We start from the raw sequence: 144,179 nt of genomic DNA, 5'->3' as shown, positions 1-144,179 counted from the left end.
TGCCTCTGTTGAGGAATGGATTCCTTAAGCCAATATCTACTGAATGCATCTATCTTGATTTGCTATTGCTGCAGTAACAAATTTTCACAAGTTTAGTGGCTTAAAATAACCCAAATTTATTATCTTACAATTCTGGAAGTCAGAAGTTATGAGTCTTAGGCAGCTAAAATCAGAGTGTCAGTAAATTGCATTCCTTCTGGAGGCTTCAGGGAAGAAATTGGCTCTTCCAGCTTCTAGAGACTGCCAGCATTCTGTGGCTTGTGTTCTATCATTCCAATCTTTACTTTCAGCATTACATCACATCCTGGGCTCCTGCCTCACCCTCCTGAGTAGCCGTGACTACAGGCACATGCCACCATGCCTGGCTAATTTAAATTTTTTTTTGTTTAGAGACAGGGAGGTCTCATTTTCTTGCCCCAGCTGGTGTCGAAATTTAAGGCTTTAAGGGATTCTCCTGCCTTGACTTCTTGTACTGCCAAGATTACAGGCATGAGCTGCAATGCCTGGCTGACTTAAGTTTTTAAGTTTCATCATCTGGTCATTAGTTCAAATGAGAGAGGATGAGGCTTGGATGAGGATGGTTGAAATTCACACACTATTTAATGGTGGGAATTGGAATATAATTTCACGTTAAAACAAATAGGACTTGTTACTGAATCAGATGTAGATGACGAAAGGGAAAAGAATTAGTAATGTTTCCTAGGTTTTGGTCTGTGCATCATGGGTGAATGATCATGAAAGATGAAATTATTGGATTAAGCTACTGTTAGAACTGAATATCTTATTTTGTATTTCCATCATACATCTACAACTGATAGAGTTGTAAAATAGCTCAAAGATAATGACAGATAAGTATCAGATAATCTGGAGTGTTGTGATCTAAACAATCGTAATTTTCCATTGAATCACGTATATTTTTTTCCTATATATGGATACTCTCTGTGAAGGAATATTTATCAGAAATCCAAGGAACCTAGTTTGGAAAACTACTTTGGAAGTTGTTGCTTTTCTGTAAGTGTGCCAAACAGAGGAGGTGAAAAAAAGGCAGATAGACAGATAGATTATGTGCCTCACTAGTCGAATTTGAATTCCAAGTACTGCTCATTTTATATGTATCTAAACATTTTGAAACCTTACATATCCTCTATGTGCAGGAACCATTTATTAATAATATTATTAGATTTTTTCAGCAGTAGATAACTCCAGACTAGAAGAATCATAAAAATGCATTTTCTTTCTACTTAGAAATGTTGACTAAAATAAAAATCTGACTAAATGACCGTAATTTTTAAGTCCATCATTTTATATTTCTGTGCTTTTTCAACTGTCCATTGAGAAATTGTTTCCTGTAAATTGGAAATGATGCTATCTCTTTTCTGGAAAATACTGATCCTATCAATACTGAAACCTTATTAACAGAAACTTTCCTGTTACTGAAAGCTGAAGGCGCAGAATAATTTGTATCATATCTATCCACATGATTTCTGGAAAATCCTACTAAGATAAAAGGGGTAAGAACTGTGAGCTTGCCTGCTTCCTAATGTTGTCTAACGACTGTCTAACTAAAGAGATAAATGCAGATACTAAAGTGGAGAAAAAGGTAGAAGCATGTGTGCTGAGGACTTGTGTGAAAACGAGGCTAATGTTATTGTTTCCAGACGTGACATAAGAGGTCAGAGGGAACAATTGACTTAGATAATATTTTGACAGTCGCTTGATATTGAAAATGTTCGGATAGATTTTTTTTTTTTTTCTAATTCTCTTTCTGCTGCAAATTCACCATATTATTTTCAATGTTTCTATTTTGTGTGTGATTTTTCTGTCTTAAGGAAGGGGTAAGGTAGAATTCTTAAATCTCTGTTCATTTAAATTTCAGGAGTTATTCCACAGTGGGTAAAGCAAGGCTGAGAAAATAAAAGAGCTGCAAGATTTCTTTTTCTTTCTTTTCTTTCTTTCTCTCTCTCTTTTTTTTTGAGACAGAGTCTTGCTCTGTCGCCCAGGCTGGAGTGCAGTGACACAATCTTGGCTCACTGCAAGCTCTGCCTCCCGGGTTCATGCCATTCTCCTGCCTCAGCCTCCTGAGTAGCTGAGACTACAGGCACCTGCCACCACGCCCAGCAAATTTTTTTTTTTTGTATTTTTAGTCAGAGACGGGGTTTCACTGTGTTAGCTGGGATGGTCTTGATCTCCTGACCTCGTGATCCGCTCGCCTCGGCCTCCCAAAGTGCTGGGATTACAGGCGTGAGCCACAGAGCCAGGCCTCTCTTTTTCTTCTAATTGAATAGATAGGGTCTTGCTATGTTTCCAAGGCTGGTCTCGAACTCCTAGCCTCAAGGGATCCTCCAGCCTCAGTCTCACAAAGTATTGGGATTACAGGTGTGAGCTACCACAGCTGGCCCACTAACAAGGTTTTATTATAACATTGTCTCATTGTAACTTGGAAAGAAAGCCAACCATGGAAAAACCTATGATGTGCCTCTGAGTTACACATTGCTGGGGCTTTACAGAGACATAAAAAATGGAACACCTGAAAAATGGTCTGTTTTTATTTTCCGTAATGAAAATAGGTATACTTCCCTAGGTGCTGCATAGAAGTTGACAAGCAGTCTTTGCTTTCCTTATTATAATGAGGCTATTCACATAAGGTAAATTCATAAGAGTTTACAGAACCTTGGACATTCTTTTGTTTTTTAATATCCAGGAGAGATCTGGGATAGTGATGGTCTCGTTTAACGCATTGAGTCTTTCTTTGAACTTGACAACTGTTAAATGGGTTCATTAAGAAAAAAGGCCCATTACTCAGGACAGAATCCCATTGGCAGTACCCTGACACAACTGTTTGGGTTAATATCCACTTAGATGTTGGGGTTCAAGGTTAGAATATTTGTCTTGTATCTATCTTTTTGTATAGAGCAGATAACTTCTTCAGTTAGGATTTCAAAATGCAAAGTGACCTGTCTTTGAGTTCGTTAGATATTTTATCTCTTTCTAATGTAACAAACTATGAGGTCCTCCATTTTTTTGGCACATGGTTTTATAATAGGATTTTACAAGGAAACTGGAGGGCAATCCATCATTCTACTCTTGTGGCATCAGAAGCTACATTCTTGGGCACTTCGAATACTCTCAGAGTTTCTGTTCCGCCCTCGCTGACAGTGTTTGATTACTTTAGAAAATTTCACTTGAGGCTGGGCACAGTGGCTCATGCCTGTAATCCTAGCACTTTTGGGAGGCTGAGGCGAGAAGATTGCTTGAGGCCAGGAGTTTGAGAAAATATTTCAGTTGATAAGAACCAGAATAGACTTGTCAAATCAAGATTTTTCTTATAATATTGAATATAAAAATCACAGAATATGCACACATATACACACACCCATGCTAGAGAAAACAAAACAAGGATCACTTTTTATGAGTATTTCTGGGATTTTACCCCATGAGACTAATTTCAATGACTTCTAGTATCTCTGGTCTTACAGATACTATATTAGACTATTGCTACAATTAACTTTCAGCTAACCATAAATTACAGCTTAGTTTATATGTAAGGTAAACTGCGATTTCATTTATTTGTATATATAAAACATTGTGTGTATAGTATATGTCTGTGTATCTATGTATGTAAATATAATATATATCTTGTTGTTAACCTTATTACATCCTGTCTTGGGCATCACAGTGAACTGAGATCTGGGTCACTGAGGAGCTGCGTTTGGATGCTAGTAAAAGACACCCCAGGCCGGTTGCGGTGGCTCACGCCTGTAATCCCAGCACTTTGGGAGGCCGAGGAGGGCGGATCATGAGGTCAGGAGATCCTGGCTAACACGGTGAAACGCTGTCTCTACTAAAAATACAAAAAATTAGCCGGGCGTGGTGGCGGGCGCCTGTAGTCCCAGCTATTAGGGAGGCTGAGGCAGGAGAATGGCGTGAACCCAGGAGGCGGAGCTTGCAGTGAGCCGAGATTGCACCACTGCACTCCAGCCTGGGCGACAGAGCGAGACTCCATGTCAAAAAAAAAAAGACACTCTAAACATATGGGAGGTCATGTTCTGCTGTGTGAAAGAAGTCAGGAGGCAAGCGGTTGGGGGTTTGTATGGCATCTTTGTGGGCCTCAGGACCCAGGATCCTGTCTCTTTCTGCCCTGTCACCCTTATCTCTGGCCCCCACTCTCCTGGCATCTCATCATCCCAAGACGCCTCTGGATCTTTCTGCATTCTGAACAGAAAGAGGAAAGAAGATGGGAAGGGCAAAGAGTGGGCCTCCCAGCCAAGCCAGCCCTCTTAAGTTATTTAGGGGAGTGGCAAGGGGATCGGTGGAAGGTAGAGAGCATTTTTAAAATTTTATTTATTAACAAATAAAACACATGCCAGTTGGATAGTCTAGTGTACTAATATGAGATTTAACCATCGTTTGTTTCCTAGGACCTGACAATATAGAATTTGGAAGATACTTGATGTACCTAGATTTAATATTAATTCACACACACAAAAAAACACTTGGTAATATATGAATACCGGAGTTAACTGGCAGAGAATGATGCTGAAACATTCTCTGCGTAGATCAGGGTGGTAGTTCCAGTGTTTGCCACTGAGGAATGAAGACTTCATTTATGATTTCCATCACCCTTCATGCCACTGGACCCAACGTTTCTAAAGAAGGGACAACCACAGAAATTGCCTTTCATAAGAAGAATTAATGTTTTCCAATTTTGCCTTAGCCGAAGATCTGTATATCTTTTGTTGAGTGAGTTTACATATTAATTGTATATATTAGAATGATATATTATGCATAATCATATTATATAATACATACCAATATAATATTATATTCAATGAATATATTTACAGTGAAAAGCAAAGAGACTATATTATTATAGCTTATGAAACCTAATGCTGGGTAAACTCATGATTTCCATTGAGAGTTTTAAAAAATTATTAGTATCAGTCCTCACATCATTAACTTATGTTGGTCACACTGAACATTTGCTACTAATGGTACCAAATCAGATAAAAGAAACAGTCCTGCCAAACAGTCCCTCCATAATAATAAAGTAGAAGATAAACATTGTTTTCTTTCTTTTTTTTTTTTGAGACGGAGTCTCGCTCTGTTGCCCAGGCTGGAGTGGAATGGTATGATCTGGGCTCACTGCAACCTCTGCCTCCCAGGTTCAAGCGATTCTCCAGCCTCAGCCTCCTGAGTACCTGGGATTACAGGCACCCATCACAATGCCCAGCTAATTTTTTGTATTTTTAGTAGAGACGGGGTTTCACCATGTTGGCTAGGCTGGTTTCGAACTCCTGACCTCAGGTGATCCACCCGCCTCGGCCTCCCAAAGTGCTGGGATTACAGGCATGAGCCACCACACCTGGCCAAATATTGTTTTCTTATTATGCTATCTTTTGTGAATAGGCAACTATCTTTGCTTACCACAAAGGATATTTCCAGCAATTGAGATGAAGTATCAGAATGTTTTTAAAACCATTTTACATATCTTAAAAAGAATGAGTTTTTAATTTTTTACACTTATGGACAAAATGAGGAGAGGAGGGGTAAAAATTCATTCAGTGTGCTCCTTTTCCCAAGTCCATATTCTTGTAATACATTTGCATGGCTCCCACACATATTTCACATAACAATATACTCTTTTTTAGTAATTTCCAAAAGAAATTGGTCCTAATGATTTTCTAGTTTTCTAATATGCTTCAATATGACTCAGCATTTAGTGATCAGAAATAATTTACATATATTTTTAAATGTTATATTTATAAATATGCTATTAATAGTCATCCGTAGAGGCTGAGGTGAGAGGACTGCTTGAGGCCAGGAGTTCCAGACCAGCTCAGGCAACACAGTGAGACCCAGAGTCAGTCTCTACAAAAATTGTTTAAATTAGCTGGGCAGTGGGCATGTGGCGGGGCAGGGGTGTAATGTGGTCCTAGCTACTCGGGAGGCTGAGGCTGGAGGATCACTTGAGCCCAGGAGTTCAAGGTTGCTAGCCATGATCATACCACTACACTCCAGCCTAGATGACAGAGTGAGACCCTGTCTCAAAAAAAAAAAAAAAAGAGTCATCAATAAAATTCATAAAAGGGTTAAATAATTCAATAGCTCTAGGAAGACCACACACATCTGTGTCTCATCTTCTAAGACAAGCAGCCTGCAGGAGGAGAATCTATTCCAGGATGTGACTCCAAGTGCAGTGATTTCCTTTCAGCATCACCTTTCAGGTAAAGCTACCCTTCCTCTCTAAATTCAAATTATCTACCTGAAGAAATTGTCCCATTTTAAATATTGGGAACTTTTCCTCCTAGCAGAAGACTATAGTTTAACCAAAACTGTACTGTTTAAGGTATTTCAATTTGGATTCCTGATCTCTAAAATCAAAGCATGATATCCCATTAGCAGCCTACTCTCGCTCACTGGTTCCAGTTACAACTGTGTTTTAGAGATAGCCTCCTTTGGAGATTTCTGCATGCTGCTTACAAAAAACATAATTTCTAGCATCCATTATCCATCTTATTTCATCATTAACCTTGAAAACATGTTTATGTCTACATGGGAAATTTTTTTTGATTTAACAGAAACATTAGTTTTTGGTTATATCCATGGTATGAAATATTCTGTCTTAACAAGTATCATTAAATGAATGGAGAAACAGGGGCTATTCACTCAGTGAGGGTGAGATGAGTGAGGGTGAGAGTGAGGTTACTTATTTGGAAAAATAAATTAACTCTTATCTTGGACCTTATGTATATCAGTAAGACTAGGATACATTATGTGACTTTGGATATCAAAGATATAATTTTTGGCATTGAAAGTCACATACTATTTGCCAGTCATGTATTGCCTGGGGCTCTTCTCATCTTCACCCAGGCTGACAAAGCAGCTACCGTTAGAATAGAGCTTGCTGATCTGCCAAGGGAAAGAGAGCTAAGACAGGTCTTGCACTGGCAATTAAATGCTTCAACCCCAATTTGGTGATCATCAGACATTAACAATTCATTGTCCTGAACTGGTCATATGGCCCAGAACCAGCATGGCCCTATCCACAAGGAAACCAGAACATGGAATTTCACCATGTGCCTTGAAGGAAAGAACTGGATATATTTGTTAAACCAAATATTTGGCCCACTTTGCTAACAGAAATAAAATAGTGATTACATGTGCCATGCTGGTGCACTGCACCCACTAAGTCGAAAAAAAGAAAAAAAAAAATGTTTTTAAGACTGCAGAAGGATTTTCCAAATGAGACTAAAAAGCCCAGATCCTCAGTAGCACTATTGATATCTTTGACTATAATAAACATTTAAATTTCTGTACAACAACAGGTCCATAATTAAAACCATAATTAAAATGTTTAGAAATATGTGGACTAGCTTTACTGAAGTAAAGTCTTTTACAAAACATCTACAGATGTGAGATAAAATGTTATAAGCATATTTTACAATGTGTGGCTGAAATGGCAAGAAAGTAATGAATATTCTCAAGAACCCAAATATAAAATAAAATGAAAAGAACTACCAAAAACAAGTATAACCTCAACAGGCAGGTAAATGGCACTGAAGCATATGATTTCCTCAAGATCATCTACTAAGCCCTTACAGAGCACCTGTGTGTAGCTACATGTGGATGCTGAGACTAAGGCATAGAGACTACCATATAATGATGGAAACCTGAAAGACGACATCCTCAGCAGAAGGATAGTAGGGGAAAATCCTTCAATGCAGATGGTGATTCAAGGGAAAATTTCCATACTGGGTATGGGATAATGAAATAACACCAAACAAAACTAATAATTTATGACCAGTAGTTAGTAGTGAAATGATTTGTTTCCCATATTCATACTGAGGGATCTAAAATATACCAGTTCAATCATCCTGCTAAAAACAGTAGTTATTTTAGATATAACAAATTATATTTCTGAAGATATCAAAATGCTCATAAAATAATAATGAATAAACAGACCAAAATCTGTGAGAGTAAGAATCTGGAGAAGTAAGCAGAGTCCTAAAGCTGCTTTACCCCCAAGAGCATTGTGCTGAACCCAATCCTGCATTGGAGCTCTATTTTTAATGGCCTCATTGTTGCTGGGGGAAGTGTAGGCAAACCACATTACTTTAAAGGTGAGTACTGAAAAGGTTGTTAACTCGAGCTAATTGAGCAATACATGCAAACACTTCTCACTCTCATTTCTATCTTCACTCCACCCCCAGGCAACAGCTTGCCAAGCTGTATTGTTGTTATAGAGCATGAAAGAGGGAGATCTTTCCCAGAAGCTTGTAACCACTGGCATACCTATTCAGCCTAGCTTAAATCCAGGACCTCAAAGGGCAACACATTTAGAGCGTGAACCAGAAAAACAAAACAAAAACAAAAACAAAACCCTAAAAAATCTAGCTAAAGGCCACTTGCCTATCTAGGACTAGGTTATGATTGCAACATGGAAAGACAGAGTGAGAGAGAAAGAGGAACAAGAAGAAGAAAATAAAGGTAAGAAGGGAGACAAAAGGGAAGAAGAAATAAAAGAAGACAAAGAACATTAAGTTAAAGATGAAGAGTGGGGGGCACAGTGGTACATGCTTGTAATCCCAGTACTTTGGGAGACAGAGGTGGGAAGATCTCTTAAGGCCAGGAGTTTGAGACCAGGTAGGCCAGGCAACATAGCAAGACCCTGTGTCTACCAGAAAAAAAAAAAAAAAAAAAAATCAAGCCAAGTGTGGTGGCATGTGCCTTTAGTCCTAGCTATGCAGGAGGCTGAGGTGGGAGAGCTTGAACAAAGGAGTTTGAGGCTGTAGTGAGCTTTGATTGTGCCACTGCATTCCCAGCTGGGTGACAGTGTGAGACTCTGTCTTTAAAAATAAATGAGTGAATAAGTAAATATGAAAACAAGGAGAGAAAAAGTAAGGAAAGAAAGAAATAGAAGGGAAGGGAGGGAGGGAGAGAGAGGAAGAAAGAGAAAAAAACCAGAATAACCAACCACATGCTCTCAATTATGCAGGTTTCAGGCTGACATTGGCATTATTCATGTGTGAAAACAAGTAAACCTAGCAAAAATGTAACTCATACACATGTAATCTCAAAGATCTGTGTCCAAAAAAGCATAAAGAAAGCCTACAAATCAATAACAACTGTAATATAAAAAAAGGCTAAAGACATTTCAAAAAAGTGAAAAAATTAAAGGCCGATAAACATATAAAAAGATATAAAGTGAGGATTGTTCCAAGATGGCCGAATAAGAACAGCTCCAGTGTACAGCTCCCAGCGTGAGCAACACAGAAGACAGGTGATTTCTGCATTTCCAACTGAGGTACTAGGTTCATCTCACTGGGACTGGTTGGACAGTGGGTGCTGCCTATGGAGTGTGAGCCGAAGCAGGGCGGGGCATCACCTCAACAAGCAAGTGCAAGGGGTTGGGGAATTCCCTTTCCTAGCTAAGGGAAGCCATGACACACGGTACCTGGAATATCGGGACACTCCCACCCTAATACTGTGCTTTTCCAACAGTCTTAGCAAACGGCGCACCAGGAGATTATATCTCGCACCTGGCTTGGCGGGTCCCATGCCCATGGAGCCTTGCTCACTGCTAGCACAGCAGTCCGAGATCAAACTGCGAGGCAGCAGTGAGGTGGCAGTGAGGCTGGGGTAGGGGGTCTGCGATTGCTGAGGCTTGACTAGGTAAACAAAGTGGCCGGGAAGCTCAAACTGGATGGAGCCCACCGCAGCTCAAGGAGGCCTGCCTCTGTAGACTCCACCTCTGGTGGCAGGGTATAGCTGAACAAAAGGCAGAAGAAACTTCTGCAGACTTAAACATCTCTATCTCACAGCTTGGAAGAGAGCAGTGGTTCTCCCAGCATGGAGTTTGAGATCTGAGAACGGATAGACTGCCTCCTCAAGTGGGTCACTGACCCCTGAGTAGCCTAACTGGGAGACACCTCCCAGTAGGAGCCGACTGACACCTCATACAGCCAGGTGCCCCTCTGAGACGAAGCTTCCAGAGGAAGGATCAGGCAGCAACATTAGCTGTTCTGCAATAATTGCTGTTCCGCAGCCTCCGCTGATGACACCCAGGAAAACAGGGTTTGGAGTGGACCTCCAGCAAACTCCAACAGACCTGCAGCTGAGGGTCCTGACTGTTACAAGGAAAACTAACCAACAGAAAGGAATAGCATCAACATCAACAAAAAGGACATCCACACCAAAACCCCATCTGTAGGTAGATAAAACCACAAAGATGGGGAGAAATCGGAGCAGGAAAGTTGAAAATTCTAAAAAGCAGAGTGCCTCCTTTCCTCCAAAGGATCGCAGCTCCTTGCCAGCAATGGAACAAAGCTGGGTGGAGAATGAATTTGACGAGTTGACAGAAGTACGTTTCAGAAGATCGGTAATAACAAACTTCTCTGAGCTAAAGGAGGATTGTTGAACCCATCACAAGGAAGCTAAAAACCTTGAAAAAAGATTAGACGAATGGCTAACTAGAATAAACAGCATGGAGAAGACCTTAAATGACCTGATGGAGCTGAAAACCATGGCACGAGAACAACGTGATGCATGCACAAGCTTCAGTAGCCGATTCAATCAAGTGGAAGAAAGGGTATCTGTGATTGAAGATCAAATGAATAAAATGAAGCGAGAAGAGAAGTTTAGAGAAAAAAGAGTAAAAAGAAATGAACAAAGCCTACAAGAAATATTGGACTATGAAGGGGTGGGTTGCCCCTCCACACCTGTGGGTGTTTCTTGTTAGGTGGAATGAGAGACTTGGAAAAGAAAGAGACACAGAGACAAAGTATAGAGAAAGAAAAAGGGGGCTCAGGGGACCGGCATTCAGCATACAGAGGATCCACACCAGCCTCTGAGTTCCCTTAGTATTTCTTGATCATTATTGGGTGTTTCTTGGAGAGGGGGATGTGGCAGGATCATAGGATAATAGTGGAGAGAAAGTCAGCAGGTAAAAACGTGAACAAAGTTCTCTGCATCATAAACAAGGTAAAGAATTAAGTGCTGTACTTTAGATATGTATACACATAAACATCTCAATGCCTTAAAGAGCAGTATTGCTGCCCGCATGTCCCAACTCCAGCCCTAAGGCAGTTTTCCCCTATCTCAGTAGATGGAATATACAATCGGGTTTTTCAAGGAGACATTCCATTGCCCAGGGATGGGCAGGAGACAGATGCCTTCCTCTTGTCTCAACTGCAAAGAGGCGTTCCTTCCTCTTTTACTAATCCTCCTCAGCACAGACCCTTTACAGGTATCAGGCTGGGGGACAGTCAGGTCTTTCCCTTCCCACGAGGCCATATTTCAGACTATCACATGGGGAGAAACCTTGGACAATACTTGGCTTTCCTAGGCAGAGGTCCCTGCAGACTTCCGCAGTGTTTTGTGTCCCTGGGTACTTGAGATTAGGGAGTGGCGATGACTCTTAAGGAGCAAGCTGCCTTCAAGCATTTGTTTACAAAGCACATCTTGCACAGCCCTTAATCCATTTAACCCTGAGTTGACACAGCACATGTTTCAGGGAGCACAGCATTGGAGGTAAGGTTACAGATTAATGGCATCTCAAGGCAGAAGAATTTTTCTTAGTACAGAACAAAATGGAGTCTCCTATGTCTACTTCTTTCTACACAGAAACAGTAACAATCTGATCTCTCTTTCTTTTCCCCACAGGACTATGTGAAAAGACCAAATCTACATTTGATTGGTGTACCTGAAAGTGACAGGGAGAATGGAACCAAGTTGGAAAACACTCTGCAGGATATTATCCAGGAGAACTTCCCCAACCTAGTAAGGCAGGCCAACATGCAAATTCAGGAAATACAGAGAACGCCACAAAGATAGTCCTCGAGAAGAGCAAACCCAAGACATATAATTGTCAGATTCACCAAGGTCGAAATGAAGGAAAAAATGTTAAGTGCAGCCAGAGAGAAAGGTCGGTTTACCCACAAAGGGAAGCCCATCAGACTAACAGTGGATCTCTCAGCAGAAACTCTACAAGCTAGAAGAGAGTGGGGGCCAATATTCAACATTCTTAAAGAAAAGAATTTTCAACCCAGAATTTCATATCCAGCCAAACTAAGCTTCATAAGTAAAGGAGAAATAAAATCCTTTACAGACAAGCAAATGCTGAGAGATTTTGCCACCACCAGGTCTGCCTTACAAGAGCACCTGAAGGAAGCACTAAACATAGAAAGGAACAACCAGTACCAGCCACTGCAAAAACATGCCAAATTGTAAAGACCATCTATGCTAGGAGGAAACTGCATCAACTAATGAGCAAAATAACCAGCTAATATCATAATGACAGGATCAAATTCTCACATAACAATATTAACCTTAAATGTAAATAGGCTAAATGCCCCCATTAAAAGACACAGACTGGCAAATTGGATAAAGAGTCAAGATCCATCAGTGTGCTGTATTCAGCAGACCCATATCACGTGCAGAGACACATGTAGGCTCAAAATAAAGGGATGGAAGAAGATCTACCAAGGAAATGGAAAATGAAAAAAGGCAGGGGTTGCAATCCTAGTCTCTGATAAAACAGACTTTAAACCAACAAAGATCAAAAGAGACAAAGAAAGCCAATACATAATGGTAAAGGGATCAATTAAACAAGAAGAGCTAACTATCCTAAATATATATGCACCAAATACAGGAGCACCCAGATTCATAAAGCAAGTCCTTAGAGACCTACAAAGAGACTTAAACTCCCACACGATAATACTGGGAGACTTTAACACCCTACTGTCAACATTAGACAGATCAATGAGACAGAAAGTTAACAAGGATATCCAGGACTTGAACTCAGCTCTGCACAAAGCAGACCTAACAGACATCTACAGAACTCTCCACCCCAAATCAACAGACTATACATTCTTCTCAGCACCACATTGCACTTTTTCCAAAATTGACCACATAGTTGGAAGCACTCCTCAGCAAATGTAAAAGAACAGAAATCATAACAAACTGTCTCTCACACCACAGTGCAATCAAGTTAGAACTCAGGATTAAGAAACTCACTCAAAACCGCACAACTACATGGAAACTGAACAACCTGCTCCTGAATGACTACTGGGTATATAACGAAATGAAGGCAGAAATAAAGATGTTCTTTGAAACCAATGAGAACAAAGGCACAACATACCAGAATCTCTGGGACACATTTAAAGCAGTGTGTAGAGGGAAATTTATAGCACTAAATGCCCACAAGATAAAGCGGGAGAGATCTAAAATCGACACCCTAACATCACAATTAAAAGAACTAGAGAAGCAAGAGCAAATACCTTCAAAAGCTAGCAGAAGAAATAACTAAGATCAGAGCAGAACTGAAGGAGATAGAGACACAAAAAAAACCCTTCAAAAAATCAATGAATCCAGGAGCTTGTTTTTTGAAAAAATCAACAAAATTGATAGACCTCTAGCCAGACTAATAAAGAAGAAAAGAGAGAAGAATCAAATAGATGCAATAAAAAATGATAAAGGGGATATCACCACTGATCCCACAGAAATACAAACTACCATCAGAGAATACTATAAACACCTCTATGCAAATAAACTAGAAAATATAGAAGAAATGGATAAATTCCTGAACATGTACACCCTCCCAAGACTAAACCAGGAAGAAGTTGAATCCCTGAATAGACCAATAACAGGCTCTGAAACTGAGGCAATAATTAATAGCCTACCAACCAAAAAAAGTCCAGGACCAGACGGATTTACAGCCGAATTCTACCAGAGGTACAAAGAGGAGCTGGTACCATTCCTTCTGAACCTATTCCAATCAATAGAAAAAGAGGGAATCCTCCCTAACTCATTTTATGAGGCCAGCATCATTGTGATACCAAAGCCTGGCAAAGACACAATAAAAAAAGAGAATTTTAGACCAATATCGCTGATGAACATCGACGCAAAAATCCTTAATAAAATACTGGCAAACCGAATCCACCAGCACATCAAAAAGCTTATCCACCACAATCAAGTTGGCTTAATCCCTGGGATGCAAGCCTTGTTCAACATATGCAAATCAATAAATGTAATCCAGCATATAAACAGAACCAAAGACAAAATCCACATGATTATCTCAGTAGATGCAGAAAAGGCCTTTGACAAAATTTAACAGCCCTTCCTGCTAAAAACTCTCAATAAACTAGGTATTGATGGGACGTATCTCAAAATAATAAGAGCTATTTATGACAAACCCACAGCCAATATCATACTGAATGGGCAAAAACTGGAAGCATTCCCTTTGAAAACTGGCACAAGACAGGGATGCCCTCTCTCCCACTCCTATTCAACATAGGGTTGGAAGTTCTGGCCAGGGCAATTAGGCAGGAGAAGGAAATAAAGGGTATTCAATTAGGAAAAGAGGAAGTCAAATTGTCCCTGTTTGCAGATGACATGATAGTATATTTGGAAAACCCCATCATCTCAGCCCAAAATCTCCTTAAGTTGATTAGCAACTTCAGCAAAGTCTCAGGATACAAAATCAATGTGCAAAAATCACAAGCATTCCTGTACACCAATAACAGACAAACAGAGAGCCAAATCATGAGTGAACTCTCATTCACAATTGCTTCAAAGAGAATAAAATACATAGGAATCCAACTTACAAGGGATGTGAAGGATCTCTTCAAGGAGAACTACAAACCACTGCTCAGTGAAATAAAAGAGGACCCAAATAAATGGAAGAACATTCTATGCTCATGGGTAGGAAGAATCAATATCGTGAAAATGGCCATACTGCCCAAGGTAATTTATAGATTCAATGCCATCCCCATCAAGCTACCAATGACTTTCTTCACAGAATTGGAAAAAACTACTTTAAAGTTCATATGGAACCAAGAAAGAGCCCTCATTGCCAAGATAATCCTAAGCCAAAAGAACAAAATTGGAGACATCACACTACCTGGCTTCAAACTATATTATAAGGCTACAGTAATCAAAACAGCATGGTACTGGTACCAAAACAGAGATATAGACCAATGGAACAGAACAGAGCCCTCAGAAATAATACCACACATCTACAGCCATCTGATCTTTGACAAACCTGACAAAAACAAGAAATGGGGAAAGGATTCCCTATTTAATAAATGGTGCTGGGAAAACTGGCTAGCCATATGTAGAAAGCTGGAACTGGATCCCTTCCTTACACCTTATACAAAAACTAATTCAAGATGGACTAAAGACTTAAATGTTAGACCTATAACCATAAAAACCTTGGAAGAAAACCTAGGCCATACCATTCAGGTCCTAGGCATGGGCAAGGGCTTGATGAGTAAGCACCAAAAGCAATGGCAACAAAAGCCAAAATAGACAAATGGGATCTAATTCAACTAAAGAGCTTCTGCACAGCAAAAGAAACTACCATCAGAGTGAACAGGCAACCTACAGAATGGGAGAAAAGTTTCGCAATCTACCCATCTGACGAAGGGCTAATATTCAGTATCTACAAAGAACTTAAACAAATTTACAAGAAAAAATCAAACAACCTCATCAAAAAGTGGGCAAAGGATATGAACAGACACTTCTCAAAAGAAGACATCTATGCAGCCAACAGACACATGAAAAAATGCTCATCATCACTGGCCATCAGAAAAATACAAATCAAAACCACAATGAGATACCATCTCACACTAGTTAGAATGGCAATCATTAAAGAGTCAGTAAACAACAGGTGCTGGAGAGGATGTGGAGAAATAGGAAAACTTTTACACTGTTGGTGGGACTGTAAACTAGTTCAACCATTGTGGAAGACAGTGTGGCAATTCCTCAAGGATCTAGAACTAGAAATACCATTTGACCCAGTGATCCTATTACTGGGTATATACCCAGAGGATTATAAATCATGCTACTATAAAGAAACATGCATACGTCTGTTTATTGCAGCACTATTCACAACAGCAAAGACTTGGAACCAACCCAAATGTCCATCAATGATAGACTGGATTAAGAAAATGTGGCACATATACACCATGGAATACTATGCAGCCATAGAAAAGGATGAGTTCATGTCCTTTGTAGGGACATGGATGAAACTGGACATCATCATTCTGAGCAAACTATTGCAAGGACAGAAAACCAAACACTGCATGTTCTCACTCATAGGTGGGAATTGAACAATGAGAACACTTGGACACAGAGTGGGGAACATCACACACTGGGGCCTGTCATGGGGTGGGGGGAGGGGGGAGGGATAGCATTAGGAGATATACCTAATGTAAATGATGAGTTAATGGGTACAGCCTACCAACATGGCGCATGTATACATATGTAACAAACCTGCAGGTTGTGCACATGTATTAAAAAAAAAAAGATGTAAAGTAAAACCACAATGACATGTTTTTTATACTTGTAAGGGGCACTCTTTCCAGCTGTCCAGGATACCCGTTTCTCCCCAGCCATTAGCGCTTGAGACAACTTAACCTCTTCTGATGTCTAGAAGGATAGAAATAACTAAGACTCAACCAAACTCTATCCCTCATTTAAAATAAAATGCCTCTTAAAAGGATAAAAACAGGAAATATGACATTTCTCTAAACAATGTAATAGTAATAGATGTAATAGTATAAATTATATCCGTGACAAATAATGAAAAAAATCCAGCTGAGGATGTGAAGTTCTTATTGCTTCCTTCTACGTTGTGCTTAGTTACCCTTGAGAGAAAGGAACAGGAGAGAATTCCTCAAGATGGCCTTGTGGTTTGGAAAATATCCGAAGGTTGTGGAGATGTTGGGACATTATCCTGCAGATTTTTTCTTTCTTTCTTTCTTTCTTTTTTTTTTTTTTGAGATGGAGTTTCACTCTTGTTGCACAGGCTGGAGTGCAATGGTACCGTCTCGGCTCACCACAACTTCTGCCTCCAGGGTTCAAGCAATTCTCCTGTGCCAGCCTCCCGAGTGGCTGGGATTACAGGCATATGCCAGCATGCCCAGATAATTTTTTTTGTATTTTTAGTAGAGATGGGGTTTCTCCATGTCGGTCAGGCTGGTCTCGAACTCCCGACCTCACGTGATCCGCCCGCCTCAGCCTCCAAAGTGCTAGGATTACAGGCGTGAGCCACCACGCCCGGCCTATTCTGCAGATTTTATTGGGATATTAGGGAGGATTAGAAGTTAAGATTTTATTAAGTCCAGTGGCAAGAAAACACAAAAAACACCAAAGCCTATTCTTCTGGCCACGGTGAAGGAGGGGGCCTGAACCCAGCAGATGCCATTTGCATTGATGTTTACCATTCTGATTCCCAAACTTGTGGTGAGAGTGGGGGTGATGAGTGTGCAAATGTAACATTTAGCAGCTTGAACAGGACCTGAACTTGTTTTGCTGTGGTGTGCCTCTTTAGCATCTGACTTCACGGAGACCTGGAGAGAAGTTTTAAAGAATGTATTGTGTCTGAAAGAATGTGAGATATTTTAACAATGCAATCATTGCAAATTAACACAAGCTGTTCTAATCTCCAACCACTGCTTTTCATTCTATCCACCACGAGATTAAGCAATGTGGGGACTGCATTTCAGAATTTACCTACTAAGATGGTACTCTAAATCAACTGTTGGGCTGCAGTAGTACAAAAAGAAAAAAAGTGGATTTTTTTAAATTTAATTTAAACTTCTTATGTGTGCTCATGTCTTATCTAATTCAACTCAAGACAAAAAACCTAGTGTTCCTCCATTCATCGAAGCCATAATATTTACAATAATTCAACAACAAAGACCCTGTACAGAGCATTAGCTCTCTGAATACTTCCAGAAATGAAGCCAATGGACTATATTCAATGTATAACACAGTCCAAGGAACATCAACTCTCCCAGGTACAAAAGAATCAATGTAAGAACTCTGGCAATTCAAAAAGCCAGTGTCCTCCTACCTTCAAATGAGCCCACTAGCTTTCCAGCAATGTTCTTAACCAGTGTGAAAGTCTGAAAAGACAGACAGAATTCAGAATCTGGATGGCAAAGAAGCTCATTGAGATCCAGGAATAAGTTAAAACTCAATCCAAGGAAGCCAAGCAATCCAGTAAAATGATTCAAGAGTAGAAAGACTAAGTAGCCATTTCAAGAAAGACATAAACTAAATTCCCTGGACTGCAAAATTCACTATAAGAATTCATAAAACAGTTGTAAGTGTTAACAGCAGAAAAGAACAAGATGAGGAAAGAATCTCAGAGCTCAAAGACCAGTTCTTCAAATCAACTCAGTCAGACAAAAATAAAGAAGAAAGAAATAAGAAAGATGAACAAAACTTCCAAGAAATATGGGATTATGTAAAGAGACCAAATCTACAGCTCATTGGCATTCCTGAGAGAGAAAGAGAGGAAATGAACAACCTGGAAAATATATTTAATGAAGAGATAATTCGTGAAAATGTTCCTAATCTCTCTAAAGCAGTTGACATGCAAATCGAAGAAATACAGAGAACCTCAGCTAGATACTATACAAGATGACCATCCCCAAGGCACACAGTCATCAGATTCACCAATGACAATGCAAAAGAAAAAAATCTTAAAGGCAACTGAGAGAAAGGGCAGGTGACTTATGGAAGGAACCCCATCAGGCTAGAAGCAGACCTCTCAGAAGAAACCTTACAAGCCAGAAGAGTTTAGGGGTCTATTTTCAGTGCTCTAAAAGAAAAGAAATTTCAAACAAGAATTTCATATCCAACCAAACTAAGCTTCGTAAGTGAAGGAAAAATAAAATACTTCTTAGATAAGCAAATGCTGAAAGAGTACATTTCATTAGAGCAGTCTTACAAGAGGCCCTTAGGGAGTGCAAAACACGGAATCAAAAGAGTGATACCTGCTTCCGCAAAAACATGTGTAAGCACATAGCCCACAGGCACTATAAAACAACTGCACAATTAAGTCTACATAACAACCAGCTAACAACATGATGACAGGATTAAAATCACACATATCAATACTAACCTTAAATGCAAATGTGCTAAATGCCCCAATTAAAATACATAGAGTTGTAGGCTGGATAAAATGATAAGAGCTAATCATCTGTTGTCCTTCAAGAGACCCATTGCACAAGTAATGACACCAATGACTCCAAGTAAAAGGAGGAAGAAAGGTTTACCATGCAAATGGAAAACAAAAAAGAGTAGGAGTCACTATTCTTACATCAGATAAAACAGACATTATGCCAAAAAATATTAAGGACAGTGAAGGGCATTACATAAAGATAAAGGGTACAATGCAACAAGAAGCCTTAACTATCATACATATATAAGCACCCAGTCTGGAGCCCCCTATTTAATTAAGCAAGTTCTTGGCCTAAGAAAAGAGTTTGCAAACCCACACTAATAGAGGAGACTTCAATACCCCACTGACGGTGTTAGACAGATTATCAAGGGAGAAAATCAACAAAGGAACTCTGGAAAAAGTCAACTCTTCACCAGTTGGACCTGATAGACATCTACAGAACACTCCACCCAGCAACCACAGAATATATATTTTTCTCATCTGCACATGGAACATGTTCTAAGGTTGACCACATGCTCAGTCATAAAGCCAGTCTCAATAAATTCAAAAAATTGAACTCACACCATGAACACTCTCAGACTACGTGGAATAAAACCAGAAATCATTATCAAGATAATCTCTCAAAACCACCCAAATACATGGAGGTTAAACAACTTGCTCCTAAATAACTCCTGAGTAAACATTGAAATTAAGGCAGAAATAAAAAAAATTCTTTGAAATTAATGAAAATAGGGACAGAACTTAGCAAAATTTCTGGGATGCAGCCAACTCATTGTTAAGAGGAAAGTTTATAGACTTAAGTGCCTTCATCAAGAAGTTAGAAAGATTTCAAATCAACAGACTAGCTCTACACCTAAAGGAACTGAAAAAAAGAGTATAAACTAGCCTCAAATCTAGCAGAAGAAAAGAAGAGCTAAATTAGAGAAGAGCTTAACGAAATTGAGATGCAAAAATACAAACAAAACATCAATGAAACCAAGAGTTGGTTGTTCAAAAAAAAAAAAAGATTGATTGACTACCAGCTAGACTAACAAAGAAGAAGAGAAGATCCAAACAAGCATAACCAGAAATAACAGAGGCAACATTACAACTACAGAAATACAAAATACAAAAATACAGAAATACAAAAGATCCTCAGAGACTACTATGAACAACTCTGTGTACACAAATTATAATATCTAAAGGAAATGGATAAATTTGTGGAAGTGCACAATTTCCTGAGATTGAATTAGGAAGATATTGAAACCCTGAACAGAACAATATCAGCTTCTGAAATTGAACACGTAATAAAGAACATACCAAGTAAAAAAAAGACCTGAACCAGATGGTTTCACAGCCAAATTCTGCCAGATGTGCAAAGAAGAACTGATTCCAATCCTACTGAAACTATTCAAAAAAATTGAGAAGAGGCTCCTCACTCATTCTGTGAAGCCACAATCAGCCTGATACCAAAATCTGGCACACACACCACAGAAAAAAAAGGTTCAGGCCAATATTACTGATGAACATAGATGTGAAAATTCTCAACGAAACATTAGCAAACTGTACCCAGCAGCACATCGAAAAGTTCATACACCACAATCAAGTAGGAAATACATGCAAAAATCAATAAATGTGATTCACCACATAAATACAATTAAAAGCAAAATCTATATGATTATCTCAATAGATGCAGAAAAAGCATGAGATAAAATGTAACATCACTTTATGACAAAAACCCTTAACAGATTAGGTATTGAAGGAAAATACCTCAAAATAGTAACAGCCATCTATGACAAACACACAGCCAACACTATACTTAATGGGCAAAAGTTCAAACCATTCCCCTTGAAAACTGGAACAAGACAGATTCCCCACTTTCACCATGTCTATTTAACATAGCCTTGGAAGTCCTAGCCAGAGGAATCAAACAAGAGAAAAAAATAAAAGTCACCTAAATAGGAAAAGAAGTAATCAAAATATCTCTGTTCACTGATGATGTAATTCTATGCCTAGAAAATCCTATAAGCTCTGCCAAAAGGCTCCTAGAACTCATAAGTGACTTTAGTAAGGTTTCACGATACAAAATCAATGTATAAAAATAAGTCACATTTCTATACATCCACAATGTCCAGGATGAGAGTGAAAGCAAGAACACAATTCCACTCACAATAGCCACAAAAGAAATGAAATACCTAGTAATACAGCTAATCAGGGAGGTGAAAGTGCTCTACGAGGGAACTATAAACCCTGCTGAAAGAAATCAAAGATGACACAAATAAATGGAAAAACATTCCATGCTCATGGATTGGAAGAATTAATATAGTAAAAACAGCCATACTGCCAAAAGCAATCTACAAATTCAACACTATTCTTATCAAACTACCAATGTCATGCTTCACAGAATTAGAAAAAACAACAACAACAACAACTTCTAAAATTCACATGGAACCAAAAAAGAGCCCAAATAGCCAAAGCAATCCTAAGCAAAAAGAACAAAGCTGGAGGCATCACACCACCCAACTTCAAACTATACTATAAAGCTACAGTAACCAAAATAATATGGTACTAGTACAAAAACAGACACATAGACTAATGGAACAGAAAAGAAAACTCAGAAATATGCCACATACCTACAACCATTTGACTCTTGCCAAGGCTGACAAAAACAAGCAATGGGGAAAGGACTCTCTATTCAATAAATTGTCCTGGGATAGCTGGCCAACCATATGCCAAAGACTGAAGCTGGACCCCTTTCACCATATACAAAAATTAACTAAACATGGATCACAGATTTAAATGTAAGACTTCAAACTATAAAATTACTAGAAGACAACCTAGGAAACACTCTTCTTGACATTGGCCCTGGCAAGAAATTTTTGGCTAAGTTCCCAAAAGCAATTTCAATAAAAACAAAAATGGAAAAGTGGGACCTAATTAAACTAAAAAGCTTCTGCACAGCAAAAGAAACTATTAACAGGGTAAACAGACAACCTACAGAATGGGAGAAGATATTTGCAAATTATGCATCCAATAAAGGCTTAATATCCAGAATCTACAGGGAACATAAAGAAATCAACAAGCAAGAAACAAATAACTTCATTAAAAAATAGGCAAAGTATATGAGCAGATACTCCTCAAAAGAAGACAAACAGCCAAGAAACATAAAAAAATTCTCAGCACCTCTAATCATCAGAAAAATGCAAATCAAAATCACAGTATCATTTTACACCAGTCAGAGCTATTAGTAAAAGGTCAAAAAAACAACAGATGTTGGACAGTCTGTGAAGAAAAGAGAATGTTTATACATTGTTGGTGGGAATGTAAATTAGTACAGCCACTGTGGAAAGCAGTCTGGAGATTTCTCAAAGGACTTAAAATAGAGCTACCATTCGACCCAGCAATACCATTACTGGTATATACCCAAGGGAAAATAAATCATTCTACCAAAAGGACACATACACCCATATGTTCACTGATGCAGTATTCACAATAGCAAATACATGGAATCAATTCAGGTGCTCTTCAGTGGTAGATTGGATAAAGAAAATGTGGTACATATATACCATGGAATGCTGTACAGCCATAAAAAAGAATGGAATAATGTCCTTTGCAGCAACATGGAGATGGTTGGAGGCCATAATCCTAAGTGAATTAATGCAAGAGTAGAAAACCAAATACTGCATGTTCTTACTTAGAAGTGGAAGCTAAACATTGAGCACACATGGACATAAATATGAGAACAACAGACACTGTAGGCTACTACAGTGGGGAGGAAGGGAAGGGAGCGTGGATTGAAAAACTACCTATTGGGGGAGGAGCCAAGATGGCCGAATAGGAACAGCTCCGGTCTACAGCTCCCAGCGCGAGGACGCAGAAGACGGGTGATTTCTGCATTTCCATCTGAGGTACCGTGTTCATCTCACTAGGGAGTGCCAGACAGTGGGTGCAGGTCAATGGGTGAGCGCACCGTGCGCCAGCCGAAGCAGGGGCGAGGCATTGCCTCACTCGGGAAGCGCAAGGGGTCAGGGAGTTCCCTTTCCAGGGGTGACAGATGGCACCTGGAAAGTCGGGCCACTCCCACCCGAATACTATGTTTTTCCGACGGGCTTAGGAAACGGTGCCCCAGGAGAGTATAGCCCGCACCTGGCTCAGAGGGTCCTACGCCCACGGAGTCTCGCTGATTGCTAGCACAGCAGTCTCAGATCAAACAGCAAGTCGGCAGCGAGGCTGGGGGAGGGGCGCCCGCCATTGCCCAGGCTCGCTTAGGTAAACAAAGCAGCCTGGAAGCTTGAACTGGGTGGAGCCCACCACAGCTCAAGGAGGCCTGCCTGCCTCTGTAGGCTCCACCTCTGGGGGCAGGGCACAGACAAACAAAAAGACAGCAGTAACCTCTGCAGACTTAAATGTCCCTGTCTGACAGCTGTGAGGAGAGCAGTGGTTCTCCCAGCACGCAGCTGGAGATCTGAGAACGGGCTGACTGCCTCCTCAAGTGGGTCCCTGACCCCTGACACCCGAGCAGCCTAACTGGGAGGCACCCCCCAGCAGGGGCAGACTGACACCTCACACGGCCGGCCAGGTACTCCAACAGACCTGCAGCTGAGGGTCCTGTCTGTTAGAAGGAAAACTAGCAGAAAGGACATCCACACCAAAAACCCATCTGTACATCACCATCATCAAAGACCAAAAGTAGATAAAACCACAAAGATGGGGAAAAAACAGAGCAGAAAAACTGGAAACTCTAAAATGCAGAGCACCTCTCCTCCTCCAAAGGAACGCAGTTCCTCACCAGCAACGGAACAAAGCTGGACGGAGAATGACTTTGACGAGCTGAGAGAAGAAGGCTTCAGACGATCAAATTACTCCGAGCTACGGGAGGATATTCAAACCAAAGGCAAAGAAGTTGAAAACTTTGAAAAAAATTTAGAAGAATGTATAACTAGAATAACCAATACAGAGAAGTGCTTAAAGGAGCTGATGGAGCTGAAAACCAAGGCTCGAGAACTACGTGAAGAATGCAGAAGCCTCAGGAGCCGATGCGATCAAATGGAAGAAAGGGTATCAGCCCTGGAAGATGAAATGAATGAAATGAAGCGAGAAGGGAAGTTTAAAGAAAAAAGAATAAAAAGAAATGAGCAAAGCCTCCAAGAAATGTGGGACTATGTGAAAAGACCAAATCTACGTCTGATTGGTGTACCTGAAAGTGACGGGGAGAATGGAAACAAGTTGGAAAACACTCTGCAGGATATTATCCAGGAGAACTTCCCCAATCTAGCAAGACAGGCCAACATTCAGATTCAGGAAATACAGAGAACGCCACAGAGATACTCCTCGAGAAGAGCAACTCCAAGACACATAATTGTCAGATTCACCAAAGTTGAAATGAAGGAAAAAATGTTAAGGGCAGCCAGAGAGAAAGGTCGGGTTACCATCAAAGGGAAGCCCATCAGACTAACAGCGGATCTCTCGGCAGAAACCCTACAAGCCAGAAGAGAGTGGGGGCCAATATTCAACATTCTTAAAGAAAAGAATTTTCAACCCAGAATTTCATATCCTGTCAAACTAAGCTTCATAAGTGAAGGAGAAATAAAATACTTTACAGACAAGCAAATGCTAAGAGATTTTGTCACCACCAGACCTGCCCTAAAAGAGCTCCTGAAGGAAGCGCTAAACATGGAAAGGCACAACCGGTACCAGCCACTGCAAAATCATACCGAATTGTAAAGACCATCGAGACTAGGAAGGGACTGCATCAACTAATGAGCAAAATAACCAGCTAACGTCATAATGACAGGATCAGATTCACACATAACAATATTAAGTTTAAATGTAAATGGACTAAATGCTCCAATTAAAAGACACAGACTGGCAAATTGGATAAAGACTCAAGACCCATCAGTGTGCTGTATTCAGGAAACCCATCTCACGTGCAGAGACACACATAGGCTCAAAATAAAAGGATGGAGGAAGATCTACCAAGCAAATGGAAAACAAAAAAAGGCAGGGGTTGCAATCCTAGTCTCTGATAAAACATACTTTAAACCAACAAAGATCAAAAGAGACAAAGAAGGCCATTACATAATGGTAAAGGGATTAATTCAACAAGAAGAGCTAACTATCCTAAATATATATGCACCCAATACAGGAGCACCCAGATTCATAAAGCAAGTCCTGAGTGACCTACAAAGAGACTTAGACTCCCAAACATCAATAATGGGAGACTTTAACACCCCACTGTCAACATTAGACAGATCAACGAGACAGAAAATCAACAAGGATACCCAGGAATTGAACTCAGCTCTGCACCAAGCAGACCTAATAGACATCTACAGAACTCTCCACCCCAAATCAACAGAATATACATTTTTTTCAGCACCACACCACACCTATTCCAAAATTGACCATATACTTGGAAGTAAAGCTCTCCTCAATAAATGTAAAAGAACAGAAATTATAACAAACTATCTCTCAGATCACAGTGCAATCAAGCTAGAACTCAGGATTAAGAATCTCACTCAAAACCGCTCAACTACGTGGAAACTGAACAACCTGCTCCTGAATGACTACTGGGTACATAACGAAATGAAGGCAGAAATAAAGATGTTCTTTGAAACCAACGGGAACCAAGACACAACATACCAGAATCTCTGGGATGCATTCAAAGCAGTGTGTAGAGGGAAATTTATAGCACTAAATGCCCACAAGAGAAAGCAGGAAAGATCCAAAATTGACACCCTAACATCACAATTAAAAGAACTAGAAAAGCAAGAGCAAACACATTCAAAAGCTAGCAGAAGGCAAGAAATAACTAAAATCAGAGCAGAACTGAAGGAAATAGAGACACAAAAAACCCTTCAAAAAATAAATGAATCCAGGAGCTGGTTTTTTGAGAGGATCAACAAAATTGATAGACCACTAGCAAGATTAATAAAGAAAAAAAGAGAGAAGAATCAAATAGATGCAATAAAAAATGATAAAGGGGATATCACCACTGATCCCACAGAAATACAAACTACCATCAGAGAATATTACAAACACCTCTACGCAAATAAACTAGAAAATCTAGAAGAAATGGATAAATTCCTCAACACATACACCCTCCCAAGACTAAACCAGGACGAAGTTGAATCTCTGAATAGACCAATAACAGGAGCTGAAATTGTGGCAATAATCAATAGCTTACCAACCAAAAAAAGTCCAGGACCAGATGGGTTCACAGCCGAATTCTACCAGAGGTACAAGGAGGAGCTGGTACCATTCCTTCTGAAACTATTCCAATCAATAGAAAAAGAGGGAATCCTCCCTAACTCATTTTATGAGGCCAGCATCATCCTGATACCAAAGCCTGGCAGAGACACAACAAAAAAAGAGAATTTTAGACCAATATCCTTGATGAACATTGATGCAAAAATCCTCAATAAAATACTGGCAAACAGAATCCAGCAGCACATCAAAAAGCTTATCCACCATGATCAAGTGGGCTTCATCCCTGGGATGCAAGGCTGGTTCAATATACGCAAATCAATAAATGTAATCCAGCATATAAACAGAACCAAAGTCAAAAACCACATGATTATCTCAATAGATGCAGAAAAGGCCTTTGACAAAATTCAACAACACTTCATGCTAAAAACTCTCAATAAATTAGGTATTGATGGGACGTATCTCAAAATAATAAGAGCTATTTATGACAAACCCACAGCCAATATCATACTGAATGGGCAAAAACTGGAAGCATTCCCTTTGAAAACTGGCACAAGACAGGGATGCCCTCTCTCACCACTTCTATTCAACATAGTGTTGGAAGTTCTGGCCAGGGCAATTAGGCAAGAGAAGGAAATCAAGGGTATTCAATTAGGAAAAGAGGAAGTCAAATTGTCCCTGTTTGCAGATGACATGATAGTATATCTAGAAAACCCCATTGTCTCAGCCCAAAATCTCCTTGAGCTGATAAGCAACTTCAGCAAAGTCTCAGGATACAAAATCAATGTACAAAAATCACAAGCATTCTTATACATCAATAACAGACAAACAGAGAGCCAAATCATGAGTGAGCTCCCATTCACAATAGCTTCAAAGATAATAAAATACCTAGGAATCCAACTTACAAGGGATGTGAAGGACCTCTTCAAGGAGAACTACAAACCACTGCTCAAGGAAATAAAAGAGGATACAAACAAATGGAAGAACATTCCATGCTCATGGGTAGGAAGAATCAATATCATGAAAATGGCCATCCTTCCCAAGGTAATTTACAGATTCAATGCCATCCCCATCAAGTTACCAATGACTTTCTTCACAGAATTGGAAAAAACTGCTTTAAAGTTCATATGGAACCAAAAAAGAGCCCGCATCGCCAAGTCAATCCTAAGCCAAAAGAACAAAGCTGGAGGCATCACGCTACCTGACTTCAAACTATACTACAAGGCTACAGTAACCAAAACAGCATGGTACTGGTACCAAAACAGAGATATAGATCAATGGAACAGAACAGAGCCCTCAGAAATAACGCCACATATCTACAACTATCTGATCTTTGACAAACCTGACAAAAACAAGAAATGGGGAAAGGATTCCCTATTTAATAAATGGTGCTGGGAAAACTGGCTAGCCATATGTAGAAAGCTGAAACTGGATCCCTTCCTTACACCTTATACAAAAATTAATTCAAGATGGATTAAAGACTTAAATGTTAGACCTAAAACCATAAAAACCCTAGAAGAAAACCTAGGCAATACCATTCAGGACATAGGCATGGGCAAGGACTTCATGTCTAAAACTCCAAAAGCAATGGCAACAAAAGCCAAAATTGACAAATGGGATCTAATTAAACTAAAGAGCTTCTGCACAGCAAAGGAAACTACCATCAGAGTGAACAGGCAACCTACAAAATGGGAGAAAATTTTCGCAACCTACTCATCTGACAAAGGGCTAATATCCAGAATCTACAATGAACTCCAACAAATTTACAAGAAAAAAACAAACAACCCCATCAAAAAGTGGGCAAAGGACATGAACAGACACTTCTCAAAAGAAGACATTTATGCAGCCAAAAAACACATGAAAAAATGCTCACCATCACTGGCCATCAGAGAAATGCAAATCAAAACCACAATGAGATACCATCTCACACCAGTTAGAATGGCAATAATTAAAAAGTCAGGAAACAACAGGTGCTGGAGAGGATGTGGAGAAATAGGAACACTTTTACACTGTTGGTGGGACTGTAAACTAGTTCAACCCTTGTGGAAGTCAGTGTGGCGATTCCTCAGGGATCTAGAACTAGAAATTCCATTTGACCCAGCCATCCCATTACTGGGTATATACCCAAAGGACTATAAATCATGCTGCTATAAAGACACATGCACACGTATGTTTATTGTGGCATTATTCACAATAGCAAAGACTTGGAACCAACCGAAATGTCCAACAATGATAGACTGGATTAAGAAAATGTGGCACATATACACCATGGAATACTATGCAGCCATAAAAAATGATGAGTTCACGTCCTTTGTAGGGACATGGATGAAATTGGAAATCATCATTCTCAGTAAACTATCGCAAGAACAAAAAACCAAACACCGCATATTCTCACTCATAGGTGAGAATTGAACAATGAGAACACATGGACACAGGAAGGGGAACATCACACTTCGGGGACTGTTGTGGGGTGGGGGGAGGGGGGAGGGATAGCATTGGGAGATATACCTAATGCTAGATGACGAGTTGGTGGGTGCAGCGCACCAGCATGGCACATGTATACATATGTAACTTACCTGCACGTTGCGCACATGTACCATAGAGCCTAAAGTATAATAATAATAATAATAATAATCATAATAATAAAAAATAAAGAAAAAAAATAAAAAAGAAAAACTACGTATTGAGTACTGTGATCACTACCTAGGTGACAGGATTTGTACCCCAAACCTCAGCATCATTCAATATCCCCAGGTAACAAAGCTGCATATGTGCCTCGGTATCTAAGATAAAAGTTGAAATTATAAAAAAGAATAAGCCTCTTAAGAAAAAAGTCCCCCTTTACATTCCATCTTGCCTAAACCATGGTTCTCAAACAATACTGTGCATCAAATCACCTGGAAGGCTTGTTACAGCACAAATAGCTGTAGAGTTTCTGATTCAGTAGGACTAGGATGACGCCTGGAATTTGCATTTCTAATAACTTTCTAGGTGATGCTGATGCTGCTGATTCAAAGCCACACTTTGAGAATCACTGGCCCTTATGTGTCTTCTTTAGTTTCACCAGGACTTGACCTGATTAACAATATTAGATTGCCTCTTCATTCTAATCACGTTAGTTGCAGGATGCTAATTATTTTAATAAATGCTACATTTGCACATAAATATGCAAATAAAAGGTCATGCTTTAATCTTTACATTTTGAATGAGTTATAAGCCATAATTAAGATTCCTTTGACAACATTTTCATAATAATTTTGTTAACTATGAAACTGAATTATTTAGAACTTGCTTATCTTATTGGGAGATTTTTCACATCCTAATAGCGATTTTAATATGTCATTTTATCTGTCACTACATTGATGCAAAAAGTAAGCATTTGTGAACTTTGAGAATAAACCTATGTACTATAAAATTCAATGTCAATTTTAACAGCATATGACCCTTTGATTAAATTAAAACCCTTTATTTTTTATATACTATATATATCATTACAGCTGGGAAAGACCTAATGGCTTAAATTTTTGGTTCTGGTTTCATTCCCAGTTTGCCTAATAGGCTGCTATGGAGCCTGCATCTTTGGTTTATAATTGCTTTGTCAGTAGTAAAAATTGATTTGATCCATATCCTCTCTCCTGCTCCTTTTGGTGACCCACAGCATGGGAATTTCATATAACAGGTGACTGTGCTTTGTGTTCACTCTGTGGCCACAGGTTAAAACTAAGTCACAGATTACATACTGAACCCCTTAGTATTCTTCTTCATCTTAGATGATTTTCCTTCCCCAAAATAAACTCAAAGGGTACTTACCCACTGTAAGATATGATTTTACACCCTATTCTTTCTACCATATAAAGCCTCATGAAGCATGGGATAAGGCAATTTTCAAAAAGATCTGATAATATAAATATACATTATTTATGAAAGACACTTCTCTTGAGGGTGTAGAAAATAAATTGGACTAATTGCAAATCTAGCAAAGAAATACTCAAAGGGATTAACTTACTTGAAGGAAAATGGCAATGGCCTTCCAGAAGCTCAAGAATCCCTTTGTCCAATCTCTCATACATTAGGGAATTGTCCTAATATAATTGACATTAAACAAAAGTCTTTTGGAAAAATGTGTTGGTAAGGTATATTGAGAAGATGAGGGTGGGCAATATTAATGAAATATAGTTTACCACTGAACAATATGGGGGTTAGAGGTACCGACCCACTGTGTATAACTTTCGACTCCCCCAAAACTTAACAACTAGTAGCCTACTGTTGACTGGAAGCCTTACCAATAACAAAATCAACTTACACATATTTTATATGTTACATGTGTTATATACTGTATTCTTACAATAAAGCAAGCTAGAAAAAAGAAAATGTTATTAAGAAAATCGTAAGGAAGGGAAAATATATTTACTATTCATAAAGTGTAAGTGGAACATCAAAACTCTTCATCCTTGTCATCTTCACATTGTGTAGAATGAGGAGCAGGAGAAAGAGGAGAAGTTGGTTTTGCTGTCTCATGGGTGGAAGAATCTAAAGAAAATCTACATATAAGTGGACCCTTTTTTTTGTTCAAAGGTCAACTGTGCCTGCTATATGCCAGGTGTTTAAGCGATGATATATCCTTTGTCCTCACAGTCACTCCTCAGGGTAGGGATGAATATTTCTCTTTATCTTGGTTTGAGTTTCACCAAAAGGAGACTGAAAGGCAAGTATTCAAATGCAAGGAGTTTATTTGGGAGGTGAAGGGAGCACCAATGAGGAGTAGGGAAGTCTGATTAGAAGGGAAAGCAGCCAGGCCGGGAACGGTGGCTTATGCCTGTAATCCCAGCACTTTGGGAGGCTGAGGTGGGCGGATCACGAGGTCAAGAGATCAAGACCATCCTGGCCAACATGGTGAAACCCCATCTCTACTAAAAACACAAAAATCAGCTGGGTGTGGTGGCATGAGCCAGTAATCCCAGCTACTCGGGAGGCTGAGGCAGGAGAATTGCTTGAACCTGGGAGGCGGAGGTTGCAGTGAGCCGAGATTGCACCACTGCACTCCAGTCTGGTGACAGTGCGAGACTCCATCTCAAAACAAAAAACAAACAAAAAAGGAACATAGCCAACACAGCATAGATTATCAACCAGCTCACATTGTGGATAACTGAAACCTGCAATGTAGAACATAAGCCTAGGAGTAATCCCGCCAGAAGAGTGAACTTTCTTGGGCTTGTGGTTGAGGGCTGTTCCACAGGGTATGGAACTATCCTATTTGGCATGCTATGTTTATGAAAAAAGCAGGCTCCAAGTTCAAGAGCAAGTTCTTCTACAGGTATAGGTGGTTGGAATGTAGATAGTGAACAGCTGGCAAGCAGCTTTAAGTGGCAGCTCCTAGATTGAAACTCAGGTCTAACTGTAGTTAAAATCATTGCCTTCTCAAGCATATCTTACTAATGTGAATCTTCCCCAGGTGTTCCATGATTGAGTGAAATTATAGACTGAGACCACAGGTCTTTTGGAATACCACTTCCCTATACCCTCTCCAGGGCAAGATAAGACTCTAAGAATTAGTGGTAGGCCATGTGCGGTGGCTCACACCTGCAATCCCAGCACTCTGGGAGGCCGAGGTGGTTGGATCACTTGAGGTCAGGAGTTTGAGACCAGCCTGCCCAATATAGTGAAACCCCGTCTTTACTAAATACAAATACAAAAATTAGCCAGGCGTGGTGGACATGCCTGTAGTCCCAGTTACTTGGGAGGCTGAGGCAGAATAATCTCTTGAACCTGGGAGATAGAGGCTGCAGTGAGCTGAGATCACACCGCTGCACTCCAGCCTGGGAGACAGAGAAAGACTCCATCTCAAAAAAAAAATGAATTAAGGTAAACCTAAATGCCCATTAAGAGACAAATGGATAAGGAAAATGTATAGATATATACACAATGAAATATTATTCAGCCTTATAAGAGAAGGGAATCCTGTCATTTGCAGGAGAACCCAGAGAACATTATGCTAAGTGAAATAAGCGAGGCACAAAAGGGAAACTATTGCATTATTTCACTTACAGGTGGGATTTTGTTTTAAAAAAGACTTCAAATGCACAGATCTAGAGAATGAAACAGTGAATACCACTAGTGGGAAGCAGGGAAGAGGAAAAGGGGTAATATAGGTCAAAGGATACAAAATAGTAGACATGTAGGATACATAAGTCTACAACAGGGTCCCTAACCTTTTCGGCACCAGGGACAAGTTTTGTGGAATACAATTTTTCCATGGGCAGTGGGGGTAGGTGGATGGTTTTGGAATGAAACTGTTCCACCTCAGATCGTCAGGCATTAGATTCTCATAAGGAGTGGCACAACCTAGATCCCCACATGTGTAGTTCACAATAGGAGGCGGAGCTCAGGCTGTAATGCTTGCTCACCGGCTGCTCACCTCCTGCTGTGCAGCTTGGTTCCTAACAGGCCACGGACTGGTACCAGTCCATGCTGGGGGGTTTGGGACCCCTGGTCTAGAGAGCTAATGTGCAACATGAGGACTAAAGTTAATAAAATTGTATCATATTAGGAATTTTTGTTAAATAAGTTGATTTTAGCTGTTCTTGTCATACACACAAAAAAGTAACTATGGGTGAGATGATATATATATTATATTTGCCTCTCTTATTGTAACCATTTTTCTATATATATGTATCTCATAACATCATGTTGTAAACCTCAAATATATAGAATGAATAAAACAATTAGCTGTAAATTTGGTCTTAATGTTCCATGTTAAAGCCAAATGTTTATGTTTGTAATCAGCTAAATTTTATATTGTGCAGAAGCCCTGAATTTCATGGATGCCCCGTATTTCATGGATGCCCCATACAGTTCATAAGCTCTTGTTTATATGATTTGTGCATGATCCAAATGTGGAAAGAAAATGAATGGGCAGCCCATTCTGGGTATCAAGCAAAGAGCACAGGCACAGACCATGTGCAAGAAGCAGCCTTAGGCAAAACTGAACCAAGAGTGGTTTCATACAGGTATTCCTCTAAGTCTTTAATTTTTTACTTATTACTTTCCCCTTTTTAATGTGATAGACACCTAATCACCTTCTGCTGCCTCCCCAACCTCAACTTTGGTGTTCTTTGACAGATAGTGACTTCGGTGTTCTTTGGCAGATAGCCTACAAATGAAATTTCAAAGGCTAAGCATATAATGTTTGCTCACTTGATGTAAGCAACAGAGAACTAAATCTGAACTTTGGCAAAAGTCTATTAATAATTGACAAATAACAGAACAGTGAGGATGTAGAAAGCAATACATTAAAAAAAAACAAAAAACTCCATCTGGGATAGCAATAACCTGTGAAAATGCTCCCCCGGCTAATTTGTATCAATGATTATGAACAACATGCTAAATCGGTACTTCCAAAGTCTATATATGACTATTACAGGTCTGGGGCAAATGATGAAGAAACTTTGGCTGATAATATTGCAGCATTTTCCAGGTAAGAAAATTTATTTTTTTAAATCGTGTTTTAAAATTACACAAAGACTGTACTAAAATAAGATCTCCGAGTTTTACATTGGTGGTGTGTAATTATTTGTTCAGATTTGTGCTTAGTAGAGAGGGGAAAGTTCTTGGGGCTGTAAGAAATCTTGGGCCTTTAAATTGTTAAAAAATATTCCAAGCCTGTGAATCTTGAGGAACTGACTTCAAAAGCCAAACCTATGTTACTTCACTTGGAAGTATGATAACAATTAATTTAACTACATATAAAGATAGTGATAAATTCGGATGATTTTTCTTTTTCTTAGTATGACAGTAAATGCTTATGTTCATGGTGTAGGAAACAGCATTAAATGCCGGATAACCATCTTATCCGGATGAAACAGATTGGATTGTTGGCTCAAATGTTCTCTTCCTGCTGGCTTTTCATGTTATCATTCATTTTGATTACTGTTGTCTAAACTTTCACTTTAGATTTCAATTTGTCTATGTAGCATTAATCTTTCAACTTTGCTGTTTCATCTCTCCTTCAAAGCACTTCATCTCTCCTCCCAAATTAGTTTTCCTTTGACTTTCATATTTCAAAGCACAAGATGGTGGGTGACATGGTTTATGTTTTCTGTTTGTAATAAAAACAAGAAATAAAATCATTTCAAAGGGGTGTTTTTTTATAGCAGTTACAAAAATGGTTTATTTGCTGGAGCAAGAGAGGAGCGCCTTCACTACACTACACTCAGTCTCATCCATCTAACATTATGGCTGTTAGTAAAGGCAATCAGTATTGTGGGTACTCATTGATGGTGACAAATTAAAGACAAAAAGGCAGAAAATATGCAGGGGGAGAGAATCAGCCTTCCTCCCTGATTTCTTCTTTAGTCTACAACAAAATCACTCAAAATCAGTTTTCCATATTTAAATTAGGAGAAATAAAATTATCCCTGCCAAGGTGGCCTCTGGTAGGCAGCACTGATTCACCCACAAATCCATGTAAAAGACTGAAAAACCCCAACCCTTTCAAGCCTCGACTTTGTCTCAGGTTTTGCCTGGAACCCAAATGAGCTCAACAACCTCCAGGGAAGTCAAGGGAAGGGAAGCTGACTGAGAGCAGAGGGGCTTAAAATTCTGCACCATTATTTACTACTTTGGACTCATTTAAAAGTTTCTGCTCTTGGAAGATGCCCCTTCTTGGGCCGATATTAACTTTGTCCCCCAAAATTTGCCTATGAGTGGTCTCTTGAAAACACCTTAACCCAAATAGGTTATTACAACCAAGAAAATTTCAGACCCTTGATAGATTTATAGAGTTAGTGTCTCAGCATTGCTAGACCTCCAATGCTCAAGTGATTATTTATTTCATTTATATACAGCCTTCCTCACCTCTTAATGCCCTTGGTCGCATGCTAGCTAATTAACTAGAGCTAATTAGGAGTCTCCATGAGCTACACTGTGTACTACATGCTGAGGAAAAAGCAGTGAGCCAGACAAAGTTCCTGTCCATAGGAGCTTACATTCCACTGGATGCATATCAGCCTCCATAATGCTGTTGGGTTGAATTGATGCAAAATGGGCCCAAAATAGTTGGCCAAGTGGAGGTCTCAGAGAGGATGCAAAGGGGTGCCCCAAAGCAGATGGATCACCTATGCAACCCTTTAAATTGTAGAAACTTTGGGAGACATAGAAAGCTTGGTGACTTCTAAGTTGTGAACTGGAAAAGTGCCTCATGCCTTATGTGAATTACATGAGGCCCAAGTGAGTATTCCCATCCTATGTGTGTAGCGAGTAACTTAGGGATAGGACACAGATAATGAAAACGAATTTGCAGCGCCACCTTTTCCATGAATCTTGATCATTCTGTTTTGTTCAGCTTTAAATAAAAAAAAAAAAGTATTGAACAACTTTCTTTGGAGGACAGCTGATGCTATTTTATTATCAACTAGTTGCGTTTTTATTGCAACACATTTTAGCGGTCATTACCTAGCTAATATCTCAATTTCTCTTTTGCTGTGTGACTCGCTAGGTGACCCTTGATTCCTCACACTGCATCATGTAGCTGGTCACGTGAAACTAAGAATAGAAATTCTGCCAGGGTTGTGGAGACTTTGGGTTGATGGCATGAAGGAAATCAACCTGAAATTTCACATTCTGATTCTAATGAAAAGTGCAAAACAATCAAACCTCAGACAATCTGCTGTGATACAAAGCCAGAGTATTTCAAACACATTTACGAAATTTATACACCTCCCCATCTCACAAGTACAACAAAAGGTCGTTCACAGTGACAGCTTTTATTTCTCTGTACTCAGCTCTGATAATCACATTTTGGAGTTCTGGGGACATGGACCACTCATGTGACCCAGCAGTTGCTTGGAGATATTTTTGGGTAAGACTTGATACTAATATTACTGTGGCAATAGAAAAAAATGTTTAAAAGGACAAGTAAATGGAACCACCCAGAAGAACAAAATTTCTTATTGTGGTTATAACAAAACAGGGCAAATGTCAACTTGCTACATTTTGCACGGCTGGAATTGATTGGGATTAATTCAAGGAAGAACAGTAATTTGTTTCTCTTACACATTTATTCAGAGTAGCCTTCTCAACTATGGTCTTCACATTGTTGTAGCTTTTTTTCTGAAATTATCAATGATGGAAGATAATTAAACAATTTGGACACTTAGAAGCCCTCATGATTTCAGAAAAGGAAACTCTTTTCTGCTGCGTTACCTATTGATACTGAAGATTGCGTCATTTTCTTTTACATAACAGATGGGTAAAAGTGATGTCATTCTCTCACTTTAATATTTGAGAAGTGATATAAATTTACCAGTGACATTGTGTTCTCATAGGCATAAATGTCACAAAATCATTTATCTAGTATCCACAACAGGTGAATAAGGTGTTTTTGCTTTATATATTTTAACTGTTTAGAGTAAAAAATTAATGTGGAGAAAATTGGAATGCAGTATTATAGTATTACACAACTTACAAAACATGAATCCGCTATATCCAGTTGGTGTGATTCAGAAACAGCATACAGTTATAAAGCTGGGTGAGACATGGGTGTCTTCCTTCAACAAGGCAGCTACTTTGTGAGGAGTGTGTATATCATTTGATTTTTTTATAAGTTAAATTTGAGGCCCTTGTTAGATGTGAGGGGTGGGCCAGAATTCCTGTGAACAGATTCTCACCTTTACCCCACTTCCTTTACTCTGGCATCTCATTTTCTATCCTTTGAAAACGGTTTATTATTCAATTGGTTCAACTGTTTGCCAGTTGAACCAATTCTTTTTCCAAAGTGGAGGCCCAGGAGAGCACAGTCCGAGAATACAGTGAGGTGCTATTTTATGTATGATTGTGGGAAATTTACTTAAATTTGGGTTGGGGTTGGGCAAGGCTTGGAAAGCTAGTGAGCTATCTGACATAGTTGTTGTTACTACTATTTGAAAAATATCAAAACATGGAGGACTCTTTAGATAACATACATGTTCCCATTCCATTGATTTTATCCAATTTTACGTAGGAATTACGTTTTGTGCATTGGTTGACAAGCCTCTGTAACATCCTCAGAACAGAAAATACTGTTTAAGGGAAAGTAAGCCCACAGCTATTAAAGTGACTGCGCCACCAAGTGGACAAGCGTAAAGTCACTGTCTGGAGATGGAAGGATTTAGCCTTGCTTTATAAATGGGAATTTGACCTTTAAAAATGTCCCTTTTGGCACGCATGAACACAGACACACAGACACACACACACACACACACACACACACACACAGCTGCTGTCCTGCAGATTGCGTGTTCTTGTCATAAAGCTTTCATTGTTTCTCTAGCTCTAAGTAAATATTAATGCCTTCCAAGGCTGGCATGCCAATGGCTGCTATTAAGATCGTTTTCTCTCATTCTAATAACACACTTAGAGATGATTGGTAATAAAAACTCTCTTCAAGGCTCCTGCTTCTCCCCCTTCAAAATGGAGATCAAAGAATCATGCTGTGAGGGTCCGTCAAGAAGAAAAGACTTTCAGCAACAGAGCATGTGGTGTGACATAAAATAATGACAATTATAATGTTCAAAGGAATAGCATAGAAATCACACAGTTAAACTTCTTTATTATGCTTTTCAGGGACTGGATGTTTTTACTTTATTATGTGAGGAAGGGTTAGATTACAGACCCTTAGCTATTCCACAAAGCAATAGAAGGCAGAATTTCTTCTTCCGCTACAGGAAGTATGCTTCAATTAAGGGCTTTTTCTTTTTCTTCTTTTTTTTCTTTAACTTACTGCATTACTATATCATACTTCACTATATTTACTAAAAAGTCATGCTGTTTCTGGAAGTAGAGTTAAATCTAGGTAATACTAGGTGAATGCTGGTTAGATATGCATGTGTGCCTAAACAACATGTTTATAATACTCATGCATATTAGAAATAGGGCTGTATTTTCTTCAATTTTAATCAGTACTAATGAGAATAATAAATGAAAACAAACAGGAGATATATATTTTGTCAGGAGGAAAGAGAACTAGTTCTTCTGTAAATTTTATTGGTGAATTTTTGGTTGCTGGTTTATTGGTAATTTTCCTTCCAACACAGAAGAATCACAGAAACAGTCATTTAAAATAATTTTCAGGAGTCAAAAACTTTTTAGCACCCAAATTTCAGTTTTTGTCAAATAACATTTTTGAGAAAAATGTTAAATTAAACTAATAAAAAACATTCCTTCATCATTAGACTTTAATGAATATAGCATATAGCTCAATAATTTTGAAGAAACCAAATTATAATTTTAAAAGTAATTGCCTGAAGCTGCTGTTGCTCACATAAAAAGAAGACAAACTAGACATAGCATATCTTCTTAAACTCTAATCTAAACTCTATGCATTTGTATACCATCTTGATTTTCAAGATTGGGGAAGTGAAACGAAAACTATGTTCACACAAGAACCTATACGTGAATGTTTGTAGTGGCTTTATTTAGAATTTCCCCCTAAACTGGAAGTATTCAAAATGTCTTTTAGCTTGGGAATGATTGGACAAATGATGGTACCCCTGTACAATGGGATATTATTCATCAACCAAAAGGAACAAACTATTGACACATACAACAACATGAGAAAATCTCTAATGCATTATGTTAAGTGAAAGAAGCCAAACTCAAAAGGCTACATACTGAACGATTTTGTTTACATGATATTCTTGCAAAGCAAAATTATCGGGACAAAGAAAAAATGCATCAGTTGTTGTCAGGGGATTGAACTGGGGAGAGTTTCACTACAAAAGAAAACGGGGATGTTTTTGGGAATGATTGAACTTTTCTAGATCTTGATTGTCATGGCAGTTACACCACTATATGCATTTGTCAAAATTCACAAAACTGAAGACTAAAATGAGTGAATACTATTATATATTAGTTATACTTTAATAAATAATTGCTTGGGAAATTCATTATCCTCTACTTGTTAACTTTCTATCCTAACAAACAGTAAAATTGCCTCTTTTCCATTAGCTTTATGAAGTCATTTGCTTGTTTGGAAAAAATCCAATCATATTTTTTCTTTTAACTAAAATGTAATGTCAAAGTTTTGGTTATGATTTTGAAACTCTAAAGCCTTTTATTTTATTTTATTTTTTAATTCTAGATGGAAGCTGTATCCAAGGATGCTCCGGAATGTTGCTGAAACAGATCTGTCGACTTCTGTTTTAGGACAGAGGGTCAGCATGCCAATATGTGTGGGGGCTACAGCCATGCAGCGCATGGCTCATGTGGATGGCGAGCTTGCCACTGTGCGAGGTAGGAGGAAGATTGTCACCATAGGGACAGAAGGAGGCTAACGTTTATCGACTTCCTTCTCTGAATGCACCAAGCAAACATGTTCCTTGATGTTTTTACACTCAGAAACATTAAGCTCGTGGACTCTATCATCAAAATACTTGTCCTTGCATGTCCTGCTCCTCTTCTTTCCAGCTGTGTGACTGGGCAAGATATCCTCTCTCTGCATTGGTTTCCTTGGCTGTAAAATGGGGACAAAAACTGTACCTGCCTATTTGGGTTATGGTGAGGATTGAATGAGTTCAGGTATACAAAGTTCATGGCAGAGAGTAGTGGCTCAGTAACTGTTGATTACATTATGGGTATTAATAGTACTGTCTCAGGAAATGGATCTCTGACAAGTAGACTCGCCCAAGGTCACAGCTAGGTAGTTACAGAATTGGAATTCAGCCCTGTGGCTACCTTATCTCAAAATCCTCCTGCTTCCCCCAAACCAAAGTGGTTCTCACAGCCAAATTGCAAATGGAGCAACGTGGTTGGTTGTGTTTTCTCCCATGGTTTTGGATCATGATTCTTTTTTATGGATGAGTTATATTCCCAATAAAGCAGTTCCAGCTGTCTTAGGAGGGAGTGATGAGAAAATCAAAAATGATGTAAAGAAATCTCTTATTAGGGCTAATTTATTAACTTTCCAGTTCTCTAGCAACTGTGAACATTTGAAAGGCTGTGCAGAGTAAAAAATCTCCCCAAATTGTGCTCCAGAAACTAATATAAAACTTGGAAATGAATTCTTTTGATGCTAAGCAGAGCAGAAAAAGAACACGACTATATAATACTTTAAAACATTTTAGTTTTAAGAATTAAGGATCTTGTGAATTCACCTCCCTTCTTGAAATGTCTGACATAAAATTCTGTCAGGGATATGAGAATGGCACAATGAGGTTTTGCTGGACAGACTTAGCAGCTTCCTTAATTCTAGGACCACACACAAATAAGTGGCTTTGGGGCCTCAGCCTTTTGTCTATGGTAATCCTGAAACATAAGTAGAGAGAAGGAAAAAAAAGGAAAATACTAAATGGGTATATATCTATACAAAATCAAGATAATAAAGGCCCTTTCAGGCTTGAAGCTATAGGCAACAACCTTAGAACAAAAGAAAACAAATGAACACCAAAAAACTAAAACTTTAGTGCTTTTAAATCTCAATGAAAATAAAAAGTAAATGGTAAACTGAAAGAAATGGAAAAAAAATATGAGACTGTGAAGGGTTAATGTCCTTTCCACGTAAAAAGCCCTTATATTTGAAGAAGAAAATAATATATTGCTCAAAGGATCAAAGACAAATAAGTGAACAAAAGATATAAATAGGAAATTTACAAATGGAGACATAAAAGTGACCAATTAAACATATGAAAAATATTCTATTTCATTAATAAGCAAAGATGTAAATTATGACCATCTATTTTATTTTCCATACATCGAATTTTTATTTTAAGATCAGGCAGTATGATTAGGTTAGGGAGAAAATGTGCATTTCAAAGAGTGTTGAGAAAAGTGTAAAGTGGAATAATCTTCCTAGAAAATAATCTGGCACTGTATATCAAAGCTCTAAAAATGTAAATTCCATGTGATGCTAAAAATTCTCTTCTAGGAATTCCAAGGAAAAATTATGATTTTTGAGGAAAAAAATCATTTCTGCGAGTATTTTCATGCTTCTTATTTTTAGCAGGAGAATAATTAGAAAAAAATACCCAAACATCTCATAATTGGAGATAGTTTGCAAAATATATGATGCATAAAAATGGCATCAAATTAAAAAATTATACTATAGGAACAGTGCAATAACATAGAATGATATTTTAATTTCAAATTGTAAGAAATCAGTTGCAAACAATAGTCAGGTCCTAAAATACATTTAGTTTCAAAGATCACAATTTACAAATGTTTATTTATAAGTGATGAGATTACTCCTGACTTTATACTCTTCTGATTTTTGGCTCAATCTTATAAACTCTTCTTTGAATTATTTTGTAAGGAGGAAACGATAAAAATTAGATTTAAAAGAGTAGAGATAAAGGGACAAGTTACCATGAAGAGAATGGAAATAAAGAAAGGAAGCAGAGAAAGCAAAAAGCAGAGCTCACTTGGTAAGGCACCCTGGAGCCAGCAAATTATTTTTACCACATGTATTAGTTCCTTCTCACACTGATTTGAAGATACTCTTCGAGACTGTGTAATTTATTAAGGAAAGAGGTTTAACTGACTCACAGTTCTACATGGCTGAGGAGGCCTCAGGAAACTTACAATCATGGTGGAAGGCAAAGGGGAAGGAACGACCTTCTTCCCATGGAGGCAGGAGAGAGAAGTGCAAGCAGGGAAATGTCAATACTTATAAAACCAACTGATCTCATGAGAACTCACCCATTATCATAAGAACAGCATGGGGGAAACCACCCCCACGATCCAATCACCTCCCACTAGGTCTCTGGGATTACAATTCAAGATGAGATTTGGATGGAGAAACAAAGCCTAACCATACGAACACATATTACTTTATTTGATACTTGACAGGTGTTTCTGTCCCTGTTTTGTGGGCAAGAAGCCACAGTTCCAGAGAAAACAGTTTTTCATGGTTCGTCAATGGCAGATTTATTCTCCAAGTCACTTCTGATGGTTCCAAGACCAGTCTTTATTCTTGGTGGAGTTGGGCTGAGAAGAAAGAGAAGAAAGCAGAAAAGAAAGCTTCCTTAGAAACTATGATTTGACAGCCTAAGTATGACTATTTCCTCCAGAAGTAACCATAAGAGGATATTAAATGCCTATTACAGTCTTATCCCCTTAGATCTATTTAACACTTATAAAGCAATTATCATGTTCCAGACACTATTTTAAGTATATTATGAGTATTATAGCATTGAAGCCTCAGAGCAGCCCAAATAAATAGGTCATATTATTAAACCTATTTTACACAGGAGAAACTGAGGCACACGCCAGATGAATAACCTTGCCTAGGGATGCGCAATTCATAAGTGATAGAGATGGGATTCAGATAGAGGTATTCTGTCTCCAGAATCTGGGCTCCTCACCACTTTGCAAGGGCTTTAATTTCAGAAACTCTTATGAAGTGTCATGAGGAGAAGCCCATTATGATCCCCTAGAAGTAATTATAGTTTTAGGAGCATGCAAAGCAGGCCCCTCAGGAGAATAATTTACACAATAGACATTTGGATAAGGTGGATCCAGCAGAACAAAGAGAGGGTGGTGACATCGAGATTGCAGAGGAATTGAAGAAGGCAATGGAAGTGTACACATGTTGCTTTCAAAAATCTAGGATCCTCCATTGGGTTCCTATCAGGGCAGCAACATCAGAGTTTCTATTCTGTATTTGTAGTAGAAACCTCTCTCCAGGGTTTCTAAGTTTTCACCTATGTTTCAAAGACCGTCTATAGGTTCTTAGTCTATTTAATATTTAGGTGTATCCAGAAAGCTGATGGTCATCACCTCATAGCAGAGTGCTCTTTGGCTGGTGTGTTTTGGTTGTGGGACAGTGGGTTACTTGCAAAGAAAGAATGAATGCCTGGAGTAGATGCTGCTTGTGCTCTGGACGTATTCCCTTCTTACTTCCCATTTCCATCAGACCTACCACTTTTTGCCTGACATTATCTGTTGCAACATAAGCCCATGGATAGATGTGTTTGAAGTAGGGGAATGGGAGAGAGGGTTCCTTAGCTAATGATGTACAGCAGTAGGTGGATAAATACCTGAGCTCTCTTTGCTCAGGGTAACTGAAGCATTTTCTAATATGGTCACCCAGTGTCCCTTGAAAGGATTGAGTCCCAGATGCCCACTGAAGTTGCCTGCCCATGAACACACCATCTTCTATTGGCTTCCTTCCCATTCTTCTCTCACTTCCCCATTTCTTCAATTCATTGAGATCGTTTCCAAATAAGATGACTTGCTCTCACATCTCTGTGTCATTTTTGGCTTCTTGAAGTATGCAAACCAGGATAATAGCTAACTGAAGGCTATAGATAGCCACAGGCAAATTTAAGTAACAGTGTAAGAATATTCATACTTGGCAGAGATTTATTTATGAAAACTCAGAAAATTCACATGGAATTATGAAGTTATTATTGGATTTATTCCATCATTCCCAGAAAAAATATGGAAATCCTCTCAAGCAAGCAGTCCTTGGGAATATTGGGAAATCTATGCAATTTGTTGTGAGTATTTTTTCTGTTACCCTCCTAAATATCTGGCTGCTAAGCATTCCTGTCTCCAGGGACTTAGACCCTAGCAAGGAAGAGAAGCTGGGGCCAGGTCCAGAAAATAGGGGTTAGTTATCAATCTTTCTGGAGAAGTGTCCCCCTCAGCATGGTCAGTGAGAGTAAGTGAAACCCATTGGTGTCCACAGGCAATGGTCTGGCCTGAGTAATTAGAATTGGGCCTCCAGAAAGTTCTGGGAATTGCTATGGTACCACAGTCTCATTTTCCCTGTTGACTCTCCAGATTTATTCAGAGTCCAACTTCAAGGGCCTTTCTGCCGTTCCTCTCACAACTGTGGGATAATAATAATCCACCTTATTAACAGGGACCGAGGACTGAACTCGACTCTTTTATTTGAGACAGAGTCTTGCTCTGTCACCAGACTGTAGTGCAGTGGCGCTATCTTAGCTCACTGCAACCTCTGCCTCCCAGGTTCAAGCGATTCCCCTGCCTCAGCCTCCTGGGTAGCTAGGACTACAGGCGTGCACCGCGATGGCTGGCTAATTTTTTGTATTTTAGTAGAGACAGGGTTTCACCATGTTGGCCAGGATGGTCTTGATCTCCTGACTTCGTGATCTGCCTGCCTTGGCCTCCCAAAGTGCTGGGATTACATGCGCGAGCCACCGTGCCCAGTCTGAACTCTACTCTTTTACACTGCTGCATGTTTGTAGAGTGACCAATGAAGCTATGCTTTTTTCATTTTCAAAATGATGATGAATACAACTTTATCAAATAAAACACAGAGGGCCCATTATGTTTGAATTTCGTATAAACAACAAATCATAGGTGTCCTGTATGTTTGCTCAATCTGGCAACCCTAGATGAATAAGAGCTCTCACCTGCAGGAGTTCTTGTGAGGATTCATGAAATAAATGCTAGAAATGCTTACACACTATCTTTATTTGCCCCTCAAAGCCCAAAGTCCCCGAAATCTTTATCTTTCACACACAAAAACTCACTTTCAGAAAAGTATATTCCATTTACATCTAGTGGAAATAAAAATTGTTCTTTTTCTTTGCTAAAAATATTTTTATTTTAAGCTTTATGCAGAAACCTCAGGGAAAAAAAAGGTACCTTTAGGAGCCAGGCTTGCAATGTAAATGTCCACAAAAAGATGAAATTGAAACAAACAAACAAAAAAAACAGTGCAAGCTCCTGGGTGGAGACGCGGCGAGTCTGAGATTGCATGTTCCATCAGAAGGGGGCAGCCACATCTTAGCTCTTGATGACCCAAGGGAGCAGGGATGTGGCGTTGCCAAATCTTCCAAAATTTTAAGAAGCCAGAAATCTTGATTTCTATGTACAATCTCCTGGTTTTTAAATGTGGGCAAACAAATCAAAATTCCCTAAAACACTGTTTGGGGCAACAATGTTTGGGCCAAAGTAAATACTTTTGTGGGCTACATGTGTCCCCTGGGCTGTCCATCTGGGACATCTGATTTATGTAGAAATTTACCACGAACTAGTTTTATTTCTGTGGCAGGTCATTTTTACTCTCTAGGATTACATTTCTTCATTGATAAAGTGAGCTACTTGAGCAAGACCAGTGGATTGAATGCCACGTTCCAAGGAGGCTGGGGTTGTTCCCAGGGATCTTACAGAACTTAGGTGTGACACTGAGCATGCAGCTACTTGTGTTGCATTTTGGCATTCAAAAGAAAAGTTCTTTAAATAGTTCTGCTGTTAAGACAAAAAAAAAAAAAAAAAAAAAGAAAGAAAGAAATAAAAAGCTTTCACAACAAAAATCTCCAAAAACAAAAACCCAGAAAATTGGCATGAAAAATTTGCAATTTTTTCAGTATATAAATAAATGATTTTGATCTCATTTAAAATTTTATCAAATGCAAAAAAAATTCAAAGTATAGAGCTACCTTTTCTTACTCTTCTGAAATCTACACTTTATGTCATCCCTGGAGGGTTTAGATGCACTTTATGTCGGCCCACTTCTTTCCACTGCACTATGTCAGCCCTGGAGGGTTTAGATGAGGCAGTGAGCATTTGAGTGCATTTGATTTCCATTTTTCAAAGTACATTCTTGGTCTATAGGAGAGGAACAAGATATGTAACTATCTCTGACTATTGCTAAAAGCACAAACGTGTTTAATAAATGTTGCATAAACTCAGAAAGTGATAATTCAAAGTCTTGTGAAAAATGATGATCACCAGCATTTATAGAGCAATTAGTACGTGCCACACAATTTGACTTCATTATTTATTCATCTATCCTTACCATCATCTTAAAATATGTGAGTGCAAAACCCTGAGAAACTTTCTCCAACTCCTGTGGGTATGGAAATCGAGGCTTAGAGAGGTTAAATGCTTTGCTCAGCTTATTAATCACTTAGGCAGTGCTGCCTATAATATCCTGCTCTGTTACTGATATTTCCAAACGTCATTAACTGGAGCAAGAATCCTAAGGCAAGCACTATGCCATCATCTTAAATATTTATTGCAAACATCCTATGTTTTATTGTTTTATCTTTTTAACTGTGAGAAGATAAAATAAGCCACAGAAGTGAAATTAATTGGGAAATATTCGCTTTTTGCAAAATTTGGGAGCATAAACAGTGGGTCATGAATTAAAATCGAACAAAAAATAAAATTCTAAGAAATCTTTTAAAGTGGAAGAAAAATAACTGAAAAGTACTGAATGGAGGTCAGTTTTTCATGCGCTGTGTTATGAATAAAAAATTTGATTCAATAGATTACTTAATCAACACTTTAATAGTTGTAAATCTTATAATAGTTAAGCTGCTTTGTAAGTGCCTCTACTTATAATGGCACATCCATTTGAAACTCTATCACATCATTTTTATTTATTTTTTGAATTTTTTTCTTTATATTCTTTAAAGAAGAATACAAAATTATTTCTATGAATATTTAACATATTGAAGGAAATAGCAATAATAAACATAAATGCTAACACATATAAAATAGGTGGTATCATTAGGCTAAATTTCAGTCTTCCAGGATAAGTAGAACACCTCTGATTTCTCAAATATCCAATTAATAAAATGCTTGCTATACCATTTGGTACTTTAAGAACATTACCATGGAAACCTCTCAGGTTTTATGCACAGTAGCTATAATAAAAATTTCCTTCATCTTTCATGGAGCTACTTGAGATGTTTTTTTCTCCCTTTAAACATGAGAAATCAAAAAGAAAGAGAAAAAAGGATTAAATATTCATTTTCCTTTTGCTTCTGACTTGTTATGTGGGCAAGTGCCACATGAGGGAGTGCTGGGACCTCATATCAAGAAAAATTAAAACCTACCTAATGCGTTCCAGGAATGTTCAGCATATTAGCAAACTCTTATTAAACTGTCAAAAAAAAAAGTTTTAAAAGAAATTCCAGCCCCTGGATGCAATTAGAGGCTACCACACAGGATTTGATGGGCCATAAAACCATTAAATCTAAACACTTTCTTTTTGAGCCTAAAAGGCCAGAACATTCCAAAGTGAAGTTTTGGGACTCAACTATGACTTGACCACCTATTAAGATGCAGGTGGAACAGATTGCAGAGTAACACAAAGAGCCACACAGACCCCAGATGACTGCATTAGGGTGTAGGTGAGAGTTTTAGCTGTTGAATTTTCTGGATTTTCCGAGATTAAGTGATCAACCTTAACATTGAGTGAAAGACCATTCAACAGGAAAAACTGTCATTTCCTTTGCTCCAAACCCCAACGATGTATTTTTTGAAAGCTTTATTGATTTATATATTTATGTGTTGTGCTAGGTGACCGACTAGATATATGTTTCAGCATACCTACTAGGAAAACATCCCCATTATTCTCAATTTTACCTAATCTAGGCAAAGCACTGGACTTGCTTTAAGGAAAATTTTTACTCTTTCTGAAGTGGAGTGCCTGTCATGTATCAGGTGCAATGCTTGGACTTTATGTTCTTGTGATTAATCCTTACAATAGGCCTGTGAAGTAATTCTCATTCTGTTTGACAGTAGAGAAGAAGGAAGTCCTTGACCAAGGTCTAGTGCCAGTAATGGTGGTGATGGGGTTTGAAACTAAATCTGTTTCACTCTAAAGTGTAACCAAATTTTATGTTTTAGACTTGCTTTTCTAACAATAAAAAGTCAGTGACATGCTCTTTCTGTGTGTAAGCACTCACACACACACAAACATACATCCATATTACATATGCTTATATATGTATTAAAATATTATGGACGTTTGATATATATACATATACTAAAATGTATAATTCATTGCTAAAGTATTTTCATATAAACAATGGCTTCAGTGTTAAAATCACTTTGCAATGAAACAAGATTGTTAATTAAAACATCTATTAAAAAATAAGAATCTAGCCATATTAAAGACAGTCATCAAATGGTATGATTTCTAGGATTTTGCTCCAAAATTTAAGCTATTGGGTGGCTTTGTTGAGAGCATGAGATTGCTTCTTCTCAGAATTATTAATGTCCCTGATGACATTAAAATGTGACAGTGAAAAAAGTCAGAGGCTCACATGTGTATCCCAACACTGAAGTTGTTAAACACTGGGAGGTTGGTTGAAGTTGTTGTGTGCAAACTCAATACTCCTTAAAACCATTATTTAAAGGCCTATCACTGTGTTGTGATCTCCATATGATCTGCCATTTATGCCAGCACTTGACAATTCAGTAAAATGACAGAGTAATAACACAGGAATCACTACAGTAGAGCTAATGTTTTAGTCTATTGCAGAGTTCTGCCCTAGAAATACAGTGAAAACAAGGGAGGGAGAGCTAAGATGTCCCTGAGACTAATTGTTCCTTGAAAATATTTTCATAAGTAAAAAAGAGGTCTAGAGGTGTAGTGGCAGTGTGGTCACTAAGATTATATAGCTCCAGATTCGTTCAATGGACCATGATGAAAGCACTGGAATGATTAAGTCTGGTTTCCTGGTCTTTCTTGGCAGTGTTTAAATTGGTTCAGCTCCATAAATTGTAAATTAAGATTTGTTTGACAACTTTTAAGTATTTCAAGTATAATTGTAGTTGAAGGTTTGTTCTTCTTTTAGATCACTGACTTCAGAACTTTATTTTTCTGGTTAATCTCACCTGTAATTTTAGACATTCATAAAACAATGTTGACTGTGTCTATACGATGATAGATCCTCTGTGAAGACCTATATGATGGTAGTTCTCCTGTGAAGATAGGATGACACACTCAATGGACATTATGGTGCACAACTATACAAACACTTCACTATGACAGGCCCTGAGTTTAGAACCACACAACTGCTTGGTACTTGGTCATTGCATATTTTCCCCATTATGTAATGACTTCCTGTGCAGATGACAAAATGCGTTTTCTCAACAAAATTATTTTCAGTGCAGCTGTTTTGATGACTAAGTTTTGTAGGAGCTTTTTAATCAAATGCACCTAAGAAAACCCCAACACTTTAGGCCCTTTGAACATATTACACTTTTTTGCTTCCTCTTTCCTCTTTTTCCTTAAAACCATAATTTGGAAACTTGACTCTGCCTTCCCATAAAAGAGAGTTATTTTCAAAGAAATTATTTGGGTCTGAATTAACATGTTGCTTAATTGTTCGTTTGAATCTAGGTATATGATTAGTCCCACATGAATTGATGTTGCAAATAATTTACTCTCATTGATAACCAATATTTTCTATTTCCCTCTATTGTTTTGCGGTGGTGGTGGTGGTGGTGGTGGCTGTGGATGAATATCATTCTCAAATATATTATAATTCCCTTCCTCATCAAGCCCAGCATGATAAACTTCAGTTTTGCTTGATGGTTCATCATCTTATTTCTGTGTGTAAGATTGTTGGACCCGACATTAAACATTTGGAAACTATTTTATAATTGATAAATTGTGCTTTCTCAGCTTTGAGTAAATGCTCTCTTCTTCATCTTATACCATTTTATTTTTATTTGTCATTCATTTCCACTTCTGATCTGAGATCTAGGAAGCTGGACAAATCCCAGATAAGCAAGCTAAACAAACAAACAAACAACAACAACAACAACAGCAACAACAACACAACCCAAAATAAACCAAACCAAAATCATGAGATAATGGTTAAGTGTACTGAGGGGCCATCATGTGAACACAGTTTAATTCCTTGGCTTTAAAACTAATAAGAGAAGAATGCATAAACGAATGAGGCAAATGTACCTGTGACCCTCTCCAGAGGGTGCCAGCAGAGAAGAAAGGCAGATTTATCAGCAAGGTATGGCTGGCCATTGGCAAACCATGGGACAACCACTACCAACTTCACTGCCATTGCTTCATATTTCCCTCCCATTTTCAATGAGCCCCAATTTTGCTCAGGAAATCACACATATTCTGCTAATTTGGATGAGTCCTTTTGAAAGAAAATATCTACCTCATGGTTCTCAAAGTATGGCTCTTGGAACATCAGCGTCAGCAGGACTCTGAAGCTTGTTAGAAATGCAGATCTTAGGTCCCACTACAGACCTACTGAGTCAGAATCTGAATTTTGTTAACATACCCGTGTGATTCCTCAAAGATTGAGAAGCCATGGTCAGAGCCTGGGATGAAAGTTCCTGTTGGTTCCAAGCCAAAGCTATAGTTCAGGTCTTCACACCTGACAGTATTAGATGTAGATGGATATTGTTCCCTTCTGAAGACCCTCAAGGTCTTCTGAGAGCCTATTAAGTTTGGAGTGACTGCCTGAAATGAGTGAGAAGTCACAGGGAGACTCTAGATAATTGAGAGATGTGTTCACAGTAGTCTTTGATAAAAACCTGGGATGGGCAGGCTTAGTATCCAGGCCCCTAAAATTTATGTATACAATGGATTTCCTATTTTTGCTTCTTTACATCCAGATTACCTGGATCAGAAATAAATATTTTCATTAAGGCTTGATGTGACAAACAAACAAAACAAAACTCTGCCAAGCTCTAGAAGAACAATTGCATTTCCCAGCCACAGGGAGAACACTGCCAGTTTATGCTGTTTTCCAAAGCTATTTACCTGTCCTAGCTCATTTAAATCACTGTACATTGGAGTTTAGGATTTGTGTCAACCCCAGAGGTAGCTGCATTCATACCTGATGAGTTCTTTTAAATCTCAGAAGTTGATTGTAAGTTCCATAGTATAGGAAATTTAACCAAGCCTCTATTGAATGGCAGTTTAGAAAGGTCGAGCTACACTTAACCTTATGTCAGGTTATTGCAGACCCTTGTGGCATTTTTCCACCCTAGGACATGTGATTTAACTCTAATAGAAATCTTTATTATGGGTGGGTCTGAGATTAACTTTTATTCTATAAAACAGAAATCATTCCACTGGCTGTAGCTCATTTTTTGAGATGGAGTGGGGGGAATGGATGATAGTAAACAAGGATATTAATCTCACTTATTTCTATATCACTATATTTATAGTTACATTGCAAATGGAAGAGTAGAGAAACCAAAAACATATACTGGGAACTTTACAATTTTTCTTCCAAGTATTATTGATTGATGTTTGGACTATGCAAGTGCTCTCAGCCCCTTAGACTCACTCTGCAGCTCCCCCCATGGAAATTTGTAAACAGGTTAGGGTGGGGATAGGGAAAACATGTTCTTGTTTCACTTCTTGGATTATTTGTTCCAGACTCTCCAAAGTAATGTGTACCTTCGGAATGCGGAAATTATCTCCTTAGATATTCTCTCCCTATATATGTCCTCACAGGGAGTTCTTGGAATTGGAGAAGATTCCACTCTCCTTTAGGAGCTTTCTCCATAAAGATATTGAGCATTGGACACTATATTTGCAACGGAAAAGAGGAATGGGTCTCTTGAGCATCAAAATCATTGTAGAAGAATCTCCAAACTGTTTTTCAAAATGTCTGTACTAACTTACATTCCTGCCATCAATGGATTCCCTTTTCTTTGCATCCTCACCAACACGTGTTATCATTGGTGTTTTTGATAATAACCATTCTAACAGTTGGAGGTGATACTTCATTATGATTTTATTTAAATTTCCCTGATAATTAGTGATACGAGATTCTTTCATGTATCTATTGGCCATTTATATCTCTTCTTTTGAGAAATGTCTGTTCAGATCCTTTGCCCATTTTTTTTCTTTTTTCAACTTTTATTTTAGAATCAGGGAGCACATGTGCAGGTTTGTTACAAAGGTATATTGCATGATGCTGAGGTTTGGAGTGCAAATGAATCCATCACCTAGGTAGGGACCATAGTTCCCAACAGGTAGTTTTTTCAGCTCTTTTTCCCCTCCCAACCCCACTGTTGTATTCCCCAGCATCTATTGTTACCATTTTTTTGACCATGTGTATCCAATGTTCAGCTTCCATTTGTAAGTGACAACTTGTGGTATTTGGTTTTTGGTTACTACATTAATTCACTGAGGATATTGATTTCCAGCTGCATCCATGTTGGTTCAAAGGACATGATTTTGTTCTTTTTTATGGCTACATAGTATTCCATGGTGTATATGTACCACATTTTAAAAATTCAATCCACCATTGATGGGCACCTGGATTGATTCCATGTCTTTGCTATTGTGAATAGTGCTTTGATGAACATGCAGGTGCATGTGTCTCTTTGGTAGAATGATTTATTGTCCTTTGGGAATATACCCAGTTAGTGGGATTGCTGGGTCGAATGGTAGAAAAACTCTCAGTTCTTTGAGAAATCTCCAAACTGCTCTCCATAGTGGTTTATTTAATTTACATTCCCTACAGCAGTGTATCAGCCTTCTCTTTTCTCCACAGCCTTACCAACATAGTGTTTTTTGACTTTTTAACAAAAGTAATTCTGACTGGTATAAGACGGTATATCACTGTGGTTTTGATTTGCATTTCTTTGATGATTAGAGATGATGAGCATCATTTTCATTATATTTATCAGCCTCTTTTATGTCTTTGTTTGAGAAGTGTCTGCACATGTCCTTTGCCCACTTTTTAATGGGGTTATCTGTTTTGTCTTGTTGATTTGTTTAAGTTTCTCATAGATTCTGGATATTAGACCTTTGTTGGATGCATAGTATGCAAATATTTTCTTCAATTTTGTAGGTTGCCTGTTTACTCCTTTGATTGTTTCTCTTGCTGTCCTTTGCCTATTTTTTAATTGGGTTATTTGTTTTCTTGATATTGAGTTGTTTGAGTTCCTTATTTATTTATTTTTTTGGATATTTGCACTCGTTAGATATATGCTTTACAAATATTTTCTCCCAATCCCTGGGTTGTCTCTTGATTCTGTTAATTGTTTTCTTTGCTGTGCAGAAACTTTTTAGTTTCATACAATTCCTCAAAAAACTAAAAATAGAATTGCCATATGATCCAGCAATTCTACTTCTGGATATTTATTGAAAGGAATTGAAATCAGTATGTTGAGGAGATATCTGCACTTCTATGTTCGTTATAGCATTATTCACAATAGTCAAGATATGCCATCAACCTAAGTATCCATTGACAGATGAATGGATAAAGAATGAGGTGTATGTACACAAAGGAAAACTATTCAGCCTTTAAAAAGTGGGAAATTCTGTAACAACATGGATAGACAAATACTATATAATCTCACTTATATGTGGAATCTAAAAAGGTAGTTCTCACAGAAACAGATCGTAAAAAGGTGGCTACCAGAGGCTGGAAGAGGAAGGAAAAGAATGAGGAAAGTGACATATTGATCAAAGTTGTACAAAGTTTCAGTGCAACTGGAGTAATAGGTTTTAGTGATCTATTGTACTGCATGGTGACCACAGTTAATAGTAATGTATTGTATATCTTTAAATTACTAAAAGAATAGGTATTTAATGTTCTCCCTACAAAAAAATGATAAGTTGGTGTATTAGTCCACTTTCACACTGCTGTAAGGAGCTGCCCGAGACTAAGTAATTTATAAAGAAAAGAGGTTTACTGGTTCACAGTTCTGCATGGCTGGGCATGCAGGCATTCCATGGCCTCAGGAAGCTTACAATCATGGTGAAAGGGAAAGCAGGTATGTCTTACATAGTGGCAGGTAAGAGAGCCTGTGTGTGAAGTGAAGTGGGAAGAGCCCCTCATAAAACCATCAGATCTCGTGTGAGCTCACTAACTAGCATGAAAACAGCATGGAGGAAATCACCCCTATGATCCAATCACCTCTTTCCCTCAGCACATGGGGATTACAGTTCCCTCCCTTGATGCGTGGGATTACAATTTGAGATAAGATTTGGGTGGGGACACAAAGCCAAACCTTATCAGTTGGTGAGGTGATGAATATGGCCATTAGCTTGTCTAAATTTGTCCGCAATGTATACATAGATCAAAACATCACATTGTACCCCATAAACATGTGCAATTACTATTTTCCAATTAAAAATAAACATAAATAAATAAAAATAACTGCAAAGGAAAGCTGGCTGTGGAGAAGATTAACAAATAATGACATTAAGAAATTCAGGTCCTTGGCAAAATTAGAAATACATACAAAGCTATCCAGGACTTATTTTTCCAAATGCATTAGGCGTCCTCTCACCTTACCCTTTACAATTGCATGGCTTCAGAGATTACACAGAAAATGTTCAGAAACATTGCCACAGTAGATGATCTTGCAATGCTATGAAGTGGGCAGAACAGCTGTGGCTACAGCAATTGTGCAGATAGAATGTACTTCATGGATGGCAAGAATGGGACTGTGGGACGGGCTCTCAATCCATTCTACCCTGTTGTTGTTCTGAAATGAAAGTTTTATCTCCCAGTTTATATATGTAGCCTTATCTTTGATGCTTCAGTACCTGAGACCTGGCCAGTGTCCCTTTTAGTGATTGTATGTGTGTGTGTGTCATATGCAATTTCCTTATAGCAAAGGCACAGTGTATCACTGTTTAATTAAAGAAGAGAAAGAAATGCCAAACATACGAATAAAGTCTGAATATATCTGTAACATTAAAAGTGTAGGTGTCTCTCTTTGAAGATATATCTTAAGGATGATGAAAGAGTCAGTGAGTAAAAGTAAGAGAAGAGAGTCCTGGGATTTCATACAAGATCAGTGTTACTTGATGGTGTAGGCTCCTAGATATTTCATCTTTAGGGTATACCAACTATTACAAAAGCCAAGATTTTTAGATTTGGATCAACATTAGGGAACTTCATTCTGGGCAAGAACCAGGCTTTGCCTTTATGTTAATATGACCTCAGCTGTGAGCTCCATTTTGCCAGGCATCGTAAAACTGCAACACGTATCATTGGAATCTTCCGTTACAGTCTAATACATAGCCACACATTGTGAGCAAGAATGAAAGCCAACCCCTGTCCTTTGCAAAATGCAATCAGACACTGCCTGCTTTGGAAGCAGGGGGTCAGAATTTCATTGTGGACAATGGATAAGGAGAGTAAAACGGCTTAAAACTTTCGTGCTTTCAAGCCTTAGACTAGGATAACTATAATCATAACTTTTTGATGAAGTCTGACCATGCTACGTCATTTATAAAATTTTGAAGCTTGTAAGTATTATCCCAAAATAAGCAGTGTGAACTCAAAGTGTTTATCATTGTCTCTCAGGCAAAGGTAATAATTGAATTATTTAGCAAAGGACTTTGAGCAATTGGAAGAGATACTCAGCTGCTGGTCTCTAGTGCTCTAACAGAGTGGATGCCCCCCGCTCTGCCAGGCACTGATGTTTAAGTTGGTGGATTGTGAGGAAGTCTGGGGATTCCTTGGGGAGAAAAGGAAGTGATGACATATTGAAGCACAATGACATATTGAAGAGACTCGGGGGCTGGGGTGATTAATTTCAGAGCTGTGGCTATTTACCAATTGGAGTGTAAGTATTTTAATATTTTAACAAACATAATTGCCATTCTGGTATGTACCAACTTCATCTCAGATATGTCCTTAAGATATAGGCAAATTCTTTATTGCCTGTCTGAATGGTTCATATAAATTCCCAGGCTCCCTTAGCTCATTCTAACATAAAACTGTGTTAAAAATAATGAATGCAATTCATCAATAATTTTCCTTTGTCATAGCAAATAGTCACAAGTGGATTGAGATCAGAGTAATCACTCATATTTGTTCCGGGGAGAAGGGAGCCTGCTGTTTTGCTCCTCTGTTTTCTCCTAGGACTAGTATCTTAGCTTCAAATGATAATACCTTAGCACAGACTCTGATATTCCTCTTACATGCAGGAGCATTCTCTTGGAATAATTTTGGGGACCTCAATTCAAAATTTCAGCAATGTATGATTTAATTATTGGAAAATAATCACTGAGCAGCAATAACTCCAGCAGTTACTTCTATCAAGGCAGAATCAGGAAATAGATGGTATAGACCAGACTTGCTTCTCTCTAAATATGCATACTCAAGTGATTTGGTTAAAATGTTTGTGAGGGCTGACATTTCCTGCAAGTCAGACGGTTTAAGAGAAGTAGAAATTATGTGTATTTTGCAGCATTTTGGTAATCTGTGTGGAGTGTCTGTAGATATTTCTTATGAGTTCAAGGAAATCCTTTTGTGGATTTTGATGTTCCTATTGGCAGAGCTGCTGCTCGACTACATGATGTCTTTGTATTAACTACAAAAACAAGCCCTATTATCTGAGTGATTCTCTCTTCCAGACCCCTTTGTGCATCCACACTCTGCACCTCCAGTATACGGAGGACCTTCCCACTGGATTCTAAGATTCCATACCTTCCCAATGCATAGAAGTGTCTCTCATGCACATGGCAAACCTACTGTCTTGGATGTCACTGCCCTGAAATATTGAGGGAGTACATTTATCTATGCGTGGTACCAGGGAGTCATTTAGGCACGTAGGAAGTCTAGAAAGATCATTGCCCTGGGACAGTGGTCAGCCATGCTGAGTTCTCCTATTTTGTTGCTCATTTCTGTGTGACCTTAGGTAACATCCTCTTCAGGACATTTTTTTTTTTTTTTTTTTTTTTGTTAGGGACTCTCGCTCTGTCATCCAGGCTGGAATGCAGTGGTGTGATCTCGGCTCACTGCAACCTCTGCCTTCTGGGTTCATGCAATCCTAGTGCTTCAGTCTCCTGAGTAGCTGGGACTACAGGCATGTGCCACCACGCCCAGCTAATATTTGTATTTTTAGTAGAGACAGGGTTTTACCATGTTGATCAGGCTGGTCTCGAACTCCTGACCTCAAGGGATCTGCCTACCTTGGCCTCCCAAAGTGCTGGGATTACAGATGTGAGCCACCAACCCTGGCCAGGACATAATTTCTTTCAGGTGAATTGATTGTTAGAGGATTTTGATCCAAGCAATCAATGTCCCTTGGTGTTCCTTTCAAACAGCAGTAAGTGACCTGAATTTATTTTCCACATTTCCAAATCTTAATGAAAATCAGACAATGGTCTATATGTTCATTTGTGTTGTTATTTAAAAAAATGTGGGTTTTAGACAACATTTTGCCAGTCACGAATTCCTATAGAAGAAATTCCCAAAGGAACTCTTTGGGAGAACAGACTAGTGATCTACAGACATGATGACCTCCAACTCAGATCCTCTGTAGGTAACCACTGACCGGGAGAATATGTATGAAAAACATCTTCAAAGGCATTGAAAAATTAACATTTATCAAAAACAAAATCCATTTTATTACATTTGAACTTAGACCTTTACTATCTAATGGCTGTGGTACTATTTAAATGTCAAAGTGTGATCTAGCATCAGTCTCATCTGGTTAGAAATGCAAACTCTTGGGCCACATCTCAGACTTACTGGACCAGAAGCTCTGTGGGTGGGACCCAGAAATCTGTGTTTCACATGCCCTCCAGGGGACTGTCCTGCTAAAGTTTGAGAATCATGGAAGCTTTTTAACCTCTCATTATAGCTTTATAAGCAGCAACTCACTGGATTCCTATCAACATCCTATGAGTGTGATTTGGACAACTGTATTTATACCCATTTGATGCATGGTAGGCACGCAGATGAGTCAAATGACTTGGAGGAATAGAGTTTTACATAATATACTTTTATATATTTATACTTTATAACAGATTTGACTGTTTTATATATTGCATATAAACATTATATCAGTTTCTCCTCCACTAAGGCGGACTCCAATTTTACTACCAATTTTTGGAAGAAAGCCTACCTATCACTCATGTTCTTTCAAGTATCCTCTAAAACTATTAGTTAGATGATTCTGTTTAATTTTCCATTTATTTGCCCATTTCTTGCTACCTTTCCCCCCAAAATGTAACTGCTACCTTGCTCAAAAGGATGTGTCTACTTGGGATATCTAGCACACACATTTTATGTGATTTTAAAAGACAACATAAATGGTAAACTACATATTTAATAAAATTTTGAAAAATAAAATTTTAAAATTAAAAAGGAAGAAAAAAATTAAACTAACCCCATAATTCTCCCACTTGTCATTAGCATGTAGTTTGTTTAGATTCATCTACCAATAAGTAGAATTGTACAAATTTGATATCATGTAATATATGTCATTTTGTAAACTTTTTTCTTTCCTTAATATATCTATATATCATAAATATTTTTCTATGTCTATATTATTTTAAAATTGTAATACCCAGAGTTCTCCAGAGAAACAGAATTAATAGGATCTCCCTCTTGGAGATTTCTCATCTTTTTCTCTCTCTTAATAGATACAGATAGATACATACATATGTCTATCTCTCTATCTCTATCTTTATCTCTAAAACACCTATCCATAGATAGACATTTTTAGGAATTGGCTCATATGTTTGTGGAAGCTTGCAAGTTCAAATGCACAGAGTAGGTGGGCAAGCTACCAGGGAAATGTTGATGTTGCAGTTCCAGTCTGAAGGCAGGCTCCTTGCAGAATTCTTCTTTTTCTTAGCAGTCTTACTTCCCCTTCCTCTTCCCCTTCCCCATCCTCTTCCCCTTCTCCTTCCCCTTTCCCTTCTTCTCCTTCTCCTTCCCCTTCTTCTTCTCCTTCACAGACTTATTTTTAATGCCTTGAGCTGATTAGATAAGACCCACTCACATTATGAGGGATAATCTGCTTTACCTATAGTCTACTAATTAAAATGTTAATCTCATCTAAAAAACACCTTCATAGCAGCATTCAGACATGTTTCACCAAATATCTGTGCACCATGGTTTAGCATATTGATGCAGAAAATTGATTATCATAATAATATTAATTATTATTTTTTTGAGATGTAGTTTCACTCCTGTCACCCAGGCTGGAGCGCAATGCTGCAATCTCAGCTCACTGCAACCTCTACCTCCTAGATTCAAGCGATTCTCCTGCCTCAGCCTCCTGAGTAGCTGGGACTACAGGCGCCCACCACCATGGCCGGTTAATTTTGTATTTTTTTAGTAGAGATGTGGTTTCACCACGTTGGTCAGGCTGGTCTCGAACTCCTGACCTCAGGTGATCCACCCGTGTCAGCCTCCCAAAGTGCTGGGATTACAGGCGTGAGCCACTGCACCCAGCAATAATATTAATTTTAATGGGTGTGTTCATTTCATTTTATATATGAACTACAATTTAACCAATCCCCTAAGGCTGGATGTTTGAGTTCTTAATATTTTTTGCCTGTATTTACAGACACCTTTGACTATTGGACTCATTTTGTTCTTCAGGAACAATATACAAAGTGTGGAAAGAAATGTATATTTCTAATCATTGGAAAAAAAACACTGAGTAGCAATAACTCCAGTAGCCATTTGTATCAGAGGAGGTAGAATCAGGAAATAGATAGTATGGGCCAGACTTGCTTCTCTCTTTAAGAGATTGGACTTCATATCGCCAAATTGCCCTTCTAGATGTCTTTACTCATCCAACTACAATTCAAAGGCTTGGGAGGGTGAGCAATGCCAGGCCCATCTTGATCATCCCCTTTCTTTCTCAGCCTGTCAGTCCCTGGGAACGGGCATGATGTTGAGTTCCTGGGCCACCTCCTCAATTGAAGAAGTGGCGGAAGCTGGTCCTGAGGCACTTCGTTGGCTGCAACTGTATATCTACAAGGACCGAGAAGTCACCAAGAAGCTAGTGCGGCAGGCAGAGAAGACGGGCTACAAGGCCATATTTGTGACAGTGGACACACCTTACCTGGGCAACCGTCTGGATGATGTGCGTAACAGATTCAAACTGCCACCACAACTCAGGTAACCATGATCACGTGGGCCCTGAGCTGAGGTGAAAGGGATCTTGACAGGGAATGTTAGGGTCTGGGTTCTACTGATAGCATCGTTGCTAAATATCTGGTTAATCTTCAGCTAATCATGTCCCTTTTGTAGATGTCACTTTTTTGAGATACACAATAGAAGCAGAAATGGCCTCTATAAAAGTCCAATAAATTTTCAGACCAGAGTGCATTAAGGGCCTTGGCTTTGGGAAGTATGAATTCCTACACAGATGGAAGATACTTAATTTTGCCCAAGCAACAGTTTATTATTATCATCCTGGTGCCCTATTTCTTTGTTAAAGTCAAAGAGCCACCTTTACCTTTTATTTTTAGTGGTACATGGAACAGCTAAGGCTAAGAAGATTGAAGAAAGAAAATAATGGAGATTTAAAAAAGCCACATCTTTGATCCCTCACTGTCTACTTCTTCTTTCAGCAATATTCCTTTCACTGTGGTTCGTCCATGGGTCAAGATTCATTCATTCATTCACTCAAATCATTCATCTTAGCAAAAACAATATATCACATAATCTGATGTTGAGCTATAAAGGTTTCATCAGGTCATTCATTCACCCTGTCCACAAGCTGTGAATTATTATCTCTTTCTTGGTTGTATTTTGGGATTACAATCATCTTGAGTCAAAGCTGGAAACTGAGTGGAAGTCTCTGGGAAAGACTCAAACCTCCTTAAGCTATACACTTATTTTCCCCATCAGAATTTCCTTCCTTTATTTTCCACCAAAATGTGCTCTTGGATTTTTCATATGAATGTATAGTGTCCCTCAGGCCTATAAGTATTTGAAAAGGGATCAAAATCTTAGTTTTAATGGAGGACATTTTTATGATGGACTCCTACAGCATCCATCAGAATATGTAAGATGATGAGAACTGTCTTCCTGTGTTCCCAGATCTCATGCCACAGAGGCCCTTGCTTACTCTGTCTATGTTTGAATTGTATTTGGGGGGGGGCAGGAAAAAACAACAAAAACAAAACTAGAGCTAGCAAAATTGAAAAAATATAAAAGATGAAAGAAGCCACATGTAAACATACTGTGTTTACTCTTCAAAAATATTCAAAAATGAAAAGATCCAAAATCAAATTAATATTCCCCTGGAATTTCATGTCTATTACAGTGACTGTGGAGTGAATCTCACCATGAAAGTTGCTGCAGAGTCTTGTATAAGTTTCACATACTTTTACTGTGTTTGTGCCTATGTGAGAATAAACTACTGTGCATAAAATCTTGCTGTTGAGCCATGTGTGAATTAGCTGTGTGATGTTACCTCCCTGTTACTACCAGGCTGGTTTAGGATATTATTTCTGTATGTGGCACCAGGATTAGACCAATGACAGAAATAGAAAGCGCTCTCCCTGCCAAACTGGCCATTAAAACTGTTCCACATATCCCAGACTCAGGGTTACCTAAACACCCTGTGTTTAAAGAGAACAAAAACAAAAGCCTCTGACATAGTCTTATTCCTTGCCAAATTCGTCAGAAAGCTGATGGATTCAAATTCCCCCAATATGAATCCTGTATTTACATTATTTCTCTATTTTGACTACTTTTTTTTTTTAAGACTTTCTAAATAGTTTCCCACTATCGAGGCTTCTTACAGGAAACATTTCTCATTATTTCCCCTTGGCCATTTGAAAAGGAATTTGTTCTTCCTTTTCCTCCATCTCTTAATACTACTACTACTACCAACAGTAACAACAATAATAAGTACAGTAGGGTTTTTTTGTTTTGTTTTTAACTTAAGACATACTTTCTTGTTCTGGATGCCAAAATACGTTTCACAGAGGCATCTACTTAGATGGGGTGCAGATGACACAGTTGTTAATTCTGGCAGGTACCTCTTGCTTCTTCACTGCTGGGGCTACTCAGTGAGTGGCAGGAAGGTTGATTTGCTTTCCCCCCTTTTCTTTTGCTCCTGGGCTCCTTCCCAGATGATGTGAAGGGCCATGAAACAAAGACCCTTTTCAGCTGTCGGTGTGCATAGAACTGGCTGCGGCTTCCTAGCTTGTCACATCTCCGGTCTGAAGATGATCAAATAATGAGCAACACATCCAGGTTATAGGGAACACGGGAAACACCCCGCAGCTGGGTGTACCCCAGCCCCTCAGAGTGCACATTGGTGTTGTTTGTCCTAGTGGACTTCGGAGTAGGCCAGTGCCTTCTGGTCAGTTCCTCAGTGGCCCACATTCAGCTCTTAAAGGCAGAGCACGCTAATGGGAGGTCCAGGCTTCCGCCTGAGGCCAAATACACCCAAAAAGCTCATCTGTTATAGCCTGATATGAAATCGGTTTCTTTCTGCAACTGACCTGACTCATAGAAGGTGAAGCCTGGCTTTTCATAAGTGAGGTTTGGCAGGCAAGGGAGGCAGGAAATCCAGAGGAGAATGAGCCTGTAAAGCATGGCTCCTTCCAGCCCTTGTTACTTCCTCTGCCCAAGTGTGGGGGAGGGTCCCGTCTCTTGGCATCTGGGCCCAGCAAGAGTTCAGAGGTTTGGTAGTCTCTGCTTGGTCCACATGCAAAACACATGTATGTGTATACGTTATTAATAGCACGGGGGTTCCTGAAACTGAGACGGAGTAAGGAGTCTTCTCATCTGCTCTTGGAAGAAGCAAGGAATGAAGCCAGTTCAGTAGACTGGTTCCTGAGGCTTTGGTGCAGGAACTTTTTCTTTCTCCATATCCCCATGGAGATGGTTCATTTACCCTGAATTAAGATTTGGCCCTTCAGTGCAGTGCCAAGGCAGTTTAAAGAGAAGAAAAGTAATTTCTGATCATTGACTAAGATCAAGGTAAATCATGACACTTACCCTTTCTATGATTTGCCAGTGACATGTTTTCTTAAGCCCAGAAGTGATTTATCGATCGCAGCAGCCAGAATATATCACACTAAAACAGATCAGCCTGCCACTGTCTTCTCAGGTCTCTCATGATTAAAGCGACCAGCTTTAAAGTAGACTCAATGTGAATAGGTCTCCATGACCTCTGCCTCACTGCGTAGCACTCGCATCCTCACCCACTCTTCCACTCTGGCTTCCCTGCCATACTTTCAATATGCCAGGCATGGTGGAACCCTGGAGCCTTTGTACTGGCTGTTTCCTCTGCCTGTAACAGTCATTCGCAGAATCAACACATGACTAATAGCCTCACTTCCATTGAGTCTTGACATTAGGAATGGATATACATATCTCTATATTGGGAAACCACAACAAAAATTGATGGTAGAGATGCAAATATGAGCAAGGTAACAGGGTGGGGGCAGGGGCAGGGGAGAGAGGTCAGTGGAGGACTTGGCACGATAGCCTCTTAAATGACACAATAGCCTCTTAAATTTTTGGTTAGGAAATCATTCACATCTGTAAGTATGGCAGGACAAAGATGTCCATGAATGAATCCCAGGAACCTGTTACTTTACCTGGCAAAAGGGACTTTGCAGATGTGATTAACTTAAGGGGTTTGAGATGGGAAGATTTTTCCTGTTTTATATCAGTAGGCTTGATATAATTAAAAGGATCCTTATAAGAGGGAAGCAAGTGTGTCAGAGTCAGAGAAAGAGATGAAATGACAGATGTAGAGGTTGGAATGATGTGGTCAGGAACCAGGGAAAGGAGGGGGTATCTAGAAACTGGAAAAGACAAGGGAATAGGGCTTCCCCTAGATTCTCCAGAAGAAATACAGCCCTATTGATATCTTGAGTTTAGTCCAATGAGACTTATTTTAGACTTCTGACATTTGGAACTGTAATATAATACCTTCATGTTATTCTTATTGCTGTTGTAACAAATAACCACAAACACAGTTCTACTAATTTCCTTCTCAATGTAGCTTCTCAATTTTGCCAACACTGGTTACCATACATAATTAAAGTTTCATTTTGAGTCTCTGAAAACTCACATCTCTCTTAATCTGCTCTACTTTTTTCTTGGCTTTGTATAGTGCTTATGTTCTGATACACTTTGTAATTTACTTATTGATTATGCTTACCATGGGCAGGGATTCTTAACTGTTTTATTTATTTATATATCTTAAACATTGAAAACACTGGCATGTAGTAGATGCTCAATAAGTAATTGTTGACTCAATCAATAAAATGTACCAGAACATACAAGATTTTCCCAATGGAACATAACTAGTAAGAGGCTGAACCAGGATTTGAACTCAAAATTCATTCCCTGAACCTTCTTCTAGCAGCAACACTGAGGAAGAAATTACCAGGGCTGTGTTCTCAACACAAGTGTTTTCCTAACCACAGAATTAAAGGCTGGTGGCCCATGTATCAGTGTCTGTATTTATGAGCCCCTCTTTCGATCTCTTTCTTTTCATATTGTGTTGATGCTGTAGCCTCTATTGGTCATTTCATTTTTTCATTTCCCAAGACAGAATTATGTGGCTTTATCTTTAATGTTGCATTATCAATACTTATAATAAATAATATTATGTATTACTCAATATTCATGATTATTAGTGTTACTATTGGTTATTTAATAATGTTTAACTTACATTAGCAGTTGTTACTATTTTTATGATGCTAAATTACTAACAGCTAAAACAACTTCTATATTAAAAAGTATATTTGAGTGTCACTCAAGAGGTAATGAGTACCTTACAAAGAAGGAATCTTGTTTCTTACCTTTGCGTCACTAAACAGATCAGGATTTGGAGAATTAAGCCCTAAGTAATAGTGTTATTATTTTGATCTCGACCCTTTTTTTCCTTACGAAATGGAATACTTTGGTTATCAGAAGCCACTTTAAGCTCATATATATATATATATATATATATATATATATGTCATAATCCGAATAAAAATAGCATTCATGGAGGTTTCTTTTGGAGCCCTTGGTAAAACACTCCATCGTGGGTCTCTGTCAAGATATCTGAAAACTTTTTCTTGGCTTCTGGCTTTGAACAAAGTTTCAGAGTAACAACAAGGCTTCATTGTGCACTGAAATTTCTGTAAGGCAACATTCATTCAAGTGTTGATCCGCATTTCACCATCCAAGAATAACAACAGTTATTTATATAATTTTATCCATGTTTCTGTTTTTTCCTATCCATTTCACCCTTTCACCCCACCCCTGCTGAAACACTGGAGCTTGTTTGGGATGGGGGTGGGGTGCCATGCAGACTATATACACATACAGATGTTTTTCTTTTTCTTTTCCTGGTCTTGCTATGGGATAGACAGACTGGACGTCTTCTTATTAACAATACTATTTAAAAGTTTGGAATTTATTATCATTTAATCATCTGTAAGTAATGAAATAGGTCTTCATGGTAAGGATGTGTTTATTGAACAGCGGTTAGCTTTATTCAAATTAGGGTGACCACAGAACACCAAGGACTATGATATAATGTACAACCCTAAGTGGTTTGATTTAAATAAAAAGAAAGTCCAGGCATTTCAGCTAAAATCCCCACCAAAGCCCAACGACTAGATGGGCATCCATATGACTCAATGAAATTTTCTATGATCTTAAATGGCTATCTGAGTCCGTGAAACTATAGGACTAACTATTCAGTCCTTATTGAGAAAGCCTTGTTAATAGCTTGAATTGAGTTATATGGGATATGAATGTTCATATCTTTATGACAATATATGCAACCTAAGCTACATAACCAGCTATGTCAGCTAAAATACTCTAAAGTGTAAAAAATCATAGTTTTCTATTAAAGGAAGTCATGATTGTTAAAAATAATTTTTAAATAGTGTGCCTAGATTCTTCTAGTATAATATATAATTTTCTTTTTTTTTTGAGATGGAGTCTTGCTCTGTTACCCAGGCTGGGGTGCAGTGGCTGGAGTTGCTCACTGCAACCTCCGCCTCCCAGGTTCAAGCGATTCTCATGCCTCAGCCTCCCAAGTAGCTGAGATTACACGTGCCCGCCACTATGCCCGGCTAATTTTTTTGAATTTTTAGTGGAGACTGGGTTTCATCATGTTGGCCAGGCTGGTCTTGAACTCCCGACCTCAGGTGATCCGCCCACCTCGGCCTCCCAAACTGCTGGGATTACAGGCATGAGCCATTGCGCCCAGCTGATACGTAAATTTTTATATGGCTCCATGATCTTCTCTACATTTAATGACAGAACTGGTGGAGGGGAAGAAAGAGATAGGACTAAGCCAGAGATCAATATACATACAACTATACTTTGACCAAAAAAAGGAGATTGACTGGCAGGGGAATTAATAGTATGCAGAAGAGCAAGGTGAGTCCAGTCACTGTCATTATTCAAAAACAGCCTTTCAGGAGAAGAAGTTTGCAACTGAATTTGGGACTGTGGTCAGATAAGTCACAGGAATGATTCTATTGTGTATCCTGAAGTCATCCATCCAGCTAGGAGTCAGAGGTGCAGGCTGAAAATACATTGCCCCTAGAGTGGGGAACTGCCAAAATCTAGCCAGGATATAAGGCCAAGAGAAAAGACCTCAGGCACAGGGGAAGCCAGCTTCAGAATCTTAGAGGTGAGTTAGAGAAATACTGGGCTAAGCTGGGTCAACAAAAATAGTCATACGGGAAGGAAGCAACTCAGTGGTACTTTGTCTCAGTTTGGGTTCTCCTAGAAGCAGGCTGTGAGCCTATGATTTCAGTGCAAGTAGTTCATAGGGAAGATGAAGGGAATACTGCTAGAGGAGTAGGAAAGTGAGGCAAGGGAGAGAAGGCATTGAACAAAGGGCATAATACCAAGACAGCTACAGTTGGGGCAACTGAAGCTTAAATCTGCTGGAAAATTCTGGAAGCTTAGGCAGAATTTATCTCAGAGTTAGTCTACATAGGGGTGAGGGAGCTGGGGTATTTACACTTCAACATCCCTAATGCCTCCAGTCTGCTGTGTGGGTTGTGACTCAGGCCCAGGAGCAAGAAAAAACCACTGGCAGAGAAATGAAGGTATTGATAATTGAAAAGCTCATGTCCTTGTCAAACTTGTCTGGAAGATTAGAAAAGTTTGAGTCAGCAGACCGAGAAGTTCAGAGAGAACAACTAAAAGTGGGAGGGAAAGGCAAGAGGTGACAACTCATCTGCTGGGAAACACTTCCCACTTCTCCCGTGCCCACCCCCACCATCACTACTGCAATAGCAGGCAAGAAGGAGTCTACAGGGGCAACAGACAGTCGTGTTAACACCTGTTACTGCAGTTCCAACCTCTTCTAGAATTTTCTACAAGGACATTGGAAGGTTTCCTGAGGTCAGGTGCAATAGCCAGGAGGAAACTGAGATCTGAGCAAAGAGAATAGTGTTAGGAGCGAAGTCAAGGGACCCAGTTTGGAGCTCAAATACCGCTATTAGCTAGTTCTATATTTGAGGCAATTCATTTTGTACCTCTGTTTTTATTTTCTATGGGAATCATAGAGTATCAATGTTACTTTCTAAGAGTCTTTTAAAGAAATATTGTGATAATTTTGACATACAAAACCCTTTATAAATTATAATGCACCATAAAAATGCTTTTTAAATTGTGATTAATTTGCATTGCTGGCTGAAAATAGTGTCAACTCTATTGTCTATATCCATAAACTGGCTTAAAAATGAGATGTTTAAATATGAACACATTTTTTTTTCTTCAAACAGATTTGTTTGTGTAAACACAGCCTAAGATGTAAAATAAAATTTAGGTCACTGATTAAGACCACTAGAGTATCACATTTAGTCTAGAGTCCTACATCAAAATATGGAAAATATGTGTGCAATTGACTTGTAGATAAATGAGGAGTGAATAGCCAACTGGTTTGAAAAGGGCAACATTTTTCATTGAATGAATCATTGGAAAGATATTTCTGATTTGGCAAAATTCTCATTTTATGCATTTCTTATTTTAGGATGAAAAATTTTGAAACCAGTACTTTATCATTTTCTCCTGAGGAAAATTTCGGAGATGACAGTGGACTTGCTGCATATGTGGCTAAAGCAATAGACCCATCTATCAGCTGGGAAGATATCAAATGGCTGAGAAGACTGACATCATTGCCAATTGTTGCAAAGGGCATTTTGAGAGGTTCGTTTATTTCTGTACTTGAATTCATACTGACTTTATGATCCTTTGTGGATACAGTCATAATATTCTTAAAGGAAAATAACAAGGAAAAATTAACATGGAAATTGAGAGAGACATTCCAACTCTCAATTCTCTGTTTTCATGTTAGTGAGTAAATATTTCTTCATTCTTAGGTAATATTCTGAAGCAGAGCTAAACTCTCATGAAGCAGAAAGTTACCTTTTTCAAAGAATTGGGATGCTATTGCCTTATTTCAGAGCTGTTACTGAATCATGAAGCCTGGCAAGATCTTGGTAGAATGTCATGCGTTCATTGCTTTACCTGAAAGCTACAACAGTTGCTCTCAGACCAAAGAGAAGCCCCAAGGAGATATTATGACAGACAGACTTGTTTTAAGAGCTTTTACTCTTTTTCTTGTGCTCCCTCCAGTACAAATGGCTAGGACTAGTTTTTGAGTGTGGTAAAACCCACATCACCTCTCTGAAGAGAATGGCTGACTAGTATGGTCAGATGCTCAATTATCAAGCCATGGGTAATAAGAAACTTAACTATTTCCTCCAGCATCCCCATATATTCAGATCCCACGGGGAGGTACCAATGACTATAATAATTTTAGAGTGTAAATGTGTTTACCCACAAAAATGTTTTCTTGCCTTTGAAAACATTTTTTTTAGTATGGTTATATAGATAACTGCCAAAACCTTTTTTTTTAACTGAAATGTTTGAGTAAGTGACTTTAGGATGAGAGTCTGTCCATTAATGTATGTCTATTAAATGACTTTGAATCAAAACTTTTTCATAGATTTTACTTGAACGTGTCTGAGTCATGTGGTCCCTATTTACAAAGGTCTACCTACTTTGACTATTTAATTTTATGTGTGAAGAAATGAGCTTATAAAAGTAAAAGAAATAAGCCCAGTGCAGCATTTAAGTAGTGGAGATATGTTTAAATCCAGATGTTCTTATTCTGTGCTTAAACAAATTAAATTAGTTTTTTAAATAGATATATAATAGTTGTACATATGCATAGAGCATATAGTGATGTTTCAATACCTACAATGTGTAGTAATCATATCAGGGTAATTAGCATATCCATCATCTCAAACATTATTCTGTACTTATAAAAAAATTGTTCACTATTTCCTACTGATCACTGTCCTAGTTCAAAATTTCTGTGGATTATACTTCAACGAATATGTATTGGTTTGGTTTACAGACACCTTTAAACAATGGTTTCACTTCCTTTACTTGCATCCATGTTGTTATCCATGATTACTAGTGCTACTTACTGTGGCTGCATTCAACTGTGGGGACTAAATAATATTAACCTGAAGGTTCTGTGCCATTCATTTATTTATTCATTCATCCATTCTCTTATTCACTCACTCACTCATTCATTCCATAAATATCATAATTACTGTGTGCTAAAATATTTTTATAAAATAAGATAATTTTATATCCTTGGATAAGAAGACAGTCTATTCTTGTAGGAGACAGATATATAAACAAGCATTTTGGGTGCAATAAAATGTTACATAGAAATCTATGCAATGTAAGGGCGTGCCTTAAAAAAGAATATGGACAATAATGTAAGAGTGGGTTAGAAAACACTTTTCAGAATGAAAGATGATGCTTGAGTTTTGCCATGATATCAAGCCAATAGACTCTACTTCAGACTGAAGTACTGGCAGAATAAAGCAATTATGCATAACAATTTGTAAAACACATAAGCCATTTAGAGAATTTAGACTTTAAAGTGGCTGAGAACCACTGAAGTGTCTTGATCAGAGAAGCAATCTCATCATATAAGCATTTTACAGAAATCATGCTTTGCACAATGGACCTAATGGATGGAGGTGGCAAAATTGTGGTCAGGGAAGATATTTAGGAACTGCTGTTGCCCAGAAAAGAGATAATTGTAGAGATGACCCAGAGTAATGGCAGGGAGGGGACTGAGAAGGTATAATTAAATTAGAAAATTAAGACAGTTAATCACAGAGATGGCCCAGGGGATCTGGCTTTAAAACATTAAGAAAGAATAGAATTTTAGTCTTGTTCCATAATTGTTTCAAATAAGGAACAAAGAAGGAGGTCGTTTTATTTTTTAATCACCTTTTCAGTCTAGGATTTCCAGTGTATATCATTTTCTACAACTTTATTCCTTAAGATATGTGCAAATCAATTGAATTAGATTTACTATCACACGTTATGTTGAAAAATATTTTGGTTTCTAGATCTTCATTCTGTTATCACTTTAGCTAGGACCACTGCCACCACCACCACCACCACCACCACCACCACTACCACAACCTCCATTACCGGGACAACCACCAGCACTGCTGCCACCACTACTGCTATCACCATCACCACTCCCATCACCATTATCACCACCACCACCACCACCACTACCACCATAACCACAACCTCCATCAACACCACCATTACCAGGAACAACCACCACCACTGCCACCACCACCACTGCTATCATCACCACCACCATCACCACTCCCATCACCACTATGATCACCACCACCACCAGCACCATAACCACAACCACCATCAACACTACCATTACCAAGACAACCACCACCACCTCCAACACCACCACCACTATCACCACTACCACCACCACCACTCCTATCACCACCAGGACCACCATGACCACCACTGCCACCATCATCACCACCTCTCTTTTCTTCTCATCCATATGGATTTCTGGCTTGCTTCTAAATATTTTTGTGACATTTTACACACAGTAGATAGCCCAAATATTTATTTACTGAACTTCTTGATGAAAACTATGAGTCTATCTAATTAGAGAAAGCTCAAAAAAAAAAAAAAACAAGATAAGGAGAGATGGGACATTTGACATTTAAAGGGAAATAACTTATTTATACATGTACAGTTTACATCATCTACTTTTCTGTAACTATTTGGTTCTTTTATTTAACAAACAAGAATCATCTCTATGACAACAATTGCACCAAGTAACACATACGCTCAATCTGGATCGGAAGGGAGCGGTGGCAGGGCCAGTTCTGGGAAATCCAATTTTCTCCATTTCACAGGTCCTCATGCGGAAATCACATGGATTGACTGAGAGTCACCCATCCTCTTTCATTTTCCTTTTTCAGAAAAGTGCAGATTATATTTTCAGGAACATGAAATCATGAGCGACTGTAAAGATCTAGACCAAACATCTGACTGTCTCACCATTTTAATAATTGTATTTTAATGAATGCAAATTAGAATGGAAGATGTAATCTCTTACTGTGTGTGATTAAACTGCCCTTAGAGAACTTCAACGCAAGCTCCTAACATGTACTTGAGACAGAATTTGGTCTTTGTCAGAACTCACACTAGCAGACAAATGGCTTTTTTGAGCAAAGGCATAGTGCCTTTTAGAGTTCTTTTCTTTTTCCTTTAATTTATTTAAATTAGGCTGTCTCACTTCTACTGTGGCTTTGTGTTTCTGAGAAACTTTTCTCTAGTCAGCTCTTCATATACAGGCATACCTCAGAGACATTGTGGATTCAGTTCTGGACCACCACAATAAATCAAGTCACGTAATTTTTTTGTCTTCCCAGTGCATATGAAAGTTATGTTTTTGCTATACTGTAGTCTATTTTGTGCAACAGCATTATGCCTAAAAAACAATGTATATACCTTAATTAAAAAATACGTTACTCCTAAAAAATGCTAATGATCACCTGAGCCTTCAGTGAGTTGTAGTCTTTTTGCTGGTGGAGGATCTTTCCTAGGTGTTGATGGTTGCTGACTGATCAGGGTGGTGGTTGCTGAAGGTTTAAGGTGGCTGTGGTAACTTCTTAAAATAAGACAATGAAGTTTGATGCATTGATTAACTTTTCCTTTCAGGAAAGATTTCTCTGTACCATGAGAAGCTATTTGATAGCATTTTACCCACAGTACAACTTTTTCAACATTGGAGTCAGTCCTTTCAAACTGCCGCTGCTTTATCTGTGAAGTTTATGTAATATTCTAAATCCTTTGTTGTTATTTCAGCAATGTTCACAGCACCTTCACCAGGAGTTGATTCCATCCCAAGAAACCACTTTCTTTGCTCATCCATAAGAAGAAACTCTTCATTCATTTAAGTTTTATCACATGGTTGCAGCAATTTAGTCACAGCTTCAGGCTCCACATCTAATTCAGTTCTCTTAATGTTTCTGCCACATCAGCAGTGACTTTCTCCACCACAGTCTTGAACTCCTCAAAGTCATCCATGAGGGTTGGAATCAACATCTTCCAAATTCCTGTAAATGCTGATATTTTGACCTCCTCCTGTAAATCACAAATGTTCTTAATGGCATCTAGATGGTGAATCCTTTCCAGAAAATTTTCAATTTGTTTTGCTCAGATTCATCAGAGGAATCATTAACTATAGCAGCTATACTCTTATTAAATATATTTCTTAACTAATAAGACTTGAAAGTCAAAATTACTCCTTGATCCATGGGCTATGGAGTGGAGGTTGTGTCAACAGGCATAAAAACATTAATCTTTTTGTGTTTTTCCACCAGAACTCTTGAGTCACTAGGTGCACTGTCAATGAGCAGTGATATTTTGAAAGAAATCTTTTTTTTCTGAGCAGCAGCTCTCGACAGTGGGCTTAACATATTTAGTAAACCGTGCTGTAAACAGATGTGCTGTCATTCAGACTGTTGTTTTATTTATAGAGCACAGGCACAGATTTGGTATAATTCCTAGGGTTATACTTTGAAGCCATGAATAGACTTCTCCTCTCTAGCTATGAAAGTCCTAGATGGCATCTTCTTCCAGTATGAGGAAGGCTTGTTTGGAAGAAGATGCCATACAGCCTGTTTCATCTACACTGAAAATATGTTGTTCAATGTAGCCATCTCCATCAATTTTCTTAGCTAGATCTCCTGGATAACTTGCTGCAGCTTTTCCATCAGCACTCAGCTGCTTCATCTTGCACTTTTATGTTATGGAGATGGCTCCTTTCTTTAAACCTTAGGAATCAACCTCTGCTAACTTGAAACTTTTTTTCTGCAGCTTCCTCACCTCTCTCAGCCTTTATAGAATTGAAGAGAGTTACGGTGTTGCTCTGGATTAGGCTTTGGTTTAAGGGAGAGTGGTGGCTGGTTTGATCATCTATCCAGACCACTCAAACGTTCTCCCTATCAGCAATAAGGCTGCTGTGCTCTCTTATCATTTCTATGTTCACTAGAGTAGTAGCTTCAATTTCCTTTAAGAATTTTTTGTTTGCATTCACAACTTAGCTGTTTGGCACAAGGAGCCTAGCTTTTGTCCTGTCTTGGCCTTTCACATGCCTTCCTCACTAAGCTTAATAATTTCTGGTTTTTAATTTAAAGTGAGAGGTATGTGACTCTTCCTTGAGTGCTTCGAAGCCATTGTAGAGTTATTAGTTGGCCTGATTTCAATATTGTTGCTTCTCAGGGAATAGGGAGGCCTGAGGAGAGGGAGAGAGATGGGCGAGTGGCCAGTGAGTGGAGCAGTCAGAACACACACATTTATTGATTAAGTTCCTCATTTTAAAGGGGGTGGTTCATGGCACCCTCAAACAATTACAATAGTAACATCAAAGATCACTAATCACAGATCACCCTAACAGATGTAACAACAATGAAAAAGTTTGAAATAGAGTGAGAATGACCAAACTGTGACGTAGGGATACAAAGTGAGCACGTGCTGTTAGAAAAATAGTGCTGATACACTTGCTTGATGCGGGGTTGCCACAATGCCACTTGAGCATTGTACATACCTTAATTAAAAATACCTTACTGCTAAAAAATGCTAATGATTATCTGAGCCTTCAGCGAGTTGTAGTCTTTTTGCTGGTGGAGGGTCTTTCCTAGATGTTGATGGCTGCTAACTGATCAAGGTGGTGATTTTCAATTTCTAGAAAACTCAGTAGCTGCAAATTGCTATAAAGCAAAGTGCGATAAAACAAGGTATGCCTGTATACATTGTTCAAGATACTCTAAAAAAAATTCACTTAATGTTCCTGGATTGTGTTTAAAATTGCTGTCATGTGTCTGGGATTTAGTTACTACTCTCCTCTAAGTCAGAACAGATTCCTAGGCCAAAAGCTCCAAGGGTTTGAAGGCTGAGCTCAAATCTTGAGTACTTACACTTTGAGTACTTGAGTACTTATATTTCACTTTTATACCTTGTTTTAAATTAAATATGGAAATAAAATATTAATAAGATAGCAAACAATGCTTAATGGCAAATTCACAAATATGGAATGCCACACTCTTAAACTCTAAGAATTAATAAAAATATCCAAGATTCATGAACATTTTGCTAAGTGGGAATATTTTGGCCCTTTCACTAAGGCAAAATTGCTTTTCTCTCTGTGTTAAAATAAATTGTAAAACCGTGGACAAGGCTGCATAAGCAGCTAATAAAAGGTGCTTATATCTGGTTATAAATTATCCTTATTGTCTTTGCTTCTCTAGAAATTCACAATCCTATCCTCCGAGCAAATCATTATGTCATTTCTCCCTATATTCCCAATACTACCTGCAGAATATAAAAACCACTTGAAATGGTGGCAGATAACAGACTGTTATGGGAGCACTTTATCATATGGGAGGCACTTTATCATAGTAATCTTGACTAGGATAAAACTGTTATAAACAGAACTCAAATAGAGTTGCCAAACGCATCCTGCAAATAAATCTTTCTCCACCTACTCATCTTTTTAGTTTATATTCCCTGCACCATCAGAGGAAAATGGTAATAATAGTTAATATTTATCTGAGTGTTCAACATGTATCAGGCAGTTTCTAAACACACATTCAACTCATTTAATCCACAAGCTAATCATATGTGGGTCTCTATCCTCATTTTATGGCTTAGGACAATGATGCACCGAGAAGTTAAGAAACTTGCCACTTACACAGCAAGCGAGCAGCAGATGTGGGATTTAAGTCCAGGTGGTCTGATGACTTACCCTAAGCAGTGAATCACTTCTTCCTTCTGTACGGGATCTGTCTATTGATAATACTTAATTTCTCATAATGCAGGTTGTAGCTACATGGTGGCAGACACAGGAATATAAACTGGAGAGCTATACATATGCTCAATTACAAGGTTTGAAAAACTACCATTGTCTATGTTTTTTAAGTGGTTTTTTTTTTTTTACATTTGACTTGAAGTTCAGGATCATGTACATAACTAGATAACCAGAGCAAACCACACCAATTCAGAATATTATTTTATACTGTTTAATAAGGTTATTTATGACTACACCTAGGTTTTTAAAATAAATACCATGCTATGTCTATTAGGACAGGTAAGCTCATGGAAACATTGAAGGTGAGCTGTGTAATATGACAGCTATATAAGTTAATTAAAATGAAATAAAGGCCAAATTCCAGTTTCTTAGTCACACTGCCACATATCAGTTGGTCAGTGGCTACATGACTAGTGGTACTGTATGATGGAAGTGCACAGATCTAGAACATTTTTATTATCACAGAAAGTTCTATGGTAGTGCATTGAGCAGCCCTATCTTTAGAGAACCATTTATGAAATATGTTTGAGATGAAAGTGTACTGGGCTTCTGGTTTAAAATGATGGACTGAGTACTATGAATTCTCTCATTAAAGTCAAGACTCCATTGAAATTAAAGTACAGAAATGCAAATATGTATACACCAATGACAGCAAAGCAAAGGAGGATAAAGGACAGAAACAGCAGAGAAATTTTAAGAAACTTTTGAAAGCCTGTTGATAGCAGGAAAACATACAGAAAACTGTACCTTGAGATAGGTTTTCAGGAAATCCTAGAGGAGGTAGGGGTAGATTATGTAATAGAATGCTTGAGAGGCTGTAGGTATATAGTCTGCAAGGATGGCAGAGAGGGTAGTGAAGACTAAACACAAGGGGACTGACTGAAGATCAATATAGGAAGCTGTCATGCCTGCCAGCAATCTGCTCCCACCCCACTTCTTATGCAATAATGGACACTTGGCACTGACTTCTCAATAAGACAGTAGCTGATCCTTTCTAAAGAAATTAATGAATGGCTGGGATGAAATATGGGTGGGTGGCATTTCCAATATGACATGATTCTGTCCTGATTCTGACACTTGAGGAGCTCACAGTCTAATTGCCTCTTAGTTGACATTTCCTGCATTTTCTTACATGGAGGTCCAAGAAAGAATTTCCACTCCAGACAAGGACTTGGCAAGAACGAAACTAATTTATAAAACAGGGCAGTTCCTCAATCTTTCTTCCTTAAATATAAATGGAAAATTTAGCATCACTAGGCATATCAGAAACACCAAAACATAAAAAATCAAGATGAATCTATAGAAAAGCTTATCCCAGGGAAAAGAGATAAAACAAGAAAAAGAATTTTAAAAAATCCAAATGATAGACTCAAAAGAGTTGAAAATATATATATAAATAGGAAGAGTCTGCCATGAAAAGAAAATTAGAGCATAAAGAAGAGTTCCCAATGATTAGAAAAATGACTTCTGATTTTTTTAAAAAAGGGGAAGTCGAATATAAAAAAGAACTCTCAAAGATTAAAAACATGATTACTGAAATGACTGAATGGCTGAGCATAAAGTCAATAACATTTCCCAAAGGGTAAAACGACAATGAGAACAGTAAGATAAATAGAAAGAAAAAATTATTACATGAATGTACATGAAGACAACTTTAAAATGCCCAATATTCAACTGATAAGAGTTTCAGGTAGAAAAGTAAAAGAAAGAGGCCTAGAGGAAATTATTAAAGACCAACAATTTCCAAATGCTGATGATGTAAGTCATTAGAGTGAGAAAACAAATCACAACTTATCACGTTCCTTATGAAATTTCAGAAAAATAATGGTATAAAGAGATAAAACAAATATAAAACTCTTTACTTGTAAAATAATTCAAATCAAACTGGCATCAGTTCTTGCATTAGCAATGGGTACTAGAAAATGACTGATGTCTTTAAGGTTCTGAGGAAAATGGTTTTTCCACCTAGATTATTATACCCAATCCAATTGTCATTCACACACAAGAGAAGCTATTTAGGTGGTCTGTAAGTTTACCTCCCTTGGATCATTTTTAAGAAAGTGACAAAGGAATCTACTACAAACAAATGAGAATATAAACCAAATGAGGGCATACTCAGACTACAAGATATTCAACTCAGACAGAATAAGAGCAAACTCAAAGCTGAAGGCAGACATTATGTCTTGTGAGTAGCCACAACAGAATGGATCAGGAAGGCAGAGGGCTCCAGGGGTTATCTCCAGGCGGGGAATAAGGTGACCTAATAGGTTAGATCAAATAATTGAAAAGTTTGAAGGACTTGGTAATATTCTGAAGTTTCACAGTAAATGGAAAAAAAGAAAAGAAAAGAAAGGCAATTCGAAATCTAATCTAATCCTAATCACCTCCCAGAGACCCCATCTCCAAATGCCATCACATTGGGGATCAGGGCTTCAACATACAAATTTTGAGAGGATATAAATATTTAGTCTATAACATATAGGTTTAACAGTTTCCTATACCTATAATTTTAGGAGAAAAATATCACTATCATCATTTGAAAAAAATAAGAATAGTTGAAAAATAGCCTTGTATAAAACAAAGTTTGGAAAATGATAGCATATAATTTATAAAATAATTATCTTATCTTTTAAAATTATTCTTAGTCAAGTCTGCCCATTATCTCCATTGCTTAATTTTACAGATTACCAATGACCTATACCCATTTGCTTAAATTTCCAAGGCCTGATTTTTGCTACGCTCTTGAACCAGTTGGTTTTGCTTAGTATTGCATTTTGAATGTTAAACCTGATAACCAGTGTTGTTTTCATGATTCTTTTAGCAAATGGTTTGTTATTAGGACATGCTAAAAATAATAGTTTAGAATATAAAATATATTTTTAAATGTTGAAGTAGATTTAAGAGAACAGTAATCTATTTTTAAACTGAAATTTCAGAAATTAATATATTTTAAAACATGATTAGTGATGTAGCATAGAATTTTAATTATTATTTTTTTTGAGACGGAGTCTCACTCTGTCACCCAGGCTGGAGTGCAGTGGCGCAATCTTGGCTCACTGCAACTTCTGCCTCCCAGGGTCAAACGATTCTCCTGCCTCAGCCTCCTGAGTAGCTAGGACTACAGGCACCCGCCACCAAACCTGGTTAATTTTGTTTTTGTTTTTTTTTTTTTGTATTTTTAGTAGAGATGGGGTTTCACCATGTTGGTTAGGCTAGTCTTGAACTCCTGACCTCATGATCTGCCCACCTCGGCCTCCCAAAGTACTGTGATTACAGGCGTGAGCCACTGCACCTGGCCAATTTTTTATACATTTCAATGAGCAAACATATATTTAACTATAGAACAATATTACTTAAAATAGTTACTAAAGCTATTACAACTTGGTATTAAAGATTGTTTTTTGAAATAGGTTTGTCCACTGCCTGTTACATTTACAGTGCCTGCCATTTTTATTATTATTATTTTTTTTGCTATCCAAATTGTTGAGGAATAATTTTGCTAAATGATAAAATGGTATAATCTTATTAATTAAAAATATTTAGCAAGAGTATACCCTTATAAAGATAAATACGCTTTATGTCAATGTATTATCTATTGATACTTTTGTATATTTTACAATTAAATTGCCGTAAGTGGTAACTTTTTTTGTTGTTTTTGGCCAAGAAAACTACCACTAATATTCTAGGGCTAACCCTAGCACTACTTTTATGCTAAGATTATTGACCTAGGTATGCAGATGGGAGTCAGCCTCCATTTGACTGGAATGTGGAGACCTCTAAACCCAAGCTGCCTGTTAAGTTACAGTTTCCCTAAGATGCTTGTTTTGCTCTCTCCAGGTGATGATGCCAGGGAGGCTGTTAAACATGGCTTGAATGGGATCTTGGTGTCGAATCATGGGGCTCGACAACTCGATGGGGTGCCAGCCACTGTGAGTTTTGGCAAACGCTAAGATTTCCTTTTGGAGTTCCCATTTCCATCACTGTGTTAACCATCTCTATGTCTGCCTCCTCTGTGTGTGTACTTTGTGTGATCACTCAAGGTGAAATACGTGCAAATATGTGAGATCTTGGATTTTAAGTTTAGTGGCACATAACTACCCAAGTTAACAAATATATTTACATTTAATTAGCCCAGTGCATTTCTTGGTAAACTATGAAAGTCTCTGTTAAATAATAAGTCATTTGTGGGCAAGGATTATTCTGGCATTCATAGATACACCAATAGGTATGTAAACTGGAGTATGAAAGAAAGGATTATGCCATGAATGTCCAAGGACATGAGCTAACAGAGAATTGTGGGATTTCAAAGGCTGTGGTAGAATCTGAGATCATCGGTACAATTGAGACAAGAAATCAGGAGGGACATGTTGGAATTTCCTGTGGGGTGGCAGTTGAAAAGCTGCAGAGAAAGGGTGGAGAGTTGGGAAAAGGAGGAAAAAAGCTTAGGCCCGGGCAACGGGAAGTGAGCTGCAAATAGGCTACTCTGGCTGAGTTGTGAACCACCTTGGCTGCACATTGGAATCATCGGGGGAACTTTAAAGAATCCTGATCTGCTCCCCAGGTCTATTTATCAGAATCTCTGGTTGAGGCTTAGGGGTGTATAGGCACTAGTATTTTTTTAAAGCTATCAGGAGATTCCAATGTGCATCTTTGGTTTTTATGCACTGGAGTAGGCAAATCAGAGTCCAAAATCTAGGTGTAAAAGTGAACTAAACTGGCCTGAAAGGTGTGGGACTGAATAGAACTGTATCGAAGAGCAATTAGTCCCTGAAGATCCTAAAGCTAAGAAAACTGACAGAGGCACTTAGGGCAGACTTTAAGATCAGGGACTGGGGTCCAGAAATGGATCCGAAGCCATGGAGATGGACACAGTTCCTGGGGTGGATTTTATGGATCCATGATCCAGAATGGGGGCCGGGGGCCATTGGTGGGGTACTATCAAGTGGTTCCCTTATGTGCTGTCCACTTGCGGGGATTTGGCCAAGCCTCTTGTAGATGGAGCAATGATGTTGCAGATATTTTTTGCTTCTTCTCTGGCCCCATGTGGACCCCTCTTTGCAGTGTGATAAGCCCAAGTGTAAAATGGGAAAGAGTGAGATGTGCTCAGGGAATACTAAATAATCCATCTTGTTTGCAGTGTCTGATGCTGTAACTGCCCAACCGGTTCTCCTTGTCCACTGTATAGACAGAGCCAATTTATCAAGACAGGGGAATTGCAATAGAGGAAGAGTTTAATTCACGCAGAGCCAGCTGTACTGGGAGATTGGAGTTTTATTATTACTAAAATCAGTCTCTCTGAAAACCTGGGTTTCAGGGTTTTTAAGGATAATTTGGTGGGGAGGGGGTTGGAAAGTGGGGAGTGCTGATTGGTCAGGTGGGAAATAAAATCACAGAGAGTCGAATTGTCCTCTTGCTCTGAGTCAGTGCCTGGTTGAAGGCCACAAGACCAGATGAACCAGTTTATCAGACAGTGGTGCCAACTGATCCAGGTACAGGGTCTGCAAAATATCTCAAGCATTGCTTTTCGGTTTTACAATGGTGATGTTATCCCCAGGAGCAATTTGGGGAGGTTCAGAATCTTGTAGCCCACAGTTGCATGACTCCTAAACCATAATTTCTAATCTTGTGACTAATTTGTTAGTCCTGCAAAGGCAGCCTAGTCCCCAGGCAGGAATGGGGTTTTGCTTTGGGAAAGGGCTGTTATCACCTTTGTTTCAAAATTGAAGTATGAACTAAGTTTCTCCCAAAGTTAGTTTGGCCTACACTCAGGAATGAACAAGGAAAGCTTGGCAGTTAGAATCAAGATGGAGTCAGTTAGGCGAGATCTCTTTCACTGACCTATTTTTCTCAGTTATAATTTTTGCAAAGGCTGTTTCAGTGGGAGTGGGAGAGTTTTGGGAAATGCATCTGCCTGGATAGATAAGGAAGGAGATCCTTGACTATTATGAGTCATTGGGTGTGCAATAGAAGAGCCTTGGCTTAGCAGCAATGAGTCTTATAAAGTGGATTTTGTCATGACAAGAGGCAGAAAGGCCAATGAGGTAGTCTTTATAATTACCATAGCCAAGGAAAGACAGAAGGAGGGCCTGAACTGCAGAAGGACAGAGGGAATTGCTTTCTGCTCCCTATCTTGGTTTCCTCATCTTTTAAAATTTAAACGTTTAAACTGTAATGTTTTATAATTTGATTTACACAGGCAAAGTAACCAGCATCGTATAACAAGACTTTATATATCTATGCATATTTACTAAGTAATATATATATTTGTTAAATATATATATATTTGTTAAATATATATATATTTGTTAAATATATATATATATATATTTCCTATCTATCTATCCACCTATCTATCTATCTACTAAGTAATGTGGGTGAACTTTCCAGACCACCACCTCTCTCAGAACTGGATTCTTATATAAATATTTTCCCTTTTATCGGAACCCTTCAGTGGTAGTTATTATATAGATGGTTGGAATTGGGATGACCATTTGAATTTATCCACACAACAGGAAAAAGAGTAGAACAAATACTTTAGCCAACTAGTAGTGGTCTGTTGTTTCACTGAACTAGCAGGTTGATTTAGTGACATTCATAGACCGATTGTGTGGCTGTGATGGCGGAGTAAACGATGGCAGGGAATATTGGATGTACATATCGCATTGAGTTTTTCCTAAAGCACTAATGGTAGGAACCAAGTAAGTCTTTGTATATTGTAAGATTATACAGTCAAGTGGTGGCTCACGCCTGTAATCCTAGCACTTTCGGAGGCCAAGGCATATGGATCACTTGAGGCCAGGATTTCGAGAGCAGCCTGGCCAATGTGTGAAACCCCGTTTCTACTAAAAATGCAAAAATTAGCTGGGCATGGTGGTGCACTCCTGTAATCCCAGCTACTTGGGAGACTGAGGCAGGAGAATCGCTTGAACCAGGGAGGTGGAGGTTGCAGTGAGCCGAGATCCATGCCCCTGCACTCAAGTCTGGGCAACAGAGTGAGACTGTGTCTCAAAAAACAAAACAAACAAACAAAAGATGAAAAGTAATGAAAATTGGAAGTTGTCAGCTCTTTGCAACTCAGTTTTGCTCCCAGAGACACACTGTTCTAGGTGATATTAAATGTTGGTTGCAGGTAAACAGAAGTGGAAAGTGAAGACCTCTTCTGAGTAGGGTGGAGAGGTTAGTCACAGCACAAGGCTTTTTCTCAGATTTATGACTCACTTGTGTATGGAGATGTAGACTTAGTGGGTGGGCCAAATTGTTTTCTAAAAATAAAATATAAATCTACTGAAATCAAATCTAACTAGATTTTAAGGGAAAAATAGCCAAATGGTGTTGCTTATTTCCCTCTCGCTGAGAGAATATGGACACATCTAGAAGGGCTTTTGAGTTTGTTCCCTGAGACTGTTTTTTAAAAAACAATAACCGAACCTAAGACCTGAAACTATAAAAATTCTGTAAGATAACATTGGAAAAACCCTTCTAGACATTGGCTTAGGGAATGATTTCATGACCAAGAACCCAAAAGCAAATGCATTAAAAACAAAGAGAAATAGCTGGGAATTAATTAAACTAAAGAGCTTTTTGCACAGCAAAATGAACAGTCAGCAGAGTAAATAGAAAATCCATGGAATGGGAGAAAATCTTCACAATCTATACATCTGATGAAAAACTAATATCCAGAATCTACAACGAACTGAAACAAATAAGTAAGAAAAAAACAAACAATCTGATCAAAAAGCGGACTAAAGACGTGAATAGACAATTCTCAAAAGAAGATATACAAATGGCCAACAAACATATGAAAAAATGCTCAACATCACTAATGATCAGAGAAATGCAAATCAAAACCACAATGCAATACCACCTTACTCCTGCAAGAATGGCCATAATCCAAGAATCAAAAAACAGTAGATGGTGTGGATGCAGTGATCAGGGAACACTTCTACACTGCTGGTGGGAATGTAAACTGGTACAGCCACTATGGAAAACAGTGTGGAGATTCCTTAAAGAACTGAAAGTAGAATTACCATTTGATCCAGCAGTCCCACTACTGGGTATCTACCCAGAGGAAAGTAAGTCATTATTCGAAAAAGATACTTGCACACACATATTTATAGAAGCACAATTCACGATTACAAAATCGTGGAACCAACCCAAAAGCCCATCAATCAATGAGTGGATAAAGAAACCGTGGTACACATATATGATGGAATATTACTCAGCCATAAGAAGGAATGAATTAACAGCATTTGCAGTGACCTGGATGAGATTGAAGACTATTATTCTAAGTGAAGTAACTCAGGAATGGAAAACCAAACATTGTATGTTCTCACTGATATGTGGGAGCTAAGCTATGAGGTTGCAAAGGCATAAGAATGATATAATGGACATTGGGGACTTGGGGGAAAGAATGGGGGGTGGCGAGGGATAAAAGACAACAAATATGGTGTAGTGTATACTGCTTAGGTGAGGGGGCACCAAAATCTCAAAAATTACTGCTTAAGAACTTACTCATGTAACCAAATACCACCTGTACCCCAATAATTTACGGAAAATAAAATAAAAATTTAAAATTAAAAAACAAACCAACAAAAGACAATAATCAGCTGGGTGCGGTGGCTCATGCCTGTAATCCAAGCACTTTGGGAGGCCGAGACGGGCAGATCACCTGAGGTCAGGAGTTCGAGACCAGTCTGGTCTACATGATGAAACTCTGCTTCTACTAAATATACAAAAATTAGCCGGGCATGGTGGTGGGCATCTGTAATCCCAGGTACTTGGGAGGCTGAGGCAGGAGAATCACTTGAACCCGGGAGATGGAGGTTGCAGTGAGCCAAGATTGCGCCATTGTACTCCAGCCTGGGCAACAAGAGCAAGACTCTGTCTCAAAAACAAAACAAAACAAAACAAACCATAACCCTCCTCTTTGCATGTCGTATACATGAGGGGAGATACTTGCTTGAGTTTTGCCTCACACTTTAGAGCAAATTTAAGGCTCATGATGATGAGAGAAATGTGAGAAAGGATTCGGTGTACCGCAAAGTACAAAGTTCCCTCAGTGTGTGGGTTTTTCTGTGAGTGGTAAAAGTCTTGGGGGAGGCTGTGGTGTCCAGGTCTCAGTACTTGCACAGAAGAACTTGCTATACTGCAGATTTTGTTATGTCATACGTCAGAACCACGGAGGCAGCATGATGTCATGGGAAGAGCACTGAAATGGGAGTCTTCTCTCACCTTTCTTAGGGGATAAGGGCTAGGTGAGTAAGTCAATGAGACTTTAAGCCCAAACATCTTCACAGTATTGTGTTGCTTACAAAAAGAAAGTGGACAACAATATGAATTATACATTTCTATTAGGTTGGTGCAAAAGTAATTTCACCATTACTTTTAATGGCAAAAACTGCAATTACTTTTGCACCAGGCTAATATAAATCACAGAGTTTGCTTATACGGAGAAATACTTACTGTCACTAGGAGTCCTAGAACAGTAATTTAACTTCAGTTCATCTTAATATGTTGCTTCTGAGAAGAGTTGCCATCCTCTGCTACACCCCAGAAAAACTAAAAAATAAGATTGTGTTGAAAATACGCTTATCACCTCATGGTTATAATGTGATCCAGATTGGATTTGAAGTAATTAGAGAATAATAGGATGGAATCAAATTGGTTTCTAAAATACATAGCAGTAGATCTTCTCAAATTAAGATTCTCTGGAGTATTTGAATCCTAAGAGCATTTTTTTTTTCAATTTTGCATTTTCATTTTGATGCTATCTGGACACAAACTACCTCAAGTTTAGAAATAATGTCTTTCTTTCACAGTGAAAATTATCAACGGCAAAACATTTTTATAGAATAAGCATTTGGGTTGTTAAGTTCTTGGGGATGTTCTGTGAAGTACCACAAGGGATTTGAATTTTCTTCTATAAAAAGAGTCCATGCAATTCCATCTTTGAGAAACATTTAATGTATCAGTTGGCTTTTGCTGTGTAACAAGCCACTCTGAAACTTACTGGCTAAACCACAATCGTCATTATTACGTTTTACAGTTTTGTGGGTTGGCAATTTGGGCTGAGATCTGCTCAGTGTTTCTCTGGTCTTGGCTGGACTCACTCACATGTGTCTGTGGCCAGCTACTAGGCCTACTAGGAGGCTGGCACAGGATGAGCTCAGCAGGGATGGCTCTGCATTGTCTCACATCTTCCAGCATTCTCATGAAGTGGCAGGTCTCCTAGAGAGTGAGTGGAAGCATGCAAGGCCTCCTGAGATCTAGGCTTAGAATGGGCATCCTGTCACTTCTCTCAATTCCACTGGTGAAAGCAAATCACAAGTTCAATTCAGATCTAAGGTGGGAGAACAGAACCCTCCTTCCTTTCCCTTTCTGCCATAATGTTGCAAGGAAATGAAGATAAAGAGGAGGTCATTGCAGCCATTTTTGCAGTTGCAAACAATCAGCAAAATGTATATGAACCAGTGATTTTCTAAGTGTGCTTAGGAAAAGCCCCTTAGGGCTGCATGGTGAAGTGTGATGGGTGGAGTGGGTAGACAGTCAAGGGAGGATTTTTGGGCAGTGACTTGGACTCTGTCTCTTTTGCGTTTAACTAAGCACCTCTGATTCCATCTGCTTTTGTTTATTTTAAACTATTTTGATTTGAACAAAGGTTTCCATACCTAAAATGTCAGAAATCAAGAGTATAACAATAAATGCAATAGGAAGATGGAAAGGTGAGAGCTCCTTGCCAGCAGAAGTTGTGTTTGGGGGAGGGGTTGGGGGAGCAAGTTGTGCAGGGAGCATTCTGGAAGAGTGTGACTTGAACACAAATGAGAAAGAGGATTCTCTTTGAGAGTCAGATCCCTGTGGGTTTCTTTCTACATCCCTTACTCTGCCTAACATTAGTGCCTTAAATATACCAGGTCCTTTATAAAGTGTTTGATAAAACAGTGAATAGAGGGATGAATGAGCAACAGTATACAGGGATCTTACCTTATTTTCCTGGAGATTAACTCCAGTAGAGTTAAACCCACAATTACTTGCCCGAAGAAGCACTAAGGAAATAGCTAAAATGAATGGTCTCACAGATGTATAGAAAGCTGAAAAGAGGGAAACATAAACAGGACCGTAATATAGTGAGTCTGTCTACTGTATTTATTTATCTAATCTGTTTGATCAGAATTATTTTGTGTAATATACACCTAGTAAAACTGCAGCTATTGAAAGAAAAAAGGGAGGATTGAAACGCCTAGCAATAGATGGAACATTGTTGTTCACAGACACACGAAACACAAATCTGGGCTCTGTTTTTTAACTCAGGATTCACATTTTTAAGTACTTTTATTAAGTTTACTTTTATTAAGTAAAATTATTAAGTAAATTTATTAAGTACCTTTATTAAGTTTACTTTTAGGCCAGGGTAGGCATTGGAAATTACCTAAACACACTTGATTTGACTGACTTTGAAAATGTGTATTGAACCCAAGCTGGATAGTATTTTTTTTGGGTTCTGGTTTCAAATGGGGAAATATGCTTAATTATAGCTTGCATCATCGCTTGGAAATTGTAGCATTTATACGTTGATGTAACTTGCCTGAATGCAAAAAGAGGACTATGTATAGGAAAAGGGACATATGTAAATAGATCCAAAGCATGTTTGGCAAGGCAGAAAAGCTAAAAGGGAAAGAGGAAAATCGCATTACCTGCCAAACATTTAGGGGCCACATGCCAAGTGTTACCTTCACTTCCTTCCAATCTGTAGCCCTGTTTGGTCTTCAGCCTCATACATAAAACCCTCTAAAATTTTAGGGTAGAAGTGGGATAACCTCTGAGTGATTTCAGCACAATTATTTCTGGAAAAGGTGGACTTGAGTGTATGGCAGCTTCCTCAGCATACATTTTAAATAGGAACTGTACTTAATTTAGATTTTTACATTTTGGGATGAATGTGGGTGATTTCTACAGATTTCGACCTCTAGCTCACCTTGTAAATTGTTTTAATTCTCAAATGCAGATTCACATCAAAGTAGCCAATTGCATTAGTTAGCTACTGCCATATGACACTATAAAATGAACAATCCCAAACTCAGTGATTTAAATCATTGAAATAAATGATTTCCATGAAAGTTTGTATTGACCAGTGTCTACTGATCTAGGCTTGGTACTAGCTAGGTGGCTGGTATCCAACTGTCAGCTCCAGCTGGGCTTGGCTGTGCTAGCTCTGCTTCCTGAATATTTATCCTGGGGCCAAAGATGAGGGGGAAACAATACCTGGTGGATGGTCTTCTCATGGTAAATGACAAGGTGCAAAAAGTAAGTGGGAATACATGAGGTTGCTTAAGGCCTGTGCTCAGAAATGGAATTCTACCAGCTCTGCTCACATGTTATCGGCCAAAGCGGCCAAGGCTAAGGTGCAGGCAAGTGCACTTTGATGCCAACTTATGTCCATCATCACCAACTGCCAATCAAGACCAAGATCTTTATGGTGCAAGTGGTCATATTCCTTAAAAGCAAGAAAAATGTTTTCACAGAGTGTTCTTTAATATATGGTTGGATGCAAAATATGTTGGATGAGAAAATAAGAAACTTAAGTTGTTTTATTATTAGTTGTGTTTGCATTTTACACACTGCTTGCACTATTATCTGAGTATGAATTTTAACAATTGACTTGCAATGAGTAATGTTCAGAATAATTTATGTCAATAAAATACTTCATTTACTTTTATACATTTTATAATCTCAGCATTTTGGGAGGCTGAGGCAGGCAGATCACTTGAGGTCAGGAGTTTGAGACCAGTCTGGCCAACATGATGAAACCCCGTCTCTACTAAAAATACAAAAATTAGCTAGGCGTGGTGGTGGGCACCTGTAATCCTAGCTACTTGGGAGACTGAGGCAGGAGAATCGCTTGAACTCTGGAGATGGAGTTTGCAGTGAGCCGAGATCACAAAACTGCACTCCAGCCTGGGGGACAAGGCAAGACCCTGTCTCAAAAACAAACAAACAAAAAAGTTATGAAAGATCAAGTGTTTTATGTTTATAATTTTTTGATGACAATCTTTGAATATAAGAAACAGAAAAAAAGACAGCCTTGCACTTTAAAAGAAAAATAAGCTACTCATTTCCAAATTTAGTTGGTGTTTTAGTTACTAGCATTTGTACCTCTCTTCTTTGAGGAGGAAATAATTTTACCATTGACCCCAAACCTACTTGGCTTCTTTCACTCTAAGCCCTAGCTGGATGTGTCAGTGGTTTTTGGAGGTGGAGTTGAATAACAATTCAGTGTTAATAGAGTCACATTATTGAACTTTTCTTTCCCCAGATTGATGTTCTGCCAGAAATTGTGGAGGCTGTGGAAGGGAAGGTGGAAGTCTTCCTGGATGGGGGTGTGCGGAAAGGCACTGATGTTCTGAAAGCTCTGGCTCTTGGCGCCAAGGCTGTGTTTGTGGGGAGACCAATCGTTTGGGGCTTAGCTTTCCAGGTAATTGGACAAAGAAATAAATATATAAAATAGACAATTCGACCGTAAAACAAATGAATAAAACAAGTCAGACTGATTTACACAATAGTTCTGTATCTTTTCACTTGGTTAGGGGGAGAAAGGTGTTCAAGATGTCCTTGAGATACTAAAGGAAGAATTCCGGTTGGCCATGGCTCTGAGTGGTAAGACTCATTTGGTTTACAACTTTCTTTTCTTTTATGATCTTTAAGTCAAGGTCCTTGGTGGAGAGAAGTGAATTTGAAAGGGAAGAGTGTGGATCATTTGAGCATATTAAATTTGACATTGATTCCATATTTACAGCTTTGAGGAACTCTGCATGTGCATAGTCTCTAGTAATTACTTAACCTCTATATTTCACAGCTTTATTAGGAATATTTTGGTGAATACGAGTACTTAAAGGTGGTTGCAACATCATACTCTTCCTCATCTCATAACACGTAAACACATACATCTACCTGGATAGTCAGCAGCTCCCTTTGGACATCTAAGTGGCATCCCAAACTCTTACCTGTCCAAATCTAAGCTGCTAACTTTTCACATTAAACCTGCGCCACCTGCAGTTTCTCCATCAGTTCATGTTAATTCCACAGTTTCAGTTGTTCAGTACAAAAATCTTCAGTCATTCTTGACTCTTCTTTTCTCTCACACCTTCTTACTCAAAGGGGCTCGATCTTAAAAATATAATCAGAATCTGACCTCCCTGTCATCTCCACTGCCACCGCCCTGGCTGGAGCCATCATTGTCTCTCATCCCGTGGACATTGTGGGTGGGCGCGTCTATCCTCACCTATCTCCCTTCTCCCAGTCTATTCTGATCATGGCGGCCAGAACGGTTCTTTTAAACATTAATTGAGATCATATTACTTTGCTGATCAGAAAACCCCCAGTGGCTCTTGGTTTACTCAGAGTAAATGCCAAAGTCCTTATAGTGGTTTACAAGGCCTCATATGGTTTGACTCCCGTCATCTTTCTGATCCCAACTTCTACTAATGTCACCCTTACTTATTCTACCCATGTGACATTTTGCCTCCGTGATGTCCCTTGACTGAGTGAGATATGTTTCAGCCTTGGGGTATTTGCAATGGTTGTTTGCTCTGCCTGGATGCTCTTCCTCCAGATAGCTACATGAAAAACTTCCTCTCATCTTTCATGTGTTCACATAAATTGTACTTTCTTAAAGGTGCCTATCCTGATTACTGTGTTTAAAATAGCAATTTATCCTCCACCCATCTATTCAACTCCCAGTTTTCTTTTCCAGTTTTCTTTCATCCTTTTTCCATAGCACCTATTGTCTCCTATATATCATCTATCATAGAATTTCCTTTTAAAATTATATGCATTATATATTGTCTGTTTCCCCTTTAGAACATAAGATACATGAGGCAGGGGGCTTTGTTGTCTTGATTGCAGTATTTTCAGTGTCTAGAGCAGTGCCTGGCACACAAACAATACATATTTGCTGAAAGAATGAATAAATAAATAAATAAATACGTGTTAAAATATTACTAGTGACTATTTCTAGTTTGACTCAGAAAGAACCTGTAGCTAGAAAGAATGGCCGTGAGTTATTATCAGCTACCCCATTTTTGAAGGTAAAGAGGGTTTCCTTTTCTGTAATCCATATGATCTGGATTGTCCCCATAGATAGAACTCCCCAGATAAATGGTCTACTCACTACTGTACTCAGTCTGCAGACAGAGCCTCAACAAGAAGAATGCCATTCTGTGAATCCTCACTACGCGTTTTAATTTGCTACAGACATATCCTAAAAGAGAGCTTTCAGTCACTGACTCTCTATTAAATGTGGCAGAAAGAATATACTCTTTGTGTTAATAAAAATATGTGCCAGTCATTTTGTGTTAAGGACTGTTTAGGTAATAAAAAATGGTCTCATGCCACATAAGATTTGGCAAGCCTACCTTGAATCATAAACCTTACATTTGTCAAATTTTACATTCCTTGGGAAAACGATTACCTGCCTGATTATTATTGCATTCAGTTCATATTAAATGTATGCATTATTTTTTCAGGGTGCCAGAATGTGAAAGTCATCGACAAGACATTGGTGAGGAAAAATCCTTTGGCCGTTTCCAAGATCTGACAGTGCACAATATTTTCCCATCTGTATTATTTTTTTTCAGCATGTATTACTTGACAAAGAGACACTGTGCAGAGGGTGACCACAGTCTGTAATTCCCCACTTCAATACAAAGGGTGTCGTTCTTTTCCAACAAAATAGCAATCCCTTTTAGTTCATTGCTTTTGACTTTTCAATGGGTGTCCTAGGAACCTTTTAGAAAGAAATGGACTTTCATCCTGGAAATATATTAACTGTTAAAAAGAAAACATTGAAAATGTGTTTAGACAACGTCATCCCCTGGCAGGCTAAAGTGCTGTATCCTTTAGTAAAATTGGAGGTAGCAAACACTAAGGTGAAAAGATAATGATCTCATTGTTTATTAACCTGTGTTCTGTTCACATGTCTTTAAAACATTGGTTCTTAAATTGTAAACTCAAGTTCAAAGTGTTGGAAATGGCTAATTCACAACTTTGAGAAGGTAGCACTGGATAGAATTGGAATGCGGGCGGTAATTGGTGATACTTCTTTGAATGTAGATTTCCAATCACATCTTTAGTGTCTGAATATATCCAAATGTTTTAGGATGTATGTTACTTCTTAATCAGAGAGAAATAAAGCATTTTTGGGAAGAATATATCTAGCATTTGTAACAATATGAAATTTTAATTTTATTTTCTGAACCCTGATTATCTCCTTGTTTCCTTTCTGCATACCTTATTGGTTCTCCTATACCTCCTACTTCTCTTTCTTTATTTTGATTCTTTACCCTTGATAACCATGTGCAAGGGTAGCTACATAATGTGTGAGGACTATGCCAAATTAAAATGTGGGCCCCTTGTTCAAAAAGCAAGACAAAACCCGTTTCCTTCCTTCCACAGTTTTTCTCTTAAGCTGTCACGGAGACTTGCTGTTTCATGTCATGCTTCCTTGGGCATGGGGATACCCACATGGCAAGAGTAGAGCCTTCCAGGTGCCTGGGGTATTGCCTTACAACTTGCCTTGATCTTACCTGTGTCCATGCCCAGAACCCTGCTGGGGGTGCAGAGCAAAAATACTAAGCAGAATGCCTGAGCCAGCAACCAAGAACTCACTTAGCAGACATGGGGAGGTGGCAGGAGATGGAACAATGTATGATGCTAGGCTCTCAGTGTCCCTGGCACACATTCCATAGTTGCATCGCACTTCACTCATAAAACACAAATTCAATGATAACATTATTAAATATTTCAAGCCGATAACCACAGAGCATCAAACCCTAAGCCAGAGTCCTCTTTCTGAGCATGGAGCCCTGTCCACTCCATGAGGAGCACACCCATGAAGCCCTGATCACGTGACTTTTAGATTCATTCCCAAACCAAGCATTTTACAAATTGGAGGTGAACTAGGTAGCCAAAGTAATTTTGAAGTTGATTTTTCGTCATCTCTCTGGTTGTTCAACCACTGTGAGGTACTGAATGAAACAATTCAGAGAATCACTACCTGAAAATATGATTATTATATTACGTTTTATTATTATTATGCTTTATTATTCCCAGAACTCTTTCTCTCTCCCTTTCTCCTTCTAAATGCTAGCAGATTCCTAAATATTAGCATGAACACACAAAAAACATTTTTCTGAAATTATATACCAGTCTGGTAAAAAATAATCACTCAACTTCATGAAAAAGAAAAGTTATCCCTTAACTTTTTCTCAAAATACACAAAGTAAATATTTCTATCATATCATGTAATTGTTTTATGCTTTTCCAATTAATATTAATCAATGAATAAGTATATAGTAAACACCTCTAATTCCCTCAACAGATTCAAAATGCCTTTTCTGTTGGCACAGAATTTCCATTTTGACTACATCACAGTGTGTGGTTGTGTGGGCGCTTGCTTAAAAGTTGATAACTTCCCAGAAAATAGAGATCTCCAAGGGGTGTTTTATGTAAGGTTTATGGAAGTAACAGTGAGAATGGGGATTACTGGTCTTAATTTGTGGGTTTCTCATAATTTTTAAGATTCCCTGAGCCACAATAACTCCTTGAATGTAGATTTTCATTTATTTTTTCAGAGTTGGAATATATCTGAATGCTTTTTGTTTGATAATTTTTTCATAATCAAAGATATACAGCTGTTTGCTTTTACTTTTTTTTAATGAGTGATATGGACCCAATTGTAACAGTACTGAAATCAAAAGTGTGTAATGGTTAAAAGAGGAATGGTGTGTGTTGGTTGTACAATCCCTTCCAAGAGTTTTGAAACTTAGGTTTGATAGATTTCTTTGAGGAAGCCAACAAATGCCTCTCTTCCTAGGTTTCTTGAAATATGTTGGCGGGAGGGGTAACAGGGCTTCATAATGGCCACCTCTGCCTTTTGTGTGTGTTATTTTGTGTATATAGTGCTCTAGAGCAGTTTCTCAAGCTTTGATAGTGCATCAGAATCAACGGCAGGGCTCGTTGAAACAGATTGCTGGGCCCCACACCATGGATTCTGTTGCAGCCATCTAAGTGAGCCAGCTGTTGGGTATGGGCTCCAGGCAAAGAGGCCAAGCCTCACCTTAAAAGGCCAGCTGTTCCTTAGCCAACTGATACTTTTTCATTGAATTGTATTTCTTATTGACATATGAAATTCATACAGCGAGGTGTGTAAGGTGCTGAAACCTGAGTGTATCGGTGGCTACACTTTACATTTACACTTATATGCCTACCTCCCAGATCAAAATACAGAACATTTCCATCATCTCCAAACATACTCCTTCTACCAGAGATAAACCTATGCTGATTTCCATTGCCATTGATTGGTTTTCACTGGCCTTACACTTCACATAAGTGGAACCATACAGTGTGCACTTTTGTGTTTAGTTTCTTTTGCTTAATGTGAAGTCCATTCATGTTTTTGAGTGTATCAGCAGTTAGTTCTGATTATTGCTCTGTAGTAATCCATTGTAGGAATGTACCGCAATGTATCTATCTCTTCTCCTATTGGGTTTTTTTCCAGTTTTCTGCTGGAAGTTGATTCTAAATGGTTTTTACAAAAACACAAATTCAGTGTTATTTTATAATTTTTCAAGAAATGCAGGTCATTTAGATTTTTATGTAAAAAATTTTAAATGTTGGATGATATTTAACATTTTGAACACTGAGCAGGTCATGTTAAACATGGATGTGGCCCACAAGCCATAAGTCTCAACCCTAAAACATTTTATCTTCACAGATGTTTTCCTCATGGCTGAAATCACTCTTATGCCCTGACACAGAATAATGCCTGAGACCTGTAGCAGTGATGGGTGCCTGCCAATAGAAATTGCCAGAATCTCCTTTGTTTAAGCTTATTTATATTCAGCTACCTGGAAGAATGTGGGTATGAAATAAACCTTCTTCTCTTTACGAGGCTTGGGGAGCCCAGGTTCCCAGGCCTGTAGGAATGAATTGAACAGTATTGATGCTTCTTAGCGTGATGTTTGCAGACTGCATTTGGGTCATTGCTGTGTTATTCATTTGCTTGTTTATCTTGCCAAAACATTGGCGTTTGTGAAACAGCTTTAGAGGGCTGTGGTGGATTAGGAAAGCATGAAAGGAAGTTGTGGCTTGTTCTCAAACAGAGAGAAAAGACTTTTCTCTTCATTGTAAAATTCATAACTTATTTACCGTGTGATGGCCTATGTTGCATGTCAGTTGCGTAGCAACAAAATAAAGTTTGTCTGTTTAGGAAAGTCCGAAGATTTCTTTTAACATAAAGACAGAGGATGCTTTCCGAACTTATATTTGCCTCAGCGTGCATTCTGTCACATGCCAATTATAGAACAACATCAGGATGAGAGTTTATTTTAGGTAATGTAAATGTTAGCCCAAATGACAGAAGGCTATTATTATATGTTTATGTGATGGGAAATCTCATCTATTCTAAAAGATGCAATTTCCTGTTCTTACCCGAATCAAACTTGAGCAATAGGTGTCTTCTTTCCTCACTAATGTGGTTGCCCATTGTTGGAGGAAATAAAAAGATACTTTTTTATTTTTAAATCCAGTTATCTGTTTGCTTCTCCACTGATATTTTTCTCATCTTAGATAATGAGTATAAGTTCTATTGAAAGTTTTCCAGGACCTTCTAAAAATTAAGAATTTTGTTACCCTGAATGATGTCAAAAGAAGAGCTGGAATTCAAGTGAGCTGTAGGCTTGATTTTGCTTGTTCCTTTGATTCAGCATCACAGGGGAAAAGAGCCTTGCTTGGTTTCCTATCTATCTTTTTTTTGGTTAGATCATCTGTCTTTAACGCTGATTTATTTTCCATTACAGTCAACATCCTGAGTCTGTTTCTAACAGTGGAATCTTCATATTGATAGAGTCTTTCATGGTAAGATTCTTTACATGGTATGTTCGAGCTTTCTTACTAAACTTAATGACGATCAAGACTAACCTGCTCAAAAGCACTGGGTTAGAATCCTGAAGATCTGAATGATTAGCTGTGTGAACTGTTATATAATCTGAGGACCCTCAGATGCTCAGCTGAGAAATGAGGGCGGCAGCGTCTGCCTACCTCTCTGGATCATTATGAACACAGCATGGTGAAATAGGTGAGATTTTATCATGAACTGTAAATCAACAGTCAAAGGAAAATATTATTTTATATTAATATTTTAATAATGATTATTATCAGGAAAGAGAATAAAAGACATTCTAATAAGTATTTTATTTTATAGTATTTATTTAGAGAAAAGTTGAATATTTTACAGAGTAAAATAAACATCACCACAGATTTTACCACAGAGAGATAAATGTTATTTATATTGGGTGAATATCATCTCAGACTTTGCTGTGTTTGAATAATCAGTAGCAACTGGATAGATAGAAGTGGTTTTGAAGCCACCTTTGCAAAAATTATAACAATGAGAAAATTATGACAGTGAAAAAGACCTGATCTAATCAACTTACATCTTACCTTTGACCTCTGAACTCTCCGTGGTCATTCCTGGGCTTGGGCCAAGCTAACATTGGGAGATATTTAGTTTATAGTTTAAATGATAACAGCCCTTCTTAAAAACTAAACAGCCCTTGCAAAGCTAATGAAGGATCACCAGGTTAGGAGGATGAGAGGAGCCTAAATTCTGCTAAGATGTAGGCCTAAAGGATGATCAGCTTTTATTCTGGGGGTCACAAAATTTGGAACTTCCCCAATTACTCCTGCAGATAACATCACCATTGTACACCCTAAGATTGGCCTTTTGAGATGTCTTTTCAGGCTTTGGCATTTCTGAGGACTGGGTGGCCCCACGCTGATCCATGACTCTTGACTCAGCTGGTCCTGTGGCCCCCACCCAGAAGCAGACTCAGTGCGCAAGGACCATTTTCCACACTCACATGATTACATCTTTAGCCAGTCAGCATTACCCATTCCCTAGCCTGCCAAACTACTCTTGAAAAATCCTAGCCTCTGGATTTTCAAGGAAGTTGATTTGAGTAATAATAAAGCTCTGGTCTCCTGTTTAGATGGCTCTACATGTATTAAACTCTTTCTGTATTGCCAATTTGTGTCTTGAAAATTTGGCTCTATCTGTGCAGTGGGCAAAATGAACCTGTTGGATGGTTACAGCTTTACTAAAATAGGACTATACAATACATGTTATATTTGAGTAAGAGATTCAATTTATTTTTACTTGAATTTGTAGAAGGAAAAGTAAACTTGGAAACATTTAAAATTAAGGTAATTTTTTTTTCAAAAAGATATATCATAGATTAAAAGTGCCTGTACAATGTATTTGGAAAATTATGAAAACTTAAAAGATTAAAGTAATTTTTGATTTATGGCATACACATGCTTTAATTTTAGCACCAGTTAACTCATTGCTATAAAAAATGAAGTAATTAATCTCTTACATCTACTCTCCTTTTTTCCTCTTCTCTTCCCCTTTAGTGTGTATGTATATACATATCCTTTTTTTGAGATGAAGTCTCAGTCTGTCATCCAGGCTGGAGTACAGTGGTGTGATCTTGGCTCACTGTAACTTCTGCCTCCCGAGTTCACATGATTCTCCTGCCTCAGCCTTCTGAGTAGCTGGGATTGCAGTCATGCGCCACCACATCTGGCTAATTTTTGTATTTTTAGTAGAGATGGGGTTTTACCACGTTGGCCAGGCTGGTCTCGAACACCTAACCTCAGGTGATCCCCCCCACTTCGGCCTCCCAAAGTGCTGAGATTATAGGCATGAGCCACCGCACCCGCTTTTTACTGCTGGGCACAGTGGCTCATGCCTGTATTCCTAGCACTTTGGGAGGCTGAGGTGGGTGGATCACAAGGTCAGAAGATCGAGATCATCCTGACTAATACGGTGAAACCCCGTCTCTACTAAAAATACAAAAAATTAACCGGGCGTGGTGGCAGGTGCCTGTAGTCCTAGCTACTGGGGAGGTTTAGGCAGGAGAATGGCGTGAACCCGGGAGGCGGAGCTTGCAGTAAGCAGAGATCACACCACTGCACTCCAGCCTGGGTGACAGAGCGAGACTCTGTCTCAAAAAAAAAAAAGAAAATATGTATTTTTAAATTATCAAAGTATAAATCATTGTCTTCTCTATCATTGATTTCCAAAATTGTTTAATACTGGTTTTCATTTAAATGGGTTCGGTACTTATAATTCTCATAGCTTCTCCATTCTCTGGTTCTTACGTTTGATTCACCTCCTGGTTCCCTAGATTTCATCGGCCAACTGTAATTTCAAAAATAGCTGGTATTCTTTAAGTTTGTGCATGTTTAAAAATCTACTTGAAGTTCTTGTATTTGAATGACACCATGGATAGTTATACTACTTTGGGGTCACATTTTCTGTTTGTAGACATTTTGGATTGCTTTCTGGCGTTGAATTTTATGTGAAGAAATAAAAACTGGCTTACAGTTTTGCTCGTGATGTTTTAACATAATCTCCCCACATCCGCTTGCCAAACCCAATGTCTAAAAAATTATTTCTTTATCTTTGAATTTCAATGACTTAAGCTAAGTCAAAGCTAAATGTCACATGGCTTACAATTGTAAAGCACAGCTAAGCCTGACCCATTGTATTTTATTTTAAATTTGAATATACAAAAAACAACCAGCATAAGTCTCATATCAATTATTAACATATATTTTTACAACACTGTTCTCTACTTTTCTATGTTATCCTTACCAAACACATTATAATGACATTAATAGCAATGGTTATTATATTATAAATTATTGAACATTTTTTCTTTGACAACAAACTTCCTTAGAGGTTTTTGTTATCCAGACCAGTGCTGTCTGGTGAATGTGCTGTGATGATGAAAATGTTACCTGCACTTCCAATATAGTAGCCATCAGCCACATGTGGCTATTGGGTGCTTGAAATGTGTCTAGTTTCAAATGCTTCATTTTATTTAATTATAATTAATTTAAATTTAAGTAGTCATATGTGCCTAGTGGGTGTGTATTGAATAGCACAGATCTAGATGTTATGAATAAAATTGGGCACTGGGGAAACGTAATCTAATAGACTCAAGACTAGTTTAAGTTGACCAACCCTGCTATGTGATTATCCTGGGGAAGTCATATAAAGTCTTTTTGATGTAGCTTTCCAATTAAAAAAATACAATTTTATAGTAGCTCTTATCCTTATGGTAGACAAACTGCAATGATAAATGTAATACAATTTATAAGTTATTCTATATAGCATGTAAATTAATTGCAATAACAAATATAATAAAATTTTAAAATTATTTGGGTAAATGCTATATTGATCTAAAGCTGCTTTGTGGAATTATTTTTGGTTTGTTTTTCTTATTAATCTTTCCATTCAGTTTACCGTTACCTTTTTGGTAACGATAACCTAGAAAAGCACAATAATTTTGTCTAAAGTTTAGAGTTCATGGCACAGCCCAGCTATTGAGTGGACAAACTTGAGAAATCTCAAGTCAAACTTGACAAATCTTGAGAAAATAATCTTGAATGTTAGATTTCATCCTTTAGGTGGAATAGTAATATAGCTAATCAGTAAGACGTAATGACAAGTAGTGATGCTTTCAAACAGTAAAAATAATGCACGTGTAAGCTATTTTGAAAAGAATAGTAATAAGAATATTTGGCATGTAATGTAATGACTTATATCTTGGAAATCTGGAAAGAATGAACAAAACTTTTAGATATAATGAAATATTTCCAGCAGAGTGAATGAAACCCTGTATCCTAAACAGCAAAATGGCACCAATAAGAAGTCTTTCTCAAGAAATGTTGGCATCTCCTTGACGTAAGAGCACAGGTTTCCTTATCATATGAACAAGTAGCATTGCCCAAGTCAATAACACATTTTGGCTCTGATTTTTCTTTATTTTTGATATTATGTTATTTAGTTTTATTATGAATGTGCAAACCACTCAGTTTTTAAAAAAATATTCTGAATAATAGTAGACAATAGCTATCCCATATACAAAAATATAGTTTTGGTTTGAATCTTGTTTTATTTTTTAATCCCCTCAAGCATTTATCCTTGGTGTTAAAAAGAATCCAATGACACCCCTTTAGTTATTTAAAAATGTGCAATTAAGTTATTATCGACTATAGTTATCCTTTTGTGCTATCAAATACCAGGTCTTATTCATTTTTTCTACTTTTTTGGTATCCATTAAACATTCCCACCTCCCCTTGCATCCCCTACTACCCCTCCCAGCCTCTGTTACACAATATTCTACTCTCTATGTCCATGAGTTCAATTGTTTTCATTTTTACATCCCACAAATACATGAGAACATGTAATGCTCATCTTTCTGTGCCTGGCTATTTCACTTAACATAATGATCCTCCAGTCCTATCCATGTTGTTGCAAAAGACAGGATCTCATTGTTTTTACAGTTGCATAGTACTCCATTGTATACATCTACCACATTTTCTTTATCCATTCATGTGCTGATGGACACTTTCGTTGCTTCCAAATATTGGCTATTGTGAACAGTGTGGCAACAAACCTGGGAGTGCAGCTGTCTTTTCGATGTACTGGTCTCCTTTCTTTTGGGTGTATACCTGTATTAGTCCATTTCCACGCTACAGATAAAGACATACCTGAGACTTCGTAATTTACAAAAGAGAGAGGTTTAATTGGACTTATAGCTCCATGTGGCTGGGGAAGCCTCACACTCATGGTGGAAGGCAAGGAGGAGCAAGTCACATCTTACGTGGATGGCACAGGCAAAGAGGGAGATTGGGCAGGGAAACTCCCCCTTATAATACCATCAGATCTCATGGGACTTGCTATCATGAGAACAGCATGGGAAAGACCCACCCATGATTCAATTACCCCCCACTGGGTCCCTCCCACAACATGTGGGAATTCAAGATGAGATCTGGGTGGGGACATGGTCAAACCATATCAATACCTAACAGAGGGGTTGGTTTGAATTTTGGTCTGAATATTATTTGATACTATAACCATACTATCTAGTAGAAATACTAAAGAGCAATATTTTTCAAGTTTTTTTTGAGAATTTCTGAATAATAGTAATTTTATATAATATGTGTCATAGTGTGAACATCCCTGTTTTAAGTGGTAATATTTTGGTTTTAATACACCACAAAAGTAGTCAGGAATAAACTCTTTTTAAAAATTCTTCAATTATTTGACTTAATAAAGCTAACATTCACTGTTTCCAAGATTCCCAGCCACATATATGACAAAATAAATGAATAAATAAATAGAAAAGCACCACCAACAACTGGACAAAACCACAAAAAATATTGGAAGACTCAGAAATTAGTAAAATGTTAATCTACCAAAAAATTTAGTTTACGCAGTTATTATAAATTCATCATTATGGGCAGGGCAGTGTATAAGAAAGCCAGAATCCACAACTTGAAAAGGTAATCACTGACGCAACTGTTTTGTCTACATAACTGCATAAACAATTTGCCTACTTTCCACTGAGTTAACCAGATACTTTGTTGTCATGTAAACACAATCTAAATGAAATCCACAGATTTTCTCCCGAAATCTTATTTTAGTTAAATTTTTCTTGGCTAATCTTATTCCAGGTCTGTTAACAATTTATCCAGAATTATTTGATTGGCTTTGAACTCTTTTGCCATCTCTTGTCCATCCTTTATTGGGCAGGCAAATGATGGAGAAAATGATGCAAGTGCAAGCAACTAAACATATAAAGAAGGTCTGTGGAAAGCAGAGCACTCCCCACAGTTTTGGTCCTTTCTCTGGAGGGGAGTGGTTAAAAGGACGTGGGAGGTTAATGTCCAAACTGCCTCCCCATTGGAGAGATGTCCTTTTTCCAGAAGTTCAGGAATGAGAATCTCTCCCTCCTCTACTAAACATCCTCTTTGTTAACACTCCTACTTCCAAAGTTCTTCAAGGCTTCAGGTTAATAAAATAGCAACACATATTTTAAATTAAAATTATATATGACGAATCAATTACAACTATTCAGTCTCTAGTTGTTTTCACAAATATTTACATTTCTATTGCTTATTCAAACCTTCCTGATGATGAAGGTTTACATGATCCTCCAATGTCTTTTACCTTGCCCAATAGAGGGGAAATGAGAGATGATACAGCTGCAACAACAATAACAACAAAATAAGACTCACATCCTGCAAGAATCTAACTCTCCTATCAATTATAATTTATTTTATGTACTCCTGACCATTCTGTCTTTTTGACTCTTGTTCAGGAATAAAGCATAAATCAGGTATTCTTAGTAGTCTATTCAATATAAAAGCCAACATTATTTTCCAGTCTAGATTCATTTGAAACTCAGAAATATTGGCCCCTATCAGAAAATGCTCATAATCAGAATTTGTCTGCACTATTAAAGCATTTACTAAAATCAATAATTATGCATGTCCTCTGCTATCACATGATAGGATGTCAATTATTAAAGCAATATACCATTTTAAAAAATTTGTAGGCAGTTTCATATAGAGAGTGAGAGGAAAGTTTGCAGGGGTAGAAGTTTTTGGACACAACCTATAATTTTCTAGAAGTTGTCCAGATGCCATTAGATATTTCTCTGAGCACTGAGGTCATTCCCTGATGAGTATTGGGGTAAGAGCTGCTGTCCAGGTCTTTGACTCCTGACAAAGAGCTCTTTCTGTCAGGGCACATTGCTTTCTGCTCTGCACTTTGGTAACAGAAATACAGTGTCTGGAACAATAGAAAGACCACCCTTCAGTGGCGATCTGTCTACTTATGTGGCATTGCCTCCAGTTCTGGCCACACTGAACACTTTCAGGGGTGAGAAAGCATGTGGGAAAGACGCCTGGAAATCAAGTCATTCTTACAGACTGCATCATAGTCTTGGGGTTGACATGTGATGATCTTTACTTCCTTACATGCTGTTAAGTAGACGTATGGGTAAACTTAATGTCGTCCTAAGCACAGAAGAAGCATCAATATGGAAAAATGATGAGGAAATAGTACTAGAAACGAGACTGTCATTTTCATGAAGGGAGGAAATGTATCTTTTTTGCTATCTTACCAATACCTTGCATAAAAACTATAGGTATTCGGTAAATATTTGTTAAATTAACTAATAAACATTTGTCATGGATATTACTGACTTTTTAAAGAACTCTAACATTCTATGCTTAGAATCAAATATAGCAAAGGCTTAAAAGTATGCCATTGAGAAAATGTAAAATCACAATATTTAATGGAAAATTTTAAGAACACTGATTTTATAAGAATTTTTCATGATCATAAACTGCTATTGTAAAAATGTGCTTAATTTTTGTAACAGAAATAAACAGGGAATATTATAATATGAAAGTATGATTTTCTCAAATATAGATTGCAGCATTTAAATACTTATTTGATTCTATTCTCATAGCAAATAACTATCAAATTGAGATTAATAAATAATTGAAATATCACAAAGTCATAGAATTTTAACATTACTTAAAATATGTGAGATTATGTGGCTAGAAGTTACTCGTGTGTATTCTGTGAAGCAGTCTTACAATCCAGTCTTTGAAAAAAGAATTCTGTGGGCACATCACAGTGTGGTGTGCCCAATACTCAGTACTGGGCACATCAGTTGGATGAAGGTATATGCTGCATCTCAATTGTGCAAGAGTTAGTTCCTAAAAAGTGGTGAGTAATAAATACTCCTTTAGTGTTTGTGAGAAAGTTAATTTTTATCTAAGCATCCTAAACAATGTTCAACCAAAATTTCATAACTCATGATCTTTTGTTGGAAAGAACAAAATGCAACTTGAACCAGGTGAAGGAAAAGGAGGAGTGTTTAGTATCTCAATCACAGAAGTGTTGAAATACCAAGCCACAGGAAAAGCGTGGATGTGATTGGGCCAAGGGAAACTTGGGACCATGGGTTTGAAAGCAACAAGGACTATTTTTGCTTTTCTCCAAGTTTGTTCCCTCAGAATATAGCCTTTATACTTTCCCACTGTGGATTGGCATCCTCCTCCTAGTGAGGCACATGGCTGTCTGCAGCTCCCCAGATTCCCATCTCTTGGTTCTGCCACGAGGAATAATCCACTCTCTTGTTCCAGCTCCAGTTCAATATTATCTGAGAGCAGAACGCTAACTGAGTCTCTTGCCCACCTCTTGACCAATCAAACTTGGTCAGGAAGAAAGGGCACTATATGAATTGGGGGCTACTATGAGTTCTAAATGCTGTAGTGTGGAGAAGAGGGAAGAGAAGGGGTATCGTTTTTCCCAGAGTAGGAAAGCTTTATTGGAAACAAAACAATAGGTGTTTCCCACATAAACAACAAATAATTTTTAGTATAAAATATTTTGGACATTGGCAAGATTTTGGACATACTTGTCCTAAAAGAGTAACTCTTTTTGGCCAGGTGCGGTGGCTCATGCCTGTAATCCCAGCACTATGGGAGGCCAGGCAGGTGGGTCGCGAGGTCAGGAGATCAAGACCATCCTGGCCAACATGGTGAAACCCCGTCTGTACTAAAAATACAAAAATTAGCCAGGCATGGTGGCATGTGACTGTAGTCTCAGCTACTCAGGAGACTAAGGCAGGAGATTCACTTGAACCTGGGAGGTGGAGGTTGCAGTGAGCTGAGATCACACTACTGCACTCCAGCCTGGACAACACAGTGAGACTCTGTCTCAAATAAAAAAAAAATACCTGTTTTTCTAGAATTCAAATGTACTTGGCACCCTGTATATTCTTTGACCTTAGTCTTATAACACCTGATGGATACAGCATCACGTTGCAACTGGGAAGTTACATGCTTTGGAAGAAATGGCCTGGAGACCCACTATGAGTAGTGTCTTATTTTGTTTGCTTAACCACCTATCAGTGATCCAGAACCGTAATGTCAGTTTAAGACCAAGAATATTTGATGGGAGTTTAACATGTTATTCCAAGGTTAATGTGTTTATTCTTGGAAATTTAACTTCTTGGTTACTTTATTATTGAAGTGCATAAATTAATCATGTAAACTTAAAGTTGAATCTTGTGGTTTGAAAAGACACTCTGCCCATTAGCGTGTCCTAAGTCTTATAGTAAGAAAATCTAATTTGTTAACCAAGGATTTCCCTTTAGTCCTTTGTGAATGTGTACAATTAATATGGGAAATAACTAGAGTTCTGTGGAATGCTGTGTGAGAAATGTTAAAAATCCAGCCCCTTCATCTGTAGTTTGGGGAACTGACCAGAAAGATTATGACTTACTGAAGGCCAGTCAACAAATGGTCACAGAGCTGGAGATAATTGATAAAGTTTTATAACAAAATTCATCAAGGTTTAATGGTAAGAAAAGTAAAAGTTTTTTTATTCAAATTCCTGTTAGAATTCTCTTAATCAGTTTAAATTGACTGTAGACTTCAGTCAATTATTACTTCAAAAAATTATCAATTTTGAAGCGGTACAATTTTGTTTTCCACACTACAATGCAGAAGGAACTATATGAGGCAAAAAAGGTACAGTGGGACACTTCAAGATCAACAAACAGTGAAAGGAATTCACCACAGAGGAGTTGGAAATCCTCAGGCATCACGGAACCCTCAAATCCAAACCCAATGTGTTAAAGTGGCTGTTCTACAAAGGTACCCTTCTCTAACAGGTGTAAACATTGACCCCATGGAAGTGGTCTGAGACCCTTTAGTACCTTGCTAATCATCTTGATTCTATCAGGAGCTGAGCATACTTCAGTATAGAGAGCCAACACTGTACCTTGAATCCACCGAGTAGTCTCTCTGAAGCAATGGAAATAAACAATCTACTTTTCTTGAGTTAGCGTCAGCTCTGCATATAGGCAGAACACACAGTTGTCTATGTGATGCGCTATGTGATATGCTTTTGAAATCACTAAAATCATTGAGGAGAAGACGGAAGATAACATTTCCCAGACAATCTCAGGAAGATGCAGGCTAAGTGAAGCATATTGATGATAACTTGGTATAGCTGTGATCAACAGCCAAATAAGGTGTTAAGAAATCTCCTCATAGAAAAGCAACATATTACCTAGATAGCAAAAGTGGCAACTGAAGATAAAAGTAGAGAGAATCAGCTAGAAGATTCCATGTGTAGGATGGTCATATGTTACAGTGTGTTCATAACAATCTTGGTTTTATACTCATTCTCCCAGTGTAATTAATAATGCCCTGTTTACTGTCAAAAATCTCTCAATTTAGGTTATAAATTACATAGGCCACATTGATGAGCTACACTTGTGATATGCATCAAATGATCTGATTCTGGGTATCCAAAGTTCTCTTGTCTTGTTGAAGATTCTAGCTGTGTATTTGAACAGGGGAGGTATTCATGGGGGAAGATACAGTATTTCTGGAGAAGGCAGAGGGATGAAAAAATATATAACTCAGGTGGTGGTCTTTAACATGTAAATATCCCTTTCAAAACAAAGAAAAATCACCAAATGCTAGATTTTGTTTACTTCTGTCTAAGATCAAAACATAGAATCTCTTGTAAATAAGATTTTATGGGCCACTTTTGAACCAGGTGACTTTCTTCTCTGATAACATAAGTGTAATGAGTATCAAACTGGAATGTTTTTTTGACATTGTGATCTGATGTGATTTGCAAAATGAGTTTCATAGAGAAGGATGGGCAACTAATTCTGCTCTCTGCTACTTCTAGCTCAAAATACTCAGTCCTGGGCAAGGAATAGAAGTAGAGGAAATATTTTCCGGCCTATGCTAACTCAGCTGGCCTCCCAAATGTCTCTGGACATGCATGACAATCCGTCACTCCTGTATGCTGCCCAGTTTTTCCTGCAGAAGGTCATTGCCTTTGACACTGTCCCATAGCTCTTTATCAGGCCTTATTCTGGTGAGGGCTGGAGCCAAGGAGAACACAGTTGATCACTGGCCTCTGGCGTCCATTCTGGCCCTGGCAAGGCTACTCCAGAATGGAGAAAGAGACAGCAACCAAGCTACGAGCATTTGTTCCGGTCAGCTCTCTTGCCAATCTGGGAACTGGTCCTTATTTGAACACCTGAGACCCTTTAATTCATCTCTTTGGTTTGGTGGTTTAGAAAATTATTTCCACTGTCAGGTATAGGTAATATGGCTAACCCTATAAAAAATACAGAACAATGATTATAAGAGATCCTGATCTGTAATAGTGAATTAAAATTCAAAAATAGAGAATATTCCTAACAATATTTCGCCAAGTAGGACCTTGTAGTTAGTGACACTTCTTACAAATAATCTTCCATCTAAAATTATCCAATAAACCCATCATGTAGGTAACATTTCTGCAGAGACAAGGAGAGACCAAATATTGAGCTTTGAATAAAATATACTGGTGAGGAAAGTCAAAAGGAGAATATTGGACATTGACACATATATTCTTTATCTATAAAAACGTGTCTCACTGTTTATGTTCACTAATCATTGGGGATTGATTGATTAGCTGTTGTGCAATTGACTTTTTTTGCTGTTCCATTTTTTATTTCACAATGATACATTTTAAAAATATTATTTAAAAGTCATTTTCTATTAGAATCACAAATTTCTTTCTTATATCAAAAGTTGTGCCACAATCCTGGTTACCTGTGGATTCACCAAGCAGTCCAGCAGTCATCTGTAGAAATGAATGCTTGAGAGGGGGCTGTAGTACTATTTGAATCAATTTGTTCCACAATTGCATTCTCACTGTTACTCATCACTTGTTTCCTCTTGGCACAATGCAATTTTCAGAAGTGTTGTTGATAAAGTCTTTACCACCACTTTCAAATATGCCTCCTCTTTCTGAAGGTGGTTCTTCAGACCTCTGTGTTACAGGGACCAGATCCAGGAAGCTCAAAAACATATGGTTATGCTGAGCCCAGAACAGGTTTTGTTTGTTCCTAGATACTGATGGCTATTTGCTGTTTGTTACCCTACGGTTTCTTCCATTCACAATTCCCCTCCTACTAAAGTTTTATTTGAGTGACAGACCCTGGAAGATGAAAAGATTCCAGATTTTAAAGCATTAATTTGTGAGGAATCTGGACTACAGAAAGACCAGGTCTATCCCAGACCCTATGGCAGGCACAATGTTCATTCTTTTTATATCTCATCATTGAGGACCTATTTAAAATCTTATTCAAAAGTGTTTTCCAACATCTCTCTCTAATACCTGTCCAGATGCTAACAAAGCAGTAGAACCAGGTCAAACCAATGGTTTTTTTCTCTACTCTTCACACAATAAATGCCTCAGGTATCTGTCTAGTGTTTGATATTAAAAAATCCTCACCCCATCATACCCATTGATATATACTACCAATATTTTGAGCTGCTACCACATTTGCCTGTTACGTCAAGGCATCTGAAAGTTTAAAGCTTGGCAAAGCAATGTTTTTCTTTTTCTTCTTCTATCATCCTAGGGTAAACATTAAGCAGACAGCATTTCTGCTTTGAGCATTAAAGGGAAAAAAAAGAGACTGAATTTGAAAAGCCTTCTAGTACACTTTGGGGATTTCGGAAAGTGTCGTTTGGCTGGGAGCTGAGTGGAGAAGCTGCCGTTCTGCAGATGGGATAGGAGGAAAGCCGCATGGCCTCATTCATAACTTCATAGCTACTGCAAATATCAGCTGATGAATATTTATGTTTTCCCTGGCTTAGGCCCGAAAGACAAACAAGGGAAAAAAAAACGAAAGTTAGGAAAAGGTTGTCTGAACTCTGTGGGATTTTTTACTAGCACTTTCCATGCGCGAGCAGTAGCCCTGAATGAAGTCATTCTGTACAGGGGCCCGGCACAGGAAAACACAGTCTGTTCATTAGTGCCCCGCACTTTGTTTGAACCTTGTACATTCATGGGGTCCTGAAAGAGAAACTCTTTTTTAAAAAAATCAAACACACAGGATATAGAGCTACCTTATTATTATTTTGGTAAATTATTGCAAATTGCTCCTCATCATATATGACCTCAGTGGTTCATTGAAAGAGCAAGTCAGTGAAGGAGAGTTTTAAAAAAATTATATATTTTTCAAAGAGGGCCATTCCAGTTCAGGTTAATATTTTACAGAGTTACTGTTTCTAAAAATATTTTAAAGTCTATATAAATAATATCAATACATTACTCCATATCATAGTAAAGCAAATTATTTTTAAAAAATGTACTCTAGATTTTAGTCTTATTTCAGGAAAAATAGCCCTCAAGCCCCACTGTAGAAGAAATAATCACGTCTTGATCACTTGGAGTTTATTATTTAAATTCTGTTTTCCTCCTTTTACTTTTTCTTGGCCCATCAGTACTGCTTTCACCCTCTGCTGCCATTACTGCCACATCTAGGTTGACCTGAGGCTATGGAAACAACACAATAACAATCAACAAGATGAGGGATTTTTCTACTTGCCAATATTTCCATGATAAGTTTTGTTTCAGGAGAGGAGGCTCAAAAATTTGGCTGAAATGAAATCTGTCACTGCCTTATGGATTTCAGTGCTAGATACATCATGCAATTTTCTAAGAGAGGCAATTTTCATAGAGAGGCAGATGTCCTCAGTGGGGATCCCCAGAAATGTTCCCCTGTAATGAGAATGGGTGCCTAAAACTTATGAAGGAAGTACTTTCAGCAGACTTGGTGAGGTGAGAGGGAGGAAACCAGACACAGAATGGAAGATGACAAGCAAAGGAAACGCCCAACCTCAGCTGGGTCCTGCAAAGAGCTCTGCGGTATAGTTTTACCCAAAAGTTCATCCCCATTTGAGGGTAAGGGTTGTCCATTTTTGGAGTTTGATATGGCGGGTGCACTGGGTGACCAGCTGTCCTGATTTGGCTGGCACCATCCTGCTTTCACACTAAATTATCTTGAGAAATCTTTTAGTCTTAAGCAAACTGGAATTGCTGGGACATCCTTGAAGGCTGTAAATTCCCAGGTACTTCTGACTCCCTGGGCAGCAAAGTGGATCCTGTTGCCCAAGATCAGTCTTCTGAATGGAGTCACAGGTGCAAGCCATGTGAAACAAAGTCCACTAAAGCTTGTGGATGGGCATACAGACATGACAAGAGCCTCTGAATGGAGCTCAGCCATCTTCCCTGTAGCAGGTACTATCCTCTACCCAGTTTTCTAAGAAACAACATGGAGTCAATGGAGACAATTGTAGATGTGGGATTGAGGGCAGGAGTTGCAGATGAGGAATACATTTCATTCTGTACGTCAAGTTCTTAGTCCTAGTGGGACTTAAGGACTATGATATGTAGGTTCAGGACTAGTCAAGATTTCCAAGCAGATTTGTAGAGGGCATTAGCACTGAATTAAGTTGGCTACCAATCTATAAGTGTGAAATTCACAGAGTGGACTTGAACAAAATCTCTGTAGTTATCAAGTGGGTGGGAGGTAATGAAGCAATTGCCCGTCAGTGAGTCTCTCTCAACATGCTGCTTCTCTGGCTACTGTGAAGTTCAGTTCTAGAGGTGCATGACATATAAGTAATGAAAATTGAGGACATGGGGAGTGTAGCTTCAAAGAGGATATAATGAAAATGAGAGTGAACATTCCCTAGCCCTGCCCAAGACAGGTGGAATCCCACATTTTTTTTTGATTTAACTTCTAAGAGTTAACAATAACTACCCAAAATAAATAGCGAATATTAGCCAAAATTTACCTTTTTCTTGTCCTCTGTTCTTGCCTTCTAAACATAAAGGTGAGATTTTTTTTCTTGTGTTTCTTTCCTGGCTTATAAAAATAAAAGACAGTAAGTTAGAAGTTGGTCCATTGACTGGCTTGGGCAGACACACTTGGTAATAGTTGCATGTATTTAACTTTGTGTATTGGCAGTGATAATGGCCTCAAGTTTCATGCTTGCTTCTTGCATTGTTTTGCCCAGTTTTTCAAGTTCCCTATGGAGCAGCTCATGTAGAGGATTTATCGTAGGAGTGCTTTCTTCTGCCCAAAGCATTACATTATCCACATGAAAGGATATCTCACACAGCCCCATGCTGCATCACTGCAGAGGAGAAATGAGGACCCGAAGAAATGGTTTCTAGCTAAATAGCTGTAGAAGAATTGCCCAAACAGTAAACATAGTACCCAGTACGTAGTTTTTCAATTCTTTCCCCCCTCTTTCCCTCCTCCCTTTTGGAATCTCCCATGTTTATTGTCCTCATCTTTGTGTCTCTGTGTACCCAATATTTAGTGCCCACTTAAAAGTGAGAACTTGCAGTATTTGGTTTTCTGTTTCTTTGTTAATTCACTTAGGATAACGGCCTCCAGCTGCACCCATGCTGGTGCAAAAGACATGATTTTGTTCTTTTTTATGGCTATGTAGTATTCCGTGGCGTATATGTACCATACATTTTCTTTGTCCAATCCACCACTGATGGGCATCTCGGGTGATTCCATGTCTTTGCTATGGTGAATAGAGATGTGATGAACATGCAAGTGTAAGTGTCTTTTTGGTAGAAGAATTTATTTTCTTTTGAGTGTGTACCCAGTAATGGGATTGCTAGGTCAAGTAGCAATTCTATTTTTCATTCTTTCAGAAATCTCCAAGCTGCTTTCCACAGTGGATAAACTAATTTGCATTTCCACCAAAGTATATAAGCATTCTCTTTTCCCTGCAACCTTGCCAACATCTGTTATTTTTTGACTTTTTGATAATAGCCATTCTGATTGGTTTGAGGTGGTATCCCACTGTGGTTTTGATTTTCATCCTTCCGATGATTAGTGATGTTGAACATTTTTTTTCATGTTTCTTGGCCGCTTGCAAGTCTTCTTTTGAGAAGTGTCTACTTGTGGTATTAACTCACTTTTTAATGGGATTCTTTTTTCTTGTTGATGTGCCTTTTCCCCATTGTTTATTTTTGTCGAATTTGCTGAAGATCAGATCATTGTAGGTGTGAAGACTCTATTTCTGAATTACTTATTATGAATATTTTGGAAGGGCAAATACTGATGGTTGAAGACATACAAATTCACTGAAATTGAGAACGATAAAATTATGACTAAGCTATTAAAGGTATAGAGAGGTGAATTTACGGCATGGTAAAAGAATAATATTTATTGAAACGCTATCTTAAAAATGGCACAGATCAAAAATATGGCTAGCTTTGCGACATTTTAGTTCTCATTTTATTATAGCTTTTGAGGTCTGAGGGAGAGCTTACCTAAGCAATTAAGCTACTGGTTAAGAAATTTTATGTACATCTGAAGACTTTGTATGACTGATGAGAGTTATTACTGAAGTACATAACACAAATGAGGATTTTGAATTATAGCACACTGTAGGCAGTAAATAAAGACTTGCTGAATGAATGGATATTTTTTCTACCAGTGATGAACTTCGATGCAAAGAAATGGCATGACTAAATGTTCAAGATACTTCTGTTGCAGGAAATTCATAAAAAGTAAGAGAGTAACTATCTATTTCTAAAACAACATCTATCAGAAATCAGTCTGGTCAGATTCTACCTTCAAATGTACAATGTCAGAACTAGAAAGGTTATGAAGACTAAAACACTTTTTACTCTACTGACGACATTCTGTGAAAATTCAGTTTTCTTGAATGTAACTCTAATACCAAAGTATTTTCCCCAATTAAAGACTAAGTAATTATATCATTTAGGGATAGCATTTTCTCTAGATAAAGTTTGGCCTCTCTGTTTTCACTTAACACCAATTGGATTACTTCAAATGGATAGCTACAGGTCAATTAAATGAAGCTCTGAATTTTTAAAAAGTTTTACTGAGTTTTTATATTTTCCAAGCATAATCTTTATCATGTGGCGAAGCTTTAATTACAAGTTTACAGAAAGCCAAAGATTTCTAAGCCTTTAGGGCTTTGCTCATATCTTCTTCTCTTACTGCCCATTTTCCTCAATCAACCCGGTGAATGGATGGTCAGTGGACATAAACCAGGTTAATGCTTATGCCCTCATAGTTGTTTTTTCTTACTGACCATGCTCTATACCCCTCCCTTTGGTGACCCTGCCTTCCTCTCTTGTGCTCCTGAAGCTTCCCATCATCATTCTGATACTATTGTGCCATAATTTCTGACTTTATGTATCTATATAGCCTCCCTAGGATGGTGAGCTGTTTTAGGATAGTTCCTTTGTCTTTCTATTCGCCACAATATCCTGAGTTTATTTTTAGCACAATACCTTACATAACAGACATACAGAAAATAATTGTTAAATAGGCAGATTTTAATAATGGACTAGAGACCTTGGGAAGCAGCAAGGAAACCACTGATAAGATGAATATTAATGTGGCAAACTGGCTTTCATTGTTGTGAGGGTTCTTAACAGTTTTTCTCCCACTTCTCGTTGATTTACTATCACTCCTGGCATCATAAATTCAAGTCAATAAATGTTCTGCTTATATGGGGCAACATTTGAACTCTTTGGAGCAGAGATGTCACATAGGTTGTAAGAACAAATGTATGGCTCCATGAAGGTTGATAGGAATGTAAATTTTAAGCTTGAAAAGAAAGAGACAGCACTCAGAACTGTGTATTCACTTATTTGTATTAGGTAAGCTACCAGAAAAAAATTTTAGGGGCATTTCATATGGATAAAAATTCATGTTAAAAGCTCATTCAAAGATTGCAACAAATGTAAGCCCAATCCACTGTCCATATTTTTTGAGACAGGATCTTGCTCTGTCAGATAGCCTAGAGTGCAGTAGAATGGTCATAGCTTCCTGCAGCCTTGAACTACTGGGCTCTAGCAATCCTCCTGCTTCAGCATCCCAAGCAGCAGCTGGGACTACAAGCATCAGCCACCAGGGCTGGAAAAATTTTATTTTTTGTAGAGATGGGGTCTCGCTTTGTTCCCGAGGCTGGTCTCAAACTCCTGGCCTCAAGCGAATCTCCTGTCTTGGCTTCCTCAAGTGGTGAGATTATAGGCATGAGCCACTGTGCTTAGCCTTATGCTCTATAATAAATTTTGATTCTTAAAATATTCGTAATGTAACCAACTATTCATATTGGACTAAAAACTTACCAATGAAGTTTCCATTATTTAAAAATATAGGATATTTGAGGCAGGAGTCACTATTCATTTTATTTTCTTTATTTCCTTTTTTTTTAAGAACAAATTCATTTATATAAACAAATAGTGTATGAGGGTAGAATATACTTTTAATTCCATGCTTTTGAAAAATGTATTCCAGACTACAGACCATTTTAAACATTTTTTTGTTATAATCTACATACAGCAAAATTTACTCTTTCTGTTGTACAGCTCTGAGAATTTTTTCTAATGCCTACAGCTATGTAATCATCATCTCAATCAAGATATGGAACAGTTTTCTCACCCCCTAGTCCCCTAAATTCCCGTATGTCCTTTTGTGACCAACCTCTCCTCCCACCCCAGCTGCAGCCACTACTGGTCTGTTTTTTATCTCTATAAGATGTCCCCTTTCCAGAATGCCATTAAATGGGATAATACAATATGTAGCCCTTTGAGATAGGCTTCTTTCACGTAACATCACAATGCCTTTGAGAGTCATCCACGTTGTTAGGTGAATCACTTCATTTTTTATTGTTGAGTAGTATTCCTTATGCCATAGTTTATTTACCTCTTTACTGATTGAGAGACAGGTTTTGGTGATCACACCTAAAGGAATTATAAATGGTCATACACAATTTTATTTTGTTCTGTTTTGTTTCTTGAGACAGGGTTTCTCTCTGTTGCTCAGACTGAAGTGCAGTGGTACGATTACAGCTCACTGCAGCCTTGGCCTTCTGGGCTCAAGTGATCCTCCAATCTCAGTGCCCCAAGTAGCTGGGACTAGAGGTACACACCACCACTGTCTATTTCTTAATTTTTTGTACAGATGAAGTCTTGCTATGTTTCCCAGGCTGGTCTTGAACTCTTGGGCTCAAATCCTCCTGCCTCAGCCTCTCAAAGTGCTGGGGTTACAGGTGTGAGCCACTACAGTTGGCCCAGAGATTTTTAAAAACATAAATTTTCCTCACTTTTGTGTAAATACCTAGAAGTAGGATTGCTGTGTCATATAGTAAATGTATATTTAGCTATATAAAGAAATTGTCAGACTTTTCTAAAGTGGTTGTGCCATTTTTTTTTTTATTATACTTTAAGTTCTGGGATACATGTGAAGAATGTGCAGGTTTGTTACACAGGTATACACGTACCATGGTGGTTTGCTTCACCCATCAACCCGTCATGTACATTAGGTATTTCTCCTAATGCTCTCCCTCCCCTAGCCTGCCAGCCCCCAACAGGCCCCAGTGTGTGATGTTCCCCGCCCTGTGTTCATGAGTTCTCATTGTTCAGCCCCCACTTATGAGTGAGAACATGCAGTGTTTGGTTTTCTGTTCTTGTGTTAGTTTGCTGAGAATGATGGTTTCCAGCTTCATCCATGTCCCTGCAAAGGACATGAATTCATCCTTTTTTATGGCTGCATAGTATTCCAGGGTGTATATGTGCCACATTTTCTTTATCCAGTCTAACATTGATGGGCCTTTGGGTTGGTTCCAAGTTTTTGCTATTGTAAACAGTGCTGCAATAAACATACCTGTGCCTGTGTCTTTATAGTAGAATGATTTACAATCCTTTGGGATTTATTGTCCTTTCCTAACAGACAGGATTGAGAGAGTAAGAAGAATGTTTGCATTTATTGACGGAAAATTTTGATATATAATTGAAATAGGGGATAGTTTTTGTCATGTGAGGAGGAGCATGCTGGATGTCAGAGGAGTTCCTTGAGTTACTTCTGGAACTCAGAAGTGGAAGGGGGTTATTCCTAATTTTATTACTAGAGCTACTATGGGAATTCTGGGTCAAATGGTATTTCTGGTTCTAGATCCTTGAGGAATCACCACACTGTCTTCCATAATGATTGAACTAATTTACACTCCCACCAACAGTGTAAAAGCATTCCTATTTCTCCACATCCTCTCCAGCATCTGTTGTTTCCTGACTTTTTAATGATCACCATGGTTGTGCTATTTTTTTTATTACCACCAGCAGTATAAAATATTTCCAACCACGTTGAATACTTTAATATTGTAAGGACATTAAACATTTAAACTTTCTTATTGGTATGTAGTGGTATCTCATTGTGGGTTTTTTTTACTTTATTTATTTATTTATTATTATTATACTTTAAGTTTTAGGGTACATGTGCACCACGTGCAGGTTAGTTACATATGTATACATGTGCCATGCTGGTGTGCTGCACCCATTAACTCATCATTTAACATTAGGTATATCTCCTAATTCTATCCCCCCCCTCCCCCCACCCCACAACAGTCCCCGGAGTGTGATGTTCCCCTTCCTGTGTCCTCATTGTTCAATTCCCATCTATGAGTGAGAACATGCGGTGTTTGGTTTTTTGTCCTTGTGATAGTTTACTGAGAATGATGATTTCCAATTTCATTCATGTCCCTACAAAGGACATGAACTCATCATTTTTTATGGCTGCATAGTATTCCATGGTGTATATGTCCCACATTTTCTTAATCCAGTCTATCATTGTTGGACATTTGGGTTGGTTCCAAGTCTTTGCTATTGTGAATAGTGCCGCAATAAACATACATGTGCATGTGTCTTTATAGCAGCATGATTTATAGTCCTTTGGGTATATACCCAGTAATGGGATGGCTGGGTCAGATGGTATTTCTAGTTCTAGATCCCTGAGGAATCGCCACACTGACTTCCACAATGGTTGAACTAGTTTACAGTCCTACCAACATTGTAAAAGTGTTCCTATTTCTCCACATCCTCTCCAGCACTTGTTGTTTCCTGACTTTTTAATGATTGCCATTCTAACTGGTGTGAGATGGTATCTCATTGTGGTTTTGATTTGCGTTTCTCTGATGGCCAGTGATGATAAGCATTTTTTCATGTGTCTTTTGGCTGCATAAATGTCTTCTTTTGAGAAGTGTCTGTTCATATACTTTGTCCACTTTTTGATGGGGTTGTTTGTTTTTTTCTTGTAAATTTGTTTGAGTTCTTTGTAGATTCTGGACATTAGCCCTTTGTCAGATGAGTAGGTTGCGAAAATTTTCTCCCATTTTGTAGGTTGCCTGTACACTCTGACGGTAGTTTCTTTTGCTGTGCAAAACCTCTTTAGTTTAATTAGATCTCATTTGTCAATTTTGGCTTTTGTTGCCATTGCTTTTGGTGTTTTAGATGTGAAATCCTTGCCCATGCCTGTGTCCTGAATGGTAATACCTAAGTTTTCTTCCAGGGTTTTTATGGTTTTAGGTCTAACATTTAAGTCTTTAATCCATCTTGAATTAATTTTTGTATAAGGTGTAAGGAAGGGATCCAGTTTCAGCTTTCTACATATGGCTAGCCAGTTTTCCCAGCACCATTTATTAAATAGGGAATCCTTTCCCCATTGCTTGTTTTTCTCAGGTTTGTCAAAGATCAGATAGTTGTAGATATGCGGCGTTATTTCTGAGGGCTCTGTTCTGTTCCATTGATCTATATCTCTGTTTTGGTACCAGTACCATGCTGTTTTGGTTACTGTAGCCTTGTAGTATAGTTTGAAGTCAGGTAGCGTGATGCCTCCAGCTTTGTTCTTTTGGCTTAGGATTGACTTGGTGATGTGGGCTCTTTTTTGGTTCCATATGAACTTTAAAGTAGTTTTTTCCAATTCTGTGAAGAAAGTCATTGGTAGCTTGATGGGGATGGCATTGAATCTATAAATTACCTTGGGCAGTATGGCCATTTTCACAATATTCAGTCTTCCTATCCATGAGCATGGAATGTTCTTCCATTTGTTTGTGTTCTCTTTTATTTCATTGAGCAGTGGTTTGTAGTTCTCCTTGAAGAGGTCCTTCACGTCCCTTGTAAGTTGGATTCCTAAGTGTTTTATTTTCTTTGAAGCAATTGTGAATGGGAGTTCACTCATGATTTGGCTCTCTGTTTGTCTGTTGTTGGTGTATAAGAATGCTTGTGATTTTTGTACATTGATTTTGTATCCTGAGACTTTGCTGAAGTTGCTTATCAGCTTAACGAAATTTTGGGCTGAGACAATGGGGTTTTCTAGATATACCATCATGTTGTCTGCAAACAGGGACAATTTGACTTCCTCTTTTCCTAATTGAACACCCTTTATTTCCTTCTCCTGCCTAATTGCCCTGGCCAGAACTTCCAACACTGTTGAATAGGAGTGGTGAGAGAGGGCATCCCTGTCTTGTGCCAGTTTTCAAAGGGAATGCTTCCAGTTTTTACCCATGGAGTATGATATTGGCTGTGGGTTTGTCATAGATAGCTCTTATTATTTTGAGATACGTCCCATCAATACCTAATTTATTGAGAGTTTTTAGCATGAAGGGTTGTTGAATTTTGTCAAAGGCCTTTTCTGCATCTATTGAGATAATCATGTGGTTTTTGTCTTTGGTTCTGTTTATATGCTGGATTACATTTATTGATTTGCATATATTGAACCAGCCTTGCATCCCAGGGATGAAGCCCACTTGATCATGGTGGATAAGCTTTTTGATGTGCTGCTGGATGCGGTTTGCCAGTATTTTATTGAGGATTTTTGCATCAATGTTCATCAAGGATATTGGTCTAAAATTCTCTTTTTTTCTTGTGTCTCTGCCCGGCTTTGGTATCAGGATGATGCTGGCCTCATAAAATGAGTTAGGGAGGATTCTCTCTTTTTCTGTTGATTGGAATAGTTTCAGAAGGAATGGTACCAGTTCCTCCTTGTACCTCTGGTAGAATTCGGCCGTGAATCCATCTGGTCCTGGACTCTTTTTGGTTGGTAAGCTATTGATTATTGCCACAATTTCAGATCCTGTTATTGGTCTATTCAGAGATTCAACTTCTTCCTGGTTTAGTCTTGGGAGAGTGTATGCATCGAGGATCATTGTGGTTTTAATTTCCATTTTCCTCTTTAGTACCGCTACTGAACATTTTGTCTATTCAAGTCTTCTGATCATTTTTAAATTCAGTTGTTGGCTTTCTCATTACTGTGTTTTAAAAGTTGAATATATGTTGGAGATACAAGTTCTTTATCAGATATGTGATTTATAAATACTTTTCCCAGTTCATAGCTTGTCTTTTCATTCTCTTCACAGTGTCTGCTAAAGAGCAGAAATTCTTACTTTTTGATAGTGCCTATAATTTTTTCTCTAATGATGTTATATCCAATATTTTCTCTTTGATGTTATATCCAATATTTTCTCTTTGATGTTATATCCAAGATTTCTTTGCCTAACTCAAGATAATGAATTTTTCCACTATGTTTTCTACTGGAAATTTTTTAGTTCTATAGGTTTAAAAAAATTTCTTTTTGAGACGGAGTTTCCCTCTTGTTCCCCAGGCTGGAGTGCAATGGTGCAATCTCAGCTTATGGCAACTTCTGCCTCCTGGATTCAAGCGATTCTCCTTCCTCAGCCTCCCAAGTAGCTGGGATTACAAGCATGGGTCACCATGCCCGGCTAAGGTTCTATAGTTTTACCTGGGTTTATAATACATATTGAATTTTTATACAAGGTGTATAAAAATTTCACACAAGATGTGAACTATGAGTTGAGGTTACATAGGTTTTGCAAAATTGTTTCAACAAAGTTTGTTGTAAAGATTGTCATTTCTCTATTTAATTGCCTTTGTACAAAGGTAGAAAAATAATGGACTCAACATATGGGTCTATATCTGCACTCTCTAATCAGTTCCATTGATATATGTTGATTAATTTCTCAAATTCTACAGCAGGATAGCTCTTTTTTAAACCTCAAAAATGTGAAAATAATTTTCCTTATAAATAGGAGACCTGAGAGCCTTTTGTATCCTTGGCGAATTCAGCTAAACTTTCTGAGCTCTATTTCTGTATCTGTGGAATGTGGAATTGCATTAACAGAAATCTAAAGTCCTGTTTTTTCTTTCTTTTCCTCTTCCCTTCTTTTCACTTTCCTCTTCCCCCCAGCCTTCTCAGCCCTTCTCATCCTTTCTTTCTCTCTCTCTTCTTCCCCAACCCCCCATATTCTTTCTCTGTCTGGTCAGTAGATGGTGCTGTGCTGCAGGACATGTATTTGTTGTTTTCTTAAAACTTTTAAATATCACATTATGTCATCTGTTAATTCTATGCCTTATGACTACACTTTGAGAACTGATCCTTAAATTGTTAATGGAACAACGATGTTCACACCCCTCCCTCTTTGAAAAGCTAAACCCCAGGCATGAGTTGGCTACTTAAACTAGGTACACTTCTTCACTGGAAACTTTGTCAAGAGATAAAGGCCTTTGATTAAGAAGAAATATTTTTTAAAAGCAATAGTGGGTAGTGACCCTGAAAACCCAAAATGTCCTTCAGCCCCATGTGTGACATTTGAGTTGGTGTGTGTTTACCCAAGGGCAAAAAATGGATGGCCATGAAAGACATAGGATAGGAAGCCCCTTTGCTCAAAATAAAATCCCAAGGTTAATTTGTTTGTGAATCACAGAGCCAGCTGTCTGTCCTGGCCCAGTATGACTTTTGTGGTGACAGCTGTTTCTACCAAGACTTGACGAGTGGGAATGAGGGCAGAGCTGGTGGTTGCGAGATGGGATGGAAGTGGGAGATGGATTGCAAGTATGGACTCTGGTTTCTTTAAAAAGGAAACCCATGGGGTTTTACATATTCTCAATTGAACTTGTAGTTCCTTTAGTTGCACATAATGCTTTTACTTCCCGGGAGAGAAGAGGTGGGTGTGCATGGTTAGTTGTTTCTTCATGTCCCCTTAGGTTACAATTTAATGATGGGTGTTTAATTTTCCCAAAGTTTAGCAAACTGTGAAGGTTTCCATAAAGGGCACTATATTTGCTTGCAAAAATCCAGTCTGTATTCCTCTGTCCCAAAAACCCTGAGGTACTGTGGACTCAAGTTTCTTAGAGCCTGATTTTTAAAATACCAAATGAAAGGCCCTTCTTGGGGTTTATGGCCTCATCCTAGTATTTCCATGTATAAATAATAATAATGTTCATTTGATAGTGCTTTATGGTTTCAAAAAGTAATTTTACCAACATATGCAATTATGCCTTTGCTTAGAAAGTAGATATTTGAATTAGGGCATTGGAGGTCAAAGCCAGAGTAGATCAGTGAGGAAGAAACACGTAGGTTACTGATGACTTCTATCCTCATTTAGGTCTCCAATTGGGTGTTTCAAATTAACACAATTGAGCTTCTACATCCGTCCCCTAGCCACCCAATTTCCTATCTCCTCCACCTGGATACATGAAAATGCCATCCTTTTATTTGCTCAGCCCCCAAGCTTTGGAGTTATCTTTGATTCTCCTCTTTCTTATTGTACACCTGAGCTACGAGCAAAACCTGTTGGAATTGCCTTTAAAATACAGTGTATTCAGAATCCAAAAACTTCTCACCACCTCCATTGGTACACCCTGGTCTGATCCACTATCATCACTTACATGAATTAGGACAAAAGTTTTCTAATAGATTCCCCTGCATCAGCCCCTGTCTCCACTTTAATTTAGGCACAGCAGCAATAGAAATACTGTTAATAGGTAAATTGGACCTTGTCGTGTTTTGGCCCAGAACCCTTTAAAGGCTTTTCATCTCACATTGAGGAAGTGCAAAGACCTTACAGTGGCCTACGCAGTCCTGTGTGATGTGACCCCTTCTATACTTTGGGATCCTATTTCCTATCACTGACCCTCTCTTACTCACTCCTGCTCTCCTGACTCCTTCTCAGATGTTCCAGGGGTGCTCCTCTCTTAGGATCTATTTACTTGTTCTTTATCTTTGAATGCCCCCTCCCCCAAATATGATTCTCACTCTCATATCCTTCAGATCTTGAATCAATGTCACCCTCTTACTGTGGCCTTCCCTGGCTTCTTTACCTAAAATTGGACCCTCCCTCACACTTTCTGATCCTTTCCTAGCTTAATTTTTTCTTCAGCACTTATTACAAACATAATCTGCACTTAATTTGTCTTGCTTAACTTTCTGGAATATAAATTTCATGAGGGCAGGGAGTCTTGTCTATTTTATTCATTACTCTACTTCCAAAGCCCAGAGGAGTGCTTGACACAAAAGGAACACTCAATAACTATGACTAAATACATAAATGAATGTATTCTCCACCTTGTTTTCATGGTATGTGTGAGGCTTTGCAAGTACCAACCACCAAAGAAAAAGACTAATGCTTGACTAGATTCTTGGAGAGTAAAACTCAATGCTCCACCATCACTTTGTGAAAAATAACAAGTTTCACGGTCTAAATTATAGATTCTGACTCAGTAGGTCTGGGAGTCCATATTTATGTATTCTTCAAGAAATTTTAAATCTTAACCAGATCTGGAGGCCCATTCGTCTACAGAACAGTTTACCTTTAACTCAACAAATATTTATTGGATATATTCTGTATTCCAGAAATTATGCCAGGAAATGGCCCTGCACTGAAGTCTGGTAGGAGAGACAGATGTGTAAAATTACACTTGCCATGTAGTATAGTAAGTGCTTTCCCGAGGCATTTATTAATTGCAGGGGTTGTGAAAGACAAAAGAAGAAACTATCTGAAATAGATCTGAAGAATTCTCAGAGGAAGTGACTCATGTTGAAGAGGAAGTGACAAAGCAGGTAAGGAATATAGGGCACTGTAGTTAGGAAAACATCTTTGCCTCTGAGTTCAAGACGATTGCCAGGTTCCTGAGTCATGCCTTATACCAATGAAGGGGGCAAAGTTCAACAGCCATCTATTTTTGCAAGAAGTTCCTACCTTTCTTTTTATAGCCCTCTCTTCCAGGTGTCTAGGATTTTAACTGTCTTGAGAGAATAAAAATATATTTCTGGCTTATTTATCTGGTTCTCCTTTAAAAAGAGTATAATGAGATCTTTTCTAATACTGAGTAGCTAATGATTTTCTGGGGTGTTCACATTTCAACAACAAGGCAGCCTTTAATAATAAAAAACAATTAGGCAGGTATGAGTGACAAGCCAGCAAGGAGATATTCTTTTGGGCTGGAATCTTCAATTTTCCTTGAGTCACATCACATGGGAAGGACCTTAAGGTTGGTGCTAGAATTGGTCTGCAGTAATTCTCTGCCAATTCACAATGCTGGGGGAAATGATAACCACTCTTGTCTCTTCCAAGCTTTGCTATAGGTCTTAGACCAATGCCTTTGTTTTTCCGTGCTGCAATTACTCAATTTTTAAATATCATATTTGTGTAGAGCATCGTACTCTGTTCATTTATATTAGTCAAGGAAAGTAGTGTTTGCTGCTATGACACACAATTCCCAGGTCTCAGTACCTCAACACAATAAAGTTTTATTTTTTTGCTTGTATCATGGTCCAATGTGAATTCCAAGAAAATGGGAATGGGTCTGTTGTTTGGACAGGACCCTCTGCTTTGTGCATCCATTCAGAGATAAAATTATTTTCATAATGGAGCTCTGCAAGATCCAGTCATGCTTCAAAAACTGTCCTGACATCTTTCAGATAGCAGATGAGGAGCAAATGGAACAGGACCTCACTTTAATATGCCTTAAACCAAGAGTCAGCTAATTTTTTCTGTAAAGGATAGTACATATTTCAGGCTCTGAAAGCCACCTAATCTCTGTTAAAAACTACACAGTTCTGCTGATATAGTGTGAAAGGAGCCTTAGGCAATATATAAATGAGTAGGGTGGCTATGTTCCAATGAAACTTTATTTACAAAGACAGGTGATTGGCCACATTTGCCCTGTAGGCTATAGTTTGCAGAACCCTGCATTATACCAAAAGGTATGTCTTCCATTCACATTCCATTGGCAAAAAACAGTCATATGTCCCCACCCAGATGCAGAATGTCAGGGGAATATACTTTGGCTGTGTGCCAAGAAACTGGTGAGAATTTAGCCAGTCTCTGATGCATCATATATTAGGGGTAGGATGTTATTGATTATGTCCCTGATGGTGGACACACTGTTCTCTACTTCCAACTTGTTTGAGGTCAAAAATTTTTCTTTAGAAGACATGATCTCACAACTTTTCTAAGCTTCTTTATCCTTTATTCTGGGGAACAATGCAGATGGTTTGCTGAAAGTGGTCGTGAAAGATCCTATGTAGACCAGGTGGGAGAGTTTGCTCCCAGGAAAAAAATAAGTATTACCTCAGGTAGGTGATTGAAGTACAACGTGCTATCCACTGGTAACAAGTAATCATAGATGGATAGCAAGGATAAGAATCACTCTGTGTTAATTCAACTTTCAAATTCAGCCAGGAGCTAAAGCTCTTCTATGTATTGGTTTCCTTTTTGTCTTCTTCCAAAGTCCCTGCAGATGGATGAAAACCTTGCTCTGCAAGTATGCTTTCAAAAATCTAATTATACTAGCAGTAATTTAGTCTGTGGTAATCTGTTTCCTTGCATCTCCAAAGACCTCCCACTTGATCTACTGTGGACTCAGAAATAAAGGGTTCTTTCAATAGCCCTGTGAATTAAGCAGAGCAAACATTTGACTAAAAATAAGGTTAGGGAAGGCTTACTATATAGGAGTTACACATATCTCATAATCCTTGTTCTCACATTTTACAACTGTTTGACAGATTGACTGCAAGCAGTCATGCCTCCAATATTCCACGGCTCCCCTTGCATCTGGCTGGCCTAGTTACTTGTTTTGGCCAATAACATGGTAGATGTGATGGTGGAGACTTGCATGCTCCACATTCTCTTTAAACTCTTCTGCTCCCATGTGCCAAAGCCTAGGCTAGCCAGGTGGGAGATGACAGAGAACATGGAGTAGAGATCAGCTGTCCCAGCTGAGGCCTTCCTAGTCTAGCCAGACTGGCAGTGTGGCCTCCAGATGTTTGGACAGCTCAACAGAAACATGGACCAGATCAGCAGGACTACCTAGGTGACCGGCAGATTTGGGGGTTGTTACTCAGCAATAGCTAACTGATAGTGTGTCAATTATGTATGCTTTTAGTTTTAAGAAAAGGCTTGCTCACAGGGGTTGGAAAGCGGGACTTATTTTTCTTTATAATAGGAAGAATAAAATTAGGTACAGGGCTGGTTTAGTGCTTCAACATGACATAAATGAGTCTACTGATCACATCTTCCACAATTTAGTTTGCTGGATTTCATTCTGTCATTGGTAGCAACATGGTTGCCAGATGGCTGATTTATTTCCAAAATTATAATGGTGTTCAAGGTGGTTTGAAGAAACAAGGAAAAAGGGCAAAAGAGTGTGATGGCTGTTTCTTTTAACCAGAGAAGTAAAAGGTCTTCTTGAATCCCCATTTCAAAAGATTTCTGATTATGTGTCATTGGGCTAAGCCATGCTATATGGCTATCCCTTGCCTGGAAGCTGTCTGGGAAGGAGGAAGTTGTATCTGCCACAAGAAATCAACAGACAGATGATTGGTAGGCTATGTTTCCAGAGGATAATTTTTCAGAGAAAGTCTCACAGAGGTGGTAACTTTGGATATGACAAAGGGCTTCTCGGGTAGACAAGATGGAAAAGGGCATTCTGTTAGAGAGAGCTGCATATTCCAAAGTACAGAGCAATGAAGGAACACACCTATATAAGAGCTTCAAATCTATAACTGAGGCCCAGAAAAGGGCAATTATTCACCAAAGGTAATAAAACTAGAGATTGAGTGAGCAGGGTCCATCTTTAGATTGTAGTCCAGGGTCTTACCACACCTGGCAAAAGTAGAATCAATTCTTAGGACCTCAGAGTTTCTTGTTCATGTCCCCTTCATGGCCCTTATCACATTGAAATAGAGTCATCTTTTTACTAAAAAGTAGATCTGGAGGTCACATTATTAGTTGGCAAAATCGTGTATATTACTCAACCTTTTGGCCTTAGTTTTTCCCAAAGTACTGCTAAAGACATCACTCAGTTACTCAGAAAAATCACCTCTGATTCACTCTGTTTATAGACATGAGGTTTTGAGATCTATTCATTTCACGTCAATAATCCCTCACATTCATCCTATTGGTACCAGCCAGTATAAGCCTCTACTACCTCTCAAATATCTAGTGTAATAAACTAAATATCTACCTATTTCTTCTGGCCCCGCAAATCCAGCCTGCATTTGAATTTTGTGTGGCTCTTTCCAAAGCTCACTTCATCCAGGCATGATTGGGCTCAATCCTCTGTCTCCCATTGCCTCTCTAAGTACAAATTTCTGAAAGTCACTCCAGAAATTTTTATCACTTTACCTGGAGAGAGACCTCCCACCTTCAGGTTTGTCTGGGAGAGTCCCAGATGGAGGCTTTTGTCCTGGTGCCCAGTCCAGTTTAGCATTTGTTCTCACCCCTGTCACTCTCAAAACTTAACCAGCTGGGATGAAAAATTACATGACGCTTTTAACTATTTCCTTTTTTATAGCCTTTATTATTCTCTGAAAGTACTGAGTTATTCAACACACTTACACCAAACAGTCTTCTCAATGCCTGAGTTTCCCTCTTATAAGATTTAAGTGAAAATGAAAAATGTGTGTTTGCATGTGGAAAGAAGAGGGAGAGAGGTGTGCACCGGCAAGCAGGAAACAATTTTAAACTTTTACCCAACTGATGGAGACAGTGCACCACCAATTCTTATTTAAACATTGTGACTGCTTGGATGTTTTTCATTTTTATCTCAAAATGTTGCTTGTACTATTAGATGTAAAGAAAGGCATTGTTTTTCTTGGTCAAAGGAAGAATGATGATCTGCTCCCTTCTTTGGGGGGTTGAAGAATATAAACTGACAGACATGATGAGAAAAGAGGATCAGTTCTCTTGACCTCTTGTGTGGGAGGTGCGGGCTTGCTCTGCAAATTCATCTGGGAGATTTTTACTTGTGGGAACTTCCAGTCATCTGCAGTTTTCCATATCTGGAGAGAATCTGCTAGAACATCTATCTGTCTCAAGTCATGGGGCATGAGATGAAGGGCATCCAAGGACAAGAGTGTCACAGACTCTGAGTTGTTAGAACCCTGAGTATTTCTCCCCAAGGATGTCCTTTGCTACTCGTGGTACCTGGAGTTTTAATAACCCTCACCAATTTCCTCAGCAATACTGTGGATCACGGAAGGCTAACTATGGTTTACCATCATGCAAAGTACAAAATGCATTCCCAGTTCCAATCAGCAGACTTACACGCATACCTGAGTAGTGTCTATGCTAGCACTGCTGTGAGAGAACTCTAGGCAAAGATGCTTTAGGTCCCAAAAGCAGTCTACCTTTGCAGAGAAGGTGCACTCTCCACCTGCGAATAAGCTGGAGGCAGTTGCAATTATTACCATAGGACGGATTTGAAAAATGACCAGGAAGAGTCAGAATCATACCTGGTATACTGGAAGTCATCCTAGATTAGAAAATTAGGTTTGAATATGAATTTAGTGCTTTCCTCAGCAGAGAAAACCAGAAATAAATAAGTTGCTGGTTGCTATCTGCTAAGAAATCATTGTTTTTTCCTACTTCTGGCATCTTTTCTTTTTCTGATTCACTTATTTTTTTGAAAGGGAAATAACTCAGTACAGCCAGAAAATAGATACACAGGAAAGGGGATTTACCAAAGGTAACAGATGTTTTTGTACTTTTGAAGAGGTGTAAGGTTGAATTATGCCTTTTAAAACTAGAGATATGCACAGATTACCACCCTGTGGGGGTTATAGGCACTTGGGGGCTTCTTGTCAATTTAATATTTTTTTGAAGTGTAATATCTCAGCAGTGAAAGGAAACAGAAGCAGCTAATTCTGAACCTAGAGGTTCTTTCCTGACCCCTTGGTACCTAGGCACAATAGGGTGAGTTCAGGACTGAGTTAAAGTCTAACTCCTTATTTCCTGTCTTTTGTTAGTTTTAATCTGACACTTAAACATACTTCAATGTGGACCTTTGTGTGGGAATGCCTTTGATTTTTTTTTTCCACTCCCAAGGAATGCCAGCTAAGAGAGGGAGAAAAATAGGATAAGGTTTTAATCGTATGTAATATGTATCTTAAGAAATGATGTAGTGCTTTAAAAAAAAAAAAAAAAAAAAAAAACCAAAGTGCTAGGCTGGTGACCTTGCAGTGCCCTTCTCTTAGAGAGAATCTAAACTTCAGTCTTAGAGAAAGGTGTATTCCCAGTCCTCTGAAGCATGCTTGTGTCTATGAGCAACTCCCACCATACAGGTAATAAGCCACATGGCTCCTGGGTCCATATCCTGTCTTTGTGAATGGAGGCTGAAGCTGTGGTCCGTGGGTTTGGAAAAGTGAGAGCTGTATCGTAAATGCTTCCCTTGAGCTAGCTGACCTAGTTACCTGGTCAGTCATTTCAGTGGATCATCGGTTGAGTGTGACTAATGGGCCATTAGATTTGAAACGTTTTTGCTTAATGCTGTCTGTTCAGCTGCCTTCATTGGGAAAGTTCCTATTTCCACTCAAATAAGTGGAAGGGGGATGTCTGGCAGGGGGATGATACATAGGCTTTAGTTAAGGAAAATATGGAAAAGTAAATAACAGGCAAGGATGAGTAAGAGTGATTAAAAGAGTTAAGCAATAGAGTTAACACTGTGCCCTCATGACCACATGTTTAATAGAATGTGATACATACTTGTGATGGAGAAACCTATAAACTTATAATTACTTTATGGAAAACTTACTGACTACAATGTATCAGTTACATTTTAACACATACACATGCACATATTTCTTTGTAGGTATATATGTAGTGTGTGTGCATGTGTGAGTGTGTATATGTAAACTTGGCAACCATTTGCTTTAAAGGGCCCTATTATATTATTCTGTTGGTGTTCTAATTTAGTATTATGATTTTAACAGATACATTAATTTCACTTCCACATTGCCTTACAGCTATTATGTTAAGTTTCATAGAAAACATTCTCTATATTCTATTAACACACAGTCAACCTATGCTATTTGGTAGTTTATGCACAGACATAGTCAATAAAAATGTTCTATTACAGTGTTAAAGCATAATTTTCAAAAATGGTAAAATCATGACTCTCATCCAAATATAAAATGAATGCATGTCAAAGATTTTATTTGACTCATTAATAAATGAGATAAATGAGGGGACCAGTAAGATCTTTTTTTTTTTTTTTTTTTAGAAGGAGTTTTGCTCTCGTTGCCCAGGCTGGAGTACAATGGCATGATCTTGGCTCACTGCAACCTCTGCCTCCTGGGTTAAGAATTCTCCTGTCTCAGCTTCCCAAGTAGCTGGGATTACAGGGGTGCACCACCACGCCAGGCTAATTTTTTGTATTTTTAGTAGAGATGGGGGTTTCACCATGGCCAGGCTGGTCTTGAACTCCTGACCTCAGGTGATCCGCCCGCCTCAGCCTCCCATGGTGTTGGGATTATAGGCTTAAGCCACCGCGCCCGGCCATGGGGACCAGTAAGATCTTGACTGGTTCAAATGAAAATTTGACTTGCAGGGATTTGTGTAATTCATTTGCATTGCTATGGGCAGCAATCAATCACATTGCTATTCATTTTCTACAAATTAACAGTCACCCCTAAATAATTTTAAAATAGCCAAGAAATTTTTATGTCACTTTCAAGACTTGAGTACATTTTCTAGAAAATAGTTTCTATTGCCTTCTCCATTAATTCAAGTACTTTTGAGGATAAACTTATGAGTATACATGGGAGACTGGTATATATACATGCTGGTCAACATGAGAAGGTGCTTGTTCCTTAGGAGCTCAATATTTCCAAAGAGAGAGGGATTCACTCAGACAACCACAGTTTATTTGATATATGCCAATAGAATCTTAATGAATCATTCTCTTATGAAGAGGCATGCGTGGCTCTACAGAAGAAATATTGTTTGAACAGCGTCTCACTGGTTGAGACAGCAAGACAAAAGGGGTGATGGTTGTGGGGTTGAAAGGCAGACTTTTCATTCTACCTAGAGCAAATAGAATACCAAAAGCCTCAAAGGTATAAAAAAGCAAGGCATACTGCACAGATCAACAAAACTCCAGGGCACTATGAAGGGTCATGGCTAGGAGGTGAAGTTCTGAGATAGGAAAGGCAAACTTAACCGAAAAACCACATTGCCCTAAAGGAGGTGGAGGACTAGTGAATTTTAAGCAGGAGTGAGCTGACAACTTCCATATTTAGATTCACACTACAGAATAATGTAAATTTGTATCAGGAAAACTGGTTAAAAACATCATTACAATATACCAGAAGAGAGGATCATTACTCTGCCCCAACATTCTAACACTTTGAGGGGCAGAATTATGTTTGTTTTTGGAGAAGGGGCTTTTCCTTCCTTTTTGCTCATTTCTTTGCCGTTACTCTTTCTCCCTCTGCCCTCCTTTCATTTGTCACTTCCTTTTTCCATCCTTTCACTCATTTCTCCCTCCCTCCTTTCTCTCTCTTTGTGACCCCATTTCCACTAAGTTTAGTGGTCTAGGAAGCACCTGTTGCCTGTTTAAATTACTGTGATCCCTCGTGTAGAATCAGAGTGATCCTGGGTGGTTCTCTGATTCTCAAGACAGTCCTGGATGAACAATAATACATCTTACACTCTCTTATTTTAAAGTCAGCTGCTAAAGCACCATGACATCATCCTAAGCAAGGTAAAATACAACTGCAGAGTTTACTGCTTTATAATTATAACATGCTGTCCAATTTTCCTGAGCCCTCTCTGAACTGGAAACACTTTGCTCCAATGACAAGGCATTTGCAGGTCAACTCCCAGAATGAACTATTTCCACAAATGGCTAATTTAGTCTATTTGTCTTGACTTGTGCTAATTTCCTTCCAGGGGATAGAATTTTTCCGACCATATTAATTTTTTTATTTTTAGGTGGTAGTGGCGGGGAAAGATGAAGGAGAGAACTACAAGGGTATTCCTATGTGACGTCCAATAGCCTAAATTTATCACAGTTCCATCGGAACACCCAACTCATTCACTGAGAGGGATTTTATCTAAGTGTCTGCCTACATTTAACCCAGTTAAGACAATTCACATTCAAGTGTGATCAATAACAAATCCATCTAAACTTGACCTTCTTTTCAAAGTAGGAGATTATTAACCAGCAATAGTTTCAAGCTGAGTAAATTTGGAGTATGATGTAGAAGGAGAACACGTAAGGCAACTTCACAGGAAGATGTTTGATCATTTAGTATCTACTGCATTTAAAAATAAGATCATTATTTTTTAAGACAAGAACATTATCAACAAAATCAATTCTAGGCTGGTCTAAAGCAATGATCTCACGGTAGCTGTAAAATAGTTGGCTGTGTCCTATCTACTCTAGGGTCAGTTTTTATGTCTGTAAAATAAGGGGGCTGGATCAGCATAGGGACAAACACGAGCCGTGAAAAATCAGAAAGCTGTCATCGTATTATTCCTTTTCAAATATGACAGTAAGCACACACACACACGCACACACACACACACACACACACTAAACCTAGCTGAAAAATGTATGCAAGTAATACATGCTCACGGTGTAAAAATGAACACCCCAAATCAGACTAAACTCCAAACTGGAAACCCTTTGCTCCAATGACAACCCTTTGCTCCAGACCATAACAACACAACATCCAATCATACACATTGTTATGAAGTAACAGCAGAAGTTGCCTTCTACACCATTAGGACATCTAGTTCATTTCTCAAAGATAATTAAGATTAATTTCTTTCATATCTTTCCGAAAACGTTCTTAGGGCATTGTGTTAGTTAAGGTTCTCTGGGTTTCAGGCCACAAAAAGTAAACTCTGGCTGACTTAAGCCACAAAAAAGAATTTACTGGAATGATGTTGGGGTATTTTGCGGAATCAAGGGAGGATTAAACCCCTTAGCCTTTGGAAAGAGTAGTCTAAAGGAAAGTTATGAGACACCCCAGCACCATGTGTCAGACAATTGCCATTAATGTGACTTCGCTACAAAGAATCCCAGCCTCGGTATTTCTGTTTTAAATTTTAAATAAGACTGGCCGAGCTAGGCTGGACCTGTGAGATGCAGTATAGCTGGATGTCTGGGGGTGAGGAGGTTAGAAGATGGGCAAATCTCATAGTGTAGAAAGTTGGGGAAACTTTCTGGACAGGGTGAAAAGTCACTTACAAGATAGCCATCTCCATTTGCTCAGAAACAAAGCACGTATCTACACTGTATGTGTTTGAATCTGAATCTGCTATCTTTCACTTTTTAATTATCTCTGAAGTCAGGAATGCATTTTATGATTGACTCTGTCTTAGCTTTAACTATTAGTTTCTACAGACCACTTTTTCTTTATTTGTGGCTTACAAGGTAGTGAAATTTCTCCAGCTTAGCATTCCAGTAACTTCCACACAGGTGGGAAAAATAGTTTGTTCCCTAGTCAGGTGTTCCTTACAGGCATGTTAGAATTGTACACCTGGTCTATTTTTTAGGAATTCCTAAATTGAAAACTGGAGGCTGAAATCACCTTCATAGAAAAGCCTTTTAGCTGTTACAATTAAATTAAACATTATATAAACACTGTCGAGCTTATTTGAGGAGCAAAGTACAATGCTGGGTGCTGTGTGTTAGAATAAAATGAAGACATTGGAATTGCCTCCAGATAATTATAAATTTTGACACCATGCTTTTGGACTTCTAGCCTTCAGAACTGTGAAAGAATGAAATTTTGTTGTTTCTGGAAATTTGTGATAGCAGCCCTCGGAATGTAACACACCCAAGAAGAGGTCGCTCTCCCTGAGCGAGGCTGTACACTGTGATGAAAGCACAAAACATAGTGAATGTTATGGGATTTTCTCTGAGATCTGGTTTTGGTGGAAGAAGGGCTGTTATGTATCTGAAGCTGTGGATTTTTAGCAATTTAGTTCAAATATAGCCTGAGTTTCTGTTAAATCCACAGCTGGTGGGAATTTTCCTTCTGGTCAAGATGGATTAAGAACTTCATTTACCTGTTTGACTGAAATAATCAAAACAATCAGACTGCCAGGTGTGGTGGCTCACACCTATAATCCCAGAACTTTGGGAGTCTGAGGCAGGCTGATCACCTGAAGTCAGGAGTTCGAGACCAGGCTGGCCAACCTGGTGAGAACCCCCCCCCAACCCCATCTCTACTAAAAACACAAAAAATTTTCCGGGCGTGGTGGTGCACTCTTGTAATCCCAGCTATTTGGGAGGCTGAGGCAGAAGAATCGCTTGAACCTGAGAGGCGGAGGTTGCAGTGAGCCGAGATCATGCCACTGCACTCTAGCCTGGGAAACAGAGTGAGACTCCATCTCAAAAACAAACAAACAATCAGACAAAATACATGGGTAAAAAAGTTTTTAAGACATGGGTCACCAAGTGCCACAGAACAATGATTCTTGAGCGATAGCAAATAAATGTGATAAGTCCTATAATTGCCACAGTTTACTGCCTTGAGAAAGTTTCCAGGTTCATGAGGAGAGAACCAAGGCAGGGCTTGGTGGGCAACCTGGGTAGAGGAGAGATAGCTGAAAGTCTGGGGAGACCTAGGTATTCAAACAACAGAGTATTGGAGGAGAGGAATATATGCATGAGAATCATCCACACAAATGCATGTTGCTCTAATGCATTAATTTTTATTGAATGCCATATTGTCTACTTCAAGATAGAATACTTCACAACAACTCTTCAAAGTTTAGGGCTTCTATTTGGAAAATCCTTTGGAATACACTATATATTTTAAAATATCACTTCTATTTAAGATCATGCATGAGCCATTATCAAAACGGACATGTGAATGACAGATTCACCTGAGAGCAATAACTTAAGCATATTCTTAGGAGTCCTTCTTAGGAGAATGACCCTATGATCTAAGAAGAAAGTGTGTTCAGAGTCCCAGACTAAGGAATCCAGCAATGGCCAACCTGGAGATCCACTCCTTATCTATGAAGGACATCTGAATCCCCAATCCATCCTTGGAATGCAGGCCATACAGGGGATAGAGGGCCTTTGTTTGGCTTAAATGGAGGTTGCCAGGTGGAAGTTGCTAAGTGAAAATGCTATACAACCTGCATGCTTTTTACAAATGGTTGCAGTTCTCTTGTCCAGCCACTGCCACTGGACTGTCTCCGTATGTAATTCCCCTTAATAAACTCTATGTCTCATTTTCTGACTTGGTCTTTTCTTCAGCCTCTCGTACATGGTGCCATCCCTATTGGACTCAATAGAGGTCTGGTATGACAATGGAAAGCATTCCTCTATGCATGTTCAGTTTCTCACACCCACTGTAGGACAAATAGGACTTTGGCCCCCTTCAGTTCTGTCGTCTGAGGAGGGTCTGCCCAGTCCTTCCGGCAGTTGTGATGGAGAACCAGAGCATGACCATAGAAGGATGGGACCTGAGAGGTGAGAGGAGAGGGGAAAGGATTAGCAAAAAAAAGCAGCCAACCAATTGTCATAATAAAGTGATGAAGCGGTGAAGGGCCCAAAAGTAGGAGTCAATTTCTGGAAGGTGGAAGTGTTAGAGGGAAATATTCTTTTGCTGTTTTGAAGAAAGTATCTTGGAAATCTCTTCTATGTCTTTCAGTGGATAAAAGTAAAGAGGAATTTTAAAGTATTATTGGAGATTCTCTGTTCTCTTCAAGAATTTCAAAAAATGCAAATAAAGAATTTATTTTGATGAGTCTTATTTTTGTATAAATGATGTCCCTTTGACTGCATCACCTCTCTGAGGCTGAACTCAGAAAGGAACATAGAATAGTACATCATCCCTGGGATATTACATCATATTATGAGACTTTAGAAAACATTTAGTTCTGCTTCAGGTGACATATCTCATTAGAGACAGAATTATTTTAAGAATTTAGATTCTCATCTAACTCTTTCTTCTGTAAGTCACATTTCATCATTTTAGTCTTTCTTCAACTCTTTGAATGAATGAAGTTTTCCTGCAGTCACTTCTTTTTCCTACCAGTTTGTTTTTAAGTTTCTTGCTTTCTGATTGATTGCTTCTATTCCTTATATTTCTAAACCCAGACTGTCAGATGAGGTCTGCAATGCCCAAACACCAAGCCACAAAATCTTAGTTTGGTTGAGTTCCTCTAAGATCAATCTGTCTGCAAGGAGATTGGCATTCAAATGTTCAGAATGGACATGTGGGGAAAGACTGAAGAGCACATCTCATCTAAACAAATTTGAAAAAAAAAAGATGGACTTTCTTGAGCCTGGTGCTTATGAATGTGTGTCCTCTTCTCCCCTATGAAAATTTCATTCTGAATATCATTTTAAAATAAGCATAGAAACTATTTTCCAAGGCCCTTTCCACATACAGGTGGGGCAGTATTAACACATTATTTATATTAATAATTCAATGTTATCTCTCATAACTAATATGCTGCAATATTGAACGGGGGAGCAGCTGTGTAGCTGCTCATATCTGAAATAAACAAAGAGCCAGTGTCTGTAAAAAGAAAGAGCTCAATTCATAACAAAACTGCATATATTTCTAATATAGGAACTATAGCTGCTTAGCAAAGTTCTCTCTAGGACAGTGGGAGACGTTATTTTACACATTCAGCATTCACCAGCTTTAACTTTCCAAACATAACCTGTTTCAAATATTTTAGGGATATTTTTTGTTCTGTTTTGTTTTTACTTTCCTTAAATTGGAAAGCCAAAGACTGCCTTCTGGAGGTCAAGCACTTGATTGACAGTAGAGCTCTGGTCTGAGCAATCAGAAGGTATCAGGCAATGGTGCAGACAGGAAGAAGCAGAGAATCATCAGGTAGAAAAAAGGCCAGGGGCCCTGGGCTTGAAGTCTTGCCCCATGTCAGAAGTGAGGTCTGAGTAGGCTGGGATGAGGGCCAGTGGAAGGCACATGATGGTGGGAGGTTGCAAGGGAGTCAGAAGTAGTTGGGAAAGGGGCATACAGAGTGTTGGAATTGTCTTGGGTGAGACAGACTTTTTCTATTGGGGTCTGCATGCAAAAAGCCTGCCAAGTCTCAGTCCTAAACTTAAGTAATCAGGTTGGTGGAAGGAAAAACTACGAAGGAGGTAAGGATTGCTGCCAACATTCTGCCATGACTTTTCAACACCCCTTAGCTCTTTTGGCAGATTCTCTCCATCCAGGTGTTCAGACCCCCACCCTCCCTTTTCCTGAACTACAGCTTCCAAGGTCACCCACATTGTAGTAATCATTAGGTATGACAAGCTTCATATGCCAGACTTTTCTCTCCTAGTTTTTCTGCTTCCCCCAAATCTGGTTCCTTCTTTGCTTGTGCCCTTGATCTTTGTTGAAGTTAATTTGACAACTGATGGGAGCTGGAGTATCAATGAGTGATAATGTCTCAGTGTTTCCTTCCTTTCTGATCACATCTGTACTCTTCATCATGCAGTAAAGCAGGGCTTCTGGAACTGGGCAGGAGAGAGGCCTTTCTTTAATTCCTTCAGATCACAGCTTATTACTTTGCCCATGAATGGGGGCCAAAAGGATAAAAAAAAATACCTTTCCCTCATCCATCACAAAGGCCATGACTAACACTCCTATAACAAAAGACAGGTTAGCAAGAGAAACACATCATACATTTATTTAACCAAGTTTTACATGATATGGGAGCCTTCAGAAATGAAGACCTGAAGACCCAGGGAAGGCTGTGTGTTTTTATGCTAAGTTTAATGAAAGAAGTGGATAGTTGTGGAGAAACATGATTTGACAAAAAAGGTATGATCTAATGGTAATAAACCGGGGGAAAGAGGAGACCCTAGCAAGACCTGTTTGTTCAGATTCTTTCTGATCTCTCTGTGTAGCATTATTTCCCCCTGGATATGGGGCAGGACCCTCTGGAATGAGGGTCTTATGGGAGGTAAGTCAGAATGTGGCCTTTCTAAGTTTTATGGTTTGCTTTGGGATAGAGGAGTTCTAATTTCTATGACCCACCTTTGGGAGAGGAATCTGGTTTCTATGACATGTCTTAGGAGAGAGAAGGAAGAGGGAAAAGGTTGGAGATACCTTGTTGCAGAGGCCTTTCCTATCTCCTCCATTTCAAAGTACTCAGCCTGCCAAGGTTTCATACTTGGTAGTATTCTGCTCTAAGTCCCTACAGGGCAAGCTTTCAGAGTATGAACTTAGCTGTTAGAGTGGCTGTGGTTTAGGAGAAGTAGAGGGAAGGATGGAGCTTGCTAGGGGGGAAAATCATTCAGAAACTGGATGGAGAATAAAGACCTGTAGAGCTGGGGTGGGAGCTAGATTGAGAGTGTACATAGACAAGCTTTGTGGGATAAACACAAAATATTGTAAGGACATCATGAGTGGCCGAGGTAATTCCATAAGCCATTTTTTTTTTTAAAACCATGGCTTGAGCTATTGGATTTCTATAGGATGGTTTTTATCCTCTACTCTGTGAGTATAGCCCAGCCTTCCATTCTTCTAACACTCATTGGTTCTGTTACAGAGTCTGGGGATGGAAAAGGTTGCTTAGGTGTCAGCCAAGACACTCCCTCTGCTTGGGGGAGAGCAAGCTGCCAGCCCGACTATCCGCTTCCTGCCAGCTTAAGGAGCTTATGACTCAGATTCAAGCAAAACACTGAGCTGAAGCAAAAAGGGAGGGAGGGAACCTTAGCTCAGATGAAGGCTCTAGGGCCAAACTGCATCACTGAAGCATCCAAGTCAGGGAAACCCATCAGACCAGGAGGCTATGTGATTTTGTGTTTGTCCTCTGCTTCGAAAACCACACACATATGCTTACACACAACTCCATTTCTCTCCTACTCATACAGACATATTTCCCCCTGAGCTGAAATCCTGAGGCTGTTGCACCCTCCTGTAGGAAAAGCTACTCTTGGGAGCTGGTCTGAGTATTAGCCATCTCTCAGATTCTGTGATAGCAGAGAAGTCTTCACCAGATGTTATGATTCAGCTGGTGTGTCCAGTTGTCCCCCCTTGCCTTGTGTTGCCCGAGTTTCCATTTCTCATAGAAGGTGGTGTTGAGGGAAGACTACAGACTTATTCAGGAATAACACTGAAATCCAGACACATGTGTTTCAAAATCCTCTGTGATTTCAGTAGCTTCCTGGATATTGCTTTGGTGGCTGAGTTGCTGCCAATGTTGACTTGCTGGTCATTTGAAAGCCAAACTCTACCCCTGAGGAAAGGTACTGGATGAATTATAGAAATCTCTATTCTTTCTTTTCTTTCCTCCTTCCATTACTCATGGACATACCCACATCCCTCCAGCTCCTTCCAGTTGTCTCCTTGTGAGTAAACATTAGTCATTTTCTACAAGTTCCTTACCTCCATTCACTAAAGAGGAGTGTGTAATCTCTTTGATTGAAGTTCAAAGTACTGACCTATGTACTTTTGTGTTAAGTATAGTTTATAGTTAATACTACATACATACTCCTTCATGTATGATTGTATTTAATATACATAATCTTCCTAAAATTCAACTTTTGTCTATGTCATAATTTTTCAAGAAATCCTAAGAACTCTCATAGTCAACTGCCTGGGGCCAGATTCCTTAATGCCATTTGGAAATCTTTATGCTCTGGTCATGACTTAAGCTTCTAGTCTCACCTCACTTAGCATCACTTCTTAAACTGGCTGGGGCTGGTCTACTTAATCCCCCAACCCAATTTAATTGCCTCTGTCTTTGAAATGTCTTCTTCTAACATCTGTCTAATCCCAAATATTTTTAAAACCCAAGCCCACGTCAGTTCATTATCTTTGTTGGGGCAAATTGAAGGAGAGGGAAGAGGATAAGAATAAGAAGAAATAAGAGAGAACAGAGATAAAGAATAAATAAATGGTTGAAGTTTAAGGGGAAAGAAGCCCGGTTATGACGTGTGATTTCCTTGGGAAAGTCTGGCATTATTATACGAAGTTCATTATAGACAGCCCCTTCTTCCTGCCAACATTTCAAGAAGCTCAGAATACAGATTTATCAGTGCACCAAGAGCTGCTAATTCCAGTCAGAAAAATCTATTATTTTTATTCTAGGGGGATCGTATTTTCCATGCTTAACAGTGACAGATATGTGGGATGTCAAATTAGAATCAGAGGGTAGTTTACTGGGCATGGATACCATGAAAGTGGAATTAGTTGGAAGAGCTAAATTCCAGTTACAATTTAACCTGATAGTTATATCTCTTTCATCCTTGAAGACTCTTCAAAAGGGGTATTAGTGGATCTAAATTGTGCTAGACAGGTTCTCAAGGTTATATCTCTACGCTTCCAAGGCTGATCAATGCTGTTTCTGTCAAATGCATTTATTTCTCAAGTATACTAACACTGTCCCTCTGGGTACTATCCAGGCTTAGAGTGAGAGTCTCCTGCCTCTTTAAGGTGTATATCTCTACTCTAATCCATTACCTGGGAGCTTCATTGTTTAATAATATTGCCAGTTATGCCCCATAGTTGGTTCCAGTGAGGCTCTAATACTAATCAGTTTTGTATAGTACTTTGTCTCTAGTAGTTTCTCAGTAAATATCTGTTGACTAATAATTTGTTTACGACATTTGTAGGCTATTGTATATTCCCTTGTCTGGAAAAGGCCAGGAGTATAATTAATAATTTAGAATTACTGGCTGAAATTTTCCAAAAAGCTTCAGATCAAGAATAAGATCGTTGGAGAAGGGGAAATGGGTAAGGCACGCAATATAATTTTGCTTTAAAACACAATTAAATGGCCGGGTGCGGTGGCTCACGCCTGTAATCCCAGCACTTTGGGAGGCCGAGGCGGGTGGATCACAAGTTCAGGAGATCAAGACCATCCTGGCTAACGCGGTGAAACCCGGTCTCTACTAAACAAAATACAAAAAAGTAGCCGGGAGTAGTGGCAGGCACCTGTAGTCCCAGCTACTCGGGAGGCTGAGGCAGGAGAATGGCATGAACCTGGGAGGCGGAGCTTGCAGTGAGCCGAGATCGTGCCACTGCACTGCAGCCTGGGTGACAGATCCAGACTCCGTCTCAAAAAAAAGTACAATTGAACAATTTATATTTTTCCTGATGTAAAGGACTTCAGATATATTGAAACTGTTTCTTATTTCATAAATACATTAACTAAGCCTCATTTATGTTGATTGTGTTGCTCAAATTCAAAAGAATGGTCAGTGAGAAAGTGGGACAAGAGTCCACATCTTCTAACTTCTAGGCAAATGGGAAGAATCCTATTAAGCCATTTTTCAGTTCTGGAGTCTAACTGAGAATGTCGTTACTTGTTCTTTGTATTTCTTCATGGCCTTCCAGGGGCCAACAGAACAGTAGTCACCAGATTTAGGAAATTTCACTGTTGTTACCAAATATTTATGTCCAAAGTTCTTTATGTTCATTATTATAGTTTGTAATGAAATAAACCTTGCTATAGTTACTATGGAGTTAGACTAAAATTTCAACATATGCTGCTTGAAGGGATTGATCCAGCCACTTCAGATGTAATTTCCAAGGTAAAGATTATGGTAAGGGTGACTCTTATGAAAGAGTCAGCTTTTGTGAACTTTGGGCATCCAATTTGTAATGTCATCTCATACATTTATTTATTCTGTAATGGGTGAGGTTTGGAAATATTATAGGATTAGACTGCCTGATACCATGGAGGCAAAAGAAACAGTCATTTTTTTTTCTCCAGGGTGATACATTGGGTACCGAACTACTTTTATAGCAATTTGGGAGTAAATTTTTCTCTATGGGCTCAAATGTGAATCTATTATAGAAACTTTAATTGGAAATATTTTGGAGTAACTTTAACCTAACAGTTCTAAGAATGATATAATTTATTAAATACTGAGTCATATTTGTTGGGTGGCTTTTTATAGTTAAAATAATTTTGGAATACAAGTGGATTTTTAAAAAGCTTAACCTGATTGTAGTAAGTAGCCAAGATTACAAAGACACATTTTGTGTCTTTTCAGTTGTTTTCAATATTTTGTTCTGCTCTTTCTTTCAGTAGACTTTTTCTTTATAATTATAAAAGACAAAAGAAAGGTGTCAATTTTATTCACTGTCTTGTAGTTAACTCAAGAATTTACTGTTCAAAATATTTCAGTAATTTCTTGAACTGGTATTAATGTACAAAGAAGGTCAAGAAGACATTAGTTGGTTTTATCATTGAAGATAATACACTGGAATGGCCCAGGATCATAATGACAAAGGATGCTTCAAAGAAATAGTAGAACAATGAACATAATTTCCATCTCTTATAGCTAGTTAGACTACATATAGATTCCTCACTCCAAAGCTAGAAGGTACCATGTTTCTAATGAGCATATTTTTTTTTTCCTGTGTCCTAAAGACCTGAATAATAGATTGGCTACTAAAATAAAGTAGAGCAATACAGCCAGGAAACTACCGACTATCATGTAACCATAATACTCCCAGGCATGAATCATTTTGTAAGTATTATGTTCTGTATGTTTTGTGATAGCAGTTTTAGAAGAACACATATTTGTGAAATATTTAGTCTGGTTGGTAAAGAAGATTTAATTCCTTTTTGTGGGATCTTGGATTTGTTTCCTATCAGTCTTTCTTTCACAAACTCATCTGTACTCTTATAACACAAGTTCAGAAGACATTTTGCCATAATAAAAAAAGATGAAAAGTATAAGAATAATAGAATTCTCTAAATATTATAGATTTTGTGAATAAAAAAGTGGGAGGAGAGGTGAGATAAAACCATTTTAATTATGTGGACAAGCATGAGATCAAAGGGAAGAGATGAAAAGTACTTTGTAGTTATTATTCTTATTTATCTATAATATCTAGATCCTTGATACTCAGAGTGTGGCCTGTGAACTGGCAACGTGATGTCTCCCAGAGCTTGTTAAAAATGTAGAATTCGGTTCCCACTCATGACTCAGAATTTGCATTTTAACAAGATCCCAGGTAATTCATATGCCAGCTAAAATTGTGAGAATTACTGATATCTAGACCTTTTTTTTTTTCTGTAAATACCTATGAAGATAGACATATGGAATGTCTCTGTTTGATGATGTGGTGTAATAAAGTGAGACACCTCTCTTCTGTTTATAAGAGCAAAGATTATGAAGGTCTGAAACCACACAGGTAGAACTGCCAGCGCTAGTCCAGATGGCTAAAATAGAAGTCTTTTTCTATTACTGTTGTTTCTCTTGCAAAATAAGCGAGGTCTTGAAAGGATCAGATGTGCCTTAACATCATCATGGTGAGGTGATTTATTTATTATTTCACAAGCAGCAGGGTTAAGGTCTTGTTAACAGGAGGAACTTGTTTTCTTATGTTAGATAGGACTGTGTTGTTTCAGGTAAATATTAATTTTCCCGTTGACAAGGTGTGGTTATTTCTTAGGTAAATAGTGAGAAAATTATTTGCAGCATCCTACAGTCAAGGCCTGAAGTGGATTCAAACATTCTATTTTCTTCTCTGGTTTTAAAACTAGAACCAGCTTTTGCCCCTTAGGATTCTGTAAGGATGAGCTGCATCTTGGGTTAATGGAGGTAACTAGATGCTGAAAGCAACCAAGATATTCTCCAACTTTTGTGGGAAGTAAAGAGTTTTCTCAGGGATTGTGTTGAAAAACAAGAGCCAGAATTTGGAAACTAAGGGTTGTGAAGTATGATGAAACACTTAAAGAAGGAGAGGAGTCACAGAAGAGAACATTCAGAAGGGTCTTCCTTTAATTGGTGGTTCTCAATTGTCACCGAACATTGGAATCACCTGGGGAGCTTTTTCAGATTTCTAATTCTTGGGTTGCATGCAGACAAATTATATTACAATCTCTGGTGAGACCTAGGTATCAGTAATTTTTAAAAAAATACCTTCAAGACATTCCATTTTGCAGCTAAGGTCAAAACAATTAAAGATCTGATTTTGTAAAGTTTCCTGTCCTTATATGGTAAATGTGTTTCATGTGGGGAAGGCTGGTGAGCAGGAAGTGTTCCAGTATCTTGATCATTTGAGGAAAGCTCAAACGGTGAATGAAACATGGAGCTTCCTTTGGGGAATCACTAGACAAATCTATGTTTAGGCACAAGACAGTGTGACTATATTCCTTGGTAATGTTTTTCACTCTTTGTGCTTAACCCCTATACTCTAGCAAGAAACACTGTGGGCTGAGTGTAGGGTAGTAGCTGGCCTCCAAGATGGCCTCCATTGACAATTGTGCCCTGATACTCATGTCCTTGTGTGCTTCTCACCACACTGAATCACTTGGGGCTGACCTGTGTGACCAATAGAATATGGTAGAAGTGATGGTATGAGACATCCAAAGCTAGGTCATAGAAGGTATAACAGCTTTTGCTTTAGTATTTGGGATTACTAGCTCTTCCAGAAGCTAGCCATGATGTAAAAACACTCAAGAAGTCCCATGGATAGGAGCCAATTTGTCATTTGTGTGAGCCACCTTAGAAATGGATCATCCAGCACCACTGAGTCTTCAGATGGCTAAGCCCCAGCTGGCATCTGACTGCAACCTCATGAGAGATTCTGAGCCAGAACTACTCAGTTTAGCTGCTCCTGAATTCTTGGCCTATAGAGATCATAGGAGATAATTAATGACTATTGCCTTTTCACACTATTAAATTTTGGAATGATTCCTTACACAGCAATAAATAATGCTGCAGGGCTAATTCAAACCCTGGTTACCCAATAAAGCAGCCTGTTTGTGAGTATATTTGTAGATAACTTCTAGAGTGTGGCAACAGAGTGGAATATTTTAGCAACAAGTTGCGTTTAATTCTACCTTAAATTACATCAGCTATCTTGTAAGTCAAACATTAAAGGTTATGGCAAAACTACACTGTTATTAAAATCTTAGCTTTAAATTAGGTTTTAACAAGTAACTGGACAGCATATGATATACGATTCAGCACTATCCAATAGAACTCTCTGAATTATAAAAATGTTCCCCCAGTTATGGTAGGCGCTAGCTATAGTTGGCTATTGAGCACTGGAAATCCAGCTAGTGCAATTGCTAAACTGAAATTTTAATTTTATTTAATTTGAAATTATGGTTACCATATTGATAGGATAATTCTATACCTTTTTGGGGAAGATTATAGACAGAAATATTCTGCTCTAGTTTGTAAAGTTATGAACTGAGAAGTGGAAAACTCAGTAAGGGGAATAGTTTATCTCTGGAATAGTGAATTAAAAGTTCCTATTTTACCCCCAAATATGTGTCATTTGGAGTGATGGATGACAAACAACAAAGAAACAGATCACATAGTATTATGTATATCCAAGATGCAACTGAATTCAGGCTCTGTAACAACAAAAACTTTTGTACTCGAATTTGAGAGGAACTTTAAGATATTGTCAAAGCACAATTATCTCTGTGGTAGGTACTTGATGAGGTGTTTTTCAAAAACATTTTTTTTCCCTGCCAGCTGCCATCTTATTTCTTTTTCTCATCTTATAAAAAGTGACTAGATGCTACTGTAAGATATGCTCAGGAAGAATTCTACATAATCTACCACCAACATAATCTGCTTATAATTTCTAATATTTTATTGTTGTCACTTATATGATGGTGTGATAATGATAATGAAAACAATAATAACTATTAAAATCAATTATTATGTTTGAATCAAGTGAATTTATTAGGTTTACTTAATGGCTAATATTTATATTTTTTGTATTTAATCAGCACAAACGCTCAAAATTAGGGTACAGAAAAAAGGTAATAGAAATTCCTGGCACCTTTTTTGTTCTCTACCTTGTTCAAGAGATGTAGAACATCTATGAAAAACTGGAGATAAACTAAATATTGCAACCTAAATTTTACTTAAAATGGATGTGAAATAGTGCTAGTTTGAGAGATGAAGCCAGCTGGACTTCCTGGGTCAAGTGGGGACTTGGAGAACGTTTCTGTCTAGCTGAAGGATTGTAAATGCAGCAATCAGCATTCTGTGTCTAGCTAAAGGATTGTAAATGCACCAATCAGCACTCTGTAAAAATGCACCAGTCAGTGCTCTGTGTCTAGCTAAAGGTTTGTAAACACACCAATCAGCACTCTCTAAAAATGCACCAATCAGCGCTCTGTGTCTAGCTAAATGTTTGTAAACTCACCAAACAGCAATCTGTAAAAATGGGCCAATCAGCACTCTTTAAAATGGACCAATCAGCGCTCTGTAAAATGGACCAATCAGCAGGATCTGAGCGGGGCCAAATAAGGGAATAAAAGCTGGCCACCTGAGCCAGCAGCAGCAAACAGCTCGGGTCCCCTTCCATGCTGTGGAAGCTTTGTTCTTTCACTCTTCACAATAAATCTTGCTGCTGCTCACTCTTTGTGTCTGCACTAACTTTATGAGGTGTAACATTTACTGCAAAAGTCTGTAGCTTCACTCCTGAAGTCAGTGAGACCATGAACCCACTGGGAGGAACAAACTACTCTGGATGCGCCTCCTTTAAGGGCTGTAGCATTCACTGCAAAGGTCTGCAGCTTCACTCCTGAAATCCAAGCAAGACCACAAACCCACCAGAAGGAAGCAACTCTGGACACATCTGAACTTCTGAAGGAACAGACTCTGGACACACCATCTTTAAGAACTGTAACACTCACCGTGAGGGTCCGCAGCTTCGTTCTTGAAGTCAATGAGACTAAGAACCCATCGGAAGGAACCAATTCTGGACACATTTTGGCGACCATGAAGGGACTATCGACTATCGCCAAGCAGTGAGCACCATCAGACCCC

General features: G+C 38.4%; 1 protein-coding gene and 1 pseudogene across 1 annotated transcript; both read left to right on the top strand.

Moving 5' to 3' along the window:
• Positions 1–33,444: 33,444 nt before the first annotated feature.
• On the top strand, positions 33,445–90,975 carry HAO1 (hydroxyacid oxidase 1). The gene is made up of 8 exons (XM_054467662.2): positions 33,445–33,629; positions 39,270–39,421; positions 59,466–59,721; positions 67,571–67,746; positions 78,611–78,702; positions 88,083–88,241; positions 88,354–88,423; positions 90,292–90,975. The coding sequence occupies exons 1-8, from the start codon at positions 33,493–33,495 to the stop codon at positions 90,360–90,362; spliced, it is 1,113 nt and encodes a 370-aa protein (XP_054323637.1). The 5' UTR covers positions 33,445–33,492; the 3' UTR covers positions 90,363–90,975.
• A 53,156-nt stretch (positions 90,976–144,131) lies between these two features.
• Positions 144,132–144,179, top strand: part of LOC129022137 (serine/arginine-rich splicing factor 10-like) — a 2,302-nt pseudogene continuing 2,254 nt past the window's right edge.

The sequence above is a fragment of the Pongo pygmaeus genome, chromosome 21 (assembly GCF_028885625.2).
Source record: "Pongo pygmaeus isolate AG05252 chromosome 21, NHGRI_mPonPyg2-v2.0_pri, whole genome shotgun sequence".
NCBI lineage: Eukaryota > Metazoa > Chordata > Mammalia > Primates > Hominidae > Pongo > Pongo pygmaeus.
The sequence above is the reverse complement of the archived record's forward strand: the minus strand, read 5'-3'. Positions and strand labels throughout refer to the sequence as shown.

Excerpts from the sequence above, each read along its gene's own strand:
- HAO1 (XM_054467662.2), top strand. The coding sequence starts at position 33,493 with ATGCTCCCCCGGCTAATTTGTATCAATGATTATGAACAACATGCTAAA. Across the intron at positions 33,630-39,269 it reads AATATTGCAGCATTTTCCAG|ATGGAAGCTGTATCCAAGGA; the intron begins GTAAGAAAATTT and ends TTTTAATTCTAG. Across the intron at positions 78,703-88,082 it reads TCGATGGGGTGCCAGCCACT|ATTGATGTTCTGCCAGAAAT; the intron begins GTGAGTTTTGGC and ends TTCTTTCCCCAG.